Below are 144,179 nucleotides of genomic sequence, written 5' to 3' on the forward strand. Positions count from 1 at the left end.
ATCCCAGAGTTTCTCCTATGACCATAAGATGCCTGTGGGCTTAGTTGACTCTTTATCAACTCTTTCTAGCCAATTTTTTTTTTTTCTGCAGAACACACTGATACTCTCATGAATGTTTATACATCAACTAGGCAGGGGTTTCATTGCTGTTGTGGCCACAGGCTCATTTGAACATGAACCTGGCAGACTTCAGGCTGAAACTGCTGTCCACCATCCTCCTTTCACAGGATATGGGCAGAGTTAATCTAGCAGCAGAGATGCCCGGTTATATCAGTGCCACCATGTGAACAGGTCCCTACTGAGTACCAACAAGGACTTACTATGGTCCTGTGGCAGTACCTTTTAGTTTCATGAGTTTGTTGCCAGTACGTGGGTCCCACACTCGAAGCTGCTTCTCGGTGCTGCCACTAACAATCACAGTCCCCGGCGCATTCATTGCTAAACTGTAGATTGAATCCTTGTTCCCATTTAATGATGACGCTGCAAACAAGAGGGTGATATTAAAGTCTTCTGATATGGCAGGAACTGGCATGAGGAGAATATTAAAAGTTCCCACTAGTATGACTGCCCATTAGACTACAAAAAGATTCAGAAAATCGTGGAGATAATTTATGAGGATGTTTCAATTGGTTCAAGGATGAAGCAATTAAAATTTGGTGAAAAGACAACAGAACCTGAATTACTGGTAAATACTGGATCACAGCAGAGAACTCCAATTTAAATTTCATCTTTTCTACCTTTCCTCTGTTAGCTAATATCCATATGTTTAGCAAGTTTCTCAATGTAAGGCTGATTCTCTCTAATTTGATGTGCCTGGGAGGAAAGTGACAAGCATGCCCCAAGTACGAAGCAGAAGCTGTAGAACAGTAGGCAAACTTTTGTCCCTGACAGTACATATTCTAGCTATCGTGAGTACCTTCAATCTGTACGACCTGCACACTGGTTCACCGGGCTAGGGAAAAACTCACTGGTGACTGTGTTGTTGCTGGCAGTAAGGGCAGTGAGTGTCTGTACATCCCAGAGAAAGATGGCTTTGTCCAGTCCTGCTGAGGCTACTTGCTCCCGATCCCTTGCATACGCCAGCGCCTTCACATAGTCCTTGTGGGTGCGCAGCGTTGACATACAGAAACCCTAACCACAAAATAGAGAAATTTATCATCAGTCATCATCATCATCAACTGGACCTCTTTTCACACCCATGAATGGTGTGACGTGGGGCCCAGTGGACAAGGAAAATTACTAAAAAACAAAGAAATTTGTCATCAATCACCACCATCATCCAGACCCATTTTCTCAACTAAGTATGGGGTGAGGTAGGATTCAGAGGGAAAAAAAGAAAAGAAAAAAAGGAGAAACTAACCAAAAGACTGGCCAGTTGAACAGGCCACACTCTCACTCACTCAATACTCACGCTATCCATCTACAGCCTGATGCCAATTCCTAAAAGGAGTGGTCATGACAAAATAACCTGAAGGTGTTTCTGTCACTGCCATACTCAGAGGGTGTCAAACCCCCTACTCCCATTCTTTAAGTTCTCTTTTACCACACAGGAAATACAGGGGTAGTATTTTTCTTCCCTACACTATACTCATTTTACTGTAACTTGGCCTAAAACTGCTATTTTTCCACCTTGGGTGCTGACTTGTAGCAACAGGTTACCACTAGAAAAAGACACTAGTAATGAAAAAGTGCTACGGAACAAGATGTAGAGCAAAAGTATCATTGTTTTCTGCCACTAAGGCACATGAAATAAAGCTCCAAATGGACGAAAATCTGGGCCAAGTTAAGGTGGAAAAAGTATACAGGTAGTTAAGGTTGCAATTCAAGGGATGACAACATAATTAAATGGGTGCACAACTGTTTCTCTATTATACTCAAAAATTTAATTACAGCCACAAAATGATTCTTTTTCGATATACAACATACTCAGTGAATAAGGAAGCTATGTCAGGTAATGGATAATACCTGGTAATATATGAGCTTGTTATAAAAGTAAAAAACTACTGCCTTCTCCGAGAATTCAACATACCTTGTGGGCATTCCATACTTTTACTGTGGTGTCGGAACTGGCAGATATTACTGAAAGGAAACAAAGTAAGAGTAAGACAAGGTTAAATAAGAAAAACTCCAAATCTATGTTCCTGAGTATAATCTGCCATAACCTTTTTTGCTTTCATCGAATGAATTTATTCAAGTTATCATTCGTCCTTCACCTTTATCATTCTCTTCCCTTGTCTATCCTCCTCTCTTCCTGTTTCTGCCATCCTTCCCATCACTTCTTGTTACTCCTCTTTTCACTTCAGGTGGCTCTACACTGAGTGACAAGCCTAAAGGTTTCCTGCAACCCAGGAAACCAATTACAACACTGGGTCGTAACCACAGAGCCAACTAACTGGGTGATGTGGAGCCTACTATGGTGACCCTCATCACTGGGTTGAGATGCAAATGTGGCATCCATCTGGGAACCAAACCTCCACACACTTCCCACACACCTAGCCATGACAAACCCCTATTTGCTGCAGGGGAACATTGGTTAACTGCTTGGGACGGCCCTGCACAGACAACTGCTTGCCTATGGTTGCTAGGTCCGCCCAGCACAGACCAAGGTTGCTCAACAACTGGTCGAGCTATCACAAGACAACTTACTTCTGCTGAGGGAAATTCTGGTACAAAGAGGATTTAAATCTATCTCAGTTAACCTTTAGACTGCTCAAATTTCACTCAATAGAAGAGTTTGGCTTTAGTTTAAATAATATACCCAACTGTGACTGGGGCACAAAAATGGGTTAAGCTGTCACTAAGATGATGATGATTTTAACATCCATTAGATTTCACTCAACTTAGGAAGGATCTATTGTGTTGATGGGGAGGGCAAAGCTTGATCCTCCAATTCAAAAGAAATATACAGTAAATCCCTTAGTGACACATGGTTCTCTCCGAGTGAAATAGTATGAGGAAGCAGAGTTTAGGAGGGAGGTAGTATGAGGATGGAAAAATTAAATGAAGGAAGAAGGATAAGGAAAGCCGACTTATGGACGCTGGAGTATAGTGAAGGGAAAGTAAAGTGAAGGTGGGACTGTAAGGAAGAGCTAGGGATGAAGGAAGTACAGTATAAGAAAGGAAGAGTTAAAGACAGAAGGAGTATAAGGAAGGAAGACTTACAGAGAGAAAGAACATGAGGAAGGAACAGTAATGGAATAAAGGACACAGGGAGGGAAACACAGCACAAAGAAATCAAAACTAAAGCTCCATTTCCAGCCACTATTCTTTACATAAATTTCACAGCAATTTATGATTCACTGGGGAGGGATTATGAGGAAGGAACAGCTATGGAGGGGGGCGGGGAACACAGGAAAAACTATGAAAACTACAATTCCTAACCTACGGAAAACCCCAACATAACTCACAATTCTTCCCACCGCAGCAGAGCACAATATCATTGACCCAATCAGTGTGGTGTTCCATAGACTGGATGTAGGGCTCCTTCTGGTTCTTGCAGTTCCAGATGCGAATGATGGAGTCCCGGCCAGCTGAGTACAGTCGCTGCAGGTACGGGTCATACTGCAGCGAGTTGACTGACGACCGGTGTGACTTCTCCACTTCATCACGAATCACAAATGATATCTTGAGGGGGACACAGAACCCAGGAATGAAGAATGGATCACTCACATAAAATCAGACACAAAAGTGGGATAAATTAGACATACTCTAGAAGGGATAAACTAGATATCTATCTATCTATCTATTGCCAGACGCCTCAATCCCGTTTGGGGTGGCCACAAACAAATCGCCTCCACATCGTCCTGTCCCCCGCCATTTCACTGCCCTGCTCCCAACTCACATCCCCCTCTTCTCATATACTAGATATACAAGGATAAATTAGCAATACTGGAGCTATATTAAACATTAAGTTACACATAAAACAGGGATATATTAGACAAGTAATAATCAAAGAATACTATCATCATCTTGACTCATTTTCTCACCCATGGATGGAGTAAAGTAAGATCCAGAAACAAAGAAATTGAACATATGAAACTGAAAGAACTATCATCATCACGATTATCCGTACTCTTTTTCTCAACTAAGGTTGGAGTGAGATAGAATCCAGAAACAAAGACAAAGTACGAAAGTACAAGAACTACCAACAGCACGCCCAAAGAAATAGTCCAGATAATCACTGACACAGGCTATTTTCAAACACAGAGAGTGCTAATTTATCCTCTTCGGTCTCCTTCTTCTTTTCCTTCTTTGGCAATAACTACAGGACTGTGCTAAAGGGTCTCCTCATAGCCATACCAGGATGACTTTCATGATATCACAACATTTCATAATAGTTAATCCTATTAATCTGGAAAAACTGGCCTAATCAGCAATGAAACTAGCAATGGAACTGACTGTGAATCTGATTGAAAAATAAAATCAACATTAACTTCTTATAAAGATGACTTACATACTGAACTCTACTTCTATCATAAACAAATTGCTTGCCAAATTCTTTTACCATCAAATAGTTTGTATATATAAAAAAAAGTAAATACAGTACCTGGCAGCTAATAAAAAGGTTTGCTTATATTGTACACAGTTTTCTGAGGAGTACAGGGTTCCTCAAACTCAATCGTATTTTTAACAATAAGAAGAATAAGATTTTAATCTGGTGAAGTGGGCAATGAGAAAGCTGGTTACAGTGGTTAACGCTATGTATGTGGGTGCTCACACCCAGGTAAAGGTGAATGGAGATCTGAGTGATGAGTTTTCTGTGAATGTTGTTGTGCACCAGGGGTCAGTTTTGAGCCCCTTGTTATTTATCATGGTACTTGAAGCTCTCTCACATGACTTCAGAAATGGACGCCCGCAGATGTTGTATGATGATGATTTGGTGTTAACTGTGGAGAATGAAAGGGAGGCGAAGGAAAGATTTAAGAAGTAGAGAGATGGTATGGGACACAAGGGCTTAAGAGTAACCATCCATTCATCCATCACAGAGTAAATGCAGATAAAATAAAGTGACGGTACCTAGGACTGGTGGCGGTACTGTCAAAGAGGGAGAGTGGCCATGTGCGATTTACCACAAGGGCGTGGGAAGTGAATCCATCTTGTGCAGTGTCTGTGATAAGTGGGTACACAAGAGATGTAGTGGTATTAGAGGTAGACTGCGAAATAATGTTGATTTCATGTGTGCGGTGTGTCGGGAAGGGCAGATGGAGACCGTCAGGTGTGAAAGATCTGATCTTGCTGGTAAGACTCTTGAGTGTCTGGATGAGTTTTGTTATTTGGGAAGCACATTATGTGCTGGTGGTGGGGCTGAAGCTAGCTCTGTGGCTAGAGTGTGGAGTGGTTGGAAGAAGATCTGGGAGCTGTTGCCTCTCCTGACACTGAGAGGGCTCTCCCTCCGTGCTAAAGGATCTTTGTGTGCAGCATGTGTCAGGAGTGTAATGCTGTATGGTACTGAGACTTGGGCAGTAAAGGAAGAGAAAATTTGCAGGTTCAAATGTACAGAAATGAAAATGATTAGTTGGATGTGCAGTGTGTTCCTGAGTGTAAGGCCTGTGGGGCTAGGTTTACGATGGAAGAGCTGAGGGGTAGGATGGGACTGGAGTGTATTGGTGTTGTGATGAGGAGGGGTAGATTCAGATGGTCTGGGCATGTGGAGAGGATGGGGGATGATAAATGGGTGTAGAAAGTGTGAAGTGTTAATGTTAGCAAGAGGATATTCAAAGGATCAAACATACAGAAATGACAATGATTAGGTGATGTGCAGTGCGTCCCTGCGTGCAAGGCCTGGGGGGGCTGGGTTTATGATGGAAGAGTTGAGAGGTAGGATGGGACTGGAATGTATTGGTGTTGTGATGAGGAGAGGTAGATTGAGATCGTTTGGGCATGTGGAGAGGATGGGGGATGATAATTGGGTACAGAGGATGAGAAGTGTTAATACTGGGGGCGGGGTTGCGAGAGGCAGACCGAGAAAGACGTGGGACGAGGTCATTAAATGTGACCTCAGGGTTAAGGGACTGAAGAGGGAGGCTGCCAAAGATCAAGCAGCATGGAGAGCCGTCATTAGGTGACCAAGGCTGACAGATGCAAGCATGTTGGAGCCTACAAAAACGAAACGAAACGTAGTGTTGCAAGAAGTAGACCGAAAAAGACCTGGGAAGAGGTCATTAGGTGTGGCCTCAGGGATATGAGACTGAATAGGGATGCTGCCAGTAATCAAGCAGCATGGACAGCTGCCATTAGGTGACCAAGGCTGACGCAAGCATGTTGTAACCTTCAAAATCAAACAAACAAATGAACGAACCTCCTGTCCTGATTGGGATAATGAAAGTACAGTATACTTAAACAGTACTTAACAGAAACCAGTTTCATTCTCAGGGCAGTATTTTTAGTTGCTTCAGAAACTTTTTTTTCCCAGGTGCTATGTTTTGCTTCTTACATCCTTTTGTCTTCTTATACATTACTAAGGGAGATTATATTGATACTAAAAATAAAAATATTATATTAAAAAAGAAAACTGTTATCATATGTATAACAGATAGCTAAGAAAAATGGTGCTATGGAGCCTCCAATGCCACCTAGAAGACAGCCCTAATTCAGACAAGACTGTGCATATGGATGACAACATATAACTGTGCTGGTGGTTCAATGCTGGATGACAAAATTTCTACACCATATCCATATTCGCTTAACCTTTAATTGCCATCTCAGCCATACTGAATGTTCAACTCCATAAAGAGACTGACACTGGAATATGGTGTCAGATATGAAAAAGTAGTTACTAAAGAAATGATGTACAGCTGTAGTACTGTCGTATTCAGCTACTGGGTTACGGGAAATAAGCTGGGGAAAAAAAGAAAAAAATCTGTGACAAGTTAAGGTGAATAAATGACAGAGGTTTACGGTTGGCTTTCTCACCTGTACTTTCTTCCTGGTGGAGTGGGTGCTATTCTGCCGATGGCCTGCAATCATAGACATGGTGTCGTCTTGGTGGCCTCCTCAGTCATGTGACAGCTGCGCTCATACTTATACCTGGAAGTAACAACACCTGACAATCACCACACTCTTATACCTGCAACTAAAACCACCATTTATGCAGTGGAATGGCCAAAAGAGTTCTCTTTGGGTCACCCAATAATTATGCTTGGCCACCCCTTATCCAACCCATTTTTCAAAGCCTAGCCATGCCCCTGTACTTATAATATTAGGTTAAACCTTGGTAGGATGGCATTTAATTTACACAAATCATAATGGCAACACACTCCAAGTTTTTTTTAAATATAACTCGGACAAAGTATTCTGACATAAACTGCCGAGCAGCAGATTATGGCAGGTCACCTACCAAACCTCCGTCACCAGCATGCCATACTAGACTGCAGAAAGAAGTGTCAGTCCTTGTCTGCAGTCTGGTGTTACCTAGCACTCTGTTAAAATTAGTAGCTACCTGTACATGCACAAACAGACCAATAATTTTCTAAGTTGCTTGACTGTGACAGAAAGCAAGAGAGGGAAAAGTGCTTTGATAAGTCATTACAGTATATGAGAGAGGGGGATGAGAGTTGGGAGCGGGGCAGTAAAATGGTGGGAGACAGGGCGACGTGGAGGCGATTTGTTTGTGGCCACCCCAAACGGGATTGAGGCATCTGGTAATAGATAGATAGACAGATTACAGTACTTTGATTGAAGGCCACAGCCCCTGGTGTTCTGATTTATCAAGTTTATTTATTTATTTATTTGTGTGTGTGTGTGTGTGTGTGTGTGTGTGTGTGTGTGTGTGTGTGTGTGTGTGTGTGTGTGTGTGTGTGTGTGTGTGTGTGTGTGTGTGTGTGTGTGTGTGTGTGCCTGCAACTGAGCACAAAGGCTATGAGAAAAGTGCAGTACCAAGTATCTGGAGTAACAGCAGCACCATCTGGAGTGTCCTGCCATAGTACGTAGTCTTCTACAACAACTTAAACCATCCACTCAAGTTGGAAACCCATGGAACTAAGATTTTTATTATTTTTTCTGAGAGCTACACATCATACAGACAATCCTTTTTTCCCTGTTCTAACTCTCCTCCTGTCTTATCCCTCTTTCCATTTTCTGTCTTACTCCCTTCCATCTCACAAAATAAACAAACACAAGCAACACAAAATCAAATAACCTAAGAATCAGCCAATGCAATGGAAAGATACTTTACTTTCATCCCTTTTCCCAGAAATCCAAACTACCTGCACTGAGTGTTCTTTCTGATCAATCCTGGTGTGCCTTTGGGTATCTGGGCTTTTCTCTGTTTGCAAAGCCTGCAGAGTCTTTACTTTATTTACATAAGAAATACAGTTTGCCAATTTGGTCTGATGATGTATTTTTTAAGTCTGCTTTTGATATTTTCAGATGGTTTTCTTTCAGTTTAGAATAAGATGTCTGGTTACGAAAAGCTTAATTAAGGCTGCATTCAAACTCCACCAGTTCAAAGGGTCTCTCCTAAGCTGAATAAAATAGGATGATAACAGCACAGACTAAAATACCAAATATGTCACTAGACTGAAGGTGTTATGAGTATCGTAACTCACAGGGGATGTCAACTTCCAAGGAATTTTAATTTGTCATCTAATTAAGGTTAATGCCACTGCACCTGCATACCTGAGATTATCCAAGTTCAGTGAATATTATGGGACTGGTGAAAATCTAAGGGGGCTACGATTCCTTAAACAATTTTGCATGATGAAAGAAACATATTCTACAAGTTTCAAGAAGGGATAATCTTGAGGTTATTAATTATCTGAACTTAATCAATTTTATAAACAAACCAAGCCCAATGAACCTAACTCTGAAAACATTTTCAGTTCTTACATTGGCATCCTATTAAATTATTTCAGCAAACTATGACTGCCAAGTGAAGAATCACACCAGTGTAACAATTCATATAATAAACTTCTCAACATCCCTGAAATGGAGCTCTCCTTGATTTTTTACACTTTACCTTCAGAATATCTACAATTTCCATAATATTAATATGTATAATTATTATGCTCCCTACGTGTCAACAAGTGGGGAGTTATTTGAGTAAAACAAATAACTCTAAGTCAAATGGCCACCCCTTATGGGATTATGGCATCTGGCAGTAGATAGATAGGGAGATAGATAGATAGATAATTATTATAAATAGCAGTAACTTAAAGGTACACTTTACTTGAACCAGTAGAAGGACCTTACCAATTCACTTCATATTCATCCAGTTAGTTTTTTGTATTTTTCTGACTATTTTCAGGGTGGTAAATTACCTTCTCCTGCTGAAAAACTTCCCCCTGTTTTTATCAACACGTTCCTTAAGCCATACCGATGATTCTTTGTCTTGCTCAACATACTCAACAGTGGTTTTCATTTCCCAACCTCCCAACTGGATGCTAGGTTAGGTTAGATTGGATTAGGTTAAATCATTAGGTACAGTTCAGCTAGGTTAGGGTACAATTAGTAAACATTTAGGTTAGGACAGTCCCTTCTACCACATCCGCCACTACAGCTAACAAATCAAATGAATTAACACAGCAATACAAAGCTAAAAATAATGGGGAAACAGACTTCGCATGAAAGTTATTTACCACCCAAGAAATAATCAGAAAAATATAACAGACTATCAGGAAGAAAAGCTAATTTGGTAAGATGCTTCTACTGGTTCAAATAAAGTGTACCTTTACCTAAATAGCTATTAAAAATTCTTAATTTCTTACTTGAGTATCATTATTCTTCAGCTTACCGTTAACCTCCCCTTCCACAGATCAACCAAACCCTACCTAATGAAGATCCTATTATTTGCCACTATCATTCAACTTGGATGTCATTTTCTTCATATAATTTCTGTCATTAAACCATTTTCTTCAACGTTGAAGAGAGGTTTCGAACTGGGAGTTAGATACAACCTACACTACGAGTGCTCTCCTTTGATAAATTGGTCTGGGTGGAGCTGGAATAGTGAAATTCTACATAGCTGGGCTGAAGGGGTAAGGCTACACTCCTTAGCTACGTAAAATGGCCTGGAAAATGCAAGAATAAAATACAATATGATGTCCTGGGTCAGAAGAGTTTCATAGGTCAAAATAAGCCACAGATTCTGAACCTCTTCTGCCGGGCTCAAAGGGCTTGACATTTAACATGGCGTCCCTGGTGTTATTTGGCACCATACATGGTTTAATAACACCTGACTACTGTGTGCCATAAACAATAAAACCTTTAACATATCCGTAACTCACCTTCTACTAATGATCAAGTGTAAATAAATCAAGAATTCTGCGAGCTATGTCCTTGTTTGTTTACCATGATAGCCCAAGGCGAAAACAAGTGACGCTGGACTTGCGTAACTAATCACTTATTTTTTTTTCATGAGGTAACATTATATACATAAGTATTATTTCTTCTAGTCTTATTTATTTATCAACTATTAATAACGATTATTTGATAGAAGTGCGTGGTAGGGAAAATCCCTTCTTCCTTTTATTACGGAAATTTCAACATACCGTAGTTTCTTTTATTCCATCATCTCTCATTTCTTTATGCGACGTACTTGTGTTTGTCTATTAGTTTCCTGACGACAAAGCGATTAGCTAACTGTTTACGGATAAAGCCCCTTTTCCATTTAACCTGTCACTATTTGACATGACGCCTGAGCTAAAATGTATATGAACACAAATTTTCCATATTTAAAACTATCTATCTATCTATTTATTGCCAGACGCCTTAATCCCGGAAGGGGTGGCCACAGACAAATCGCCTCCATGTCGCCCTGTCCCCCGCCGTTTGATTGTCCTGCTCCCAGCTCACACCTCCCTCTCTCATATATACCAGGTATACCTCTCCACTCCATCCCTCCATCTCATCCTTGGCCTCCCCCTCCCTCTCCCCTACTCCACCTCACTCACATACACTCTCCTCGTCAGTCTCTCGCTCTCCATCCTCTCCACATGGCCAAACAACCTCAGTGTGTTTCTCCTAACGCTTCCCATCACATCCACATCCACACCACAATGCTCCTTTACTTCTTCATTTGTCAGTCTGTCTCTCCATGTGACTCCACATGCTCCTCTCAAATAACTCATTTCCACTGCTCTCACTCTTGACTTGTGTCCCTCCAACAACGTCCAAGTTTCACTTCCATACGTTAGAGTTGGTATCACAATACTGTCATGTAGTAGCTTTTTCACTTTCATGCACACTTCCCTGTTTCTTATCACTGCTTTCAAGGAACCAGCAACCTTTCTTCCCTGTTGCACCCTTTCAAGCACGTCACCCTCTAAACGTTCATCCTTACTCATCACACTACCCAAGTACTTAAACGCACTCACATTTTCCATTTCCTCCTCATCCAGCCTCACTATACACTCACTGACTTCACTTCTCTCGAAGACCACAACTTTACTCTTCCCTATATTCACCTTTAGATTCCCGTTTCTTACACACTCTCCCAGACTCATCCACCAAGCCTTGCAGCTTAACAACACAGTATCATCTGCAAACAACAGTACTGGTAGCTTCCAAACACTTCCCTCTCTCACCAGGGCCGCGCCAACATCCACTGCCCTAAATTGCATCTCTTTTATAACCCCATCCATGTACAGATTGAACAGCCGTGGAGACATGACACATCCTTATTTCAACCCAACCTTCAAATAGAAAAATTCACCCAGTTCATTATCCACACGCACTGCAGCCTTAGCATCATCATATACATACTCCTCACTGCCTTCAACAACTTCCCATCTGCTCCATATATTCTTAATACTTTCTACAATCTTTGTCTATCAACCCTGTCACATGCTTTCTCCAAACCCATGAAGGCCGCATACAACTTCTTTCCCTTCTGTAGAAACTTTTCCACTAAAGATCTAAGAATGAATATCTGATCTATACAACATCATCTCTTCCTAAAACCTCCCTGTTCTTCTCCAACTAATTCTAGCTCTCTTATTTTCCTAACTCTGTCAATAAGTATCCTACCAAATACTTTTCCTATTACACTGAGAAAACAAATGCACTTATGATTACCACACACTCCTTTTTCCCCTTTTCCTTTGTACAGGGGAATAATTTTACCTTACTTCCAATCCTCCGGGACTCTACCTTCTTCCCAGGCCGATCTGCACATCTTCTACATCCATTAATTCTACTACTATCTCTTCCCTATGCTTCAGCATTTCACCACACCATCAATTCCAGAGGCTTTCCCCATTTTAACTTTCTTCATTGCTTCCACAGCCTCCATCCTACTGATTTCTTTCTCTCTTCTCACATCCCTCCTTCTCCCAGCCATTCTCCATCCACTTATATTTGCATTACTTTCATTCTTTATGTTCAACAATTCCTTAAAGTGTTCTCTCCATCTGCTCACTTTTTCTCCCTTCTCCACTAGTAATATACCATTTTTATCTTTCACTCCCCAGCTAATTTCATTGGCACCCTGTCTAACTTTCTTTATCTCATTCCAGAACATTTTCTTACATTCCCTCCACCTTGCACTCAAGTTCCTTCCAAATTCCTCATCCACTCTCTTCTTACTCTCCCGTACTAAGCTTTTCACCTCTCTCTTCCTCTCTACATATAACTCTCTCTTCCGTCCCTCAACTTCTTCCACGCCTCTGTTTCTCATCCACTCACTATATGCTTTCTTCTTTTGTGTCACAGCCTCTCTCACCTCTTCAGTCCACCATGTTGTTCCCTGCACTCCCTTTCGTCTTCTCTTCACCCCACACACCATCTCACATGCTGCACAGATTTCTTCTGTGAATATTTTGCACACACCTTCCACGTCCACTATCTGCTCCAATTTATATTTACCTAATCGCTCCTCCACTTCCCTCTTATATTCTGCCTTTTTTCCATCTTCTTGTAACTTTTCCACTCTCATTTTACGTACTACTTTCTCCTTCCTTCTCTGCTTCTATTTCTCCATTTTATTTGGACTTTAATTCTGACCACCACCAAGTGGTGGTCCGAAAGGCCACTCCCCCAACCTCTGTATACTCTTTCATCCATGACACAACTTCTCATCCTTTCATCCACACACACATAATCAATCATTGACTTCCTTTCATTCAGTTCACCACCTACCCTTCTCATCACTCGCCATGTATACCTGTGGATCATTTTGTGCCTGAAGAGCGTATCAGCTATCATCAATCCCCTCCCGGCACAAATGTCCAGTGAAGCAATGCCATTCTCATCCATCTCTGCAGGCACACCCCACTCACCAACTGCTCCATCCACCTTCCCATTCCCTACTTTCCCATTCATACCTCCAATCAAAAACACTCTTTCATTCCTTTCAAACTTTTCCATGAACGCATCCACATTTGTCTAGAACTCTTCTCTCACTCTGCTTGCACGATATCTTGCTTTGGCGCATACACGCACACAGTCACCCACATTTGTAGTCCAACTTTCATTCTTACCCACACAGTCCTCGAACCAACTGATCCATACTGTCATATTCTCCTACCATCTGCTAATCACAGCAATACATACTCCTTCTTTTGCCCTCTCATTCTCACCTACTTCTGAGCATATACCCCATCCATACTGCCATTCTCTCACGCTCTCACCTCTCCATTTAGTTTCCGTTAACCCACATACATCCACTTTTGCACCCTCAAGCACCTGGACAATCTCTTTCACATCATCATTTGCACCTCTTTCATTCCAAGTCGCCATCTGTATCGTGTCTTTTGTGCTGTCCTTAGTCGTCACCTTTTGGTCAGTCCTGGTCTGAAGCTTCTTGTTCGTATTTTTAGTTAGTTTAATTGTTTTCCGGGAAGGGGCACTAACCCTCCGCCAACCCACTTATGTCACGTAGGGAACACGCGTTGGTTGATTATAAGGTTACCATCCAGCGTTTAATGCTTTCCTGGTTTACATGAAATCATTTGCCTTGCCACTCAATGTAGAGATACCCTAAAAACAGAGTATCACTACACTAAGTGGGTGGATAATGGACGCCCCCACCTACCACCTATACAGTATATGGTAAAAGTTTTCCCATATTCTCATTAGCTAATAGTTAATTTGTTATCCAACTTATTCACCATTCTTTATCAACTTCATGGCGACCGGTGACTTGGGTATATAAACAAAACAGTTTTAACAGTTTGGTTACGATTTTAGCCAAACTTGGTAGGAGGGTTAAGGGTCAGCCAAGAAGTAAACCTACTTTTTAAAACAATATAGGTAAAAGGTCAAGGTCATATGGAAGTGTCAACTAACACTTTTTTTTTTTTTTCTGATTTAGGCCAAATTCTGTGGAAGTGTTGAGGAAAAGGCAGAAATAAGAGGATTCGATTCTGAAAACAGTCAAAAATCAGGTCACAGGGATAGGTCAAAACTGAGCCAAGGCCACAGAGCAAGATCAACTCAGATGGTTTTGATTTGCCTTGAACGAAAGTTGGTGTAAGTGTTAAAGGTCAAGCATTACCGAAGGGATTAAAGCAAGGTAAAAGTTCTACTTGTGTGTCTGTATGTGAACAAAATAAAGCAGTTTTGATCTCATTTGGATCAAACTTGATCACCGGGCGATGATAAACTAAGAGGTTGACATATTATTTTTAGAACAATGGGTCAAAGGGAGAGCCACATGACCAAGGTTTATTAAAAAGGTTTAAGGTATATGTTACGCTGGTGCAAACCTAGTTCTTTTGGGTTCTTCTAAACAGGGAGGAATACGCAAAGTACGCTTCCAGTATACTATGGTAGCACAAGGAAGACGTACAAACTCCGGATGTCTATAGTACAGGTTTATTAATATAACTGACTCTTTATTCAACTCGAATAAGTGGAGTGAATGACCGATTTGGTGTGTGGGGTCCCGATCTGAGGGTCTAGACTCTAGAGGGAAGCTCTCTTCTTTGAATACTGTAAGATCACTGGCTGGTTCCTTGAAAGCAGTGATAAGAAACAGGGAAGTGGGCAAAGAGGTGAAAAAGCTACTACATAACAGTATTGTGATACCAACTCTAACGTATGGAACTGAAGCTTGGACCTTGTTGGAGGGACACAAATCAAGAGTGAGAGCAGTGGAAATGAGTTATTTGAGAGGAGCATGTGGAGTTACATGGAGAGACAGACTGGCAAATGAGGATGTGAAGGAGCGTTGTGGTGTGGGTGTGGATGTGATAGGATGTGTTAGGAAAAACACACTGAGGTGGTTTGGCCATGTGGAGATGATGGAGAGCGAGAGACTGAGTACGAGGAGAGTGTATGTGAGTGAAGTGGAGGAGGAGCGAGGGAGGGGGAGGCCAAGAATGAGATGGAGGGATGGAGTGGAGAGGTATATGAGAGAGGTGGAGTGTGAGCTGGGAGCAGGGCAATGAAATGGCAGGGGACAAGGCGACATGGAGGCGATTTGTTTGTGGCCACCCCGTATGGGATAAAGGAATCTGGCAATAGACAGATAGATAGAAGATCATAGGCAATGGTGTAGTGTTGGGGGAATGAACAACGGCGTAACTTTGTGGATGCCGGGAACAAGGTGGGGCCAAGACTTTTTTGGAGGGGGGGTGAGCATAACGCTACACATTGTTCATACAAAAAACAATCCATTTCAAATGGGGGGGTAGGGGACAGACTAGGGTCTGTCAGGATCTCCCCCTCCCAGGCGCCCAAGCAGCTAGGCCACTGTATGTATGAAGGAAACAATGGGAGAGAGGCAGTGTGATAGGGTGAGAATTTAGGATGATAATGTGAGTGACTGAAGGAAGAAGGGAGTGGGTGTGAACACGGAAGGGAGTGTGGAGGTAGGGTGTGGAGTGAGACTATGAGAGAGAGTAATGGAGTGTGGCAGTTTGATTGATAACTGGGATTACTCTCTGATAATGACGGGTGACGGTATCCGGTGAATAAAGTATTTGATGATTTTTCTGATATGTAGAGCTTCGTGTAGGTTACGCTTTTTTCGTACGAGCTAACCCTGCTGTTGACAAGAGAAAGTCTGAACAGATTCATAAACCAATAAAAAGTATCCCACCTCCCTGTACTGATCTTCATCTAGATTCTTGCAAGTAGACAATTAAACTTGAAATTCAATGTATTTCTGTCTATCATATTGTTTTGTAAGCAGTTATATTCTGTGAACGCGTCAGCCACCCGAAAAAGTAAATGTACTTTTTAGAATACAGGTTAAAGAAACTTGCCTTAGATTCGACTTCATATCGTCTATGGTTGTATTTGTTTACGTCTGAGGGTTCCCCGCTCATCAGACATTTATCTTTCTTTTAAAACTATTTCTCAGCACTCAGGTATGATCAGGAATTTGGCACAGTATTTTGTGGGATGGCAGAGTTTTGTTGAATGAAACGTTTTCGTTTTGGGCAACATAAAATAAATGTCAGCATTGTTTACAGTATTCATGGACTGGTGATTTTAACGCAGCAGCTCATGTTTGGCAGGTGCATTAGGCGGTTTCCAGCAATTTTATAATAATTATGCAGTGATTGCCTAAATATATACGCGCTCGTGGACAAACTACTCCCATGATATTGATAAGAAGTACATTTGTAGTGTGTGTTAGTCTTCGTACCTAAAATTAGGAATGAATTGGTCACGGATGAGCTGTACATTCAAGTCAAACTGAAGTAATGCAGCTTCATCCGGCAAACTGAAACTGCAAGACCGGCATCGCCTCTTTGTATATTGTTTATCATATTAGCACAGCTTTCAAAATTGTGTTCCATCACTGGTATTCAAACACACCATAATCAGGATGGAAGATGAATAAAGTAGTTTTGGTAAAGGCTGAGGACACAAATGTCACCTTGACTTTCACAAGATTACCAAAATTGTGGAAAAGAAGCTTAAAAATTTCAGAGTCAAGCTCTGCTAGTCCATTTTTATTAATCCATTTATTAAAAATGCCTAAACAATTTTTTTCTGATTTATTATTTGCTTTTACCTTAGGGTAATTTTTGATGCTGATATCTTATTTAACCCTGATGTATTAAATGTCAGGATTTTTGTAATCAAGGTAGTTTTTAATGCTGATGTCTCATTTGATTCTGATTTACTAAATAAGTCAGGAATTGTTTTTTTTAGTGTCAGTTAACCAGTCCATTATGTCTTAGGGTTAACTAAGATAAATTTTCTGTGCTTATGACTTATTTAGGTAATCACTTGACTCTGATAACATGATTTTTATTTTCTTGTTTTCCAAATGATTTTTTTTGGAAAGACTCTTATGATGAAAGGGTTAATGAGAGCTATACATGACTACAGGTCTCTCCTAAGTGACTATAATTATTTGGTAAGGGCAAGAATAAAATAAAAATAATGACCTCTTGCAGAAATGGTTAAACTTCCAGTACAGAGAAAACCATTAGCTGCACCCTGGCTGAACCTAGTATGGGATGCCCTTGGGAAGAATATGGCATGATTGTTGTTTGATTTGATTTGGATATGCTGTTGATAACTCCCTCTTGTCACACTTTTTGTTTTTTTTATGTTTTGATTCTGCCTGACCCCATCATTAGGTAGGATAAAAGTCATGATGATGAGGATGACAGTAATGATTATAGTAATGATGGTGATCATGATCTATTTCAATCCTAGTGAGGGTGAACATAGACATTGTTGCCTTTGTGTATCCCTACCCTTTGACATCAGGCTGTCCTCCCTTCAGCTCATACCACCCTCATTCATATACCACTCAATCTCATCCACCACATTCTCCCCCTTCCTCACACCCACATCCTCTCTCCTAGTCAGTCTGTCATCCTCTTGTCTGTAAATCTGTTTCAGGATGGGTACGCGTGTGGCTGGTGGCCTGCACTTCTCGGACAAGTCACTGGTGGGGGTGTCTCGGCTGTTGGAGGACCTGCAGCACCTACTGGAGGACAAGGACTCAGCAGATATCATATTTGTGGTGGGAAGGGAGGAGACACACATACCAGCACATAAACTTATACTCAAAGCAAGGTAGGTTATTTATATAGTATAGGTATCTCTTTATTTTTCTGTCTATATATTTTTCTGTGTCTATATGTTTTCCTGTCTATCTGTCTATAAACATTATTTTTCTGTCTGTATATTTTTCTATTTGTCAATATATTTTACTAGATCTATATATTTTTCTGTGTACAGTATCTTCTATCTCTGTACTTGTCTCAATACCCAGACACCATAACTGTGGAGGTAGTAGACACAGATGAATATAGCTTTTTGACATTAATATTCTTGTATATAAACCAAGGACTCAGTTATCATCTCTGTGGTGGGCTACAAGACACATAAGGGTATCCTCAAAGTTTGGTGGTTTGTTTCAGCTTTCTTTTCCCAATTTGAGATGATATTAAGTGCCATACGAGGCTTTGTAGCACCACTTTTCTAGGGAATTATTCATCGCATTACATCTCAATATCCTCTCCTGTGTTATTGATGCAAACTATATAAATACAGTACTGTTGTGATATGTCACTCTCATCTTAAATGTCGGGACCAACTGCCTAGCCCCGGGCTCCTATGCTCCTCATGGGGCAACGTAGGATTGGATGATGGATGGATGGATGGATGTGATATTAATAACGCACAAAATAGAGGAAAATGTAATATGCAAAGTAAATACCGTATATATAGAAGGAAGATGTACTACAATGCTTCCCATGGCACCTCAGATACTACCATTAATTTTATAATACTCAAGCCCTAGGATCCATAACCTTAAAATAAAGACTAACAATGTAGGCAAGTTCCCAGTATTGGACAGTTATTTATGAAACCTGTGATGAGGGTAATGTGTGTCTAGATTCTTTGCTTCACTGTTAAATGCTTTTTGTAGTGTGGTAAGCATGGTAATCACATTTAGCTGGGCTTGGGTGATGATAGTAAAGAAAAAGATGATGATATTGAAGGAAATGATAATGATAAAGAGGATGATGATGGTAATAATGGTGAAGAAGAGGAAGATGATGATGATGATGATGATGATGACATTGACTATGATGACTGCCCACAGATGTAAGAGCTTTATGGAGGCATATGGTGGTGAGGTGTGTGCGATTCCTGGCAGTACGGTTACTCCTGGTTCCCCTCACACCACCATCAGGCTCACACAGTACCAGCCCAACATCTTTAGACAAGTCATTAACTATATATACACTGGAAAGGTATGTTATAGTCAGTTACATGAAGCTGTAGTTGTAAATTGCATTTTTTATATTCTTTTTTGCAGCTTCATCTACAGTAGTTAATTAGAATTTCACGATTAACTCCTTTACTGTGATCAAGCAGTTGAAAACAGGGTTAGATGATGATGGTGATAAAAGAGGCATGTGTCATGTTTGTGAAATAGTTTACGATGATGATTATTTTTCTTAACCACAGCCCCCTCATTGAATTACAGTACTGTACTTGGAAATAATGGTGATGATTAAAGAAGCCTGCAAATGTAACCAAATACACTTCTCATCACCAGGTTGTGATGAGTGACAGCGGTGTGTTTGAAGTGTATGGTGTGGCACATGACCTAGGACTGGAGGAGCTGTGCCAACACTGTGAGGACCACATTGCCACCACCATGACACCACACAATGCCTGTACCTTCCTTATGGCAGCACTTAAGATGGAGCAACGCACAGGAGGTACAGCATGATTTCTGTTAAAGTGTATAGACCGTCTGAGGAAACCCCAGTTATATGTTTTCTGTTATGAAATCCTATACTGTCTGCTCCTCATTCAAGCTTGCATAAAAGCTGGAGTATTACATTGAAAGTATAATGCACTCTCTGTTTTACTTGTAGTGTCTGCTTAAGTACTAATGTAGCTATTACCTGTCTGTACCAATGTATCTTTTGTCTGTACTTTCCTCATGGCTACTGTAAAGATTGTTCTGGAGGTATTTCATCTATGGTCGTCATCGTTTGGTCAGTCCTTGTCCGAGGCTTATTGTTTGTTTTTTTAGTTAGTTGTTTTCCAGGGAGGGGCACTAACCCTCCGCCAACCCTTTTAGTCACCTTTTACGACAAGCAGAGATACTGGGGGAGTATTGTTTGCATAACCATACAGTATCTAGTATAGTTACATGTTATTAAATGTTTCTATCTGTCAATCTCTTCTCTAAGAGAAAGATATAACACTTTCTATTTTATATTTACATTTTATATTTACTCTCAGTCGAAGAATACGGTATTTGGTACAGCCATGTATAATTTATGTGTACCACCTGTCTCTTTTTTACTCAGTAGCAGTATATAAGAGGTATTTTCCCCCTTCAGCCACTTTACTCGTAGTATGTATATATTTATGTATCTCTTTTTCAGTTTTTTAATACTGCCTGATAGATCCTTATTATTCTTATGGTAGAAAGAATAAACAAATAGGTGTCTTATTGAAAAGGTGAAAAGAAAAATACTGTATATTGAATATTGAGTTATACCAATTCACTGATTGCAGGGAGTAAAGGCAGCCGATCATTTGTTGACCGATGTGTTGCGTATATTGGTGAGAACGCTCTTGAATGCATGCAGACATCATCCTTCCTCAACCTCTCCCGAGAAGCACTCATCAGACTCATCTCATCGGACAATGTAAGCAGCAGCAATCCTAATGTAATGAGGTGCATAAAAGCCCATGTAACCTGATAGGCAAATGGAGTACTGTACTAGGGTTCTCTTTGGCTCAGTTGGTTATATGGTGGACTGTCATCCCACACGAGGCCAGTGTTCAGTTCTACCCAGTGACTGTGTCAGCTTCTGACTGAGTCATCACAGTAGTGTTGTACTCTTGTGGGCTTACATCCTTGCTAATTCTATGTGCAGTACTATATATCATAATTATGCTGTACCCTACAAGTAAATAGTATTATAATCACTCTTGTCAGAAAGATTCCTACCAGTCTTTAGAAAAAATGATGATAATGTCATTCCTCAGTTATTATCCCACCTCTTGCCTTGAAGAGGATATGCAGTGTGATATGTGAAAATGATGCTGTTAATAATGATCCTGAATGATGCTCCATTATTCCCCTACTTCAGCTTGCCTTGGAAGAAGAAGATGTATGGCGTGGTGTGCTGAACTGGGCCAAGTATGGTGCAGGAGTAGCACAGCCGACCCCACACTGGACAGAGGAGGAGCGGCTGCGTGTGTGTCAGCAACTACAGGGTGTCATCAACCATGTCCGCCTCCTTCTCATAGGTGAACTAGGGGCTTATATTCTCCTGAGTTTTGGAGGAAACTGGTGCCTGTTCTTTACTATTTTATTTTCATGTCTCACACACTGACTGAAATAATTTGGTTGTGAGAGAGAGAGAGAGTTTGGTAACTGGAAGAACTTGGAGTACAAATGAGGGATTAATGAATAAAGTGAATGAGAATGCATTGACTAGAAGAAGTGGGGTGCAAGCGAGAGGTTGTAAAGTGTGTGAGCTAGAGACAGAACTGGACTATGTGAGAAAGTGGGGTGACTTAGAGAAGGGAGGTATGAGTGAAAGGCTGTGAAATGTGTGTGTGAGTGGGGTGTGAGTTATAGAGTGAGCAGGATGGCATGTGAGAGGTGAAGACTTTGGGTACAAGTGAGAGATTTGAGGGTACAAGAGTTTGGTGCTTGGGTAAATTTAGGTGTGTGAGATAGGTGAATGGAAGAAGTGGAGTGTGTGGATGAGAGAGAAAATAGCACATGAGCATGGTGTGTAACTTACAAATTGATCACTGTCTTCCTCTTCACAGAAACCCCTATTTCATATATTTCAATTGTTTCCTCAGACAGCCAAGTGTTTGCAGAGGAGGTTGAGCCAACAGGAGCAGTGCCAATGGAGCTTTCTCTGGAGCGCTACCGGTATGCTGCTTTGCCCAACAAATTCAAGGAGAACACCACCACCAATGAGGACAAGAGGCTTCAGCCACGAGTCTCACTCAAGCTCTTCGTTGGTTCCCAGATCCTTGTAAATGTAGGTGGCTTTATCTTTGTAAATTTGTCTGCATGAAGTCTTCATTACAAGTCAAGGATATGTTCAAGTATATTACACTGAGAGATAACACTGTATGCAGAATTAAGAGAATGTGTGGATATCATCAGATTGGTGTACAGTATACTTATGCGCTGAGGTGGTTTTGAGACAGGGAGAGAATATGTGAAAGTAATTGTGTGGAGTACTGAACAAACCCAGACATGGAAAGGACAGCCTCTGCTGGTAAACAAAGGAAAATGTGGGAAGAGATCCTGAAAAGGGCCATCAGAGTTTGAGGACTTGACTGAATTGCTGCTAGGGACTGTGCAGCTTGGACAGCGACTATCACATGAAAAAAAGGCTGACCCCTGTAAGCATGGAACACTGCCTCACAGAATGCATGAATGTATAGGGATGTATGTACAGGGTATGCACATACATAGTCTGACATAAGCTGGATAAAATTATTTTACATTGTTGAGAAAAAAATCAGTAATGGTAATGGTATTCCCTTTCAGGACAAGATGTCCCTGCAGCGTGTGCTAAACAGCTGGTATGGGGTAAACAAACAGATGTGGCGGCTGGTGTATCGAGCATCCACCCATGGCTATTCTGCTGACGCCTTCCACCGCCACTGTGATGGTGTCACTCCAACATATACAGTAGTCATGGTAAGCCACTCTAGAGTCAATTTAAGCAGGAATGCACACATAAATCCTTTGCTATTAGAATATTCCTCTCTTCCTTCCTTCTTTCCTTCCTTCCTCTTCTGTCATTCTTTTCTTCATTCTTTCCTCTTCCTTCTGTCTTTGGGTGACTCTACACTGAGTGACAAACCAAATGGTTTCCTGTACACCACGAACCATTTACTATGCTGGGTGGTAGCCTTATAACCAAATTGTGGCGCCCAGTGGTTTAGTGGGTAATTTAAGGCGCTCCAATCAGACTGAGCCAGTTCAGGTTTATATCCAAGGAGTGGTTGGGATTTATGGCTCATATAATGCCTCTCAGGGATGAGTGAGGATGGTCACTCTCATCTTAAATGTCAGGACCAACTTTCCTAGCCCCAGGCTCCTATGCTCCTCATGGGGCAGCACAGGATTAGATGATGGTGATGATGATGATATACCATAATGAGAAATGTGGAAGAAGAGAGTGGAGCAACAAATAATGAGAAACATGGAAGAAGGGAGTGGAGCAACAAATTACTATACAGTAATGATAAACAGGAAAGAAGAATGGGAGTGGCAGAAAATGTGAGAGAAAAAAATGTAAGAACAAAGTACAGTAGCTTGGAGGTGACTGTCATTTCCTTCCTGTCTGGGGAGTCCTGGCTGGAGTAAGTGATGGAGATGATATGATATACTGCTTGTTATCTTCCACTTATATCACTTGACTTCATTTGTATAATTGATGTGACCTTTAAGAGAAATTTTGGCATCATGCTTTGTAATTGATTATCTTTTGTTTCCATATGATCGCTATTCTATATTTTCATCCCTCTTTGTCTTACTAGATTGCAGAGGCACTAATGAGATTATTTTGATCAAAATAATCCCATTGATAAGATGTTGCCAGTGACATGAGGGTGAAATTACAGTATTTAATTATAATGAAGGTATGTCACGGTGCATGGACAGTTACATTTTCAGCAAGGTAAGATGAATTGGCTAGGATGGGGGGATATACATAATCTTTGAGTGCTCTTTAGCTTATAGTATGGAAAGGTTGATTTGCAATACACAGTGTGAAGGCTGTAGTTGAGTGCACATGGATGTAAGGATAGGCAGACCAGTTATACTTCATACAATAATTTTCTTCGATGCTTACATACGCAGTGGAAGTGTTGAGTTAGGAGAGAATGTGACTTTAGTTTATCTGATATTCTTGTTTGTTAATTACTGTATTTGGGTAGTATATATATGTGCATAACCTAATGTACCCTTTGTTATTTACAGAGTAGATAATTGTGTGATGAACAGAATGTAGTAATAATATAAATCGGTATCTTTCAAAGTTCATGGAGGGTAAAACAACAGTCCCTTTGCTAGTGATAGTAGCTGTTCCCTAATAGTTTACATGTGTACCAGGGTGAACATGGAGAGATATGTGGAGGGTTCAGTGATGTTCCATGGGGCAAGACCACCATGAAGGGTCGCTACGTGGCATCAGACAAAGCCTTCCTCTTCACACTTGTCAACAACCAAGACACACCACCAGCCAAGTTCCCAGTGGTTAAGAAGATGTTTGCTATATGTTATCACCCAGAGTAAGTTGTGGGTGATCAGTCATATACATATTTTTTTTTTTCCTCGTTATAAATCTTTCTTTGAGCTTCATTATTGCACTTTACTTCATGAGGGATCATTTAGGGAAAGTACAAAGCATACCACCCTTCATCTCCTGGTTAACAAGTACATACTTTCATACCAGTAACTGGAAAAAATAGCAAATGCTGTCCTCTGTGGGGGATGTTGTCCATTAAATGATTAAAATCAGGAATATCAAAGAACAAACTGGTGAGACAGGTTTTAGGGGATTTCATACTTTAATGATATTATTTTCCTAGTTCTGGATATTATCCACCCCACAATTTAATGGAAAATATGGTTATGATGATATTTTGCATTGATATTCATTACTCTCCCAACTCCTTTAATTTGTGTTCATTTCAGTTGTGGTCCAATATTTGGTGCTGGTGCTGATCTGTTCATTGCTGGCAATTGCAATCAGAACCATGAGAGTTACTCCAACCTGCCCCACTCTTACGATGGAGAAAACGCCTCCTGCAACACACTCATGAGCGACTACAACTTCACTGTCTTAGATTACGAGGTGTTTACCCCGTTTGGCAAGTGATGATGTAACCTCACCCATAATGTGGTTACAGTTTCAATCAGTACTCATTACAAGTGCTGTATGGCGATCATTGACTTCCAGGTATGATACTGGCTAGCCATTAATGTGTGCAGTACAGGTGAACTCGACAAGTTTGTACCTATATCCTGATAAACTGGCAGCCCTGCTTTTGTACTGTATTGTTAGGGGCTTGGCCCATCATGGCAGCTGACTTTTAGCTACAGTACTTAGTGATACAATATCACTTTTTATATTCTACTTTATATACTGTTAAGAATATATTTATGTAAGCTTAAAGTTAATGAACTGAAGAATTAGGGAAAATCTGATGTGGCACTCTTAATTAAGCTGTATAGCACCACATATAATATATCAGATATTTGGTTGCCTTAGCATACTGTATGCAGAACAGTATTGTACATATAGGCTTACAGTCAATTGATCATTATCAAAGCAAGCTTCATCAAAGCCCAAGATGTTCTGGTGTAGTTAAGTGCAGTTCACTTAACCCGATATAGTAATTTCAAAGGCTGTTTTCCTTGTTGAGTGATCACCAGCATTTATGAATAAAGGGAAACTGATGGTCTCAAAATTGGTGACACAACACCCAACAGGATGGTCTAGTAAATCTGTTCACTTCCTAAGTCTGTGCAGTGAGAATGTTTGCAGCAACCAGCTACTAGCAGGAAGGTTAAAGTAAGAACAAAGTACAAATAACTGAGTTCCATAGGTTTGGAAAAAAAAAACAGTAGTTGGCCTTACCGTCAGAAAGGTGACAAATGGATATTATTTGAGTACAGATACATCTGCAGTACTGTACATCCTAGTTTAGTGTTGTTGCAGCTCAGGCAGACCCTGTTATAAATCTATGAGTGATTACTCTTTGTACAGGTAACTGCTTCTTGCTTTAAACTATTTTCGTTTAAACTGATGGTCTGTCTCTCTGTGTGTCCATGTTACACCCTCAATATTATGCTTTCAGTATTCTTTACTGTGCCAGCATTCATTTGGATGGTATTGAGCACTTTGCTGCTATGCTATTAGCTAAATTTTTAAAACCTTCTGATTGCAGAAGTTTACAATGAATGACATCAACAAATACTGTATCAAAGATTGTAATATCTCACAGAATGCAGTGCCAAGATACTCATTCCCCCCAAAAAAATCACATTACAGCAATAAGTATGTAGACCTGTTCAGTAAATGAACTATGGTAATATGTAATAGAAGTCTGTATAGAGCTAAATCAATGGATGAAATATTCAAGTTTCACCTGTTTCATAAGTGAAAGCTTCAGATTACCAAGTTATGATTTGATGAAGGTTTTAGTGTAAAAGTCTTCATTAAAACTTCCTAAGTGAGATGGATTGTAGTTTTCAGTTGTTGCACCTGCCCAAGATACTTAAAAGAACATGATTACACATTATGTCAAATATCACATTTTTCATTGCCTTTGTAAAAGAAGAAAATTAAATTATGAAAGGGATAGATGAGAGCAGAAGAACAGCAAACATAAGTGAGTCTGGTGATGCACAAAGAAGGAATGTGGTGCCTGAGACTGTGGCAGTGGTAAAAGTAGGAATCCTGTGAAGAGACTGAAGAAGGGGAAAGTATCAGCTGTTAATGACACACTACTGAATATGCAGTGATGATGATATGTGAAGAGATTGGAATGAAGTGTCCACTGGGAAAGGGGGATTAATCCCCGAGCTAGACCTCATCAGATCATATAGCCCTGCTAGGGTTACAGGAGAGCGCTACCCTCCCAGCACAGCAGCCACCGGGCGGGGCGTGAACTCGCAACCTCACAATTATGAGCCTGACACCCTACCACCGAGCTACAAAGCTCCCCGTGTCCACTGGGAAAATGTCAGAAAGCCTGGATGACTGGCAATATCCCAGTGGAGTGGAAGAAGGCCATGATTGTGCCTTTGTACAAAAGTAAAGATGACTGAAGTGAGTGCATCAGTTATCATGGAATAAGTTTACCAATTGACATAGGAAAGCTATATGGAAGAAGAATAACAGAGACAGTATGAAAAGATATCAGAGTGTCTGATGAGTGACGAACAGGGTGATATTAGGAATAGTAGGGGATGTCTGCATCAAATACAGAATGTGCAGTATGACAGATTATGAAGAAAGCACAATATGGTATTTAGGTACAAGTATCTGAGAAAATAGTTAAGATGAATAGGGATGATTTATGGAAGGTTCTACCAAGAGCACATAAGATGTGGATGGAAAGCTGCTCAGATGTTTCAAAGAGGATTTTATGATGGCAAAGATGCCCAGTAAAAGTGGAGGAATGCCTAAATAAGTAGTTCAATAGTCTTCATTGGAGTGAGACAAGAATGTGTGATGTCTCTAAAGTTATTCAATATCGGTATGCCTTACAGATATGTATAAATTACACTACACTACAGTACATACAGGATCTAGCTAATTATTTCGGACACTGCTGCAAACGTTCTTTATGGTAAAATCAAAACGCATTTTTAACTTAGTGCTTCTCGGACAACTTTGACAGACAACCCACTTGTCCAGGAAACTACTGGTCAGCAGCTCCTTGTCATCCCTACAGGAATAAATACAAACATGATAGGGATTTTTAAATTTAGCATGACTCTCCTGTACACAATATGAGAAAAATCATTGTCATAACAAAGACGTGTACAGTAATTCATTATTACACACAACATAAGATGCTACAATGTCTAGGCACCTGCAGGTCCTTATTCTCCTGACAGACTGGCAAAGGATTAGATGATGGATGGATGGATGGTAAACTCCCCAGTTTCATCTACTTCAACACCTTGCTTTCACACTCATTTACCATATTCATCTTTTTTTTTTTTTTTTTTTTTTTTTAAACCAAAAAATACCTCCTCCCAGTTTCTAACTCAATCAGATACAGTACAGATTTCATTCTTAAACACTTATTTACCACATCAATCCACTTTCTCTCTCTCTCTCTTTTTTTTTTTTTTTTTTTTTTTTTTTAAAACACCTCTCACGTTTACTCACATACATCCTTTTCATTCACTCCCTCACTCACTCACCTTTTTGGCCAATCATGTATCATACTGTCTCACTTTCAAACTCATGCACATTCACCCTTTTCATTATCTAACACTCATTTACCATACCCAGTCACCTGTCTGACCTACCTCTCCCACTTTGAAACTCACTCACATACTGTACACCCATTTCAATATGACCAATAAAATCAGGTATTAAATAAAAGAAATATAGTATTTTTTACATTATGTATTAAAATTTGTAATGGGTGTAGTGTAGAGAAACGCAAGTCTGAGACAGAAGTTTATTTCTGACTAGTTTCGCACAGAGGCTTCATTCCTCTGAAGAAGCCTCTGTGCACAACTAGTCAGGAATAAATTTCTCAGACTCATGTTTCTCTACACCACTCCTATACATCTGTCATTTGTCTCAAAATTTGTGATGTTAAACAATGCTGTCTACCTTATAAAACTGGTCCAATGATGTAATATCTTATAAACTACTCCTTGGCCAACTGACCAAACACCGCTGATGGGACTTCCCGCTGCTGAGGAATATCTGAAATATTGAACACTATTAGTTGTCTTCCATGATACTGTAAAAAATACACGTATAAACAGCTAAGGAAGTGGATGATACCTTTGTCATCACACAGGAACTACAATACTGTATAAATTTCCATCACCATCATTTGCTCCTTCAGCCTGATTTTTTTTTTTTTTTAATCTACACATTACTTAACCCTCTGGCAGTAATAAGCATTTCAGAAAAGATATCCGGCACCCTGTGGCTTGCCTTCAAATATCCCACCCATTCATTCATCCATCATCCAATCCTACGTTGCCCCATGAGGAGCGTAAGAGCCTGGGGCTAGGCAGTTGGTCCTGACATTTAAGATGAGAGTGACCAACCTCACTCATCCCTGAGTGGCATTACATGAGCAATAAACCCCAACCATCCCTTGGATATAAACCTTCACCGGTTCAATCCGAGTGGAGCACAATAATTACCCACTAAACCACCAGGCGCCAAAATTTGGTTATATGGTTACCACCCAGCGTAGTAAATGGTTTCCTGGTGTACAGGAAACCATTTGGCTTGTCACTCAGTGTAGAGTCACCCACAGGCAGAAGGGAGAGGAAAGAATGAAGAAAAGAAAGACAGAAGAGGGAGTGTAAAGTCACCCGCAGGCAGAAGGACAAGGAAAGAATGAAGGAAAGAAAGATAGAAGAAGATGGAAGGAAAGAAGGATGGAGGAGAGGACAGGGCAGACACCCGAGAGCAGCACTAATTTGAGTGAGTGGACGGTGAGCCAATTTTTTAAATTTTCTGCATTTCCTTACAGCAAGAAGCACATGCTTATGTTTGTGATGCTGTAAGATACAAGGTGATTCACATTTTCTTTCATGTGATGGTTGGTGATGGCCGCTGTATATTCATCCCACTTGGGAACTTAACTCGATTTTTTTCCAGCTGATGATCCACTTTCGTGAATGTGGCACCTGTGCACTCCTGCCGCGTGATTGGTTGGTTTCACTTTCATACCTAAAGTATCATATTTACAAAAAACACTTGTATCTTATATTCCAGTTCTCATAAATGCTGTTTTGCATTGTCATTGTACTAAACAGACTTGAAATGAGTATATATCTGTGCTTCACCCAAACGGACAATGAATTTGAGGAAGCTGAATTTGAACTGAAGTATTTATTGTTGTAAAGGGTACAGAGTTGTTGCATCTCCCTATATTTTTTTAAAAATAAATGCAATTGGCTAGGTAAGTGCAAATAAAAGGTACAGTATCTTAATACTTAGGCACTTGTCACATCAGACAATAGTACAGTACCATACTAAGTAAATTAGCGGTTTTGTCAGTGGTAAAGTGGTGGAAGTGGGAAGGCAAATGGAACAGTCACTACAGAGGATGGGGGGGGGGCACGAGAGACAGCCAGGCGGGAAAAACAAGTTGTCTCATCTCGCAAGATGTCACACTTTATTATGGATCACACCTACTCCACTGCTTCGATACCTTCGCCCATATTATTCATAAGTAAATATATCTGTAAGTATATACACTCAAACCTCAATTTAAGGGACTAAATGGGGAATCTACTTGTCCCTTACTTGAAAATGTCCCTTACTCGAAAATGTCCATTGTTTTATCACATATAAAGACGGTCTTATGAAATGCAATGATTGTTTCACTTATCTTACCTATTTATATGATTATGAATATTATTTTACAGGTACCGTATAAAGAAACATATTAATGTGTAAACCTAGACATTACATATAATTTTTGAATGGTCCTGTCCGTTTGTCAGGTAGAATATGGAGTCCCTTAAATCCGAAATCCCTTAAATGGGGGTCCCTTAAATCGAGGTTTGAGTGTATATTTATTTATTTATTAGAGATGCAACAACCCTGTACCTTTTACAACAATATTTCAATTCAAATTCAACTTCCTCAAATTCATTGTCCGTTTGGATGAAGCACAGATACTTACTCGTTTCATGTCTGTTTGTATACAATGACAATGCAAAACAGCATTTATGAGAACTGGAGTATAAGGTACAATTTTTTATTGTAAATATGATACTTCAGGTATGAAACTGAAACCAACCAATCACGCGGCAGGAGTGCACAGGTGCCATATTCACGAAAGTGGATCATCAGCTGGAAAAAAATCGAGTGGGTAGCCATCTCCTCAGTCTTACCGGTACTTTGACTGTGAGTGAGTGAGCATCATGTTGCACCGAGTTCTTTCCCAAAGTGAGATTGATGATTTCCTGATGGTCCCCACTGATGGTGAAAGTGATTCACCAGTTGATGCTGATGCTGATAAAGACTATGCAAACACTTTTTTACATGTGTAAAATACTAACTCCAAAATTAAGAACATTTACCGGATAAATGCCACTCACTCACATGTTGTGATGCACCCTCATACATCATTATGCTTGAGGACAGTTCCCACATCATTTATGTACCTTCCAAGAGTGTCCCTGGGTCATCTGGGATAGTTACCCATGAAGAAAATGCCAATCTCCTCCCTCAACGCACTGGGTGCCACAGGCAGGCCAAACATTTTGGCCATTGGCCGAGAACGAATCAACCTCAAAATCAACCTTTTAGGCTTCTGCAAGTACTTGTATGCTTGTTTTCCATGTTTTCTCATCATTCCTATATATATATATATATATATATAAAAATGCCAGCACCATGGCTCCATGAGGGTCCCAAGTTGGCCGGTACATGGCAGGTTAAACAGATGATGAAATACTGGCTGGCATTAAGAGTTAATGCACAAGTATATCAAGACTTACCACCATCATCATCGTCATCGTCGTTGTCATCATCATCATCATCATCATCATCATCCAGATCAATCTCATCAGGATTGGCTGTGCGTGCTGTGTCGGCAACCTCGTCATCACGCTTGCTGGTGCTGCCTCGGACAAACATGATCTTGGAACCACCTGAAAAACAGCAAAATCGTTATCATCATCATCATCATCATCATCATCACTAATATAAATTTTGCTATCACTGCCATCATCATCATCATCATCAGGGCCATAATTCCAATCATCATCATCATCAGGACCATAATTTGTCATCATCATCATCATCATCATCATCACCATCATCAGGACCATAATTCCAATCATCATCATCATCATCATCAGGACCATAATTCATAATTCCAATCATCATCATCATCATTATTCTCACTAAAAGATGAAGTAAGGCAAACATGATAGGAATGATGGAGAGAGATCTAAAAAAAGGTAAGGCTATCAGGGATACCAAGCCTATAACTCAACTTACCCTGTGGTTGTGTGGGTGGGGGCCGTGTGTTGCTGGGTTCTTCCTGTTGGTTCATGGCCACAGCCCTGGCCTCCAACATCCTCATGCCATCTTTTGCACCAGGTGCCAGGTCTGACACCGTTCCTGCCACTGTGTCTGCCGACGCCAACATCTGTGCTGACATCATGTTCACCTGCATATATAAAGGGGCACAGTATTATTACTGTCAATGTCATCACAATTATTACTGTTTTCAACCAGAATAATTTTAACCAACAACACTTTCATAATTTCTATTATCATTATTGCTATCCTCATTATTCTGTATCATCACCATCACCATCATCATCATCATCATCATCATCATCATCGTCTGCTGCCCCCTCCTCCACATCATCATCACACCAGAAAACAGGAAAACTGCGAGAACTATCAACAGCATGCCAGAGCTCAATGGGGCCAGACAATCATTCACATACCAGTCAAGCCTTCAGAATCCCGGCTCCACCTCAAAACTTTAGTCATCTGCACAGAGCTGTTATAGCGCCTTCAATATAATTATGTCTTTTTTAGCGAGATTCTTGATATTACATTCTATATGTCATGAACGGCCTTACTACTAGGCTATACCCATTTTACTCTAACCTGGCCTAAAATTGCTCTCTCTTCAACTTCAATGCTAAGTTGTAACAGGAGATTAATACAAGTTGCTAATTGCAGACAAATGCTATGGGTACGAGGTAGAGTTGTAGTACTGTCTTTTTCTGCCAGAAGGACAAAAATATACGTCAGGTTAAGGTAAATGAACTATCACCATTTCACCTGGGCTGAATAAAATCACATAATAGCAGCAACAATCATCATCATCATCATCATCCAAACCACTTTTTGTCCCAACTAAAGATAAATGGGACAAGGAAGGGTCAAGATAGCATGAAAAGACCAAGCACAATAAACGGAGAAATAACCAACAGCCCACACACTGAAATGGGCCACACACTCATTCACCCACCATTCAGTCCCTAGAATCTTGACACCACAATGAAGAAATTACAGTAGTTCTTTTGTTCATACCTGTGTGTTATACTTGGCTTGCATGGAACGTTTAATCCTCAGCAGTTCCTTCATGGTGTCCTCATTTCCATGTGCCACCTCAAAGTCTGTCCACTTGGTCCAGAATTCAGATGTAATTCTGGGATCGCAAATCTGGCTGCAATAGGCATAGATTTCACGCGCACGGTCAATCTCGCCCAGTTTCCTCTCCATGTCGGCGAATCTCAGGCACATTTCCCGAGCTCCTTCATCTGGCAGGTCATCAATGGCTTCCTGAAGAATAAAAGGCAGTAGAAAGTTAGCCTCTATAGACCATGAGTCTTTTTCAATGCTGCGTGAAAAAGGTATATCTGAGTGAATTTGAAGGAGGGAGGAGGCGAGGAAGGCTAAGGAGAAGGTGGTGAGATATGGTGGAAGAGTGTGTGAGGATGAGAGGTATCGAAGTTGGTGAGGCTTGGGGACTGACCAGAGATTGAGCTGTCTGGATGAATTTTGTGCAAAGAAGTGCATAACCAGGGATTTGGCAACCCTTTTAAGGTGACAGTGTTCAGATCGACTCTATCAGCTAAGTATATGTGAAGCTACAGAACGTGGTGAATTTTGGGGGGCCTATCTGATGAAGCCAGGATTTCGAGAGATGGAATGATAAGTGAATGGAAGCGTGGCCCATTGAGTTGGGCAAAACTCTGGCTGTCTGATGGTAAATACAACCCAAACTTGTGGACGAAAGAATATATTTACCAAACAGTTTTGGTGGACACTGCCACCATGTAATTTGAATAATGCAATACTTAATAATGTTTGTTAAGCCAACTACAGAACTGACTGGCAAGGTAGCCATCTACTATAAAAAAGTCATGACTTTCGGAAACGAAAGATTATTGAAGCCACGTGTATCCAAAAATACGAGAATTTCAACATTAGTGAAGGTACGTACAAGCTAGATCCTATAGTGAGGTCCCTGGTGGGAATGTCCCTTCCTGCACCAACACAGGTGAGGTCAGACAGGAATTACATCTGACCTGTCTGGTGATGCCTCCCCTTTCCCCCTTTGGGAATTCCCTGCTTACAATCCACCCCACTCCACCTCACCTTTACCCCACCTCCCACACACACACACATAAAAAGGAGCCCTTGTATTGTCAACATGTCATTCCCTCTCTCTATCTTGACCACTAAGGATGGTGGCAGTGTCCACTGAAATTGTTTGGTAAATATATTCTTCGTCTACAAGAGTGGGTTTTATTACCATCTTTGATTATCATGCAAAAGTGATTCATCCAGCCATTTGGTTGTCTGGACATTGCTACTCCTCACCCTGACCTACAGTGGGAAAGCAGGTCGGGAAGATGATGATGTGAAACTGGCCAGTGGCACAAAGGATTAAACTTTTTATTTTCTATCATTATTATCATTACTTGGTGGTAGGTGGGGGCGCTCACCTTCCACTCACTCAATGTAGTGCTGCTCTTGGGTGTCTGCCCTGTCCTCTCCTCCATCCTTCTTTCCTTCCATCTTCTTCTATCTTTCTTTCTTTAATTCTTTCCTCGTCCTTCTGCCTACAGGTGACTTTACACTCCCTCTTCTGTCTTTCATTCCTTCATTCTTTCCTCTTTCTTCTGCCTATGGGTGACTCTACACTGAGTGACAAGCCAAATGGTTTCCTGTACACCAGGAAACTATTTACTACGCTGGATGGTAACCATGTAACCAAATTTTGGCGCCTGGTAGTTTAGTGGGTAATTATTGTGCTCCAATCGGATTGAGCCCGTGAAGGTTTATATCCAAGGGGTTGTTGGGGTTTATTGCTCACGTAATGCCACTCAGGGATGAGTGAGGTTGGTCACTCTCATCTTAAATGTCAGGACCAACTGCCTAGCCCTGGGCTCCTATGCTCCTCATGGGGCAACGTAGGATTGGATGATGGATGGATGGATGGATTATCATTACTAAAGCTGTATATAACAAGTGTCTCCTCAGCTTTGTAAAAACATCCAGCAGTAGCCACACTAAAACCCTACAATGCCAAAGGTGCCAACTACAAAAACAAAGATGGAATGGCAAAACTGTTGACACAAACAATGCTGCACCTGATAAATCTCCCTGGTCCTTGTGACACCATATATCTGCTGTGCATGCTGGAGGTATATGTTGTATATGGGCAGCTTCTCCTCGGGTGGGACGGCCTTGGTGGCGCGGCTGTACACCTGCATGGCATGCCGGGCTAACCCATGCTCCTCTTCCATCTTGGCATACAGCAGGTACAGGTTACGGGCAAACTTGGCTGGGCATTTCTCCAAGCACTGGTGGGGGGTGGAGGCAAGTACAGTATTATCAATTAATGTCCTTGTTATAAGTGTCTGATCCATATACCTCCTACCTTTTTTTTTTTTTTTTTTTTTTTTTAAATAACAGAACGGAGGAAGGAAAAACAAATGGGTAAAAAAAAAAAATCCATACACCAGATTACTGGTGTCCTCTGTTCATAAAATATCTGTAACAATTAGACTTGAACAGTTATGGGTTGAAATTTGGAGGAAAACAACTCTGGGGAAGCGAGTTCCAAAGAGATGCAGTTCGTAATATTCCTCTCCAAATATTTCTTCCAATGATTAGCACCTTCCCAACATTAAAATTAATCTTCTAATTGCATAACTACAAATTCATCCTCCTTCTGCCTATCTATCTACAGCCAGATGCCTTAATCCCGTAAGGGGTGGCCACAAATAAATCGCCTCCCTGTTGCCCTGTCCCCTGCCATTATGCTGCCCTCCCACCAACTCACACCCCCATCTCTTTTATACCTCTCCACTCTAACCCTCCTTATCATCCTCGGTCTCCCCCTCCCTCTCCCCTCCTACACCTCACTCACTCATTCTGATCATCCCAGTCCATCTTCCATTCAGTCTTACTTATACAACCTCATCCTTGCTCAACCACAGACCCTGACACCATCCCTATTTGCATGCCAAATGAACAATCTGTCGTTTCACATTCCAAACTGCGTCTTACACATAACAATACCCTGGCTCCATAACAGACCTTCTAAACCTCCTTATCCTGACAATGAAAGACCTGCAAGCCATCTCAGTTTACCTCCAAAATTAATAAACTTAAGCCTAACTTTATCCTGTCCATGTGCAGACCCTGATATCATCCCAGTCCACCTAAATGAACAGAAGTTACCTGCCAAATGAAAGCTCTTACATGTCTCACCTGTTCAAAGAGATCCCTAGCACGTTCAATCTTCGTGCCTTTATAACGCTCCAGGAACTTTGTGAGGTAGGTGTTCCAGATGTCATATACGTAGGGCCACTTGAAGAGGGAAATGCCTTTTTCATATGCTTTAAATGCCTCTTCAAAGTAGTTATTTTCCTGAAACAAGAGAAAAGAAAATGTATAACATCAACCTGACCTCTCTTCTCACCTAAGTGTGTGGAGAGAACGTATGAAAAATCATATGCAATACATTTAACCTACAACTTAAGCATATATAGTATAGCTCTATGAAACTCAACAAGATATTTCAACTAAGTACATAAAGAGCACGGTAATAATAATAATTCCTACTTGGAGAAACATGCCATAGTTGATGATAATCTGTGGTGTGGCAATGCGCAGGTCTATGATGCGGTCATACACAGCCTTGCAGGACTTGAAGGTGCCCAAACACTCCTCTAGGTCAGCATACATGGACCACAGCTTGAGTGACTTGTATACTCGCCTCTGTACTGGCTCAGATTCGTCATTGTATGCAACTTTGTGTGGTGGTGGGGCTGTGGCACGCTTCATTAGTTTCACTGCCTCCTCCTCATTACTGTAAAAATCAAAGCTGTTAGCATGGAAATTCAGTGTAAGCACAACAATGCACAGCAGGTTAATACTGTATGGAGGAGAAAACTGTACCATTATATTGGTCTGCAAAAAGATATTCTCATCTGAAACTGTCCTAATGCACAATCAGGTAACTTTAAAAAGGACAACTCACCCATGTCGTATCTCCATCTCGGCCCATTCACACCAGACACTGGCCAGATCATCAACTTTAACGTAGGCAACCTCTGTGCCACGCTGGAAGATGATCCGCGCATCAACAATCTGATCGTTCTCTTCATAGAACTTGGCAAAGTTGACCCAGAGTGTATGGAGTTTCCCGGTGGCCTGCTTGGGGTCAATGGTCTTAACCGCCTCCATGTATGTTGCCACAATCTGAAAGAACAAATTTGGTAAACTGCTATGTCTCTGTTTTCACCTGATAGCAATCCCTACACCCTTTCAACTCAATCTATGGCAAAGTGTACTTAAACTGGAGGGCTAAGCTGACTAGTGAGTAAGGAGGCTCATTCCCACTTCATAACTAAAGTTCCTTGAACTTCACATAACCAAGATATAGTATTCACACTGAAGGAGTGGGACAGTTCCAACAGATGAAAACAAACTGACTATCTCTACTTATCTAAAGCGAGATGCCTTAATTCCAGAAGAGGGGGTCATCAAACATAATTATCACCTAAATGCTGAGCTGTCCTCCATCTTCTGGATACCCTCCCTCCATCTTACATCACTCTCATTCATATACCTCTCCAATTCATTCTCCATGTCAGGCCTGGTCACCCTCTCCCCATCCACCTCACTCACATATACTTTCCTAGTCATTCAATCACTCTCCATTCATTCCACATGGACATATCATCTCAGGATACTCCTAACACTTTCCAGTACACCCACATCACCACCATCATCGTAATTATCACGACCACCTCTTTTTCCTCACCTCATCCCATCCTTACAGCACTCCTTACCATTTTCGGCTTGCTTTCGTACAGCGACACTCTCTTCTGCCACTCTAGGACATTATGAGGATTCTGACGTAGCATTACAGAGTTTAGCAGCAGTGGTCGTCTTTGCATCAGATCTTCAAACCTTGCCAATCTGTGGTGGTAGAGAGAAAATGCTGGTGGATCACACAAATACACAGAAAGTGTTAATGAATCATATGAAATTGAGAAAGTTTTAATGGATCACAAGAAGTACAGAGAGAAAGTGTTGGTGGATCACATGAAGTACAGAGAGAAAGTATTAGTGAATCACATGTAGTACAAAGACTGTGTTGGTGGATATTATGAAATACAGAGAAGGCGTTAGTGGATCACATGAAGTAAAGAAAGTGTTAGTCAATCACATGAAGTACTGAAAATTTTAGCAAATTACATGAGGTACAGATACATAAATAGCAATACTAGAAATATGTCTCCATATCACTGAAACAGATAAATTGTCAAGTGTGGTGCATCTATTTAAGTTACTAAAGTGATGGCTATATGTACAGTATTAAAAAAACTACCTTGTTTAATGTATCCATCCATCCATTATCCAATTCTATGTTGCCCCATGCAGAGTGTAGGAGCCTGAGGCTAGGCAAGTTGGTCCTGACATTTAAGATGAGGTGAACACACCATATTGTCCGAGTACTGTATTAACAAACTATACTCACTAAAGGTACACATTCGTATGTCAGGCCAATTACCATACAAAGCCATGAATTTGTTATTAATTACAGTATTTAATGTATGCACATGGCTAATTTCATAGGGATAATTAAGAAAGAGACGAAGGCTATAAAGACAAACAGTAAAGTCCTGCCCACCTGAGCTCTATATCCGATTCCTCCTCCTCCTCCACATCAGCCCCAGCTTCCTCCATGTGCTTCTTGAGGGTCAGCTCCTCAAACTGGGCATAAGAGTCAAACACCTGGGTGAAGTCTCGCACTGTCATTACACTTCGCAGGGCCTCCTCGTACACATCACGTGCCTGTGGATGAAGGATAAGCAGTACAATACAGCATTTTAATATGCCTGAGGAATGTGAAAGGAATGGGATACAGGGAAGATGGAGGAAGCACAGGACGAAAGAGGAGAGAATATTGTTATCTTGGTGGTAGATGGGGGCACTCACCATTCACTCACTCAATGTAGTGCCGCTTTGGGTGTCTGCCCTTTCCTCTCGTCTTTCCCTCCTCTTGTCTTTCTTTCCTTCATTCTTTCCTCTTCCTTCTGCCTATGGGTGACTCTACACTGAGTGACAAGCCAAATGGTTTCCTGTGCACCAGGAAACCATTTACTATGCTGGGTGGTAACCATCCATCCATCCATCATCCATTCCTACATTGCCCCATGAGGAGTACAGAAAGCCCAGGGCTAGGCAAGTTGGTCCTGACATTTAAGATGAGAGTGACCAGTCTCACTCATCCCTGAGTGGCATTATGCAAGCAATAAACCCCAGCCACCCCTTGGACATAAACATGCACAGGCTCAATCCAATTGGAGTGCATTAATTGCCCACTAAACCACCAGGTGCCTAATTTGGTTACATGAATACCATCCAGCAGAGTAAATGGTTTCCTGGTGTACAGGACACCATTTGGCTTGTCACTTAGTGTAGAGTCACCCACAGGCAGAAGAAAGAGGAAAGAATGTAGGAAAGAAAGAAGAGGAAGTATGGAAAGAAGGAAGAGAGGAAAGGGTAGCCACCTGAGAGCGGCACTACATCAAGTAAGTGGATGGTAAGCACCCCCACCAACCAAATGACAAATTTATATACACCTCATCTGAATACTCACTGCACCAACAGACCTTCTATCAGGCAGAATTTTGCTGACTGTTGGTCATTTGGGTTGCATGAGCAGCTAAAATGTTAGCCATTTTCTGTCCAGTGTGATGCCAGCTTAAACACCACAATCCTTCACATGTCACCAGTACTCAGCAAGAGATTTTCACAGTATTTACAATGTCAACAACAACAACTTCGACAAAACTAGACTACAATAAAGAACTGCAAAAATGAGCCAACCCTTTCAAAGAGAGCACTGATTATGTAAAATTCTGCGAGGGAGTTCCACAGCATCCCCACTTGGTCTGTGTAGCGTTGTAACCCATGACGGATAATGGCCTCAGCGTTCTTTAGGCTTGTCTCCTGCAGGGGTGGGGAATAGAGGGGGGGAGGTTAGTAACAATAATATTAAATGAATAAACAATATAATCAATTTCACCATCATCATCAATAGCCCCCTTATCAATTTCATAATTATCATTAACTTTTATCAACACTACCATCATCATTATGTAAGTATTATTATCATTGCTGTATCATCATCATTATCATCATCATCATCGTCCCTTCCTCCCTCCCTACTGGTAGTTTACAGGTTAATAATATTCTCCACCTGCGTCTCACCTGTGGGTTTTTCGATATGAGTTCACAAAGTTCTGACCACAACTGGTGCTTGGACTTGCCATATTTAGAGGTGAAGGAGTCTGTGTTCACGCACCACTCATATTTCTTGGCGGCCTCCTCCAGACGCCCAATGGATATTAAATAACTGATGTAGTCCTCTGTTTCTTCAGGACATAACTGAAAAAAATATATTATCAACATTATCATATTTACAGCATAGCCTCTGAAATTCCTAGCATAGTGGGAAAGAAACAATGCACTGTAGGGACAGCTGTCAACAAAGTGCAGGAAAGAGCTACTGGCATGGTATGAGATGAACAGAAGAGTTTTGGGAAGATAGTAGCTGTGTACTGTACACCATACTGTATGTCTTCTCTGGAAGAGGTAACAGAAAAGTATTAAAAGAAGGGGAAGAAGCTGTAAGTTGCCTTCACGGATCCACAGATAGCATATAAGAGTAGAAAGGGAATGTGGGAAGTGCTAACAATGTAGGGATAGCAATATAAGTGGGATGGGGGGGGAACGAATGAGTTCTTTCTTTTCAATGTTGGAAAAAAAAAAAAAAAAGGACATGTTATGTCTCCATGGTTGCTCTATATCTAACTATCCATCAACATATAATCTTGAAGTGTCCCTTATGACAGATGGCAGTATACGAAAAAAAAAAATCTATCCACAGGTGAATAGCACTGCCTGGACAAGGTGTGAACAAAATTTAAAAATATCCCTGGATTCACTAGGTCAATTAACACCCTAATCCTGTTCTCCTTTACCTTGAGATGTCTTCTCCACACTCTGACGGCTGTCTCAGGTATGGAGTAGGACATCACGAACTTGAGGTACAGTGGCCAGATGCGATTGTGCTGGGTGATGGGCAGGGAACATAGGGCTCGGTCAAATGTCTGAAACCCATAACATCATCAGCAGTAGTACCATCATTTGAAGTTATGCTATTCTGATATTAGATTTTTTTTCTCTCTCAGTTAAATATGAAAAGCATGTCTCACCTGAAGCCTTTTTATATCAAACAACATTTTGCAAGCACAGGTCTGAAACTTTAATCCCTCCTGTTCAATGACGTATTTTAGATTTTATGCTGCCTATCCCTACATGATTTTACAGTAAACCCTTCACAAGTCGAACTATATGGGGCTCTACCCTGGTTCACATTACCAAATTTTCCGTCTTACCGAATTTTCACACCCAAAAATTGCTAAGACAATACCTATTACTTGTCCTTTCAACACTAAATTAAAGGAGCATATATAAATAAAAAAGTTATGACAAAAAAACAATTCAATGCATTTAATATACCTTTAATTGGTAGAAAATAATTCATAGAGGCTGTACAGACCTGTCGGAAGCTTGTGTTGGAGATGGATTTCCACCCCCCAAATTGCAAAGACAATACCTGGTACTTATTTTTTCAACACTAGCGTAAAGGAGCATATACAGTGTATAAATGAATAATGAAAGACAAAAAAAACAATTCAGTGCACCTAATTTACCTTTCGTAAGAGGTAGTACAGACCTGTCGGCAGCTTGTGTTGGAGACAGAGATGGTGGAGTTCACAATTTAATGTAACATTCTAAATAGTACCCAGTATTTATTTCACTGAACATTAAGAATTAAACTTAAATGTAATCACTATAATAATCTGCAATATAACACTTCCAGTAATAATAATACTGAACTTTAATCATGATCACTTAACTCTAAGTCACAAGCACACATTTTTTTCATTTAGTCAAATTACAGTTTTCATAAACACACACACAGACACTATTCGGTGTTTGTGCCAACAGTACTTAAGTGCTGGCTATCTGAAGAGCTGTAGAAGCAGAATCACTGCTGGAATCAAGAGAAGGGATAGGCTGACGCCTTGGCATAGGCTTAAAGAAGTCATGAATCTTCACCTGCTTCTGCTGCGAATACTGGCGATGAATAACCAAGCCTCGCAACTCCCGTGCATGCATATAAAAATTTTGTGCTTCTGCATCATCAACATAATCCAGCCAAGATATTACAACATCCACTGCTTCACGAACTTGGGATAATTTGTATGGATTCTTGCGTCCAACATCACTGTTCTCTTCCTCGTTTTCATCATTGTCATCATCTTCATCCTTCTTCCCAGCCACGGACTCAGCAATTTCTTCTTCTGTTTGGCAATGTTACCCAGGATCATATGCATCCATTTCAAGCCACTGGATGACATCACCTTCATTAACATTCTTCTCACCGAATTTTTGCATAACTTCAAGATAATCTGAGACTTCAAAGTCAGTGAAATCAGGCAAGCAGCAGACTGGCAGCCACATGCCCGCCTGGCACCACCTTTGTCCCCCTACCTCCGCATCTCGGCCTACTTACATACGTGGTCTCGGCCTGAGTACGGCTTACCAAAGATTCCGTTTTCTAAAAGTTCGACTTATGAAGGGTTTACTGTACAGTATTTAGTTTGGAAGTGACATCTGTATCTGCAGGGGTTAGGTATAGCTTCCATTAACGCCTTTATTACAAAGGGGCTGTCCTGAGTTGAAATCATCTGGTGGTAGCAAGAATCATAATTATTATCAGAAATCATTTGGTAGTAACAAGAATCATCATCATTATCATTAGAAATCATCATCACTATCAACAGCCAGCCCGATAAAGTGGACCATACACTCCTTCACTCACCACTAAAGCCCTCAGAATCCTGTGGTAGAGGCAAGAATAAAATACAAAAAGACATTACAGGAGTGAAAGAATTTAGTGTTGTGAGGATGAACTTTACTAAGTCAAACTAACCTTTCTTGTTCTTGTGATCTTTTTCTGATTGATCAAAGACTGGCAATAATCTATCCATATCCGGGGCATCTTGTGCATGAAGACCAGCGCACGTTCAAAGGTGTTGTTGACGCTCTCATATTCTGGGTCTGTTACACACCGCCCCTTCACCTGCTGCATCCGTAACCTGAAGAACCAAAATGAATGCTTTAACAATAATCACAGCTGGGCTCATATGGACATGAATCCACCAGACAATAGTCTGAAGCTGTCCTTCTTCTGTCCTGTATCCTCCTTTTGGGGGATATGGAGGCAGTTGTTGGATGTTTATGTAAATGGGTAGCAGAGTTGCACTGTTATAAAGGCATCAACCTGTGATACAGGAAAGTATTTTATATGACAATGTGGAAAATTCCAAAACAATAGTCAGAGGATGATGAAATGCAAACATCTGAAACATACTGTACAGTTAATCCTCCATCCATCATCCAATCCAGTGTTGCTCTATGAGGAGCGTACGAACCCAGGGCTGGGCAAACTAGTCCTGACATTTACGATGAGTGACCAGTCTCGCTCATCCCTGAGTGGCATTACACTGGCAATAAACCCCAACCACCCCTTGGATATAAACCTGCACCACCTCAATCCAACTGGAGAGGAAACCATTTGGCTTGTCACTCAGTGTAGAGTCACCCACAGACAGGAAAGAGGAAAGAATGAAGGAATGAAAGACAGACGAGAATGGAAGGAAAGAAGGATGGAAGAGAGGAAAGGGCAGGCACCTGAGAGCAGCACTACATCGAGTGAGTGGATGGTAAGTGTCCTTACCTACCACTAATCCTCATTTATAATCACATCCTTTGATTACTGATTAATACCGGTATGCACCTTATCTTCACTTTATGATTCATTATGAAATTTTTTCACATAAAATATTAGTGTACAGTACAGTATCTCTAAGTCTTTAACCACAAACCAGAAACATGTCCAAGAGTTGCTTTACTTACAGCAGCAATACAGTACTGATTGCTCACAAACTAGACATTAGGTAATGACTGACTGATATGAAGCACTCAAATAACTTGAATCACCCTCCTCAACCAATTCCCTAATTAGAACGTAACCTACCATCTTTACAGACGGCCTGCAAGCTAGTGTGGTAAAAATGGTGGCCTCCTAATTGGACAAGATTTTCAGGGAAATCAATCACAAATATTCTAAGAGAGTTAAAGCAAGGTTGCAAAAGAAAAAAAATGGTGATTTAATTAGACAAATATACTGCACAGTAAAAAATTGCCAAATCCATATACACACTCCTGCAGGTCTTCCCCAAATAGTCATTTACCTGAGATACTGGTGCCACAGCTTATAACTGCCTGGCATCTGAAGCAGTGCTCGTTCGTACACCTTGTTGAGTTTTTCTGGAGCTGCATCCTTCTTGTGTTCTATATACCGCAGCCAATGCTTTACTGAATATGGATTACGTAATAGTTCCTCCTCATATTGCAAATCATCAGTTTCCTGAAATACAGCAATAACACATACAATATTAGGAAAACATATACCTGTACTGTGGCTAATACAAAATGCTGGCATTGCTAGTACAGTGCCATACAACTTTAGCAGAATATTCAGTGAAAAATTAGCAGAATAAACACTAACATGAAATTTGAAAAATTAAATAATAATTATGTACCTTACAACAGTGACATAGTAAATTACTGTATTTCCAAATTTCCTATAGGAATGAACTGTTAACAGGATCCTTTGGTATTTTTTACAGATTTGCATATACTGTACAGTGGTCTTTTTTAAACTGTTGGTTTTTAAAAATGTTCGTAAATAAGAGATTCCATTATTGTAATCTATCTATCTATAGCCCGACGCCCTAATCCCGCAAAGGGTGGCCACAGACAAAACGCCTCCAAGTCGCTCTGTCACCCACCATTTGACTACCCTCCCCCCAACTCACCCCCCCCTCCTTCATATACTGTACCTCTCAACTCCATCCCTCCACCTCATCCTCGGTCTACCTCTCCCTCTCCCTCCCTCCACCTCACCTACATACACCCTCTTAGTCAGTCTTTCATTCTCCACATATATTTTACCGAATATGAATTGTCCTTCTGCCTACGGGTGACTTTACACTCCCTCCTCTGTCTTTCTTTCCTTCATTCTTTCCTTTTCCTTCTGCCTGTGGGTGACTCTACACTAAGTGACAAGCCAAATGGTTTCCTGTACACCAGGAAACCATTTACTATGCTGGGTGGCAACCATATAGCCAAATTCTGGCACCTGGTGGTTTAGTGGGTAATTATTGTGCTCCAATCAGACTGAGCCAGTGAAGGTTTATATCCATGGGGTGGTTAGGGTTGACTGCTCATATAATGCCACTCAGGGATGAGTGAAGTTGGTCACTCTCATCTTAAATGTCGGGACCAACTGCCTAGCCCCGGGCTCCTACGCTCCTCATGGGGCAATGTAGGATTGGATGATGGATGGATGGATGGATGAAGTGATTTATTTTAATCACTGAGTTACATGTATCATATTTTAATGGATGTCTCCTGTGTGATGTATACACTGTAAGATTTGCTTTATGATCGTACCTTCCTTCGCCATCGCATGGTCATGTAATGACTGCCCCATGATTGATGAAAGGTCTTAACGCACGATACTGTTTTAGCACTTTTAGCGCAAGTTTTATGCAATGCACATTTTAGTTTGGATGCTGTTAGGTAGGTTATAATCACTAAGGGTTCTGGGGGTGAAGCCCCCCAGTTAGACTTCCATTGTTATTTGGGGGGGTCTGAGGGGCTTTGCCCCTCCAGTTAAGCGACACTTTTCTAGATAGAAGTATCCGCCGAAATGTCTATCTATCTATCTATCTCTCTATTGCCAGATGCCTTAACCCGCCGTGTGCCAGTGTCATTTTAAAACGGTCTGACATAATTCTGCGGCCAGTGCCAGTGCCATTTTAAAATGGTTTAAAATAAAAAACTTCACTGTGATCGCATTTTTCAAGATTTGCTGGTAAAAATTGGCAGGCATGTAAAGTAACTGTTCCTCTACCATCCCCCAGGCTGTCAAGGCCATACACTCACTCGCTTCCCCCCCTCACGCTCGCTCTGGCTCACTCTGCCTGTGTGTCTCACCCAGTGCTGTACATAGTGAAGGCATTTTGTAAATATTTTCATGCAAGTATAAGTTGTAAATATTTTCTTGTAAGTGTAAGGACTATATAGTGATGTCAAGTTGTAAATACCTTCTTGCAAGTGCCGGGACTGTACGTAATGAAGTCAGGTTGTACCTATCTTCAAGTAAGTGTAAGATAATGCATTCACAGTGAGAAAGACACAAAAATTGTGAAAGATGCTGAAGTATTAAGTAATCAGAAAAGTGTACTGAACATTGCTATACCTTCCCAGCATAAATACCTGAGTATATCTTACACAGAAAACGGCTTTCTCTCACGTACGTGGTGAACGTGAAACAGTGGCTATACCTGTACACGAGTATGCAGGACTCAATAAAACCGATTTCCGACCCTCTATTATTCTGCGTTTTACTGGGGAAGCTCCTATTTCTCCTCTGAGAGTACAGTTTGCTGCATATTTTGGAGTACCTAATATCTGCGAGAGACACTTTTTTTCCGATTCTCTGTAACTTTTTAATTTCGGTGTCTGAGTAATTTGACACTTGATCCATACAGAGCGACTTGGAGGCGTTTTGTTTGCGGCCACCCTTTGCGGGATTAGGGCATCGGGCTATAGGTAGATAAATAGACTGATTTAAAAGCCGATAGGGTTGCCAGTACACGCACCGTATTTACCGCATACAACAACGTTTTGGTGGCCGAGCTGAATACTTACAATGATGATAGATGAGGCGTCCATCAACATTTTAGATATCACAGCTGCTAAAGCATCAAATATATTTAGCGACTACTGTCACATTCGGTGTGAATTTTCTAGCCTTTCCTGGCAATAATCATTAGAAACACATCCATTACGTATTTAATCCCAACCAAAACAAGATTTGTCTCGCTTACACTGCTGATAGAACAGCACTGTGATGGAGTAGTAGAAAACGTACTAGCATAAACTATATTAGATTTAAAGAATTACTTATTATATTCCTTTTTGCCCTGACTTGGCCTAAAATATTTATCTTTACCTTCGTTAATAAGTTGTGGCCATAATGAAACAGCAGAATACGCAGAATATTAGGCTGAAAAAATGTTAACGCCTCTTCCTTAGCATTTTATTGAGGCGGCTAATTAATATCTATTTGCACGTTATTTATTCTAGGAATGGTGGTATTTGAATGATTAAAGTTACACAGGAGTGGTGAACAAAATAAATCGCTTAGAAAGTGGTGTTAAAGAGCTTTCTAAACAGACAAGAATATGGGCCTTCTCATTGGAGGTAAATATTTAGGTAATCTGGTCATAGAAACTTCAAGCAAATAAAAAAAAAAAAAATAATAAGTTTACCATTTCCCACCAACTTTTCGATTACTGACTTTTTGTTAGGTAATTTTGAGTTAATTTAGGTATTTTGGGGTGTTCGGGCAACCGCCAAGAAGAAAGTTGCAAGAAGTTGATTAATAAATGTTGTTATTGCAGCTCTTGCACAAAATATCAAAGGACAACAATCAACCAAATTATGCCAATCTTTGATACCTTTTGAACTGTATGAATACATTTTATAAATCTTCGTTAAATACTTGTAACTTGTAAAATGTGACGGGAAGGGGAGCACCGCCACAGTCGCCACAGCTCCCGCGTGACGTCACACAATGTTTGGTTGATGGAGCGTCGGTGGTGAAGGCGGGCACAGTTTTTCCTGAAGTGGTCTTTATTTCCGGGTAAGTGATTGTAGTTAGGGTGTAACTGAATGTTTTATATCCAGGTTCACAGAGTTATAGTGAAGCAGAGTGGAATTTAGGTGTGTAATCTGCGTTGTGAGGGAAAGTGACGTGGTAGGTAAAATCAATGAAGTTCTGACCCTTTTCCCTTCACGGTATAAATTTCAGATATGCTACATACAGAGAGTTAATCATGTTTCGTAAGGTATGGTGGATCCTTGGAAGTGATGCAAGAAAAAGTGATTGGATAGTTATAGTGATCTACAGAACATCCAGCCACGTTAGCTGCTGCCATAAATTTCAAAATTTCTTGTTGGTTGTACAGGATTTTAGAGTACTTATGTCCACGACAGTATGATCAGGCATAGGAAACATATGTGCAGATTTTGGTTGCTTGAATATCTATGGTGGGCCACAAAATAACCTTTTACGTTCTCCCTACATGTCAAGTGGGGTTGGTGGAGGATTAGTGCCCCTCCCTGTAAAACAATTAACTCTAAGCCCTTGGCCACCCCGTTTGGGATACATGGCGTCTGGCAATGAATGAATGAAAATGAGGTGCAACTACACTGACAGAAAATTGACTCGTCTGTGGGTTACTTAGTTGTCATAGAAACTGAATGAGCTTAAACACTGTGTAACATATTCCCTGTGGAAAAATGAATAAATAAAAACTGCCTCCAGGAAATAGTCTGGGCCAGTAATCCCACACATATTTTCCATGCATGCTGTGAAAGATGGTGGCAGTTGCTTCAGTTGCATACGGTACCGGTATTTATATACGGTACCAACCCATACTCAGGTACTGTATGTGTATGTGTGAATTATGGAAAATGGTCCATTAAAATAACATTGCTACCTGTCAGGCTAAATTACCAATTTTCCCCAGTTTACGGTGATTACAAAAAAAAAAAAAAAAAGGAACATCCTTGACATACAGTTGACCTTCTGGACAAAGCCTGCGGTAAGTTAGGCCAGTGGGTCCAGCCCCATTATATTATCTTCATATGTGGTGATGGTTGAGTTAATATTATTCATATTTATTTTAGCTGTATAAAATTAAGGCCTGAAAAGGTCAGCAAAGGGGAGATGACCAGAATTTCTGACCATCCCCCTTACTGACCTTTTCAGTGTGACACTGGCAAGGAGAGTAGATTGGCATAGTTTCCCAAACACTTTCCTCTATCTCATGCACTACCCTGCATGCACTGTACATATCACACAACGCACCCCACTACATCACAGGTTATGCCAGCAATGGCATGCAGCCAGAAAACTTTGTCCCTGTTACCTGGTGGCAGACCTATTGAGAGGAGGTGTGATGCGGGCTCCGCCAGTGTTGTTTTCGGGGTCAGAATGGGATGGGGCTTGGATCTGTGCTAGAGGGTACAGGGCATTGCGGTTCCCAGGCTGCCACTTCCACCTAATAGAGAGGGACCCAAACTGGGAAGTAGCACACCAGGAGGCTGCGCTATTAGTGGGTGTATAATGGCGGGACAGTTGCAGTGCCAAGGCATTCTTGGAAGCGTGTCCTTGTAGCTGTCCTGGCAGAGTTCCCTGAGGCCACTGCCACAGCCACTGGCCACGACTGGTGGACTATGGGTCCCAGGTCTCATGCCTGGACTTGGGACTGTGTGGGTGGGCGGGGCCTGTGGTCTGTCTCTCCCTGTTATTTTATTATTGCTGATTTTAACAAGAAATGAGTTATCTGAGAGGAGAATGTGGAGTGACATAGAGGGACAGGTTGATGAATGAAGAAGGAGTCAAATGGCATGTGACAGAGCAACTTGGAGGTGTTTTGTCTGTGGCCACCCTTTGCAGGATTAGGGCATCAGACTACAGATAGATAGATAGATGACAAGAAAGGAGAAAAATCAACGCAAGCCTGAGGAAACTAATTCACCCAAAGGGATCAGAGTGGCATCATGAAATGTGGGTAGTTTGAGGGGTAGAACAGTGGAAGTGGTCAAGGATATGATAAGGAGGTGGGTGGATGTTGGCTGTGTGCAGAAGGTTAGATATAAGGAAGGATCAGCCAGAATGATTGCCGGGAGGGATTGTTGATGCAAGATATTTTGGCAGGGTAGGGCAGATGGGTATGTTGGTTAAGGAGAAATGGGTGGAATGTGAATGTGATGAGAATGAATGAAAGGATAATACAATAGTAGTAAAAATTTTGTTCGTTTGGATCACATTTTCATTTATATCGGCATATGCTCTACAGGCTGGCTAGGATGATGTAGAAAAAGATAGATTCTAGGATGACATAATACATGTAGTAAGTGGTAAGGGGGATGATGAGATTGAAGTTTGGGGAGGGGACATAAATGGTCATGTTGGTGAAGCAGCTCAAGGATATGAAGGGGTACATAAGGGATGCACTTATGGTACAAAAATGAAGAAAGGGAAAGGTTACTTGAGTTTGCAGAGGCAATGAACATGATTGTGTGCAACACATTTTAGGAAAAAAGAGAGTAGGTTGGTTACATACGAGTCTGGGTGAAATAGTAACCAGATTGACATTTTCCTGGTCAGGAGGGCTAATAGGAGGTACAGTAGGTGAGCAGTGTTAAAATTATGGGGAGTGAGGGGTGTGTGCAGCAACACAGGTTATTGATATGTGACGTGGTGCTTAAGGAGCGGGTGATGAAAAGGAGGACCTATGCACCTAGGAGGAAAATCTGGAAGTTGAAAAGCCAAGCAGTAAGGGATGCCTTCCATAGTGAGATGAGTAGAGTGGTGGCTGAACTGGGAGCTGTTGACGGAAGTGTTAATGAACAGTATAGAGTTCTCAAGAACAATCTGTTGAGATTTACTGATACTGTATAGTGTGTGGATGGACAAGAGGTAGACTGAAAAAGACCCAAGATGAGGTCACTGAGTGTGTCTTCAGAGATAAGGGACTGAATAGGGAGGCTGCCAGAGATCGAGCAGCATGGAGAGCCCCCATTGGGTGATCAATGCCGATGCATGCAAGCATGTTGGAGCATGAACGAGTACTCCAAACTTTATCTAAATTTCTCTCAGAATACAAAAGTGACATTGAATCCACTACATACTGGGATATTACATTCCAATTAGCTATTTCCATTTCAGTTGCAAAATTAATACTGTACAGTACTGTATTTCCATTTATCAAATCTGGCTCTTCCTTATACCTACATGTAATGAGAACTGCTTGTATATGATGACTGAGAGGGAGAAGGAAACAGGGTTATTTGAATGGACCGTGTGAAAAGGTATATAAATGAGAGTGGTGTGTGGCTGGGAAGGCAGCTTGATTGCAGAGAATATGGTGACTTGGGGTCTGTTTGTGGCCACCCTCACTGGGATTAAGATGTTTGGCTGGAGTAGAAGATACCAGTACCAAACTTTTTGTTCGTTTTCCAGACAAAATGTTGCGTCGCGGAGGGAAGCGCATCCGTATGGATGAACCTCCCCCTGAATATGATGCTCCTCCCATGACACCCATGACTCCAGCGTCAGAATTACAGGAGCCATACACTCCATATACCCCGTATACACCCACTGCAGAGACACCCCTACACCAGTAAGTACAAAATAATCGGTTTTTATGTAGAGGATGGTGTAAAAAAAAAGAAAAGGGCATGTGTGTATTTTTGCTTTTTTGACCCCTTCACTACGGTTGTACTTTTTTACTGCTGTGATTAATTTTGTTTCAGTTTTTTCACTGCTTTTTTTTTTTTTTTTTTTTTTTTTTTTTTTTTTCCAGGATGGTCCTCTTGTACGGAAGGAATCAGAATATCTCCTTTTTACTTGAATAATATTTCTATTTCATTCTTTTCGTGCAAGATATCTATATTTCTTCTTTTTTTAGGATGAATCTCTTGTAGTGAATGGATAGAAAAAATGTTCTTGAGCCCTTTCAGTATGGTAACATTTTAAGAGTTGTTTTGGCTCTATTTATTTATGTACGGTATTTTGTTTGGGGGCTAATTAAGAATCATAATAAGTGGTTCGGAAAGTCTCCTTAACCCCTCAAATATAACAACAGTGATTTATTTGCTTTGGCCACTTATAGTTCTTCATGCTAAGGCTGGGACATGTTGGGATGTGGTGTAAGTCTAGACCAGGGTTTCTCTTTTACACTTCATTCTCCATTTGTGGGGATCTTAACATCCTCATGGGCCCCCTTCAGTTTTCTCTCAAGCCCCTCACAGATAATGATGAAAAATACTGTTTTGGTGCTCATAATTTATTTTAATGCTTCCAGCTATCAGTCAGAATGCATATTTTGTTACACATCAAGGTTAAGTCACTGATAACACAAATCTCCTATCTGGGTCCACATCCAACCAGTTTCAGCATTTACCTTTTATGTATAGAAGGGCGGAGAAACCAGATCCACACAAATATGTTGTAGAAAACAGCAAGAGGACTCTTAAGTGTGATTTCACAGACACACATTGATTTACTACTAACACTAGTCTGTTTTGACCCCCCTAAAAGGGGGCCATGGCTCCCAGTTTGAGAAACAGTGATCTGGACAATGAATTCCTGCACTTCATGTCATGCTTTCTTTTTCCCTGTTTCTGGATCCTACCCTATCACACCCTTAGTTGGGGGAAAATTTTGTAATGATGATTATGAAGTTTAGAGACTGTTTCCAGTAAATACCGTACATTGAAGAGACACTAGCAGAATAACTTCTTTTTATTGTCTTTTTTTATACATAATTTTATTGAATTTGATAATAGAAACCCTCTGAAAGTAGACTGTTGTGCAGAACTGTTTGGTATAATGTCATGTATTTGGCTACTGAATTGTTATACAAGATTGTAAAGCACTGTGGAACATTATTATACCTGTATTAGCCCTAAAACATACCGTATGTACTGTAAAAGAAACACCATTTGAAATTTATTGATTGACTCCTCAAGTAATTTGCTGTATACACCTTTGCCCATGTTGTTATTAGCTTAAGAGGCTTACTAGCACCTCTTTATTAACAGTTTGTTTTGCTTTGCCATACACCATTTTAATATTCTTTTCTGTAATATGCAAACCTTGTTGATTTCATAAAGGTATAACTCATGTGGATGTGAAAGAATATTAAGGTGTAGCAAGCAAAATGTTTTGATACAAATTTCTGATTTTATAGAAATACTGGTATGATTTACATTGATGCAAGAAAGTATTTAGATGGGACATGCAAAGTAAATATCAGAGAAGAGGTGATAGTGAGGCCTCTTTGTAGACAAGAACGTGATCCCACGAGGTCATTGTACAGTCACATGCTAAAGTTTGTTGCCTCTCCTTCCTCTTTCTTATTGTAGGATTCATAGATGCTTGAATGAGATGTAGTGAACAAAGGTGTATATTATCACTAACATATGAATGATAACATGCACCTGAGTCTGCCACATCCAGTTCAAGTGTCTATGAATTCTGCAATAAAATAGAGGTTCGTTTTCGTTTTTGAAGGCTTCAGCATGCTTGTATGTGTCGGCCATGGTCACCTAATGGCGGCTCTCCATGCTGCTCGATCTCTGGCAGCTTACCTATTTCGTCCCTTAACCCTGAGGTCACACTCGCTACCCTACCCCCAACATTAACATTTCTTATTTAATGCCCGCACTTATCATTCTCCATCTTCTCCACATCCCCAGACCATCTCAATCTACCTCTCCTCATCACAACACCAATACACTCCAGCTCCATCCTACCTTTCAACTCTTCCACCATAAACCTAGCCCCCCCAGGCCAGGGATGCACTGCACATCCACCTAATCATGGCCATTTCTGTATGTTGGAACCTGCGAATATCCTCTTCCTTTACTGCCCAGGACTCACTACCTTACACCATTACACCCCTAATACATGCCACATACAAAGATCGATTAGCACTGTGGGAGAGCCTTCTCATTGTCAGGAGAGGCAACATCTCCCTAAACTTCTTCCAACCACTCCTTACTCTAGCCACAGAGGTAGCTCCAGCCCCACCACCAGCACATAATATGTCTCCCAAATACCAAAACTTCCACTTACTGAAGAGACTCACCAGTAAGTTCAATCCTTTCATGCCTGGCAATATCCACATGCTCTCCCCGACACACCACACACATGAAATCAGCATTATCCTGCAGTCTACCCCTAATACCACTACATTTCTTATGCACCTATTTATTACAAACACTGCACAAGATGGAATTACTACTCACACCCTTGTGACAAATCGCACACGGCCACTCTTCCTCATCTTTGAAAGAGGGAGGAGACATATATGGACTAAAGTACTGTATTTGGATTCAGTTGTGATAAAAGCTGCCTGTCTTCAGCACAGGCACTTTACAGATCAGTTTGTGCTGTTTCAGAGATGTGAGTAATACTCTCTACGAATAACCATGTCCCTTGTGATGTCCTTCACTGTAGCACAACCTGTGGATAAAATTTGTTTGATTACTGCACTGTTTTCTTAGTGATATAAGCTTACTGTACTGTGCGTTGCAAAAAGGTAAAAGGTCTTGTCAGGAACATAAGCAGTGTTAGCAAAATTGCCTGTAATGTACCTTTGAATATGTCCCGGTACCATATCTTGATTATGTACCGTATAGTAGAACTGCTCGCCAATATCTGGTGTGTGCACAGTGTCTACGATAATTTAGATGTACCTGAGTTAGATATGCAGAATAGCACTCTGTTTATTTGAGGTTATGACTTATGGGAGACAAAACAATACATCATCATCCTGCTGTGCTGTAAGAGATATGAGGCTGCATGCAGTATTTGCAGGTTGTTAAGGTTATGTTAGATCCATATCAGTATAGCTGGAATTTCTAAATATTTCTGTCAGTTTCTAGTGGTAGTGTAGGCCAGAGCTTAAAATGGTATCTGTTGTATAGTATGATGAATGGCAGACAGTGAGCAGTGATCATTGACATCAGGTACAGTAATATAGTCTTCAGAATTCAAACAACTTTTCCAGAATGTTATGTAAGTTTCATATTTGTTTGATCATAAAGTGGAGTGATATAGTTTGCAACCGTACTGCGATGACATATATTTACCTGACAGTGCCATGGTTGAGTCCAGCTCCTGTTGTAGGATTTTCAGGATGTTATAAGCCCCTTCCTCACCCTCACATGTCAGCCCCCACAACAGCGGACGCCCGAGGAACACCTGCACATACGCACATTAGTTTTTATTGCTGTAATTTAGTAATTCCTGAGAATATTGGTTCTTTGTATCGTATGATTTACTTGTATGTAAATTGCATCTCTGAAGAAGATATGCAAAGTAATGTCTATCTATCTCTCTGTCTAGGGTCTCTGTAGTACCCACTGAAGTGATGTTGGAATAGTGGCTTGGTGTCAGGGCATTCTGTAATAGTCCTTACACTTTTATGCTCTATATTTGCTTGGATTGCAACTCACCTCATCTTTTTAGGTGGGAGTAAGAGTTAGGATGATGAAGTTGAAGATTTATTCAAGAAAGTGTGAGAGAGAGAGAGAGTGAAAGAAAACCATGCAGTACATACCATTTGAGCGCCAAGGGCAAGAGCTTTAAAGATATGTGTGCCTGAAGAAAATCCCCCGTCAACATACACCTCACACCGACCATCCACAGCCTTGACGATTTCAGGCAGGGCTTCTATCTGGTTTGGGAAGATATTTAATGATTCAGATGTTTTTTTCATCATATTCTTCCCTTCTGACAGTTTTATTTGGCTTGTCATAGGTTTTGAAAAGAAGACCTGTTAGATAATGCCTTAATAAACCTCTTCAATATGAGGTTTTTCCGATGTTAAATAAAATAATCTGATAGTAACTAGACTTAAATGAAAAGGATGTCATTCAGATTCAAGGAGTAAATTTTCTCACGGTTTAGCTACTTCATGTTTTGCAATTCTTTCTTGACAAAATGTGGGTAGATATGAATTTTCAATATTAGTTGTACCATACTAGCTAGTGTTTCAGTTAAGAACAGTAAAGTGAATAATGCAGAAAGAACTATAGTACATTTGAATATTAATGAAGCATAATACAGTATGTGTAAAACTTAAGTTAGCACAACTGAACAATATTATTATATTTTTTTATTGTTACAGTAGTTATATTGAATGAAGTCTAATAAATGAAAGTATGTTACATATAAAGTTTCCAGTGACTTGCAGAAATGAATATAGTGGGGCTTTATTTATTCACTGGAGTGTATTATAATTAGATGTTACCATACAAATTACTTTCACAGTACTCTACCACTTGTGTGAGTGAGTGGTTACTCTTGCTGGAAATCTCCTGACTGAGTAACCAAGTCCAAGACGTTCATGGCTCCGATGTGGTTTCATGCCGCAAAAAGAAAAAAGTTCTGTACAGTATAGTAAAGTTTTCTATGACAAGATACAGTACTTACTGTTGGTGGCACACCATCCACCTGACGAGCTCCGTGGTTTGATATCCATATGGCTGTTGCACCAGCCTCCAGACCCAGCAGGGCATCCTCTGCTGTTAGTATGCCCTTCAACACAATGGGTAGTTTGGTTAGCCTGGAAAATAATGTTAGCTAGTGAGATTTATTGAGTACAGTGCACTTAATAATATATAAGAATACTGCACAGGCAGCGTTCACTATAGTAAAAATGAGGGATGTGTTTGAGAATGCCGCACTTTGTCATACACCTGGTACTGTAAATTGCAGGAAACTGGCAAACCAGCTTTGATGGGAAATGGAAGCTTACTGTGCAATTTTTCTGTATTTTACTGTTCCTTGTAAACTGAACTGCTTGTTCATTTGAATCTAAAAATAGTTGTATACTTAACTTTCAGTATACCATCAAATCTCATGGGGACCGGAGTGGCTCAGTGGAAAAGCGTGTAACTCAAAATCGTGAGGTCAATAGTTCGTGCCGCGTGCGGGCAGCTTCCTTTGCTGGGAGGGATAGCGCTTTTTTGTAACCCTGGCAGGGCTATATGATCTACGGTATTTAGGTCTAGCTTGGGGGAATAATCCCGTCAAATCACACTGAAGCTTTCCTTAAATTTGAACAGCCTTTCTGTTTCATACACCTGTTCAGTGCAAAATGTACAGTAAAATCTCTTATTTCAACAGTAGATGCTGTTGTGCCAGTGAAGTAGGTAACCTGTAATGAAGACTTGTGTAAGAACATCCCATGGTACACCTCAGAATTCCTCTTTCTGGGACAGTCTCTGGTGCACATAGGGACGTTAAGGGTGGATGGTTGTACTGTTTACCGATGTAGTGTATTAGCTTGGTTGCCATCATGCATTTTTTTCTTATATACCGTATACCTGGTGGTCTAGTGATTCAGGCATTCTCAACCAGATGTGATCCATAAAAGTCTGCTTCTGAGGGGCAGTTGGCATTTATTGCTCACATACAGTAATGCCACTAAGGGGCAAGCAGCTAGTCACTCTTGCCTTAAATGTACAAACTAAGTAGCTTAGCCTGGGGTATCTACACTCCTGATGGGTCAGTACTAGGCTGGATAGATGGATCGATGGTGAAAGAACTTCTTACCTCTTAAGCCAGGCAACATCTCCCCAGTTGAGGGTAGGATCAAATATAGCCTTCACATATTCATTTGCACCAGACCCGCCAGTAGAAGAGTTCATCCTGCTTGACATGTTGTTGTCAGCCATGAAATTAGCCAGCCTGCAGTGTAAATAGCAGAAGCAGAAATAAATTAATAGGGTGCAGGATTAGCAGTGTCCAGAATTTTTATCATCATCATCATCCTAATTTATTTCCTCCTGAAAAATAGATTATGAATTTCACTCATGATTCATTCAGACGTTTAAAATAATTTTAAAGTGAGGAATGTAGTACTGGTATTATTATTACAGTATTTTTATTACTGGTATATATATATATATATATATATATATATATATATATAAAATATATATATATTTTATAAGAAATCCATCGTCTGTAAGGTTGAAACATATAAGATAATGCATACACATCCTAGATACTGAGTTCTCTTGGCTTTACTCATACACTAGCAAGGGTTTCATCAAAGCTAAATTAAGTTGTCTGGTAGTAACAGAAATAAAATACAAGGTGACACTGTGGTGTAGGTCTATCTGTCTACTGAAAAAGTCAAACATGAAGTTAATTGGCATTACCTTATTGTTTTATTTACTATTTAGTTATTTTATTTTATTTATTTTTTTACCTGAATTGACTTTGGCAGTAGCAGGAAAAAATACAAGTTATAACTATTGATAAGGTGTTAGCCATACAAGAAGTTATAATGCTGGTGGAATAGTCAACATGGTCATTAGTTGTTCAGGCTGAAGTACGTTGTCAGGCATATCAGTAGCAAAATATAGTAAGTTATTGTAAAGGTGTTAAAAAAAACATGCAAGCAACAAACTGACATTACTTTAAGTGTGAGGGCAGAGTAAATTTGGTCCTCAAGTCTTCTCTGCGTATGCCAAAAGTTGGTGCGTCGACTGTAAGCACCAGCGCTGAGAACCCTGCAGCTTCTGCTCTTCGCACTAGTTTGGCTGTTACTTCCCTGTTTTGGGGGTATAATGACTGGAGTTATTATTCAGTAGTTTGGAGCTGACTGTTTTTAAGATTATTTTTCTTCCTAGTCTCATGCTTCAATTGCCTCATTAATATGTTTTTCTTAAGGTATATACATTTTCCTCACCAAATTCCCCGTACTGTATTGTGTTATTGCATAATTTAATCTGTGTATGATAGTGTTATGTAGAATATATACAATCTATTGTTCTACACATTAATTTTGAGATAAAGTTCATTCTGCTTATATAATCCAAGAATTATTGCATATTACAATTATATTAGCTTTCCTTATTGTGTCTTCTGTTTCCATGCCGTTCTCATTGTTGTAGATTTATATATATAATTATGTGTCTATAAAAAAAAAAAAATTATACACCTAGTGGTAGGTGGGGGCACTCACCATCCATTCACTTGATGTAGCGCTGCTTGTGGGTCACTGACCTTTCTTCTCTTCCTTTTCTCCCCCCTTCGTCTTCAGTCTTTCTTAACTACTGTACATTCTTTCCTCATCCTTCTGTTTATGGGTGACTCGACACTGAGTGACAAGCCAAATGGTTTCCTGTACACTAGGAAACCATTTACTGTGCTGGGTGATAACCATATAACCTGATTATGGTGCCTGGTGGTTTAGTGGGTAATTTAGGCGCTCCAATCAGATTGGGTCGGTGCAGGTTTATATTCAAGGGGTGGTTGGGATTTAATGCTCTTGTATTGCCACTCAGGGATAAGTGAGGCTGGTCGCTGTCATCTTAAATGTCAGGACCAACTTACCTAGCCTTGGGCTTCTACGCTCCTCATGGGGCAACGTAGGATTAGATGATGGATGGATTATATATATATATACAGTATATATATATTATACTCATCTTTTTGTCAGGACCAACTTGCTTAGCCCTGGGTTCCCATGCTCCTCATGGGGCAACATAGGATTGGATGATGGATGGACATATCCATCCATCATCCAATCCTATGTTGCCCCATGAGGAGCGTAGGAGCCCGTGGGTAGGCAGTTGGTCCTGACATTTAAGATGAGAGTGACCAACCTCACTCATCCCTGAGCGGCATTACATGAGCAATCAACCCCAACCACCCCTTGGATATAAACCTTCACCAGCTCAGTCCAATTGGAGCGCAATAATTATAGTACCCACTAAACCACCAGGCGCCAAAATTTGGTTATATGGTTACCACCCAGCATAGTAAATGGTTTCCTGCTGCACAGGAAACCATTTAGCTTGTCACTCAGTGTAGAGTCATTCACAGGCTGAAGAAAGTGAAAAGAATGAAGGAAAGAAAGACAGAAGAGGGAATGTAAAGTCACCCGTAGGCAGAAGGACAAGGAAAGAATGAAGGAAAGGCAGAAGAGAATGGAAGGAAAGAAGGATGAAGATGAAAGGGCAGACACCCGATAGCAGCACTACATCGAGGGAATGAGAAACTGAGACTAAAGCTAATCATTGTGGAGCAAAGAATGAATATATATATACAATATATATATACATATATATATTCTTTGCTCCACGATGATTAGCTTTAGTCACAGTTTCTTACCTGTCCTTGTAAATGTAGAGCTGGAAGAAGCGTAGTGAGGATGGTGCTTGTTGAGCAACTTCCTCAACACTGGATGTTGAGATGGTGCTCATAGTATAGACAGTGCCAAACCTTGCTGCAGCTGGTTAGAGAAACAAAAAAAAATCTGTCTCAAGACATTTCCCTATTTCTTTGATGATTGGTACTGAACTAGACCTTGGGTGGGAAGGAGGTCCGGATGATGATGAGGAGGAGGTCTAATAACAGTGTGTTAAGTGTAGGTATGTTTAAAGGATAGTTGGAGGCTCTTCTGTCCTGTATGTATAGTCTTCATCATAATCATCTTGGTAATCTTTTTATCTCACCCAAGCCTGGATTAAGGTAGGATCCAGAAATAAGAAAAAAAATGTATGAAAGTGGGAGCCCTGTCAGCAACAGTGGAATGGCCCACACATTCACACATCATTCAAACCCTTGGAGTACTAGCTTCACCTGGCTGGCTTTATCAGCTGCTCAAAGTTTTTTTTGTGTTCTTATCAGTCCCTCAGCTGCGTATTGCATTCCGGAAAGGCTAATCGGTAGACTGCGTCGTACATTCTGGAAGAGCCGCATGCAGTATTGTGAACTTACTGGTCATTTTTCAAGCCTACTGCATGCTTATCCTTGATGAGTAGGTCTTGAATCATCATTGTGGAGTGTAAACTTTGTCTGACTAAAACGATTTTATATTTGGTTAGGTACTGTATAAGTGGGTCAAAACACACGATGAAAACATGATTTTTTTCAACCAGTTTTCCCACACCACGGATATGGGAAATGTTTAGGGCCTCCACAGCTTAGGGGTGAACAGATGCACTTTACATTCCCCTGCAAGGTAGTCATTTCATTGACTGTCAGGTTCAGAAATAGGTGTCAGACTCTTGTAATTTGCTGCTTCAAACATACAGTACATCATCCAGGCAGCTCAGTTACTCATCAGCTTCAAGAGCTTGCTTTTTCACTCACTCATTTACCATGTGCATCCACCTAATAGAGGACCCTACCATATATGCATCATGTTCATTATATAGTACAGTATTAGGTACTGTATAGTAATGGCTTTTGAACATAAATGTGTTAGGCTCACCTCTGGCAGTAGCACACTCCCCATCTGTACTTGCCATCCTCTGCATGGCGGTGGGTGCAATGCCAATCGGTGCACTGACCCTATGACCCAGTATGGTGGTGGATGCGCTTCTTTGGTGCACATCACGCAGAAGCCGTGGACGAATGTACCACCTGGAAAACTACGTGTGACTTGGCTTGTACATACCAAAATATTTATGATATACCTGTGTGATAGAATGAATATATTGCTTTGAATAATTTTTATTCTTGTGTTTATTTGTTTGGAAGCATATTTAGGCTAACCACTACAGTAATGTTACTGTATTATGTCTGCCACCAAGCTGTTTGTTAAACTGGAGGAAGCATGCAATCCACAATGGCAGTGTAATGTAGATATGGATGTTTTAAGTTATAACAGTGCAGGAAAATTCATAGTACAGTATTACATAAGGTGAAGGGCATCCATTGGGTTGGAAAAAGATGATGATGAAGTCTTTTTTATCATGGCAGCCTTAGATACCATCCCAGCACAAAGCAGTAGTGGCAGAGTTCATACCGATTCATTGCTTCCTTGTTTTCCTTGAGTGTGACTTCATCCAGTGCTCCAGACTGGTAGTAGCCAAGAGTACTGAGAGGGAGCAGCCTGCGGGCCTCCTCCTCGTAATCCCTCACACACACTAAGGGACGTGCCATTCTCAGCTCAGACTGACGGGTGATGTGATACTGTAACAGATCCATTGAACACAGATTGTAACTGTTTGTCAGTTCAGTACAGGCCGTTTGCACTTCACCATCCATGCTTCAATACTTGCTCATTGTTATTTCAAGGCATTTAAAATCTTCAGCTACTCGTACCCCATTCTGAGTCCACAGTTGAAATAATTCTCAGTCTACATTATAACCATAAATTTAAGTGAATAACTTTCTCAGCCATGATAATCTTAATTTTTACCAGCACTGACATTAAGTTTCCTCTTCATAAACACTTCATCACAGCCACATATCATACTCTAAAGTTGCGTCACCAGCATACAAACAAGTTAAGATTCGTCACACAAAAACTGCCCCAATGTGATGGGTTATATAAGATTGGGGTGGAATAGTGTAGGTTGCCCAGAATGTTATTTTTGGTTAGGTTAGGTTTTGCTCTTCTCTTTTCTTGACGTACTATACTGTACAGTACTGTGATAATTTGATACCCGACTTTAACCAGTTATGTCTAGAAAAGAGCAGTACAGAACCTAACCTAAAAAATAACATTCTATGCAACCTAACCCAGCCCATCCTAACCTAACTTAACCCATAGAAGAAATGTTTTGAATAATTACACCAATCCAACACCTGCCATTCTTGCTTTGATTTCAGTTACATCATTGTCCATATACAGGACCATAATTTTATTGGCCATAGAGTAGACTTTGTAGTACCCTTTCCTTAGTGATTTATTTTGTATGCTACACTTAGGCAATCTCTTGAATACCCCTTACATAATTTTGATATTGACATAGTTTGCATTATAATCTGTTCACTTTAATTTAGCCCAAAATTGCCATCCCTCCACCTTGAATGCTGAGCTGTAATAAACATTAGAATATGGCACTAGTCTTGAAAGTGCTGTGGAAAGGATGTAAAGCTTTAATATTGTCCTTTTCTTCCACTGAGCTGTGTGAATAAACTGCAAAAGGAATGTTTGGACCAAGTACTAAATGTTGATGAGGAAGAGGTGTTGTAAATGCCCATTAGCCAATGAAAATACTACCCAATCACAGTGACATGAGAACAACTCTCTCTCTCTCTCTCTCTCTTCTTACTTCCGAATAATTATCACTCGGTTTTCCTTTTACACAGGCATTATTTACCATGTAGAAGCCTTTTACTGCCTTAGAATGCATATAACACTGGTATGCACTGCCTTTTTATTCTCAGTGAAGAATCCTTTATCATTTTCTTTGGCTCTGATTCATCTTACTTTGTACCCATTACACTTGAAGGGGCAATGTTGTCAGGAGCTATCGTATTGTGTCAGGAATTAATGTATTAATCTTTTATACAGGACATTATTTTTGTGTACTTTTAAGATTGAGTGACCCTATTTTATACCCAGTAAGCCTAAAAGTAGATTAAAGTGAAGTTTTTATGTTGTCAGAAAGTATTTGAGAGAATATTAAGTAAGTTACCAATAAACACATGACTGTACAGTACCTTCCAATCTAACAGCTGACAGTGCCCTGAAGTTAGCACCTCTGATTAAGACAGCTGATGCTCTCTCTACAGCTGATGCTCTCTAGATTCAGCAGAGATATAAAAGTACAGTACTCTGGGATGCCAATGACCTTTTTGACTGTTTTTCTTATTTTCTTGTGCAGATGACTTAATTTACGTTTGATAATGCTAGTAAATTTAGTGTGGATGTGGTTAATAAATACAGCACTGTAGTTAAAAAAACAAAGTACTGTACAGTAATTGGTACTTGGTAACTCAAGTGACCTTCAAGATTGTAGAGATACTGAGTGGCTCCACTGATGATGGCACGAGGCTGCATCATGCCACAGTATAACCACAACTAAAAAAAATATAGAATGTATGAAACTAAGTAATTTTAGCACTTCTGGTTATTCTTATTTTTAAATGGTTGCTTTGATAGAAGAAGTAAACAACAGGTACATCAGCAAAAGTACTGCATGCTTTATGAGTTTTTAGCTGATGTGTCTTGTTGCTACACCACCCATTTTATTCTGATAACCTTCTGTTGTCATCCCAAGATTTTTTATTTTTTATTTTTTTATTTTTTTTAAGTGGAATTACAGACACTGAATGATAATGTTGCAGTTTCCATGCCCTGTACCTATTCTGGTGTCTCGTTTTAGTGCCATTACATCCATTTAACACCTGCAGAGGTCCTGGGGAGGGATGCTTTCAAATGGTGGCACTGGCTGCCCGGGTTAGGCATATATCCCTTGGCTCCCTCCCTGTCCCCTAAAGGAGCTCTGTGGACTGCAGGAGAGGGAAAGCTTCAGCCTGCAGTCTACTGGGTCCACATTCTGATAAGCCTAGGGACACAGCAGCAAAAGCTATTAACTACTCTAAGACTTGGAAAAAAAATATGTGAAAGGGATCTGAAAATGTCAAAGATTTGAGTAGTCAGTGGAGTTATGTGTGGCTTATTTATGCTTTCCTACTCGTATATGTAATACTAACCTCATTTATTTGTGAGAGTGTATGATGCTTTCATAAATAATAATATCAGTTGAATTATATAGCATTGCAGATGCCTGACTTCTGGATTTATTTTGCTATAACTGGATAACCTTTCATGTAATTGAGGCGACAGTTTTATGGAGGATTGGGTGTATGCTCTCTCTCTCTCTCTCTCTCTTCAATGAAATGAGAGAGCCAGACTGGATTTCTCTACCCTGAATGAAACGGCAGAACTCGTTTAGGATGATGACTAATAATTAGCACTAACTGTAGATTTCAAGAGGGCATGTTTCTTTATAGCTTTGTCATATAACTGGGAATTACTGGATATTTCAAATGAGCCTGTTTCTTTGCATCACTTACTCATAGTGAGATGATATACAATGAGGTGACTGATATTAAGGAGTTTGTGTAGATTGTGAGTGAATATGGCTCTCATGTACAGTTTCTGATGGGAAGTAATTAGCTGGTTAGGGCACAAGGCGTACTTCCCAGTCCATAGAAACCATCAGTTGCACTATGGCCAGCCTCAGTATGGGATTCAGTAAGAGGAGCCTGACATCACTTGATATTTTGTGGTAAGTTTTGTTTGATGTTTGTTTTCAGCCCTGACTACCACCTGGGGTACCAAGGTGGGGGATATCAGCAGGCACCACAGACCCCACAGCAGCAGCCACAACACCAGCTGTACCCACACCAGGAGTTTGACCAACACCAGTACCAGCAGCAGCAGCAGCAGCAGCAACAACAGCAGCCACAACCACAGTCTCAGCCACAACAGCAGCAGCAGCAGCAGTCCTCCTACCAGCCACACTATGAGCAGCAGCAGCAACAGCAGCAGCAGCAGCAGCAGCAACAACAACAACAGCAACCACAACAGCAGCAACAACAGCAGCAGCCCCAGCAGCAAACACCACAATACCACCAGCAACACACACCCACACCACAGGTAAGACATCACAAACTACCATGAGCGACAACTTTGATTGTAATTTTATTCAGCTCCCGCTTTCTGCTTGAGACCAGCCTGATGATCTCCATAATTGAGAAAACTCATCAGCATCAGCCAGAATAAATTATAAAGGTGTTCTTAGAATGATGTTAATAGAGACTGTGTAATGCAGTACTGTGATAAAATTGTCTACTTTCAGGGGTGGGGGGGTGGGGGGGGAGAATCATAGACTGGAAGGGATGCACTTGTCACCCACCATCAGTACAAAGATGCAGCCCTTAGGTACTTGAGTCAGTAGCCCCCCACTTAAAAAATGGCCTTATAAGAACATGAGAACATGACCCACAAAGTCTGTCCAAAGATGATTTAGGTTGCCATGAGATAGCAAGAGCAGAATACATTAGGTCCTGGATAGAAGGGGTGAGAGAGAGAGAATCTGGCTTCATTGCAGATGGCAGTGCACCCTGTTGTTGCTTCATTTCTGACACTTCCCCACTCTAGCCCTAAGCAGACCCGGAACCAGGAGCCAAATCAGAAATCCAGGGGGGAAAGGAGATGGAAATATTTATTTCGTTATTTGCCTATTTATCTATCTATCTATCTATTGCCAGACGCCTCAATCCCTTTTGGGGTGGCCACAAACAAATCGCCTCCAAGTCACCCTGTCCCCCGCCATTTCACTCCCCTGCTCCCAACTCACACCCCCCTCTCTCATATACCTCTCCACCCCATCCCTCCATCTCATCCTCGGCCTCCCTCTCCCTCTTCCCTCCTCCACCTCACTGACATACACTCTCTTCGTCAGTCTTTCACCCTCCATCCTCTCCACATGGCCTATTTATGAAGCATGTAATTGTCAGGGGTTAGGCTTGTGAGGTGAAGTCAGGATTCTGGGGGATTGAATAGTGAATGAGTGAGGGTGTTGTTGGTGGTGGTGATTATGATGATGATTTATGAATTTGCATCTTAGCCCCCAGCAGAGCCAGAGCCAGCGGCCGAGTCTGAAATGGAGGCGGACGAACAGCAGGAGGAGGAGATGGACCACGATGCTGACTCTGAACATGAGGCACACGATGAAGAGGACGAAGATGAGGAGGAGGAGGAGGAGCCACAGCAGCCTTCACAAAACTATGAACCCATACCCAGGCTCACCATCTCCATCAAGGGGCGCGGCAGAGGCAGGGGACGTGGACGCATTGGTAGGAACCTCTATTCGGTTGAGGGTTGGGAATGAGTTGGTAGGCTTGCAAGTTGGGTTGAGATGATGATTTTGGTAGGGCCTACAAGATTGGTTGAAGGTTATGAAGCAGTTGATGGACTTGCTAGGATTATGGATTTGGTTGGGGTGTGGATGGGTTGGTAGGGCCATGAGTTTGGTTGAGGGTGTGGTTGTATTGGTAGGAATTTGAGCATGGTTGAGGCAGTGGAGGAATCGGTTGGATCATGATTTTGGATGGGGTGTGGTTCTATTGGTAGGATTATGAGTATGGTAGGGGTATAGATGAACTGGTTGAGGTTGTTGATACATCGGCAGGTTCACAAGGTTGGTTTTAGGGTGGGGATGATTTGGTAGGATTGCAGGAATGCCCGGGGATGAATTGGTAGTGTCTTGGGTACGGTTAGTTGAAGTTAGAAGATGGATATTGTAGTTGGTCAGTGGATTATATGCATTATGGTATGGTAAGTTCAGGTTAGGGAAAAGGAAGTATAGTTAGATAAGAAAAAATCTGAAGTGTAGATTAATTGGTTTTGGAACACAGATTCGTTGGTAGGGGAAAAACATTGTTTGGTGGATGCACATGAATTGTTAGCATTGTGTCTTGTTGAGTTTATAGGAAACATTGTCAGGTATCGAAAGGTTAGATTTTGTTCGTGTGTTTGGCTGGATATGATTAAGCTTGGAACACAGACATATGGTAGGTTCATGATTTTATCTAATTTATTAAATAATTTATTAATTTTTGGTGGGAGTAATAGTTGCAACACTATGAATAACACTGGGAGTTCTCATTATAAGTGATGGATGAGTTCTAAAGTATCACGATTTTTTACACGTCATTACCATTACTGTAAGTAAAAGAAGCTGACAAATCACTTTCATAGGTAGCAGTTGAACTTTTAGGCAGTTTTTCTTAAATTTATTGCATCCTTAGTTAAAGAAAAGGATGTAGAAAGAAATTACTTATTGTGCTGACTGCCTGTGACATTCTGAAACTTTTATAATTATGACAGTCCAATTGAGACTACATTTGCCCCTGCAGCAACAATCAAAAAGATTGGTGACCAGGTGGTGGAGGAGCAGCAGCCCAGGAAGCGAGGTCGGCCTGGTCGCAAGTCAATCACGGAGATGATGGCGGAGGATGAGAACTCACTTTACTACATTGTCAAGAATGGCCGTGCTGTCCTGGCTGTGAGTCGTGTACCTGTGTTGACTTTTTACTGTTGGAATTTGAGAAGTCATTCCGTTAATGTATGAGTGTGAGACTTGGTGTGACATGGGGCAGGGTGGGGGGGCAGGGGAGGAAGCATGCTGGATCCTTTATAAATGTTACAAAGAGTAAGGAAATGGGATTATTGAGAAATGGATGTGGTTAGCATCCCTTTTGTAAATGGGTAGATGGGATCAGTGAGGACTCTTCAGTACAGTAATCCCGCATTTTTTGCGGATTTTTTGTCTACGGTTTTGCCCTCTCGCGGATTTTCTTAGCATAAATAAGTTCAACAAAAATATCCTTGAATATACAGAAAAAAAAAAAAATTTAAATTCTCGCAGCTTCCAATTGTAGCGCGGTAAACTCACGCCACCCTCTGTCCCTTTCCCGTGGCCCCTCTGCCAGTGTTACCATATCTAGCATAATTTTATTCTTTTAGCATAATTTTGATCAAATTTTCGAGTCTGGAATATTTTTTAGCATATTAGAAGTTTTAGAATCATTCTAGCATAATTTAGAATGGAATGGAATATTTTTAGAATAATTTTATAAAAGCTACAAATCAGAGAGAGAGAGAGAGACGAATAAGGTAAGATGTTTGAATAGTTGGTTACTTTCAGTTTGGGGCTTGGGTTGGATTAGGTTAGGTTAGGTTAGGTTGGATTGGATTAGGTTAGGTTAGGTTGGATTAGGTTAGGTTAGGTTTTAGGTTAGGTTAGGATAAGTTTGAGCTTTGTACTTTACCCATGAAACCTAGGTTTTTCCGATGGATTTTGGTATGATTCATTCGATTTTCAGCTTCAATTCAGTCGGAAATGACCATTTTCTGTGTTTCCCCCCCTCCCTATAACCCCCGATTCCCCAAAGATCCCTCGTTATTTCAGGGGGATGGGGGGGGGTCATATATCAAAATCTGGTTATTTCCGACGGAAATGATGCTCAAAATCGAACGAATCACATCAAAATCCATCAGAAAAACGTAAGTTTCGTGGGAAAAAGCAGTATGGGTAGATACCGATATTTATCCTCTTACTGTATGTAGGTTCATTTTAATATTTTCATAGTAAACAATACATAATTAATATGTTGCACGAATATGTATAGAATTTTATCATTTACCTTCAAGTTAGCATAATTCATTTTTTACTTGGAACAAATATGCTCAATCTAGCATAATTTTTTCATTGCCCTAGCATAATTTCGTTGTTTGGATATGGCAACACTGCTCTCTGCCCCGCATTCTTCAGTCCATGCCTGCCTGCCATAAGTGGATGTTGTGGTTGTAACCACACTATGATATGAGCCTCTTGCCTCCCACTTGCTTTCCACATGACCCCAGGACGTAAGCCAGCCTCACCAAAGGCTAATAATACAATTAGTAAGAACTCCAGAGTGACAAAACGATCAAGTTATGACCTTAGCAGAGAAAATTGTGTTACTGGACAAGCTAAGAAACGACCGTGCGAGTGTTTGCTATCACCAGTTAATGCATCTTTTTATTTTGTACTGTTTTGTTAATAAATGTGTAGATAATTGTGTATTACAGTACGGTGTTTACGTTTTTCCTTGATAATGGAGTATGTGCTTTCAATCTTGTAAGAAGGTATTTCGGGATGAGTATGGAGGTTTCGGGACAATTCGCAGTCACAACAAACACAAAACAATTCGCCTTCATTAATGAAGATAGCTATGGGTGACGCTAGAATATAATTCAAAGGCGACTACAGCGAGGAAGAAACAAGTTAATTATTGACTAAAGGTGCAACTAATAAATAATATCCAGAACCTACGCTACTGAACAGATTTTGCTGGATCCCCCTGAAATATAGTTATTAAAGTATTGATTAATTAATAATAAGTATATTGATGAAAGTTTTGATTAGTATATTTATAGAATGGCGGGGAATCGTCCAGGGTGCGAATTGTTCTGAATGGAATCGTCCATGTTTTGACGGGGAATTGTCTGACGGCGAATTGTCTCGCAGTCAGTATGGACATGGACTGTGTGATGGGCAGCATGGTGGACACAAGTGCAAGTTTTCAATTGTTAATAGAGTATTCGCGGAATTGACTTTTCGCGGGGGTTACAAGAACCTAACTACCGCGAAATATGCGGGATTACTGTATGTGGTTGGCATCCCCCTCCTCCCCCCCCCCTTTTTTTTTTTTTAAGTGACTTCCTAGTTGATGGACTGGCTGTGGCAAATGTATGTTAAGTGTATATATAAGTGATGGGAAGAAATGTATATGGTTAGACCTGTGAGGTGGAGCCAGGATTCAGGGTTTATGATGTATGAATGATTTTTTACTGTGGCCCTTTTGATTGGGCATAATGTTGTGATTTCTCCCAGTGTGATGCATTTCATAACTTTCCTTCCCTCTCTCCCAATAGCAAGTTGTGGATGACTGGATTGATGCATACAAGGAGAACCGTGATGCCTCCCTCCTCCAGCTGATGCAGTTCTTCATCAATGCTGCTGGTTGCAAGGGCAAGATCACCCCCCACATGCAGGCCACCATGGAGCACGCCGAAATCATCAGGCGCATGACGGAGGAGTTTGAGGAGGTATAATAGCGATCACATGACAGTGTGTCTTAGCTCGTCATTTTCTTGTAAACATTCTAGTCACTAGTAAACTGTAGTAGAGTAGTATATCTTTATTAAATTGGGTTGATTATTTTCTGCTATTTGTATGTGCAATAGAATCTAGTTAACTGGGATGTGTAAAAGAATCTTAATAATTGGTGCAATGGCATCTTTTTAACCCCTTCGCGCATCTAAAGTTTTCTGTAAGTGCATGACATGATCAGAGAAAATGCCGCAAGGGCAGCCTGGACTCACATACCCATTGCTTTTATTTGCCCCAGAAATTGGTTATATTGGTATAAATTGTATACCATCATTTAAGCTGATGTTTCCACTATACAGTAAGCAGATAAAAACACACAAAATTGATGAGTAAAAGTAAAGTGAAAGTACCGGAATGCAATGAGAGTAATGTTGTTCGGCAGTAAAAATATCATCCCAACACCCTACCGCAGTATTTTTCCCAGCATCATGCAAGAACTAAGCAAATGTCTATATGCAGAATTTCACAAGCTTTCGTGTGGTGTCTTTGGAATTTTTATACAATCAATAGTTTTCGAGTAAATCGCCCAGAATTGTGTGTTCGTAACCTCCCAGCGCTACCCACCAAAAGCTGAGAGAGAGCCGACTATTTGTGTGTTGGCCTTGAAATAGACACCCTTCTCTATGACGCAGGATAGACTGACACACCTCATTCTAAAACTTAATTTTTGGTGAATATTTTTGTCCAAAATTGCCTAATCAGCATCCCTTCAGACCAACACTGACAAATGCGTCATAGTGCATCATTGGTTCCTCTTCAGCCTAATACCATTTTGACTCGCTTTGCATCATCATGCATGAGGGGGTTAAGTAGTATGTATAGTAGAATATTGTTAATTGTTAGGTATAATAGAATCTCATGTTAACTGGTATAGATGTCACATAAATGGGTGTTTTCTGTTACTGGGGTATAATATAAATCAGTAATAAGACACAACATAATCTTAATAATGGGTTGGGTTTTATTCTGGTATTAGTATGCATAATATTAATCAGTAGTACCAATATTGGAATCTCACATTAGTGAGCATTTTCTGCTATTGGTCTGTGTATATATCAGTAGTAACATAGAATATATCACTAACAGGTGTTGTATTACAGTACTGTATCTGCTATTTGTATTATCTACAATTGGTCTGTATAACGTAAACCTGTAGTAGTGTAGTGCCAGACCTTCTGCCTCCTATTTCAGGTAGTCTTCGCTTTTTCATGCTGCTGGGATAGGATCGGGTAAGTCCCTCGTAACTATCCTCTTCCTTAGACCCTAGGACCGTATCCTCGTCAGCTTAGGAGGCTTTCTAGCACCTCTTCCTTAGTGATTTATTTAGTGTACCACACCTTGCCATGCCTCACCCGGATCATCCTATCCTTAGGTGGGAGAAAAATACATTGATTCTGGATAGGTCACCTTACCATGCCTCACCTCTTTTCGTAGGTGGGAAAAAGTCTATTGGTTGCCGTTGTATACTACACCCCACCATACCTCATCCCATTCTTAAGGAAAATAATGTGGTTATTATGATGATGATGATGATACATTCCTGTTATCTAAGTTATGTTTTATCTTATATATGCCTTTTTAATACTAACCACTCCACAGTATTAACCCTTTGAATCTGGTGACTTTTCTTTATTATTATTATTATTTTCTTTAAGAAATAGCTCATTCTTACTATCTCCAAACATTCTTTTAAGCTTATGGGAGACCTTTGAACTGGAGGAGTTAAGTACAGCTGTTGAGCCTGTCCACTATTACAGATCCCTCTTAAGTTCACTGAAATTGCATGGAGATGGATCATATACAGTAGTCTGGCCGAATAACACCATGCTTCCATGTACGTAATTTGCATATGAAGGTACAACTGATGTTTTCAGTGGCCTAGAAATTACACTAAGTGCCAGAGCCATCTAAGTACTTGCTAGCAGTTAAACAGATGGAGAAAAAGAAGTCTTAGATGTCAAATAGGATTTACCACAGTGCGAGAATCTCAGTTTTGACTTGGGGTCTGTTTACTTATGGCTGAGTGTTCTGCCAGAGAGTGATGATTGTGTGGCTAGTTACCAAGGCTCTAGCCACTTTTTTTTTTTTCTTCTTCTTTTTTCATGGTAGTATTTCTTTAACTTGATGATAGAGAGTGCGAATAAACTTAAAATGGCATCACCCAGATTGAAGGGGTTAACACTCCATACACAAAAATCAGATACAAAGGAAGAGGTGCTAGTATATAATATGAAAAGATTATTAACACATCCAATGCAGAAATGCAGTCAGCTGGTAAGGACGAGGTGTTAGGGAGCCTCCTTAGCCGACCAGAATGCGACCCCTAGCCATAAATAACCCTGTACCTCAACCTGTTAGACCAGTTTTTGTTATACAGGATCACTAATTTGTGGCTTGCAGGAGAGCGGAGAGTACCCATTAATCCAGAGTGGCCAGCAGTGGAAGAAGTTTCGGGGGAACTTCAGTGAATTTGTGCAGCTCCTGGTAAAGCAGTGCCAGTACTCCATCATCTACGACCAGTACCTCATGGACAACGTCATCTCCCTCCTCACAGGACTCTCGGATTCCCAGGTCCGCGCCTTCAGACACACTGCTACACTTGCTGGTGAGTATCTGAATCATCATCCATACCTCACAGCCCCCACTTTTTTTTTTTTTTTCAAGTTAGTGGTGAGATTTTAGGGTCTAGAAAGAAAAATAATTGTAGCAGTCCATTTTTCTTTAACATAATTCTCTTATATAAGGGCATTGCTGTAGCTCTCCAAAATAGTTCTTTTTGTAAAACCACTTCATCGTGAAGACTGTATGATAATTAATATTAAAATGATTATTTGTATGTGAAAATTAAGCAAACTAAGTGTATTTCCTTTCCCCTTTAGCAATGAAACTGATGACTGCCCTGGTGGATGTTGCCCTGACAGTCTCTGTCAACCTGGACAACACCCAGCGCCAGTATGAATCAGAGCGGCAGAAGGTGAGCTGGAAGCGTATGTGGACACAGCTTTTTCTCTCTTCTTCTTTTTCTTTTTCTTTTTTCTTCCCCCCCCTCCTCCTCCACTAAAGTTATCACCTTTCGATCATGAATACTGAGTTGTAACACTGGAGCAGCGCTAGTGTATGAGGATGTAGAACTGTAGCATTGTCATTTTCTGTGTGAAGTAAGGGCAAAAGGATGAAGGTCCTGTCCAAGTCAAAGTGAGAGGACCAAAGAGTGAAGTTGAATAGAGGTGAAAAGGTTAGGGACTGTGTGTGGCCTAAAGTATAGTTTGTTAACCTTGGCTCACATATTCATCATTTAGTAGCTTTTTCCCTATAGCTCATCGGCAGATTAAGGTAGTACTACTGCTGCTCATCCTTTCCATAGCACATCTTTGTGACTGTACTACTGCTGCTCATCCTTTCCATAGCACATCTTTGTGACTGTACTACTGCTGCTCATCCTCTCCATAGCACATCTTTGTGACTGTTGCTATTCTTCATTGTTAATCTATTGTTACAGCTCGGTATTCAGGATGGAGAGATGTCAATTTTTAGACCATACTAAAGTGAACAGAGTGCAGTTCGGGCGGATGTGAAAAAGGTGTATGTGTTTGTGTTTGAGGGAGAGAGTACAAGTAGCTGAGAATGGCCAAGAAGTATGTGTCTGATATGATCGGGTGTGTGTGTGTGTGAAAAAGCATGGTATGGAAGTTTAGGAAGTAAGAGAAACAGTGAAGGATAGGAAAAATGAGAACAGTTTTGTATGGCATTCAAAGGAGAGATTTTATCTCAGGAAAATGTGCAAAAGAAATTGAAAGTAGAGTGACACAAGGAAGAAAAGTAGCTGGTGCAATGAAGGCCTTGATAAGAAACAGAGGATTGAGTGTTGCAGCTGCACAAGGCTGACATGAAGGAGTGTTATTGCCAGCTTTAACATATGAATGTGAGACTATGGTGTGGCATGAAAATGAAAAGTCAAGAGTAAGAGCAGTGGAGATCGGACTGCTGAGGAATGTATGTGGAGTACAGTGGGTGGATAGGATACGAAATAATGTGATTCATGAAAGATGTGGAGTGAGGAAGTCGGTGGACACCAAAATTGAAGAGAGTGTACTGAGAAGGTATGGTCATGTGGAGAGAATGGATAACAATAGAGTGGTGAAGAAGGTATATCGGAACGAATTCAAAGGAGGGAGGAGGCGAGGTAGGCCAAGGAGAAGGTGGAGAGATGTGGATGAATGTGTGAGGAAGAGAGTTTTGGAAGTCGGTGAGGCAAGGGAACTGACTGGAGATCGAGCTGGCTGGATGAATTTTGTGAGGAAAAGTGCATGAATAGGGATTTTCGGCACCCCTTTTTAACGTGGCAGCGTCTGGATTGACTCTGTCAGATACGATTATGTGAAGCTACAGAACGTGGTGAATGTTTTTGGCGTATCCGTTAGAGCCAGGATTCCGGGGGCTTGAATGATGAGTGAATGGAAGCGTGGCCCATTGGATTGGGCAATTTTGGGCTGTCTGGACATTGCTACTCCTCACCCTGCCCTAGGGTGGGAAAGGAGGTCCGGATGATGATGATGATTTATAAAGTGTATATTTACATAGAAGTGTGGTTGGTTTGTCTGATAGGTTGAGCAGGGAATTTATAGGCTTGAATGCCAAGTAAGTGGATATATTATAAGGCTTACTTCACTGAGTAATTAGTTCTCTTTTGCCGCCCATGTCCTGTTTCTAAATCCTGCTTACTTCATTTATTAGTGGGGAATAGAGTTAATTTGAATGATAGGCCACCCAGGATGAAGTGTGGGATTGGGAGTCAGGTAGGAGACGGGTGTACTTGAACCTTGCATGGCATAATGATTAGGCTAACCCCCCCCCCCCCCCCTTTTTACAGTCACGAGAGAAGCGGGCATCGGACCGCCTGGAGTCGCTGATGTCAAAGCGTCAGGAGCTGGAGGAGAACATGGATGAGATCAAGAACATGCTCACCTACATGTTCAAATCAGTCTTTGTCCACAGATACAGGTCAGTCACTATGGCTTGCCTTTACTGCTACTCCTTGTTGTTGTGTTGCCAGGTTCATCTGAATCTGAACCTAGTTGAATCCGTGCTGATGTGATCTTTCTCCCGCAGTTAACTCTCCCTGAAAGCAGCAGAGGGGCTTTTGTATAACCAGGCAGCTTTGGTTATATCAGTGTCACTGTGTGAATGCATCCCTTTCCATCACCCCACTTATCATTGTAAATTAGGGATATGTTACAGAATAGCATGAGTTTTTTCATACAATTAGTGTCATATATTGGTAAGATGGGGTGAAGAAGTTTGTAAGTGGTGGTGTTGGGGGGGGTTGAAGGGAGGATAACTTGGTAGTGAAGAAGAGAATGACTTGAAGACAATTCATTTGTGGCCACCCCTTCTGCGATGAAGGCATCTGACTATAGAGCATGACTTTACGTACAGTTATTATTGCAGGTGTTATTGTGAATTGGAAGAAACAGGAAAACACACCTTGATTGATGGCAGTGGAACTTGAATGAGCCATTTTCGTATTATATTCTGGCATCTATTAGGGAAAAAGAAAAATTGATGGTACAGACAATATCCTTTAGTTCAGTTGAGAAAAATAGGATATTGTTGCTGTTTCTCAATGCTAGATTAAATTTCTTCAGCCAGAGAATAAGGGCTTAATGAGTGTGAATGTCATGTAGCAGTATATATAATTTCATAGGTTTTGGCCTCAACTACTTTAACCCTCGCCGCACGCATTGTCTCATGAGGTGATATGCAGGACACCCCTGGCCACGCTGATCGTCTCATATGAGGTGATGGGTCTCCACACTATAATTTCAAGCACCAGGAAGCATTAGTGATATCCATGGGAATGTTGACTTTCCCTCTACGCCATCAGAGCTGTTGCCAAGCCCTGCCATACAGCAGTTGCCAAATACCACATATTTAGTAATTCTGTCCTTATTTGTAGCCCAGCAATGGCAGAATCACGCCCGTCTACCTCCCATGATGCTGGTGATTTATCACCGCCCTCACACCCACCCTAGAGGCATAAATTACAAAAAGGCAAGGGTGATGAAGAGTTCTAGCTCAGAAACACTTGATCTGTCTATCTGTCCATTGCCAGACGCCACAATCCCTTAAAGGGTGGCCATTTGACTTTGAGTTATTTGTTTTACGGGGAGGGGCACTAATCCTCCACCAACCCACTTGTTGACACGTAGGGAGCACATATGGTTTGGTTATATGGTTACCACCCAGTGTTGTAAATGGCTCCTTGGCTTACAGGAAACCATTTGGCTTGTCACTGAATGTAAAGACACCTGTAAAGGAAAGAAAAGCAATAAGAAATGACAGGAAAGATGGGAGATATAGGAAGAGAGGAGGGCAGGCACAGAAAAAGAATGATAAAGGCTAAGGAAGAAGTAGGCAACACTACATCAAGTGAGAGGATGATGGTCGCCACCACCTACCACTTGATCTGATGACAAAAATCAATATTAAAAAAAAAAAAAAAGCCCTAGAACAATGACTCAGGTAATCAGGTTGATAAGAGTTAGAGCGACGGGGTTAAAACCTTATCTTTTAATGCAATTGTCTAATATCTCTGCTTCTTATGATACGCAACTATTCTTAGCTAGTAATGCACTCTAACCTCACATTACACAGAACTTGCACTTTCAGTCAGATTACTTAGATTATAATTATATAGATGATGATGAGGGTTCTTTCTTTGTATAATCAGTCTTCATCCCATCCTTTGGTAGGAAAAAGGATCATGCTGATAATGTTGTTCTGTATTTGTTTTGTAATGATAAGTGCTTTTCATCAGGGATACACTGCCAGAGATCAGATCAATTTGCATGGCTGAAATTGGGCTATGGATGAAAAAGTTCCACCAAAACTTCCTGGACGACTCGTACCTGAAATACATTGGATGGACGCTGCACGATAAAGTTGGTGATGTTCGGCTCAAATGCCTTCAAGCACTCCAGCCGCTGTATGCCAGTGAGGAACTACAGGGCAAGTTGGAGCTGTTCACCAGTAAGTTCAAGGATCGGATTGTTGCCATGACACTGGATAAGGAGTACGACGTGGCAGTTCAGGCAGTGAAGCTGGTTATATCCATCCTGAAGCATCACCGCGATATCCTCACCGATAAGGACTGTGAGCACGTTTATGAGCTAGTGTACTCCTCACATCGTGCTGTGGCTCAGGCTGCCGGGGACTTCCTTAATGAACGCCTCTTCATCCCAGACGATGATGCTGTTGCTGCACTAAGAACCAAGCGTGGTAAAAAGCGGCGACCAAATACTCCACTCATCAGGGATCTTGTGCAGTTTTTCATTGAATCTGAGGTAAAGTAGTTCAGGCTTCTTCATTTAGTATATAGTTCCTCATTCAACCCTCTTATGGTCTTGTTGTATATTCAGGTTAATGCAAGACATTAACATTCTGCTGAAAGTGTGTTATAGAAACTAGAGTAAATACTACCACCATTAACATCTTAAGCACTGGCCTCCATAGAAGTTCCCAGTGCCAGTACCAGCAATTTCCATTTAGCACAGATTGTAGAAAACTAAGAACAAAATTGCAATGACAGAAGTAGTTGGCAACCCCCCATGTCCTACATGACAGTCCCATACACTCAGAATATTCCTCCTTGTTCCCCTGACCTGTTATGCCCCCCTTACCAACAGTTACATGAGCATGGAGCATACCTGGTGGACTCACTGATCGACTCCAATGACATGATGAAGGACTGGGAGTGCATGACAGACCTGTTGATAGAGGAGCCTGGTCCCATGGAGGAACCGCTGGATGACCGACAGGAGACCAGTCTCATTGAGATCATGGTCTGCTGCATCAAACAAGCCGCCACCGGGGAACCACCTGTTGGACGTGGACCCACCAGAAAGGTATGTTTGATACTGGTGTGGAATTGTTACCCCAGCCTGTTAACATTCAGTATTGCTGTTGCTGTTGTTCACTAGTCAAGAATGATGTTTGAAACTTGGTAATGTGATCACTGACACCCAGCTTACTTACCACATTATTGCGTAAGAGTTTCATAATTGTTCAGCGAATAAGTGAAGCAATATTACTGTCTGAAATTGTACCATACAAAGAGTACAGTAATAAACCTGGTCTCGCACTTATCAGATTCTGTCGGCAAAAGAGGTGAAGCAGGTGAACGATGACCGAGCCAAGCTGACAGAGCACCTGATCCCCACACTGCCCCAACTCCTCCACAAGTACCTTGCTGACCCAGAGAAAGTCTCAAACCTCCTCATCATCCCACAGTACTTTGACCTGGAGATTTACACCACCAGTAGGCAGGAGAAGGTGAGTTGGTCAGCATTAGTTTTGATTCCCTTATATTTTATTATTTGATAAAATATTCTTCCCTCCTCTTCTGTCTTTCTTTACTTCATTCTTTCCTCATCTTTCTGCCTACGGGTGACTTTACACATCCTCTTTTGTCTGTCTTTCCTTCATTCTTTCCTCTTCCTTCCGCCTATGGGTGACTCTACACTGAGTGACAAGCCTACTGGTTTCCTGTACACCAGGAAACCATTTACTACGCTGGGTGGTAACCATATAACCAAATTATGGCGCCTGGTGGTTTAGTGGGTAATTGCAGCGCTCCAATCGGATTGAGCTGGTGAAGGTTTATATCCAAGGGGTGGTTGGGGTTATTGCTTATGTAATGCCACTCAGGGATAAGTGAGGCTGGTCACTCTCAACTTAAATGTCAGGACCAAATTGCCTAGCCCCGGGCTTCTACGCTTCTCGTGGGGCAACGTAGAATTGGATGATGGATGGATAGACGGATGTACCTGTTAACATGGAGGGATTAGATTTGGTCTTCTCATTGTCTTAGAGTAATTTGATTTGGAGATAAGTAATCCCTCGATTATCTGACGTAGTGGAGCCAAAGGCTTGGCCTGGTAATGTGTCTGTCTGGATACTGGACTTCTCCCCTGGCCCTCCCTCTGTACGTAACCTGATTTTGAAAACGAGTGTAAAAGGCCACTACGGTACATCGTACAACACTTGTTCCTGTTGTTTAACACTGTTCTGTCTGGTCAAGCAGACCTATAAACCACAGCCAGGCAAGAACCATGGTCAAGCAGACCCATCAACCACTCAAGCAATCACCACTGGGTAAACTACCCAGCCAAACAGGACGGTACCCCCAAGCTATTCCCGCCTGGCTGGGCAGAAGTGTTCGCACGACCATAACTTCCACCCGGACCCAAGCATTTTGTCCGGATATTTTAGTGGGCATGCTGTTAATGGTTCTGCTTCTTGCTTTGTTTTTTTGTTATTTTTTGGATTCTGCCTCACCCCATATGTAGGTGGGAAAAAGAGGTCAGGATGATAATTTGACTACAGTGGTGTAATATTTATTATTCCTTTTTGCTCTCAAGTTTGCTGACTATTCACTGAGTTGTCACTCTTAGGCAGGGAACATTCAGATACAAGTAAATAACAGTCTGAGCCTAAGCTGAGACTCACATATTATTATAAATCTTATTACACATCTTAGATTTCCCTTTTTCCCAAGTGGTTCAGGGAGCTGTTGGGAAGTAATTAACTGGTTTTGCTACTCCTTACCCTGCCCTAGGGTGAAAGGAGGTCCGGATGATGATGATGATGACACTTTTTATTTTTTAACTTTCTGGCATTTGGCACTAGTCATCATTTTTATGATATGGTTTTGCTCACAGAATTTGGACATCCTTCTGAAGCTTATCCAGGAGGTGGCAGACAAACACACAGACACGGAGGTACTGGAGACGGCTGCCAAGACCCTGGAGCTTCTCTGTAATGATGAGTTCGCCATCTACTCCCGCTGTGACATTGCCAGGTCATCCCTGCTGGACATGATTGTTAACAAGTACAAGGAGGCCAATGATGAGTACCTCTGTCTGCTGGATGGGGTGAGTGGTTCTGCTGTAGTAAAGTAGGTTGTATATTTTGTTGATGACTGATGGTGGAGATGGTGACAGTGATGGTAACAATGATGTTGATTATAGACCCTGAAGTTCTTTCACACCTGCACCTATGTGTGAAGCATTGAATGGGATGATGGTACAACACAGTGTGATGATGATAACTGTGAATAATGGCTTCTCAGCAGGAACTTATGTTGGTCTAAGTGCGGGACATAGATTTTTTAAAGTTTGTCCACTCTGACCTCTTGGTTGATTAGCTTCTTTTACCTAATTTATAGTTCATCATAAACCTAATGTCCCCTTGTGATCCAGTGGGTTAAGGTGCTCCACCCAGATGGGGCGTGTATGGAAAAGAGGTAGTTGGAGTTTATTATTCACACAATGCCATTCAGGGGAAATTGAGGCTAGTCACCCTCACCTTGAATGTTGGGACTGAGTACCCTTGCCAGGGGCAGCTACACTCCAGGTGGGGCATAAACGGGTTGGATGATGGATGGATGTAAATATCATGCCAGTATTGAGATGTTATTTTGTCTTTACAGGAGGAGGAGCCTGATGAAGATGAAACATTTGCCTTGGTGTCATCTGTGAAGAAGGTGTCAATTTTCTACTCCTGCCACAACATGGGGCCGTGCAACATATGGGACTCACTCAATCAGAATATTTTCTACACAAAAGAGCGCCAGAAAGAACTCCCGGAGGAGGTAGGGGGAAGTTTAGCACTTGTTGTGGTTCTCTGTTTTTCTGACCAGAGTCAGTTCACATAACTTAATTTTGGATGAAGTTATGGAAGTCAATGTGCATTTATATAACTAACTTCTTATGTTCATTATATATATATATATATATATATATATATATATATACATATATATACATATATACATATATATATCAAGGTACTGAATTGTTAGCATCTTAGGGACAAAAAAAAAAAAAAAGTTTAATGAACATACAGTAGCAGTATGTACTGTAGTGTGTTTTATTGATTATAGTAGGACTCGCGCACGTTTGCGGCTGTGGTGTGGTCCGCACCTGTGTACAGTGTTGCCACGTTTTCTATACCGTTATCTCTCTCTCTCTCTCTCTCTCTCTCTCTCTCCTGGCGGGAAATGTGAGCCACCCTGAGTACTTTTGATTCTTTTATAAGTTATTTATAATTGTGCTTTCATCTGTTAATTTGGTTTTGTTATATTTAGTAGTAGATGGAGTGTCAAAGTTACTGTCTGCTGAGAGGTTTGTTACGTTACTGATTCATACACCCCGACGTAGTGGTCCAGGGGGGAGGGGAAGTGTGAAGGGGGATTTGACCTGAGACACCCAGGAGGGATTAAGAAGGGAGGGAAGGGGAAGGGGGGGCTGGATTCACCTACCACATGGCGGGAAATGTGAGCCACCCTGAGTACTTTTGATTCTTTTATAAGTTATTTATAATTGTGCTTTCATTTGTTAATTTGGTTTTGTTATATTTAGTGATGCCGACAATGCATTCAATGCATGCCCCTCTCCTGCCTCTCTCTCTCTCTCTCTCTCTCTCTGTAGGGAAGCTATCTGTCAGTGCTGCCACTCACAAGAATTATATGAATTATTTCTTTTACTTTGGATATTGGCATATTTCTTCTTTTTTCAGGCTCATTCTATTATATCCATAACTGTAATATTATTAACCACCCTAAAACTACGCTAAAAAACATTAAAAGTGACTGCTATTTCTTTTAGCAACACTGTACAATATGTATGCCATGTTTCTGTGTTACTGTATAAATATTTTATGCATAATTAGATTACTGTTGATTCATCCATCAAAATACACAAGTGTAAGTTTTATTCATCTGAATTTATCGAATTTGTGATGCCTTGTACATAAATAGCTTCCGTTTCACATCGCAAGTTGAGGAAACGTGGCACCATTGTAAACAGGTGCGAGCCACACCACAGGCGCTTACGGGCGCAAGGCCGACTATAGTGTTAATAGTCCACTCAATGCTGCAAGTTTTCCTGTTCCTTTATGTAGACCCTTGTCACTCTCTTGTAGTAGAAATAAGGTTAATATGATGATGATTCCTCTCATCCTTCTTCGTGTCTCTTACTTTTGGTGTATTCATCATCATCCAGACCTCCTTATCCACACAAGGACAGGGTGAGGAGTAGCAGTGTCCAAACAGCACAAACTTGCCCAGTCCAAATAGGCCATACTTCTGGTGTAATGCCATGTAATAGAAATGTTGATATTTCCATTTTTGTATCTTTTTCACTTTAAAGATTAATTCTATCATATTTATGGATGATTGATGTTTAAACTTAGCTAGAGACAGATATTTAATCCTGGATGGTTTATTGGTTGTTTTTAGTGATAGATTTAAGTACTCAGTGTGTAAGGTATGCCCATTAGGTGTAGCTGATACTTATGAAGGCTTGAATGAGTGAATAATTGTTTGACCTATTTCACTGGTCTCTCTGTTGATAGTCTGCTTTCACACCCATGTTTCTGTTTTTAGTCCTCATTAAACCAACCTCATTATTTGATGGGAAGTTACTGGGTTATGGTGAGGATGATGATGTAAAAATGATGATATGTGAATTGCTTTAACAGTATATGAGATGTAAATCAGTAGTTTGAAAGAACTGTTCAACTCTTGACATTTTGGTTTGCTGGTGTGAGATGGAGCAATGATACTTGAGATATTTTCACTTAGCCATTACGGTGTTTTGTTGTTCTGCTGGATAAGAGTAGTACAGTAACCAGCTAGATACCAGAGAATTGCCACGGATCAGACAGATAAATTTCCTTGGTATGCCACTTCTCACACTTAATACTTTTACTACACACGCAGGCCACCAAGTACTGCATCTCTTCGTGCTTCTTTGGGGTGATGTGGGAGCTGCACCAGATTGAGGACATGCATGAGAAGCGCGCCATCACTCATGAAGCTGTGGAGGCACTGCGATCTCGCCTACACCTCTTCCTGGAGTCATGTAAACATCTCCTTGCACAGTCCAACAACCCAGTCTTCAGAGAGGAGGTGAGGGATGGATGCTGTGAGATCATAAAGTTGGGGACATGTTATTTTGTTTCCTTTTCCCTGCAGCTTTCTCCCATGCATATAGGGTTACTTGTTTCTTAAAAGGCTTCTCCATACTGCATTTATTTCTCGCATGGTTCACAGTCAAGTTCTTGCTCATGCCACTCCATGCACTACCTCCATCACTGCCTTGGCCTCCCCCTCATCCTCATCCTCCCCTGCATCTTTCAGGTTGTAATCCTCTTCAGATTAAGGAAGTGTATTTTATTTGCACAGATGGTATTTATGGGAATTTCTGAATTGAAGGATTTAGATATTGGTTTCCTTGCGTGAATGATTGTGTGGTCCATTGCACTGGACACGCCGTCAAGAGTTCTACCACTTTCATATTTCTCTGTTTTTGGTAACTGCCTCACACATCTTTATGTTGAAGGAAGGATTATGGTGATGAATGGTGTTGATAATGATTTTCTCTTAATACCAAAGCTCTTTTATTCTCTGCATTGTTAATCAAGATGTGTTTATTGTGTTTCAGGCATATGTGACGATATGTGACCTGCTGATTGTGTTTAGCAGGCAGCTAGCAACCACCGGGGCTCTGGTGTCACTTGTGTATGAACCTGACCGTGGCCTTCAGCATCTCCTTAACCACTTCATACAGACTTATGTCTTCATTGATGATGAAGATGGTATGTAGTATTCACCAGAACAGGGTAGAGTTACATATAAATCATTTGCAGAGGTAAAGATGGTAGAGGGAAGTGTCCTCTCAAAAATGTATAATTGTATTTTGGAGCATACCAAAGGATACAGTAATGTTTCATAGGACTTGTTACGGTTCATCATGTTTAGTTTTAGATTCATGCATTGTTTTCCCTCCTTGTCTGAACAGAAGAGCAAGATGAACATGTAAAGATTGAGGAACTACACAAGCGCAGGAACTTCTTGGCCACATTTTGCAAGCTGATTGTCTACAATGTCCTCCCAACCAAGGTGGCAGCCGATGTCTTTAAACATTATGTCAGGGTAAGTGTGGTAGGCAGCTCTCTTTATTGTGTCAGGAACAGTGGTTGGTCAAGGTGGATAGATGTGGGAAATCAAGGTATGTAAGCTGATGCAACAAGAATGTTAATTCAGGAAGAGAAGTGCTGGTATGCCAAGTAGATGGATGAATATGGTCATTAAATGTGTGAGAAAGTTATATAAGTTGATGAGACATTGTTAAGTAAGAAGTAGTAGCTGAAGAAGTTAGATTAATGCATGGGAATTTAAAGCATGGAAGTTAATGAGGCAGGAGTTAGAGCTAATTTGAGGAATGGTGTTTGAAGGAGCACGTGACATTGATGTAGCACTTCTCTACTGAACTGTGTAATTGATGGAATGACTGTCTGACATCCCAACCACAACTCCCTTTTTCTATCCTTAGTACTACGACGACTATGGTGACATCATCAAGGCAACCCTAGGCAAGGCACGAGAGATTAACAAGGTGAACTCAGCACGCACCATGGCACTTGCACTGACCATGATCTTCCGAGAGTTGCAGAAGGACAATGTGAGGGTCAACAGGCAGAGCGTTGACTTCATTAGTTTGAAGGTGAGAGCTGGTGGCAGGTTTTGTGGTGATTTGTAGACATACATCAGTTAAGGTTCTTCCTTTGGAACACCTTTCACTTACTGATTTCCCTAATGTAGAGAAAAATTGCCTTCCCTTCTTTCCTTCCATTGATTCTTTCTTTCCCACTTCCTTTCCATGAATCCTTCCCTTTCATCTTTCCTTCCTTCCTTTCCTTGCATCCTCACTTCCATCCTTCCACTAATATTTCTATTGCCTCGCAGGAACTGGCTAAGAGATTTGCCCTGTCGTTTGGTCTGGATGCTGTGAAGAACCGTGAAGCCATCACAGCGCTGCATCGTGAAGGCATCCTGTTTGCCGTCAACCCTCTTGAGAACCCTGCCGACCCCACTGGACCACCACCCAACCTGGCTTTCCTTGAGATTCTTACAGAGTTCACCAACAAACTCCTCAAGCAGGATAAGAGAGTGGTGTAAGTATTCAGTGAAGGTTTTGCCGTGCTAATATGATTTTTAGCTGGTTAATTTCAGGCAGGTGGATTTAGTGTTTGGAAAGTAATGGAGTGGGACACCCTGTATTTGGTGGCACAGATATGACTTGTTTATACAAATGACCTCAGCATCCACCCCATCCCTTGAAGGGCAGCTTCACTCTGCAGTCCTTCTGGTTCATGTCCAGATGAGCTTGGATATGGGACCACAATACCACCATCACCACCATAGTAAATAAGGATGCTTAAATGTTTCCTGACTTACCTCAGGAGTTTTGTTCCACTCAGGTCTCAAGTTTGTATGGTTGTGTCTCTACAGGCTGGCATACTTGGATCGCCGTATTGCTGCAGGGATGCCCAGCTCCCGGGGTGAGGACTGGCAGCCGCTGCTCATGTACCGCAATTCCTTGGTCCATGGTGAGGGAGACCAGCCACCCCAGACATCCAAGCGGGCATACACACGCAAACGCAAGCATGGTAGGCACAGGAATGTTGCTTGTTGATTATACTCCTTTTACTTAAACTTAGCCCAGATCTTCATTTTCTTATAGCATATTTCATGTATTTCAGTAGCAGAAAAAGACAATGCCCTGGCTTCACATCCTTTCCATTGCACGTCTTCATGACTAGCATTATATACTAGTATTGATCATTTATTACAACTCAGCATTCAAGATGGAGAGATGGCAACTTTACCCCAAGTTTGAGTAAAAAGAGTACAGTACTGTATAAACTAAGAGTATTTTGAGATTATTGTAGCTTGACTGATATGTGAATGACTGTCCCGATTCACTGGCCATTGGAGTGTTGAGGGATTGTACTTTATGACACCTTCACAATTATTTATCCCCTCTACAGTGGATGACGACGACGATGACGATGATGATGATGACATACCATTCCAGTGAGTATTGCTGTGAATTTTTGTACGGTATCTTAAGTCTGTAGTTTGTTGCAGTAGTTTCCAACACCACTTATCCTGCCCATCAGTTGCTGTTCCAACCCTAACCCACTGTGCTTGGGGATGTTGTTTTCCATTTATTTCTTATCATATCCTGATGATTTTATTCAGCTTAGGATAGACTCTTAGAATACAGACTTAATAAACCCACATAGAACACAGGAGGCATTTCTCAAGTTGAATATAATTGTCTTCGGTTATCAAGAATAAATTAAAAATGACATCACTCTGATTCAAGGGGTTAATATACTGTATAGAGATATTGCAACGTGTTAAGTATTTGTATGAGTCAGTGCAATAATTATTTCATGCGAATATTGGTTTTATACTATTGCTAATTAAAGTTTCAGCCAGTTATTCTTACAACTCTTAAGTTTCAAATGGATTATAAAGAATTTTAATAATCCATAATAAGTTGCATGTAAGTTTTATGAATTTAATATTTTTCTTTTTCTAATAAAGTTCCATCCAGGGTTTATGAAACATATCTTACTGGTCTTAATACTAGTTTAAACTAAGTTACTATTCCTAATATAAAGTTTCATTTTAGTTTTCTGAAGCAGTCATTTCTTACAAGCACTGATAGTTTCACCTTCGTTTTAAAGCTATTATGAAAGGAATAACAGCAGTACAGCAGTGGTCTTTAGATATGCTGCTAACCTTGTGTTTACTAACTGTCACGTTCAGTTGATTAACAAGTTAAATGTTAGTACTGTAGAACTGTAGTGTAACTGTAGTAGTAAAGGCTCCATACCCTCAGTCATTGTGCCTTGTATTATTCAAGGCACCTCTTCACCTCAGTCTTTTTATACATCATATAGGCCAAAATAACCAAGGTCAGGCCGTGCTATGGATATCCCAGGATACCGTTAACACTGAGGTGCCAGAATAACTGCAGTCTGACCATGCTATGGCTCTCAGACTGACTTTATCATAGTTTGAGGTGCCCTTATAAACTACTGAGCTCTGACCCTAGTATCTGAGATAACTAAGGTCTGGCCATGCTACCACCATCATAGGCTACCCTTACCCTAGTCTAAGGTGCCTCGTCTCTCCCCTAACTCCTACTCTTCACTCAAGGCCCCCAGTGGAAGAGCCTCGGGAGACAGGGCGACCGAGGCGACGAAGGAGGTTGGAGCAGGTGTACTCAGACATCATTGGGCGGGAGATTCGACACAAGTGGTACATCGATGGAGATGGTGTGTACTGTACTGGCACTGTGCTGGGTATATCAGCACCTGGCACTGTCCCCGAGGAGTCTGACGATGGCCAGTTTATCAGTGGTACCTGTTATGATATCCAGTATGATGATGAGGACTTTGTGCGTCACCTGATTCTCGAAGGTGACTGGCAGCGAGGGGATATTCAGGTCCTTGGCCGGGCACCCACTCATGTTTAAGGCCGTTGTTCATTTATCACTTTTTCTCCTTTTTTATTAATCTTGGGGAGGATCAGTCTGTTTATTTTTCATTAGTATCCCTTTTTTATTATTCCTGAGGAGGATTAGCAAATGTGTGAATATTACTGTATCTTTTTATCTGTTTATTAATATTTAATGTTCGTGAGGAGGATTGTCAACGCTGGAATATTCAGATCTTTTCACCGTGCATCCAGTCATGTATAAGGCCAATTTTTTTTATATATACCTACTATGGCACTCAACAGCTTTTCTCTCAAACTGTGAAGTCTTAATGTTGTGATCAGCATAGAACTGGCTGTTGCCCCGTTTAAGGTTGTATTGCCTTGGCTGAAAAGCTGCACTTGTTTTAAGATTTTCCAAGAATGAAAGAGTAGCTGTTTAAAGGAATGACATCGAATGCTTACACTATTTGCACTTTTTAAGCGCTTTGAAATGAATTGTCATTTCTTTTAAGGGAATTAATTTACATTATCCTCCTAAATAAAGGTATGTGTGAGTGAGAGTACAATTGTATGTTGCATAGTACGGAAGGGCATATTTTTGTATTTGTTACTGTGTGACCATGTCTTCTAGATCTTTCTGTCTTTTAGATGATAGTACGGTACACTATAAGTAGAATTTGTACTGTCTGTAGTATTGTAGAGTTGAAACTGTACATAGCAGAATTTTAGTAGCTATAATTAAGTATATTTTAAACTTGGGATATAAGCTCAACAGTTCACAGAATGATGTACTGTACAGAGTTGTTGAACCATATAAATTGCCAGTATATTACCAGTACAGGACACTTCTTCATTCTGATGTGGTTTCATTTAATTTTTGCTACCGTCTGATAATTACACTCTGCTTATATTTCAGTTTGGAGGGTCGGGATGTAGCCTGCAATACTGGTAACTCATTTTACACTAGGGATCTCTCCTAAGTTGAATTGCATCAGCTGGTGGTAGCAAAAATAAAACTTAGAATTCATAATTAGATTGAAGATGTTCATGATACTATCTTTTAATTTAGGAATTGATGTTTTAATATGCAAATTGAAGTTTAAAGATTTGTAGTTTATATTTATCTGGGTATTCTCATAGTTATATTTCCAGTATGGCACAAGATATTCAGAAAAGTTGTCCGCATGTGTTTTTATATTGAAACCATAAGTAAAGTACAGTATTTTATATTTTTTAGCATAAGATATATTTTAGCTTACGAAATATGGAGCTATTTGTACAAACAGAAATAAATTATTCCTTGCAGTAATTATTGTTTATATGCGTGTCCAGTATATTATCTGATTTCTTCTTATAAAGGATCATTTTCTGACAGCACTCAAGGTAAGCATGAGTTCGTTTTATAATTACCGGTACTGTGTTATTTATGCTTGTATGTGTTTCCTACTTGTCAGCAAGTGGGTTGGTGGAGGGTTAGTGCCTCTCCCCATAAAACAGCGGTTCTCAAACTTTTTAGTGGGTGACCCTGTTTGGAATATTTCAAGACTTCGCTACCCACAGCGTAAAAAAATAAGAGAGAGAGAGAGTAGCCGGTATATAGCCTGTCGTAGTTATTATGAAAATGCTAATGATGTGATAAGGATAATTACAATTTCAGTTAAGTAAATGAAATACATTGAAAGCATTAGGCCTGTTCTATGTCCCTGCAACCCATCAGAATTCCTCTCACGACCCACTTTAGGGTCACAACGCATAGTTTTGAGAATCACTGCCATAAAACCACTAACTCAAAGGCAAATGGCCACCCTTTATGGGATTATGGCATCTTGCTATAGATAGATAGAAAGATTATTGGCAAAACTGTTATTTATGAAATTGTTAAATTGAAGGTTCTTACCAAGTGTGTTGTTTTTTGTTATAGCTGTATATATTACTTTATTACTGTATTTGGTTTGTTTTCATATGATAGAACTGGGCCACACCCTAAATGTGAATACTACGTCCTGGTTGCATGAATTTCAGTGTGTGTTAGGTAAGGTATGAGGTAGAGCTAAGATTCCAGGATTGCTAGTCATATCAATCCTCCATCCTGACAGTAAGTGAACTGTGCTGAAAGGGTGGAGTGAGGTAGGTCCAGAGCCAGAAAAAAATTGATAGAGTGGAATACTAACCAAAGTTTACCCAGTAGAATGAGACATGTTCCCATTCACTCACCATTCAAGCCCCTGGAATCATGGCTCCACCTGATAGGCTGAAAATTCTACACATAGGTACACACTCATTTATCTGACACGAGTCCGTTTGATGACTGTCAAGTTAAAAAGGGGTGCCAGATCCTGGTTGTACACTTCTCTGCACAAAATTCATCCAGCCAGCTCGATCGCTGGTCAGTTCCCTAGCCTTATTAGCTCCTGTACCACTTTCACACATATTTATTTACCATATCTGTCCTCATTATTCTAGGCCTGACACATATCCTACCACCTTCAAAACTGCTCGGATATATTCTTTTCACTGTTCCATTCACACCCATTCTCTCCACATGCCCTTAACATCTAAGTACTCTCCTTAACTCTGGTATCCTCACACTTCCATACTGTGCATCTTTCACAAATCATATTATTCCATGTCCTAGCCACTCTTCACACTCCATGCACATATCTCAACGGTGCTGCCAACATCGTAGGTTAGAGTAGACACTAAAGCACCATTATACGAGCCTCTCACAGCTGCCACATTCAGACCTCTGCTCCTTATCATGGCCTTCATAGCACAGCCACTATCCCTCCCTGTGCCACAGTACATTCCACATTTTTTGCATATACCTCATTTTCTATCATTGCGTCCAGGTACTTAAACTCTTTCACCAATTCAAGTCTCTTTCCATTCACCAGAGCATCACACTAGGATTCACCTTTTCTTTCAACCCCCATCACTGCTCTTATCTAAATTTGCTTTCAAGGCACGGTGTTCACAGACATTAACAAAAACATGTGCCACTCTGTGAAGCTCTTATCTGTTATTTGCCATCAGCACTAAATCATCTGCATACATCAGATTGTAGATACTCCATCCTTCACTGTTCATTGCCATTGCCATCCCTCTCTCTACTGCAGTATAGTACTTGTGTTTTAACCTCTCATAAGGCCATGAACACCCATGGGGACATCACACAACCATGTCTCACATCAACACTGATTTTGAACCATTCACTTGGATACCCACCTACCCTTACGCATGCTTCACTACCATTGTAAAATCTCTTAATGGCACTCAGCAGTTTACCATTTACACCATACATATGCAAAACCTTCCACAATCCATCTGTGTCATATGCTTTTTCCAGATCCATAAAAGTCGTTAAAAGGTGTACCGTACAATCTGTCTTAAAGGTCTTTTTCATTATCTGTCATTGAAGATGTTTGATCCACACATTCTTTGCCACTGCTAAAGCCACCTGGTTCATCATTCACCAGGCATTCTTATATATCCTTTACTTTCATCACAAAATTCTTCCACATAGCTTTCCTACAGGTTTTTCTTAGTTCTTGGTCCTGTATTTTTCTGTGTTGATTGTGCATTGAAGGGGATATGATGTAAAATGATGTCCTTTTTTTTACACGTACTTTCCCTGATGTTCCTGGTAGCCCAAAGAGACGCAGCAGTGGCAGAGGACGAGGACGAGGACGAGGTCGTGGTCGAGGTCAAGTCCGCAGTCAGACAAAGGCCAGAGCAAGGATGCCAAGGTACAATCCATACGTTTGTATACAAAGCCTTTGTTATAGTGCTTAGAGCCTTATTGTAAAACTGAGTACAGTAAGCCCTTGTTGTAAGTCACCTTATTCATGTTCTCTTATTGCATTTAGTGCACTGTAAATTTAATAAACTTATTAGGGTTTCATTTGCTACCTAAAAAGCTGGTTTTGCCAATTCTCAATTTGCCATACCTGTTGTGTGGGAAAAGTTGTGACATTTTAGAACTTATCCCTGACATAAAAAGGAAAACTACCTGTACATTGTACATTGTCTTTATTATGCCTCCTATATTAATCTCTCTCTCTCTCTCTCTCTCTCTCTCTCTTTTTCCCCATCCCCCCCAGGCTTCAGATACAGACACGAATAGTACCAACAAGACGTGCCTCTACGAGAAAGCAACACCTGTTTGATCAAGAATCAGAGTCGGAGACTGAACAAAACCAGACCAGCTCCTCGCAGTTCATAGAGCAGTCAAGCAGCCTGGAGATGATCTCAATAAAGCCACCCCTGCATTCCTCCACCCCTGCGGTACAGGTATGTGATTATTTAGTGGATGATGAAGTGCTGTAACCTAGTCCAGGGTGTGTGTTCTCCTGATAGGGCAGTAAATGAGTGGTTACTAGATAAATAGGTAGACACACTGTACAGTAATAGATAGATAAAACAGATAGATACAGTAATTGATAGCTTACATAGTTATATAGTTAGAGGAAGAGAGATATTATGTTTAGACCTTTTGTTGTTAGCGTCATTGTCTATATATTTTTTAGAATGAAAGGGAGAGCAGCGTTCATAATGTTCAGGCAGAGATTGTGAGGTTTGTGCTTTGCAGAGACAGAGAGAGATCAGACTACATTAGAGCCATTTAGTATTAGCAAGAATGAAATACAGAATACTTAATAGGTTAATGGAAATTGCATTTTGTCATTACTGCTAAATCTCTTTCTACTAAATGCTGTGCTTTTTTACTGCAGGGAGAAGCATCAAGAGCAAAAGTGTCCCAATTAAAGGGCAAAGTAAAGTCTTTGCAGCTGAACTCAGGTAATGCATTTTGAGGTGTTTTGTATGGTGTATTTTAAGGTCATTGAATTGTAATCAGTACTGTATCTTTATCACTTACTGTATTGTGTGTGTGTGTGTGTGTGTGTGTGTGTGTGTGTGTGTGTGTTCCACTTATTTAAACTATATACTGTATTTAGGTTAGTACTATGCATAGCATGTATTTTTCATGAATTTTAAAATGATGTTATTTGATATTATTTGGTTTCTTTAAATGTACTGTATGTATGTAGGTTATTATGTCAAGATTTTTGATCTGTTGAATTTATTGGATGATATGTGGGTGAAATTTATTGGATGAGTAACTTTATTTATATATTTTCTTTTGTACTTTTACTCACATAGTGGTATGTGGGGGCACTCCCCGTCCACTCACTTGATGTAGTGCTGCTCCCGGGTGGCAGCCCTCTCCTCTCTTCTTTTTTTCCTTCCTTCCTTCCTCTTCAGTCTTTTCTTTTCCTTCTGTCTACAGGTGACTCTACACTGAGTGACAAGCTTTCTTGTACAGCAGGACACTATTTACAATGCTGGGTGGTAACCATATAACCAAATTATGGCACCTGGTGGTTTAGTGGGTAATTAAGGTGCCCAAATTGGATTGAGCCTGTGCAGGTTTACATCCAAGAGGTGGTTGGGGTTTATTGCTCATGTAATGCCACTCGGATGAGTGAGGCTGGTCACTCTCATCTTAAATGTCAGGACCAACGTGCCTAGCCCCGGGCTGTTAGGCTTCTCTTGGGGCAACACAAGATTGTATGATGAATTGTTCTTTTTCATTTTCATAGGCTCCAACATGCTTGTTTGCGTTGGCCTTGGTCACCTAATGGCGGCTCTCCATGCTGCACGATCTGTTGCAGCCTCCCTGTTCAGTCCCTTGACCCTGAGGTCACACTTAATAACCTCGTCCCATGTCTTTCTCGGTCTACCCCTCACAGCCCCACCCCTAATATTAACACTTCTCACATTCGGCACCCAATCATCATCCCCCATGCTTTACACATACCCAAATCATCTCAATCTACCTCTCCTCATCACAACACCAATACACTCCAGTTCCATCCTATCTCTCAACTCTTCCATCGTAAACCCAGCCCCCCCAGGCCTTGCACACAGGGACGTACTGCACATCCACTTAATCATTGTCATTTCTGTACGTTTGAGCCTGCGAATATCATCCTCCTTTACTGCCCAGGTTTCACTACCGTACAGCATTGCACTCCTAACACATGTTGCATACAAAGATTCCTTAGGACGTAGGGAGAGTCCTCTCAATGTCAGGAGAGGCAACAGCTTCCTGAACTTCTTCCATTCACTTCTCACCCTAGCCACAGAGCTAGCTCCAGCCCCACCTTCAGCACACAGCATGTCTCCCAAATAACAAAACTTTTCCACACACTCAAGAGACTCACCAGCAAGTTCAGTCCTTCCATGCCTGACAATCTCCACCTTCTCTCCTTAACATGCCGCACACATAAAATCAGCATTATCTCGCAGTCTACCTCTGATACCACTACATCTCTTGTGCACCCATTTATCACAAACACTACACAAGATGGAATGACTTCCCACGCCCTTGTGGCAAACCATGCATGGCCACTCTCCCTCGTCTTTGACAGTACCTCCACCAACCCTAGATATCATCACTTTTGTTTTATCTGCATTTACCCTTAAGCCCTTATGCCCCATACCATCTCTCCACTTCCTAAATCTTTCCTCCGCCTCTCTTTCGTTCTCTGCAATCAACTCCAAATCATCAGCATACGACATCTCCCACAGGAGTCCGTATCTAAAGTCACGTGAGAGGGCTTCAAGTACCATGATAAACAACATGGGACTCAAAACTGACCCCTGATCATCATAGCATATGGTGTATTGTCTTACTACTATCTTTGGACAGTTATATTCAGCTTAAGAGGGACTTTTTGAGGTCAAGTTATCATTAACCCCTTCACTGCTAGAGGTGCTCCCTAAGCTGAATAAAGTTGTCTCTCTGTAACTAGGATAAAATATGAAACTATGACAGGCTGGAAATAGTGGATTGTGTATCAGTTTGCATTATTTTGTTGTATGCCTGCCATTAATGTATTGTTTTGCATCATTTCAGGTTAATATTGGGGCTCATCATCGAACAGGAGAGAGATGTTTGGTTTCATGGGGAGTTTATATGTTCCCAGTGTCGTGTTCTGAGGAAGATCCGTAGCCCCTTTCAGATCAGTTGATGTCCAGGAGTAGTCAGATTGGAGGACCAGTTTGACTAGTAACCAAGGAGACTCAGTCCTACGTGAGAACTAGGGCTGATTGACTTTAGTGCATCTATAGCACAGTATTCACATTATAGGAGTGGCTCAGTTTTGTGAGCTGGAAGCAGAGCAGCTATAAATTTCATGTTGAGGTCATCTCTAGTGCATTTGTTTTCACCTGATGGAACTGGGCCACTCCTAGTACGTGAATGGTAAATTGTGGCGGCATTAATTCGAAGAGTCTTAGTTATGTGGTAGAAACGAATCTCTTTGGTTGATTGCAGTCAGCCCACCAGTCTGACTCTTTGGCCATCAACTGAAAGGGGTTAGGGATCTTCATCAGGTGAGAACACTATAGTATGTGAAACACCTCCTAATTACAGAGTGACTCAGATTTTCCATTATCTAGGCCACATCCTTACTCCTTATTCAGTTTAATGCAGTTTACTGTATGTTACACTTGTTACACTCTGTACTGTGATTACCATGTGCCTTATAAATTTTTTAGTAACTTCTTTTTATACCAGTGATCTCATAAGGTAGTTTATTCAATTTAGCCAAAGAATAACAGTATTTAATGTAATTTGCTTATTACTTACTTATTGAAATGGTATTTTTTTAGTTCGTATTGCATGTATTTCACTACCTGTCACAGGTAACCAAAGAGTACAATATTTAATTTCATTTGCTTATTACAGGATTTATTAATTCCATGAATATTTATTATGTGAATTGCATATAGAGTTTGTCAATATATATCACATAGTTCCACATCTTAATATCCTTTTTTTTTTTTCCAGCATCTGTTGAGAAAAAATTATGTTTTGTTTTGTTTTGTTTTTATTTAGCTGCAAGTCCTTAGAAAACATCAGCTGTACCATGGCCAACCTCAGTATGGGGATTCCTGAGTAGAAAGCATGGTGTCATTTGCTTTAATATTATTTATGGTAAACTTTACTATATACAGTATGTACAATGGCAGAAGTAATGCAGTATTATGATTTACTAATTTGTTGGTAAGTGAAGTTTTCTAGTGCTTGGTGAAGTAACAGAATTTTCCAAGAAGGTTTTTAATTTTCATTGACTTGTTCTTTTGTTAATTGTAATTTTTTCTTTATTTTGCACTTTCCTTATCCTGTTTTTTAAATCTTAGTACTACCTTTAAGATTTCAGGAAATTAAAGTGGGATAATGATGATGGTGATGATTAGATTGGGATGTGGTAGGTGGTGGCGGCCATCATCCACTTGATGTAGTGCTGCCTACTTCTTCCTTCACCTTTATCATTCATTTTCTGTGTCTGCCCTCCTTTTTTCCTGTTTCTCCCATCTTTCCCATCACTTTATTACTCTTCTTTCCTTCTCAAGTGGCTTTACCTTGAGTGACAAGTCAAATGGTTTCCTGTAAGCCAGGAAACCATGTACAGTGCTGAATGGTAACCTTATAACCAACCTATATGTGTTCCCTATGTGTCAACAAATGATTTGGTGGAGGGTTAGTGCCCCTTCCTGTAAAACAGCTAACTTAAAGACAAACGGCCACCCATTATGGGACTTTGGTGTCTGGCAGTGGTATAGGTAGATACACAGGTAAATAGATAATGATGTACACCATAGTGACCAGGCAATCCTCAGTATAAATTACATTAATTAATTATACTTCTTCATATTTTTTACACATTTTGCTGTTATTTCCTCAATAGATAAGGGAGAAATAGCCTATTGAAATTTCATCACATCTTGTGAAGTTCATTTGCTAATTCCTTGAGTTTACAGTAGTAAATGTATATAAAAAGTTTTGATAATTTGGAACACATCACTTATAATGAGGACTGTTTCTGTTTCTTCCTTCCTCCAGGTAATTTTACTTAACTTAGGGAGAGGCCAGTTGTGGAGGAGTTAATGGAGGCTGTTTCTAACCCTATCACCCATCACTTCCCCCCTTCCCTTTCCCTCTGGAAATTAAAACCATCCGGAAATAGCAAGACTTAGCTAGAAAAACACATCATCAGTTTCAAGAGTATCCCCCCCCCCTCCCCCTACATTCAGTAGGAACACCTGTGACCCAGTTGAGGTGGGTCCACGTTTGGATTGCCTCTGGACCTGATAATGATAGATTACATTTTCAGTTTCTTAATTGATGCATAAATGAATTGTAAATGACCCCCCTCCCCCTTAATTTTTTATACAGTATATAGAATTCAGGATAATGAAAGACAGACGAAGAGAGTGTATGTGAGTGAGGTGGAGGAGGGAAGAGGGAGGGGGAGGCCAAGGATGAGATGGAGGGATGGGGTGGAGAGGTATATGAGAGAGGGGGGTGTGAGTTGGGAGCAGGGCAGTGAGATGGCAGGGGACAGGGCGACTTGGAGGCGATTTGTTTGTGGCCACCCCAAATGGGATTGAGGCGTCTGGCAATAGATAGATAGACAGGATAATGAATATGTAGAAAAGTTAATCAGTCAGGCATGTGTCAGATATTGTATTTAAGTGTATCAAGACAAAGTTGCAGGGTAAGATACTAAAAGCTTTTTTGTGGGGAAAAAAGCACACTTGGTTTTCTTGAAGTACATTATAGTTACTGTACAGTTATCGTCTAATAAAACACTGACCTTAAGTTATGTGACATGTATATGCATAATACCTGGTGGTATTTTTTTTTATTTTTTTTAATTATTATTATTATTTTACTTTCGAATATTTATGTATGTTCTTATTCTTGTCGCGCGAGTATGTACAGCACTACAATACTTCAGCAGAATTTATTTATTCAAATATGATTTTTTGAAGTTGAATGTTGGATTTCCATGTGTTTAGCATTTTGGGGGGGTTTTAATTGCGGTTATATTTGTTCTGAAATTGGTTTTGATATTTTTAGTAGGGTTGTGTTTAAGTGTTGCAGCTGCACAAGGCTTATATGAAGGAGTGTTAGTGCCAACTTTGACATATGGATGTGAGACTATGGTGTGGCATGAAAATGAAAAGTAAGGAGTAAGAGCAGTGGAGATGGGACTGCTGAGGAATGTATGTGGAGTACAGAGATTGGATAGGATACAAAATAATGTGATTCGTGAAAGATGTGGAGTGAGGAAGTCGGTGGACACCAGGATTTAAGAGAGTGTCCTGAGATGGTATGGTCATGTGGAAAGAATTGATAACAATAGAGTGGTGAAAAACGTATATCCGAGCGAATTTGAAGGAGGGAGGAGGCAAGGTAGGCCAAGGAGAAGTGGAGAGATATGGTGGATAAGTGTGTGAGGAAGAGAGGTTTGGAAGTCGGTGAGGCTAGGGAACTGCCAAGAGATCAAGCTGGCTGGATGAATGTTGTGAGGAGAAGTGCATGATCAGGGATTTTTGACACCCCTTTTTAACGTGGCAGCGTCCAGATTGACTCAATCGGATACGTTTATGTGAAGCAACAGAACGTGGTGAATGTTTTTGGCATATCCAATAGAGCCAGGATTCCAGGGGCTTGAATGATGAGTGAATGGAAGTGTGGCCCATTGGATTGGTCAAATTTGGGCTGTCTGGACATTGCTACTCCTCACCCTGCCCATGGGTGGGAAAGGAGGTCTGGATGATGATGATGATGAAGGATGATTGTTTCACTAGATACTGGATATAATTTTGATGTTGATGAAGGATGATTGTTTCACTAGATACTGGATATAATTTATTTAACAGGGCATTCTGTTCATAGTTCTCACACTTTCATGCTTTCTTTTATGATGTTTCTGGGATCCAGCCTCACTCCATCCTCAGGTGGGAGAAATGGTCATGACAGTGATGATGATAATGATTTCTTTATGCATTTTATTTACAGTATATATTGTAATAAAAGAGACATACAAACTTAGTCTCAGCTGAAGTAACTTATTTGAGTGAGTGAGGAGGATGGGGGAGGGCAGGAGACCAAGGATGTGATGGAGGGATGGGGATGGAAAGGTATTTGAGAGAGTAGGGTGTGTGTTGGAGAGAAGACAGCATGATGGTAGGGGAGAGAATGATATAGAAGCAGTTTGTTGTGAACACGCCTTCTGTGGTTGTTCAGGTGCTTTAGTCTATTAAATGTTTATGTTATTCAGCTGAGAGTGAGTCATAGGAGTGCAAGTGGAAAAAATAACATGGTTGACCTTGAGGTAGCTTGCATTCTCCTTCTTGGATGCTGTTAAAACTGTAAAGGCTAGATTCTGTGATGAACATGACCAGTTAGAACTAGAATATTCATGAGCCATTCAAACATATGTCTGTGTTGTTTTGCCTGTTCTTTTATGCATTTCAGGATGAGTTATGGGCAGTTTAAGTGTAGATTAACTTCTTCAGAGTGCTAGCATCTTTTTCATTTTATTTTTACTACCACCAGATGACTTTATGGAAGTTAATGAGCTCTTACTGAAGAGATTAATGTTGGATGTGTCTATCTCTTCTGGTTGGATAATCTCCTTAAAAAAAAAATGGTGTATCAATAATTGGAGAGTGCATAATTTGAGTCGAGGGTTTGAGTTGGCAGTGAACTTTGGCTGTCATGAGTAATTAGCATATTTGTCCAGTAGTGGCTAAGCAAACATCCATGACTGACAGATGGATGTTGGTGTTGTTTGTCCTTGCTGTGTTATGCATATCAGGATGAGTTACTGGCAGCTTTGCTCCTTCTCTCAGATTACTTTTATTTGATTCCTGCTGTTTCAAGATTATTAGTTTAGGGTCTAATTTCAATGAGGAGGGGGTAGATTTTCATTACAAGACATTTCCTTGGCATGAAATAAATAATCTGGATTTAACAAGAACAGATCAGTAAAGCACTTCACTGGATTGAAAGACTGATTAGGAAAATACGGTGAAGTGGAGAAGGGAAGACCAAGGATGAGATGGAGAGTTATATGAGAGGTGTATGTGGGTTGGAGGGAGGGCAGCCTGATGACAGAGGACAGGGTGACATGGAGGTGATTAGTGTGTAGTCACCCCATCTGGGACTAAGACATCTGGCCATAGATGGTTAAATAGACTGGACTGGAAGAGTTCAGTGTAGATTAGGCTTTTTTGCATGTCTCGGAGAGTGGTGCTTGATTTTGTGTAATGTATGTAGTGCCGAGAGCTGAAAATTTTTATGCCCTACTTCCTTACAAACGGGTGCCGTTGACTTAGGAGTTCTTTATGTGCATTTAAGAACAAGTTACATGTACTGGCAGCTAAAGTGTTGATTAGGCTAATGCATATCTGGGAGTAAGTTTCTCGTGGTTTGAAGTAACTGCTAAATCACGAGGTTACTAGAACACTGATAGGTGCACAGAACTCGTGAAGTAGCTAGCTTTTTAGAATTTTCGATAAAGATTTAAAAATGTTGAAATATAGCTAGATCATACTGAATCACAGCATTAGATTTAGATGTTAACCCTCTCATGGTCAGGACAACTCTAGTACTGTATTTTACTCCAGCTGATGCCAGATGATTGTATGTAGCTGAGTGTGTGTCATAGGAGCCTGAGTGTTAATTTTGTAGATCAGGTGTGTAAAGTACTAAATTGGCACATAAAGGAGGCATGATTTTATGCTTATTGACTGCGCAAGGGCCATTGAGTTTATTTATAGCCAAATGCCTTTATCCCAGATGGGGTGGCCACAGAAGAATCACCTCCATGTCACCCTGTCCACCACAATCAAGCTACCCTCTCGCCAACTTCCACCCTCTTCATTCACCTATAGTTCCTCTCCACCTCATCTTTGGCCTCTCCCTTCCCCTCCTCCCTTCCACCTCTCACATACACAGTCTGTTAATTTATGGTTTTGAGCATCATATATAGAGGTAGAAGAAGGCTTATAAACTGCATTAGGGTCAATATTTCATAAAACCCAGTCTTTTCTTAGAGCATGACCAGCATCAGTTGGTCCATGTCTAAGAGAAAATGGAGAATGAGAGACTGGTTGGGCGAGTGTATATAGGAGACGAGGGAGAGTGAGACCGAGAATGAGATGGAGGGATGAGATGAAGAAGTACATGAAAGGGGTGTGTGAGTTGGAGGGAGATTATGATAGCGTAGTTCATTGATTTATTCTTGCTAACTCAGATGATTTTATAAGAAGTACTTTTTGAACTGGGGATATTAGATATAGCCATTGTTAACTCATTCACTGTTTTATTGTTGCTTCCACCTGGATGATATTATTCAGAATTATAGTTTTCACGAACTGGAAGTGATAGACATAGTCTTCATAAGATGATGGACTGTAGTAGGAAGGCAACTTCAGCCTGTAGTCTACCTGGTTTATATTTTACTACTACTGTTACTGTACTATTACTACTACTACTATATACTACACTACCACTACTACTACTACTGCTAAACTACCACTACTACTAGGCTACTACTACTATACTACCACTATTACTACACTATCACTGCTACCACTACTACTATACTACCACTGTTATACTACCGTTACTACAACACGTCCACTGATACCACTACTGTTGCTACTACTACTACTGTAAGTACCAAAAATTGCCATCTTGAACACTGAGCTGTAGCAGTAATATAATACAATAATATGGTACTAGTTACGGAGAAGTGCTAAAAAAAATGTAGAGCTGTAGCATTGTTTTTTCCACCAATGAGCTACATGAAATAATTATGCTGGAGAAGGACGAAAATCTGGGCCAAGTTAAAGTGCAAGAAGTACTGTGCTTTCACACTAATATGATGCTTTCCTGATATGGAGAAAGTAGTCTGGTACGGTACAGTATGTTAATTTATTCGCATCTGGCAAAGATCCCTACCCCATTCATCACGGTAGCTAGGTGTAGTTAGGCTGGAAGGTCGATTTTGCTAGTAGCCAAGGAGACTCACTCGTACCCCATAACTAAGGCTTATTCATGCAACTGCATCTTAGTATTCAGGTTGTGAAACATAATCGAGACTCGTCAGATTTCATGGAGCCACGGCAGTATTTAAGTTGGAGTGACCCAGCTCCGTTAGATGAAAAAGACTAACTATAATCCGGGGCTTTTCTAAAAGTCCTTTGGTAGCAATGAAAAAAAAGATCGTACCAAAAGGTTTAAAAACTCCTAAACCAATGAGATTACTTCCCTTTGTTATATAGATATATATAGCCTTGCATGGATAGATTCTCACTCTCTCTCTCTCTCTCTCTCTCTCTCTCTCTCTCTCTCTCTCTCTCTCTCTCTCTCCCCATTTTGGTGGATGTAGTCAGTGTCAGTTTCCGTACCTGTCTTAAGAGATTGCGGAAAGAGAAGTGAATATGTGTGTGTGTGTGTGTGTGCTTGAGAGATGTGTACTGTATGTACCCATCTGTAAAGATTATATCTTAGTTTTTGTGATGGAATTAAGATAGAGTCCTACCACTGTGACTTGAGATTGTGTGTGTGTAATACACCGGGTCGGTCAGGATCACGTGATGGTTGTGATCATCATTGTGTGAGTGTGTGTGTTTACTTGCATTTCTACAACTGTCTAAAAATATAGGCAGAATAGGAAATTACTGGGTGTTCATAGGAGTGAGGGTATTTCCAGAAACAGTACCCCTTGGGATTGCTTGGGAAGCCCCGTCTAAATTTTTTAGTCATGTTACGCAGCTCATACCAGATTAAGGGTATTTCTGGCATGCTGAGTCCAAAAAACACAACCATTTTCAGCTAGAACGTCAAATTTTCCCACAAAATGCTGAATGCTGTCATTGAAATGGTCTCATTGCAATGTAATACTGAGTCAGACGAATATAAAATGCCATATTACGCTTTGACCCCAATATTTGCGTTGCTACCGTGTGCATGCGGTATTTACGCCTTTGTCAGTCCGAGAAGCGGACCGGAAACGCCTCCGGCTTGTATGATTCAGCAGCCGACGACAGAACGCCTGGTAGGGAGGGGTTAGCTGTCTACAGAACGCCTGGTAGGGAGGGGTTAGCTGTCTACAGAACGCCTGGTAGGGAGGGGTTAGCTGTCTACAGAACGCCTGGTAGGGAGGGGTTAGCTGTCTACAGAACGCCTGGTAGGGAGGGGTTAGCTGTCTACAGAACGCCTGGTAGGGAGGGGTTAGCTGTCTACAGAACGCCTGGTAGGGAGGGGTTAGCTGTCTACAGAACGCCTGGTAGGGAGGGGTTAGCTGTCTACAGAACGCCTGGTAGGGAGGGGTTAGCTGTCTACAGAACGCCTGGTAGGGAGGGGTTAGCTGTCTACAGAACGCATGGTAGGGAGGCGTTAGCTGTCTACAGAACGCCTGGTAGGGAGGGGTTTGTTGTCTACAGAACACCTGGTAGGGAGGGTAAAATACACACCTCCGCCGCCACCGAACCAACCACCCCACTACCGAGCCGCAGCCCCACCACCACCCCAGGAGGACACCACGGCAGGCCAGGTCAGGTCGAGACTGACCCGGAGCTAGAAGGGCGCCGGGGCGCCCCTACCTTGAGTCCCTCTTCCGCGCAACCGACCCGACAACAACCACCCAGGAATGAGAGCAGCTTTCACCAGGTTCTGGGTGGGACTGCTCCAGGAAGTCCCAAACAACGCCTCGGTAACGGCCACAGTACGTGCCGGGGAGGGAGTGGCCACAGTACGCCCCTCATCCACTACCTCCTCCTCCTACGGAAGTAACACCGCAGTAACTGCCACAGTACGTACCGGGGAGGAAGCGGCCACAGTACGCCCCTCGGTTACTTCTTGTTGGGCGGGCAGAGCCGCAATAACGAATAACGGCCACAGTATGTGTCAGGGAGGGAGCGGCCACAGTACGCCCCTCATCTGCCTCTTCCTCCTTTGGGAGCAGCGCCGCCACAACGGCCACAGTACCTGTGGGGGAAGGAGCGGCCACAGTACGCCCTTCAGCTGCTACCCTTAGGGACTGCGAAACCGCCACAATGGCCACAGTACGTGTGGGGGAAGGAGCGGCCACAGTACGCCCTTCATTCATAGTCTCTAGGGTTCTCCCAGAGGAGAAGGTCCCTTGTGCGGCCGGCTCACTACCTCTTGGCTGCGTGGGACGCCCTTCCCTCTCTCCCTCCAGGTGTGGTTCCCCAGAGGTGCTGCCGTTTCAAGAGTGGTGGCGAGGTCCTGTCCTGGGCCTGCGGCCAACCCCTGGACGACACCGGCCTAGGAGGCGCCGCAGTTCACTCCTGACGGCGCCCCGCTCTGTAGGCGACTGCAGCACCCGGACTCCCAGGGCCAGTCAGCAGGCCCCAGAGCAGAACTGCTCGGGCCCCACTCCTCCACGGCCCTCCGCCCAGAGTAAGAGGCGGCAGGCCCGCCTACTGAAGCTGTTTGGCCCCAGCCCCGAGGGCCACCTACCAGGTCGAGGCCCCCAGACAGGAGGGCCTCCCTGCATCCCAGCATGAGGGCCACCTATCAGGTCGAGGCCCCCAGACAGGAGGGCCTCCCTGCACTCCCCCTGATGAAGCAGGCCCGGGCAGTGACGCCCCTGCGGGTGGTACATTGTCTCCTGCAGGAGGGCTTCCCAGAAGGGCCCCCTCCCACGCCCGGGCGCCACCTCTGTTAGCCCAGGAACCAGGGGCATAGTGGCGACTTCAACGCACCTCTTGAGTCGCGCCTAAGTAAGCAAAAGAGACTGACAGTGGGACCATGAGAACATAATATAAAGTGACGACCAGTGTTTATCAATACAAGGGCAGAAATCAAGGGTCAGTGAGCATGGATTGTAAGACCATTGTGACATATAGAAAATACCGTGACTATACTAGTGGCACCCCGAAAAAGACTAAGTCCAACCAGCAGAGGCAAAACCAGTGAAATAGTGTCGCCGCGGCTAAGTGACAGTTCCGTATGCCGCGGCTCGCGCCATATCAAGTGTATAGTAATATCGACCCAACTGACCTTTTATTCCATTCCCATGTAGTGTATCCAGTTGAGTATATTAAATGACAGGTATGCCTAAAAACTGACACCTCTGCCGTGCTCTAGTGACTGACAATATCTGTATCAGTGACCACCATTATATTCTGCCCTCGACATCACTGTTGTGTTTGTGACACTTTGTATCTGAAACCAAACTCTGTCACCCTGTCCATCCTGTATCCAGTGTCTCTGTTTTTGTATTGTAAGGTGTGTTGAATTAAGACAACAGATGTGCTGCCTAGTTTTTATGCCCTGTTCCTTTGTTGGTGCCTTACTTCCGATCCGGAAAGAGGACCCCGCTCAGTCGCGGGCGTTTTTAAGATGAGAGGTCGGACTAAAAACATCCAGCATAACAGAGGGGTTAGTTGTCTACAGAACGCCTGGTAGGGAGGGGTTAGTTGTCGGTTGGATGACTGCGGCGTCGGTACCGTTCTAATCGGTCGAGCCAGCTATTGCGTCATTTATACTGATTGTGTAACAGAAGACAATGACTTCCCGTAGAAAATGTAAAACCTATCCTGATGTGTTTTGCAATATCTGTGGATCTTTTACCACCCCAAAACAGCGCACAAAAATCACGGAGTTCGTTTGCAAGGCGTATTGCGCTTACTTTGGTGTTCCTCTTGGTGACCAGGGGAAACCATGGGTCACCCATAAGGTGTGCAGGACATGTGCTGAGAACCTCAGGCATTGGACAAAGTCTCAGAGGAAGAGTCTCAGTTTTGGAGTTCCGATGGTATGGCGGGAACCCCAAAACCACCTGACCGATTGCTGTTTTTGCATGGTCAGTGTGTGTGGTTCCAGCTCGAAGACAAAAACCTGCATTGAGTATCCCAGTCCTCCCTCAGCGTTGCGGTCCGCTCCTCATTCGGATGAAGTCCCTGTGCCTGCTTTCACCACATTGGATGTCGCAAGTTCGGATGAAAGTTCAATGCCTGAACTATCTGATATTAATGACGATGAATATATTGCCTCAAGTAGCGATATCAAGAGTACGAGGCCATTCACGCAGGCTGATTTGGTGAGGGATATCAATCTGCCAAAGTCATCTGCGGAATTATTGGGGTCAAAGCTCAAGGATAACAACATGTTGGCACCCGGAACAAACCGCAACTGAGAGGCAGATTTACTGCATTACTTCAAAAGGAAAATGGTTTTGTTTATTGTAATGATATTAAAGGGCTGATTGAGAAGATGGCATGTGAATACACGCCAGATGAATGGAGGCTCTTTTTTGAGAGTTTGAAGAGAAGTTTGTAGCGTGTGCTATTGCACAACGGCAGCAAACTTGCCTCTATTCCTATCGGTCATTCAGTCAGCTTGAAAGAAACATACAACACAATGAAACTTGTTCTTGAAAAAATCAAATACAGTGATCACGACTGGATGGCGTGCGGTGACTTGAAAGTGCTATCGATGGTTTTAGGGCAGCAAGGAGGATACACCAAGTTTCCATGTTCTCTAGGTCTCTGGGACAGCCGTGCGAAGAAACATTGGATAAGGAAGGAATGCATAGCCATCCAGAGAACAGTTCACAGTAGGAGAGAACATAAAAAATATACCACTAGTTCAACCTCAGAAGGTTCTGTTGTCCCCACTACGTATATAATTAAGTCTGATGAAGCAATTTGTAAAAGTTCTCGACAAGGAAAGCGCATGCTTCCAATACCTTTGCTTGAAGTTCCCCGCACTTTCGAACGAAAAACTCAAGGCGGGAATATTCGACGGCCCACAAATAAGGCTACTCATGAAGGACGAGGAATTCGTAAAATCCATGACGTCGGATGAAAAAGATTGCTGGACTGCATTTGCCAACGTAGTTTCGAATTTTCTTGGAAACGAGAGAGCAGAAAACTATGAATCCATCGTGGAAAATCTCCTGACATCGTTGAGAGACCTGGGGGCAAACATGAGTGTGAAGGTGTATTTTTTGCAGTCACATGAACTTTTTCCGAGAAAATCTCGGCACAACCAGTGAAGAACAAAGTGAAAGATTTCACCAGGACATCAAGACGACGGAGCACAGGTAGCCTATCAAGGGCAGACTACTGCTGGTGCTTGCATCGCGACTGTTCGGACGCTGAATACGCTGGAAAATTTAATACAAGGAAATTCCAGCCTTATATCAACTGCCAGTGCTAATCAGTTGTCTTGCGCACCACATTTATGCATTTTTGTGGTAGCCATTCCAGTGAATTTCCATTGCAGTGCCGTTTTATGCCGGCCGTATTCCCTTTATTACGTAAATATACTCGTGTTGTGGGAAAAATTTTGACTTTCTACATAATTTTTGTAAGTATAATAGAAATTAGCATCCTCGAATTGTACGAAATCACCATGAATCATTAAATCAGCAGAAAATATATTTCAAAATGTAGGCCAGACTGGCCAGTGTTATTAGTAGTAGTAATAGTGGCAGTAGTAGTAGTAGTCATAGCAGCAGTAGTATTGACATTAACCAGTAATATTTAGAATAGTAGTTGGTGGCAAATGATCGTAGTCTAATAAGGATTAACCAATATTAAGATTACTATAATTATTATCTTTATCATTAGTAGTAGTTGTAGTAATAGTGGCAGCAACAGCAATAGTAGTACTGGAAATAATGTAATAATACTGTATAGGAATAGAACAGTATTAATTGTAGCTTGTAATTTAAAAAAAAAAAAAAAAAGCTCAAGAGAAATAACAGTTAATTGTAATCTAAAATTCAAAGATTAAACAGATTTGCCTTATCGCTGTATCGAGGGCACTAGTTTAGAAAGCTGATTTGGCTTATCAGTTTCGTGATTGATAAGGGTAATTTCTTAAACTCTTAACAGTGATGATGTTTTTCTCTTATATCATTACCCGACTGGAGAGTGGAGAATGAGAGACTAACTAGGAGTGTACTGTATGTAAGTGAGGAGGAGGCAGAAAGAGGATGAGATGGGATGGAGAATAAGATCGGGTGGAGATGCGAGAAAGTTTTGTGAGCTGGGGAGAGGGCAGACTGATGGTGAAGGAGAGGGTAACCTGGGGCGATTCGCTTGTGGCCACCTCTTTCGTGATTTAGGCATCTGGCTGTAAATAGATAGAACTATAACCCTTTTATGCTAACCTGGCCTAAAATTTTATCTCACCTTGACTGCAGAGTTGTAACAGATGATAACAAATACGTCGCTAGTCATGAGGAAGTGCAATATGAAGGCTGTAGAGTTTTCGGTTATTTTTTTCTAACTATGCTACGCGGAATACGCTGCGAAAGGACAAAATCTTTCAATAAAAAGGGTATACCAGATGATTTTATTCGGTTTAGGAGTGACATTTGTAGCTGAAGGGTTAGATACGGCCTTCATTAACCCCTTCGCGCTTAGATTTCTCTCCAGCTGAGTAAAATCGCCTGGATGGAACTTAAACTTGGAACTATCGTCAGTGGATGCGAAATATTTAGCTGATTCTTAGACCGGTGCGACTGGCTGGCTCAGTTTGTTTGCCCCGTGTCCCTCTTCACCCAGCAGTACATATTTTAGGGACCTGAATGTAACAACGACTATTGCCATTTTCTTTACACTTTTTCATATTAGTCGAAGCTTTCAAAAAAATTCAAAACATTTTATTCTCCTCTCTCTCTCTCTCTCTCTCTCTCTCTCTCTCTCTCTCTTTCTCTCTCTCTCTCTCTCTCATCTTTTCCACTCCTCAAACGTGCTTCTCACTCTACCTCCTCCCCTTCCTGCCTCTGATACAGCCTCCCCCTCCCCTCTACCTCCCCCTTCTTTGCTTTCTCCTTCCCTCTTCTCTTTTTTTCCTCTATCCACTCCACTACTCTCCGCTTTTTCTCTCCTCCCATTCCTTCCCCTCCCTTTTCAACTCTCACTCTCCCTTTTTTTCCCTTCCCACTTCCCCTCTCTTTCCCTGCCCCTCCCCTCCTCTCTCCCTCTCCTTCTCTTCCCCTCCTCTCCTCTCTCCTCTCTTTCCCTTCCTCTCCTCTCCTCTCTTCTCCCTTTCTTCTCCTCCAGCCTCTTCCCTCATCTCCCCTCTCTATTTTCTTTTTCCCCCTCTCCCCTCTTTTCTTTCTTCCTCACCCCTAGTACGCCCTTCACTTCCCTCTCCTCTCCTTCCTTATTCCGTCTTCCCCATATCCTTTCTGTTCTACCTTCTCTCCACTTCCCTCCTCTTTCTCCTCCATTCCTTCCTCCCTTCCCTCTTCCCTCCTCCACCCCTTTCCATATATTCAGCTCCCCTCCCCTCCCCTCCACTCGTCCCTCTCCCTTCTCCTACTCTACACTCCCCGTACCCTTACTTTTCTTTCCTCGTTTCCTCCCTTTTCTCCCTTCTTTTCTCTCCCTCCGCTTTCTCCTTCCATATTTGTTCCTCCTCCTCCTCCTCCTCCTCCCGCATTCCTCCTTCACCTGGATTGGTCAAGTGAAAGGTGGATGCCTGAGGATAGTGTACTCTCTCTCTCTCTCTCTCTCTCTCTCTCTCTCTCTCTCTCTCTCTCCATCTCTCTCTATGACATACAGACTGACACAACACAGCCAATGCAACACTCCACACGCACACACCCATCACCCCACGCTCCTTCCCCATTCATACCTTGCCAGCATGTGGAAGGATTAATCCTGGCTGTCACTCTCCCTCGAACATATGATCTAAATGAGCCTGATGTAAACTGAAATCTTATATAAATTCTATAGTCTGTCCATTTTAACTTGGTGAAAATTTTCGTCCTCGTGCAACTTATTTTCCTTAGTTCACTGGCAGATACAGGTGTCTCTACATCCTATCGATGCACTTCTTCGTGATTAGCACCATATTCTACTGTCAGCCTCTTGTTATCACTCAGAATTCAAGATGGAGAACTGGCAATTTTACGCCTAGCTCAGGGCCGAATCCAGCACTTTGAAAAGGGGGCGGGGGGGGGGGATTCCAGGCTGAAGTACCCCTTATTGCACTGACGGAATAAAAACAAAATACACACACACAAAAGATAATTTCACTTGTTTTCATCATAGAGAAATAATGTAGGTGCAGCAAAATATTCGCTGCATGCTTTATAACGTCCATTTATTGTAAGTAATCTTTGGCGGGCTGAAAATAGGGGATGGGCGTATGCACCCCTCTACGCGTAAATCCGTGCCTGCAGTTGAAAGTGAACAGAGTATAGGTTTGTATGCTCGTAGGCGTATGGGGCTCGCTGTGACCTCATCTTTACCTGTTTGTTTTTGTTTTAACCCCTTAGAGACCGGGGTTGTTGAAGAGATGTATAGGGAAGTTACAAAGCGTACCTCCCTTCACCTACCGGCACACAGTTGCGAATGCAGGGGTACAGTTTGGCCAGTCATGTTCTGTTTTTGCCATGATCTGAAATCGATAATAGTACTAATAAGGCACGGTTTCCCCTTCGCAGTTTAATCACACGACCGTTAATCCCAGAGTTCATCCAGGAGTGTCGACAACAAGTGCGTTCAGGCATCAGTAAATTCAAATACTGGAACAAACGGACATCTGTGGCAAGTGCTCTCGATTTTAAAAAGTAAGCCAGAAATTGTGAACAACTTTCCGAACTTTAAGACCCAAGTTGTTTTCTTTGCATTAAAAAACAAGATGGAATTTACCGGGTTGTGAAAAATCTGAATATTCTCCCCTTCCCCCCTCCACACACACACAAAAATATCAAGGTTGGACAATCAGGTATTAGCATAAGAATAATACCGTACGGTCTTTTAAAAATTATATAATCTATAAGTATTTTAAACCAGTATCTAAAGACCAGGAATTTGTGTAGTTATCGAGGTTACTTGTGCGAGATAGCGAGGTTGCAGAATCAGGGTCAGTGAGTGAGAGGAAAAGCTGGAGGTGGGAGGGGACAAATGTCGTACTCAGTGTTGTCTTGGCTGTGGGTGGAGGTGTACGTGTGCCGCCTCCCTGTGATAACCTTGGCACTTCTCTGATAATTGACGGAACAGATTACAAAAAAGAAAGTTGTCAGTAGCGCAAGGTGGAGAATATTTGACACCGGCTGCTTGGGAAAGGTAAAATGTTTGATACTGACTGCTTTTTCGTTTTGCCTGAAAAAATAAATTCACGTCTGATGTCTTGCGAGATACCGTAGTGCAAAACGGAAGAGTATAAATTTGATTTGTGTAGTTTGTGTGTGTGTGTGAGAGGGGAGGAGGTAAAACTTTTTAACACATGGTCGCGGCGGTTTCATCTGTCTTCTTACTTTCTCCCGCTCTTAAGGAAAGTAATTTTAGCACAGTATGTAACTCAGATAACTGCTTGTTGATTTTAGGCTACAAAACGTATATAAAACAAACAAGTTTTACTTATTTTAGGGTATTTAAGGACGTTGCCTGGACGCTCGCGGCTGTTTACTGATGATCTCGCATACCCAAACTTAACGGGGGGTCTTTGCTCCCCCTCCCTCATGATTTTAACACCTAGGTTTGCCACTACACGTAACGATGAAATCCCCATGTCTCTATCAGACCAAAACTGCTTGCATCCCTCCACCACTACGGCGAGCGTTTAGCACCCGTCTAGTAGCAAACTCATCCCATTTGTGTCCAACTCTATAATGCAAGAGTTAACCGTTATTCCCAGTCCTTCATGTATGCAACAGGTCATCCCTGGAACTGTCTCCCTGTTTGAATTTCCTACAACCTATGACCTCCAGTCTTTTAAACGCAGTGGGATTGTGGCTTCTGGCAATAGATAGATAGATAGTGTCCAGGCATCTCGAAATGAACGGATCTTGACGTGGCTGTCTGGTATCTTGTTTTCATTTTTTCATAGAGAGAATTTCCGGGCCTGTAGCCTTTGGTTCCTTGTTCCTTGCATTACAAAAAAAAAAAAGTTATCCTATTTAACCTGTCAGACCCAGTGAATAGGAAATTTGAAAGATCTACGCCTATTTGGCAAAATATTAATACATTTTAACTACGGGATTTTCATGTTAACAAAAAATGAATAAGAAAAATAACGATTTTGATATCTTACGGGTTTTAAAAGAGGGAGGAGTTTTTTTTTTCTGGTACTGCGAGGTAAGGAATATTTAAAACAGACTTCAGAAACGTAACAAATTAATAACCATCTTTCTCCTACTGTCAGAATATTACCCAGGAAAAATCAAATACTTTTAGGTCCGTATGCAAGTCGATTCGTGAAGTTCCCTAGCACCTCATCCTTAACGATATATTTACAAAACTACCCATGAATATCCTTTTTTTTTTTTTTTTTTAATATCGATGTAGATTGCACGAACAACACAAAAATATAGCAACAGAGCAGGATCAGAAATAAATCGGTAAGGAAGAGGTGTTAGTAAAATCGCATGAATAACACACAAGATTACAACAACAGAGAAGAATCAGAAATAAATCGGTAAGGAAGAGGTGTTAAGCTTGCATGAATAACACACAAGAATACAGCAACAGAGCAGAATCGGGAATAAATCGGTAAGGAAGAGGTGTTAAGCTTGCATGAATAACACACAAGAACACAGCAACAGAACAGAATCAGAAATAAATCGGTAAAGAAGAGGTGTTAGTAACCTTCCTAACCGCACGAAAATACCGCCTTTAGAGAGTTGGCTAGAGACTGAAGAGTGTAGCCTAATCGAGTTGTGTTATTGATTCATTTTTTAGTAATATTTAAAACGGCTTCTAGAGAGGGATAAAAATGCCTTCTACTTTTTCATATTGTCCGTTGAATATTAATAAAAGAAAATAAACCAACTCTTCTAGATAATTCGTTATAGAAAAACGGTGAATATAGATTTTGAAAGTATTTTTAAGGTTAGAGTGATACAGGTTTATTTATTTTTTTCTTTTTTTACCCCTGTTGTTTTTGTTTTTGGTTTTGTCTGTCTGTCTGTCTTAGCAATGTTATTATTAAAAACGATGTGAGTAAGGAGTCTCTCTCTCTCTCTCTCTCTCTCTTTCTCTCTCACGTGATTCTGTTCTGGATGAAAAAGATCAAAGGACGAAGTGGAAACGGGTGATGATGCTAACGCCGGAGGTAGAGCTCTGTGAGTGCTCTTTGGCTGCAAGAAGGAGAGATAGACTAAGATCGAGACTGAGGCTTGTATTCGCGTCGGTTAAGAAAATTCCCTAACACCTTTTCCTTAGCGATTTATATTTGGACATGGGTGGTTAGTATCCTATTGTACGTTATTTATGCACAGTATGGCGATGTTGTAAGGATTTATAGAACACAGAAGAGGGTTATAAGGTGTAAATTAAATAAATCACTTAGAAAAATGTGTTAGGGAGCTTGATGCAGAGTATCAAGATACTGGAGGGATTTACCTAACAAAAAACGATAGTATGGTGTAGGAAAAATAAATCGCTTAAGATAGGGTATTAGGGAGCTTTATGCAGAGTATCAAGATATTAGAGGGATTTACTCAAGAGAAGAGGATAGTAAGGTGTAAGAAACAAAATAAATCGCTTAGGAAAAGGTGTTAGGGAGCTTCAGCCGACGAGAATACTTTCCGAGTCACAGGGCGAGGGGGGGAGGGGGGTAGAGAGAGAGAGAGAGAGAGAGAGAGAGAGAGAGAGAGAGAGGTATTTGAAAGGAGGGAAAGCCGGAGAGAGAGAGAGAGAGAGAGAGAGAGAGAGAGAGGTATTTGAAAGGAGGGAAAGCCGGAGGAAGAAGTAAAGGAATAAGGAGGAAAAATATATGAGGGGGAGTGTGTGTAGGAGTGGGTGGAGGAAAGAGAAAGAGAGAGCATGCTGGAGAAGTATCATGGAAGAGGAATTTTAAGTGGGTGGCTGGGAGGAGATGAGGAAGACTGAGGATGGAGATGGGGAGGCAATATGAGGGAGAGTGTAAGGATAAGGCATGGTTGAAAGAAGAGGAAGACTGAGAAGTATTAAGAGGGAGGTGTGAGAATAAGGCGAGTAGGAGGAGAGGGAGAGGGTGACCGAGGAAGAGAAGGAGAAATATGAAGAAAGGTGGAAGTAAATGGGATGGTTGGGAGAAGAAGGGGAAGATCGGGGAGTATTGAGAGGGAGGGTGTATTATTTGGTTGGGAGGAGGAGGAGAGGCAGACCGAGGAAGAGAAGAAATATCATAAAGGAGGGTGTAAATAGAAGGGATGATTGGAAGAAGAAGAGGAAGACTGAAGGTAAGGTGGAGAGAAGAGGGATGTGTATGTAGAAGGAATGGCTGGAAGGAGAGGTAGACCGAGAATGAGGTGCAGGGATAGGTTGGGGAAGAATTTGAGAAAGAGAGAGAGAGAAACACACACACACACACACACACACACACGAGTATATGAGGGAGGCTGGTGTGTCGTGGGGGGGGAGGTTGGGGGTTGTTACTGAGTAGGGATGTAAATGCGAGGAGGGCATTTGTCGAGGCCGCCCCTCATAAGATGCGACGTTAGGCAACAGGTAATTAGTTACACAATATAAGAATAGACTATTACCCCCCCCCTCTCTCTCTCTCTCTCTCTCTCTCTCTCTCTCTCTCTCTCTCTCTCCATTGCAAGGTGGAGGTTACGTGCTTATGCCTATGTGACGTTGCATGAAGTTAATGAGGGTAGGCCTATCTGTGTGTGTGTGTGTGTGTGTGTGTGTGTGTGTGTGTGTGTGTGTGTGAGAGAGAGAGAGAGAGAGAGAGAGAGAGAGACTAAAAAGATCCTAAATAGGTCATTTGAAGAATTTTACCTCATATTCATAAATAAGATCAAGGTACTGATGAAGAATTTGAACCTAAGAATCTTTGTGAATGACATCCCTGCGAATCATCGAGGGGGAGGGGGAGGGGAGGTCCTAAGAAGACACCTGTAACAGTCTCAAAGGCTCTAGTGGGGCGAGAAAAGGACTAATTTCAAATCTTTTCCTCAGTACGTCAGTAACTCAGTGACATCGGCTCTTCTAGTCCAGCAGCCCGGGAGAGTTGGGCAATAAAATAAAAAAATAAAGGTGTTCTGGTGATACAGAAGTCATGATGTTTGGTTATTAAAGAAGTTATTTATATTGGCCAGGTGTTAGGTGACCCAGTTTGTCGTGTTAATTAATACGTGACCTTTTACTACTGGCATATTAGGTCATGGCATTCGTTGACCTCTCTCTCTCTCTCTCTCTCTCTCTCTCTCTCTCTCTCTCTCTCTCTCTCTCTCTCTCTCTCTCTCAGCGCCCAAGTTGAACAGTCCATCAGCTTTCTATAATTTTTTTCTTTTTTTCTTTCAACTCATGGCCTTCTGCCCAGTTCCACCGAGCATATGCCAGGGGTGAGAGAGAGAGAGAGAGAGAGAGAGAGGAACGAAAGATGGGTTTTGTGTGTATGATATGGTGATGTAATACGTGAGCGAAGTGTGTGTGTGTGTGTGTGTGTGTGTGTGTGTGTGTGTGTGTGTGTGTGTGTGTGTGTAGGACATTATCAGATTCCGTCCAGCAAGTTTTTTCTCACACTTTCCCCACATAATTCCTGAAATTCTGTGTGTGTGTGTGTGTGTGTGTGTGTGTGTGTGTGTGTGTGTGTGTGTGTGTGTGTGTGTGTGTGTGTGTGTGTGTTTCTTATGTGTCCATCTCTGGACATAGTGTTCATCTGACTATTCCAGAAGATCCAGCAGTCCCCATACGTACCGTACACCCTCACATATCACCACTTGAGCACTTATACCCACCGCCCATACTGAATCAATACCAGGGTTGTCTCATTCTGGTCTGGTGTGATGGTATTGTTATTATTATTATTATTATTATTATTATTATTATTATTATTATTGTTATGTCGGTGGGTCTTGTGGAAAATCATGCAAGTTTGTTTTTACGAAATTCGAATTAAACTGTTCCCTGCTTTAGCCTGGGTTTGATCTCGCGTCCTTTCACACAGCAGAGCACATCCCTAACCACTTCACCACACCCCTTGGCCTTGTATTTGTGGTTAACCTTGAGGTGGAATATACAGTAGAATGGGCTGGCCAGAGAAGGGATAGTGAAAGGAAGAGAAGAATGGTGTTTTTATGTGTGTGGTGCAGGGTGGTATGTGATAATAATAATAATAATAATAATAATAATAATAATAATAATAATATATTTTCATAATGATAATGATAATAATAATAATAATTATTATATTATTATTATTATTATTATTATAATGAAACGTACATGATTTGTAAAATATATATTTGCAACAAACGTACTCACACACACACACACACACACACACACACACACACACACACACACACACACACACACACACACACACACACACACACACACACACACACACACACACACACAAGACGATTTTCCTGTACTGTTTACTCTTCTGTTAATCCGATTATTTGTTAAGTGATGTTGTTTTGAGAGAGAGAGAGAGAGAGAGAGAGAGAGAGAGAGAGAGGGGGGTAAGCAAGTATATAAACAACTCGTCCTTCAACCTTGAGCAATGAACTACGCTGCTCTCTCGCTTTCCCTCCTCTCTCCTTGTTTCCCTCGTCTCTCTCTCTCTCTCTCTCTCTCTCTCTCTCTCTCTCTCTCTCTCTCTCTCTCTCTCGACGTCTTCTTCATTCTTGCTATCTCCAGACGATTTTATTCAGCTTAGGAGAGACGTCAAACTGGAGGGGTTAGAGACAGCCTTCAACTAATAATAATAATAATAATAATAATAATCTATCTATCTATCTATTGCCAGACACCATAATCCCGTAAAGGGTGGCCATTTGACACTGAGTTAGTTGTTTTACAGGGAGGGGCACCAACCCTCCACCAACCCACTTGTTGACACGTAGGGAGCACGTATGGTTTGGTTATATGGTTACCACCCAGCGTTGTAAATGGTTTCTTGGCTTACAGGTAACTAATAATAATAATAATAATAATAATAATGTAGTAATGAGAAGGGACTGAATAGCTATGCTACCAGAGATCGAGCAGCATGGAGAGCCGCCATTAGGTGACCAAGGTCGACTCATGCAAGCGTTTTGGAGCCTTTAAAATCGAAACGAAATGAATAATAATAATGATAATGATGATTGTGATGATGATAATGAAAAAAATTAATAATAATAATAATAATAATAATACTGCTTTTACTTAAACTTTACCTAAATCTGTCCTCCCTCCGTCTTGAATGATGTGCTGTAACAAGAGATTAACGCTAGAATATGATGCTAGTCACGAAGAAGTGCAATGGGAAGGATGTAGAGCCGTAGCATTGTTTTCTCTGCCACTGAGCCACGTGAAATAAAATACCGTAAGACGAAAATCTCTGCCTAACTAATAAACTAAACAGTAAGTCGCCTGTTGTAAGGAGTTGAGAAATATTACGGGATGCTCTTAAGAAAAATCAAGGTAAGGTGACACTGATAAGATAATAAGTGCCAGTATGAGGTGATCAGAGGGTGTGATAAAGGTAATGACTATGATAATTCACTGGTCAACAGCCAAAATGGTTCTCATGCATGAGTATGTGTCCCTGACTAATTTGATAGCACTGATTTCAAATCTCTTATCCATTTTGCGCTGTCGGACCAGGTTTCCTGAATATCAGACTGAAAACATTCAATGTGGCATAACTCGTCTCAACCTTGTAACATATACTGAGGCACACACACATAATATTGTGATGATTTATGGTACAAAAATATGGAAATCCAATGCACATTTTATTAGCAAGCGATGAAGCTCTAAAAATACTTCTGCACTTTGCTTTTCTGCTAGTTCAGCTGACTCTCATCACGTTGTAACATCCAGCAGTAGTCGCCCATCATGTTGGGGCTGAATCGCCCTTGATAACTGCTCTCCATTATGGCAATGTCTTGGTGAAACCTTCCACCGTGCTCGTCACTGATGTCTCCGATGTTATCTGGGAAGAAGTCGAGGTGGGATTGAAAGAAATGAATCTTCAAGGCCATCCGTGAGCCCAGAGCTCGATAACTCCGTAACATGCCTGCCACAATTTCCTCGTAGTTGTCTGCACGATGGTTTCCAAGGTAGTTCTGTGAGACATTTACGAATGATTCCCATGCGTCCCTTCCCAGCGGGTTTAATGCCTTGATGAAGTCACCATCATTAACCAGCATGCGGATCTGAGGACCATTCAAGATCCCTGCTTTCAACTTGGCTTCGGATACCACGCCACCAAGCTTCATAGACAAGTATTGAAACCCAGTACCCGTTTGATCCATGGCTTTTATTAAATTTTTCGCCAAGCCCAGCTTGAGATGCAGTGAAGGCAAGAATATGTTTTCTGGGTCCACAGAGGATTTGTGATGACAGTTGAACCTTCCGGGTGCATCTTTTGGTCTTGCCGGCCATTCTTTTCTTACACAGTGCTCGGCATTAGCTCTTCTGTTCCACGAGCAGAGAAAGCACATGTGCTTTGTGTAACAGCTCAGAAGCCCTGAAGTAGACTAATCACTTTGAGGTCCCTGCATATTTTCCACTGATGCTTCTCATACTCGATAGCGGAAAGCACAGTCTTCATAGTTTCATAGTTCTCGGTCACCTTCTCTGCATGTGTCATTGGCACGGATGGAAGCCGATTCTCGTTGTGTAGGAGGACTGTTTTCAGTGTGTCTTTTCCTGAACCTATGAACAGCCTCCAATCGTCCGGCTTGTATGGATCAGACTTGCCGAGTTGTTGCATGAGAGACACCACGTCATTGCAATAGCAAAGGCTGTTTGTCATTTTGAAAAATGCAGATAGTTGTCTATACAGATAATGTGTCATAGTGATGCGCACTCCATCATCCAGCAGGTTACGCTGCTTCAGTCGTGATCCAAGGGGCTCTGCCTTTTCCTTAGACAAGCAAGGTCCCTTATGAGATCATGAAGGGCTCCCTGGTTGAATGGTTTGGGCCCACTGTTTCCTGAGTCGTCTTGGTAGTCATCATCCATGGTTCTATGACTGGAATCAGCTTCGCAGCTTAGCTCGTGTTCAGCAGGTGGGTTTGGCACCGGTCGTTCTGCACTGTGTGGCACTGGTCGGATTGCAGAAGCGATACTGAGGTACTGTACTGTGGCTCGTATCATGAGAGTTATTCCTTTGATGTCTGTGTGACAGAAGTAGCAGTCGTTGCTGTGGTCTTCGGGCTCTCGCCACAGCATTGGTACAGCGAATGGCAAACCCAACTGCGTTTTCCATGCATCCATTCACTCAGGTGATTGACACAGGATCTACATGCTATGTGAGGCGCCCATTTCTTGTCTTGGTCGCCCAACGGTCATTTGAAGTTGCTTTTGTAGTTCACTTGAACAGCCTTTGTGATGGGTTTATTGAAGCTTTCCGGGGTGTACGCTCCACAAATGTGACAAAAACGGTCAGGATCGTTTACACATTTGCGGCGTTCCATCTTCCACCGCAAAATGACTGAGAATTTCTGCAAGAATAGAAGTGGAAACCTTATATGTAACCAGCAACAAAAATACAAATATAATTAATGGAACTAAACAAACAAATATATAAGTCACATCCCGTGAGCAAGATACACCGATATACTGGTTTTCAAGAACCGGACCTGATGCGTCCTTACTGATGCCATGTTCGAGTTCAGCACCTTCGATGACCCTAGAATTAGACCATTTCAGTTTAGAACCATGAAGTGATTTTTTGTTGTTGTTAACCAGTGTTTTGCTGTGGTTATAACTTAATGTAGAAGTGCTCTCGGTAGACTGCAGGCTGAATTTGCCCCTCTCTTTCTCTCTCTCTCTCTCTCTCTGCTCTTCATCGTTATTCAGTGCCCTCTTATGTTATTCACGTCTGTTCTTCAGTCGTTATTGGTGGGCGTTATATAGCTACCGGTAGTTCTGGTCTTCTTCATATCAGTGTTATTAATCGTTATTTAATATCGTTCTCTGTTATTCACGCCTGTTCTTCATCATCTGGGGTTGTTATTCACGCCTGTTCTTCATCATCTAGGGTCGCTGTACGTTCTAACCCATTGTTCTTCATTTTCCACATCAGTTCTTCACTGATGGGGTCTCTGGTCGTTCTGCAGTGCTGTTCTCTGTTATTCACGCCTGTTCTTCATTTTCTAGAGCTGTCTTTTACGCCTGTTCTTCATGTGTTGTTATTCACGCGTGTTCACCATCTAGGTTTAGTGAACGTTCTGCTGCTTTGTTCTCCCACCGGATAGCAGTGAGGAAGACAATTTTGTGTGGTTGTGACTCTCTCTCTCTCTCTCTCTCTCTCTCTCTCTCTCTCCTAGTTTCTCTTTACTTATCCATTCATTCAATCATATACATTTCCTCTTCAGTGCCATCATGTGCTCAGCCTTCCTCGAGGACCCAGGCGCGGAGGAGTTCATGGGTTTTGATCTTGCGTCTCTCAAGGTTGACGAGGCCTACTTCAGCGTGTCTTCAAGATATTCTCAGCCCCTTACCCTGTACACCAAGAGCCACGCCTGCTATGGGGTGAGGAGTGGTGAATGTGGTGCTGGTGGTGGTGGTGGTGGTAGTAGTAGTAGTAGTAGTAGTAAAGCATTATTACCGTATCAGTAATAGTCGTAGAAGTAGTAGTAGTAGTAGTAGTAGTGGTAGTGGTAGTAGTAGTAGTAGTAGTAATAGTAATAGTAATGGTAGTAATAGTAGTAATGCATTATTACAGTATCAGTATTAGTAGTAGTAGTAGCAGTAGTAGTTGTAAGAGTAGTAACAGCAGTATTAATAGTAGTAACAGTAGTAGTAATAGCAGCAGTAGTAGTAGTAATACTAGTTGTAGTAGCAGCAGCAGCAGCAGACCTCCTAACTCCCACCTCTCTCTTTCAGTGCCCACTACAACCGTCTCTAACAGTGAATCCTGGCGAGAGCAACAATATAACGCTGTCCACACACCACCCATGGACGCTGCTACTATCAACCCAGACTGACCCCTACCTGCCGCCAGACACGTTAGTAAAGAGAGAGAGGGGGGGGGGTTGAGGGAGAGAGGAATGGGGAGCTGTGTGTGTGTGTGTGTGTGTGTGTGTGTGTGTGTATGTGCGCCATTATGCTTATGTGTGTGTCTTATGGTATCTAATTAATTTTCTCTGCATGTATTATTCAATCTATCTATCTGTCTGCAGCCGGACGCCATAATCCTGTAAGGGGTAGTAATTTGTCTTTGAGTTAGTTGTTTTAAGGGGAGAGGCATTAACCCTCCGCCTACGCACTTTTTGACACGTAGGGAACACGTATGGGTTGATTATATGGTTACCACCCATCGTTGTAAATGGTTTCCAGGCTTACAGAAAACCATTTAGCTTGTCACTCAGTGTAAAGCCATCTGAAAAGGAAGGAGGAGTAATAAAAAGTGACTAGAAAGACAGGAGAAATAAGAAGAGAGAGGACAGACGCAGAACACGAAAGGTAAAGGTGAAGGAAGAAGTAAGCAACACTACATCAAGTGAGTGGATGATGGTCGCCACCACCTGCGACCAATATATAATATAATATTCTGATATATATACTGTATTTCCACGTGTAATATATCCATGCTAACTATACCACAACACCAACAGGACTGGAATATGCGAAATAAGAGGAGCGAAATTTGGTGAGTTCGGTATATACGAAGTGAACGTAACAGACGATTCGGAATGCACTTTCGTCACCCTCAAGGAACCGGTCTTTGAATATGGAGGTAAGGGGGTGAAATAACCCGTATAGATCTTTGCAATAGGGGTGATTTTGATGTTATTATGTAGAGTGGTAAAATATACTGATAACAGTTATGATACAGGTGATGATGATGATGATAATAGTAATGATAATAATAAGAACAGTAATAATAAGGATGATGACGCCTTTATATATCCTTGCCCCTCCTGCAGCATTCGTGATCGCTCTGGCCGTGTATGCTGGTGTGGGTCTGCTGGGGTGGGTTCTCACGGCTGTGTATCACCGACTCTCACGCGCCATACACCAACGCAGAGACCCAGACACACAGGTGGGGTTCAGGCCTCAATGCTGTACTCTTACTTATTAATTTCTTCAGTATATATATGTACCGATATGTATGTATAAAATCTTAAACCATGGCCTTTCTCCCACCCTTACACACCCTCAAACACCCACACTCACACCCTCCCCTCTCCTTCACATAACCTGTTCCCACTGAGCAAGTATTTCCTAGACACACACACACACACACACACACACACACACACACACACACACACACACACACACACACACACACACACACACACACACACACACACACACACTGATAGTTGGAAAATATAGTCAGGGTGATGGTGATGAGATGATCTATCTATCTATCTATCTATCTATTGCCAGACGCCTCAATCCCGTTTGGGGTGGCCACAAACAAATCGCCTCCAAGTCGCCCTGTCCCCCGCCATTTCACTGCCCTGCTCCCAACTCACACCCCCCTCTCTCATATACCTCTCCACCCCATCCCTCCATCTCATCCTTGGCCTCCCCCTCCCTCTTCCCCCCTCCACCTCACTCACATACACTCTCTTCGTCAGTCTTTCGCCCTCCATCCTCTCCACATGGCCAAACCACCTCAGTGTGTTCCTCATAACGCTTCCTATCACATCCACATTCACACCACAGCGCTCCTTTATATATGATGATGTTAAAATAATGATGACAAAGGTGATGATGATGATGATGATGAACCCCCACCCCCCCAGGTAATGGCGCTGCAGATGGGGGCGTCCACAGACACCACGACCACGCCCAAGGACACGCCCAAAGCCACGCCCAAACCTCGCATCAAATCACTTGACACTTTTAGGGGGTTTGTGTGTCCGTGGTAGTGGTAGTAGTAGTAGTGGTAGTAGTAGTAGTAGTAATAGTGGTAGTAGTAGTAGTACCGGTAGTAGTGGTAGTTGTAGTTGTTGTAGTAGTAATGGTAGTGGTGGTTGTAGTAGTAGTGGTAGTGGTGGTGTAGTGGCTGTAGTAGTAGTAGTAGTAGTGATAGTAGTAGCAATGGTAATAGTTAATGATAATAACAATGATAATCAGTATAGTAATAATAATAATAATAATAATAATAATAATAATAATATCTTTTCAGGATCAGCATAGTTATAATGATTTTCGTCAACTACGGGGCGGGAAGTTACTGGTTCTTGGAGCATGCGGCGTGGAATGGATTACAAGTGGCTGATCTCGTCTTTCCCTGGTGAGAGAGAGAGAGAGAGAGAGAGAGAGAGAGAGAGAGAGAGAGAGGAGAAAGAGATGGGGAGAGAGTACGATCTTAGCAGTTGATAATGTTAAGTGATGTGTGTGTGTGTGTGTGTGTGTAATTCACCGGGTCGGTCAGGATCACTTGATGGTCGTGATCGTCAGCTTTTACCCTCCCGGAAGGGAGCTGACAGCTCATATAGTCCGATCTAAGGGCAAGGCTGTGACCTTCACACACGCACACACCCGTCCCCTTGCTCAAGGGGGACAGTAACCACCCACTTCGTCAGTGAAACTTTTCGCAACCTGAGCGAGGCGCGAACTCTCGTCCACCAGTTGGCAAGCGAGAGCGTTACCACTGCACCAGCGAGCGGTGTGTGTGTGTGTGTGTGTGTGTGTGTGTGTGTACACCAGTTAACCTTGTGTATGTTTTTATAAGTAATGTGTGTGTGTGTGTGTGTGTGTGTGTGTGTGTGTGTGTGTGTGTGTGTGTGTTTAAGTAATGCGTGTACACCAGTTAGCCTGACCTTGTGTATGTATTTATAAGCAGTATGTGTGTGTGTGTGTGTGTGTGTGTGTGTGTGTAATCATGTGTGCACTAACCACATCTGCGTGTATAAAGCTCCATGTACACCAACTAACCAACCATGTACGTTTTTAGGTTTATGTGGATCATGGGTGTGTGTATACCTATGGGTCTGCGGTCTGCTCTGCGCCGACGCACACCACGCACCACCATCTTTGTTAGGATAGTCAAGGTGGGTTACTATCATCACTATCATCATGATCATCATCATCATCATCATTATCATCTTCTTCACCTTCATCATCACCATCATCATCATCACTATCATCATGATTATCATCATCATCATCATTATTTTTATCATCCTCTTCACCATCATCATCATCATCATCATCATCATCATCATCATCATCATCTTTTTCTTCTTCTTCTTCTTTCTTCTTCTTCATCATCATCATCATCTTTTTCTTCTTCTTCTTCTTTCTTCTTCTTCATCATCATCATCATCATCATCATCATCATCATCATCTTTTTCTTCTTCTTCTTCTTTCTTCTTCTTCATCATCATCATCATCATCAACATTATTATCTTTATCATCCTCTTCACCATCATCATCATCATCACTATCATCATCACTATCATCATCATCACTATCATCATTATCATCATCACCATCATCATTATCATCATGTTCTTCCTCCACCTCTTCCTCTTCTTTTTCTTCTTCTTCATATTCATCTCTATCATTACTATCACCTTCATCATCATCATCATCATCATTTCCACGGTACTCAAACTCACTCTCATTTTTTTTTTATATATTCTCACGTCATATTTGCTTCATATATATTTTATAATCATCAAAACTGTCGAACATTATATATTTTTTTTAACAGTGCAACACATTCCGTTCCTACACCCCTTATACTTTAACCTGGCCTAGAATTACCATCTCCCCATCTTGAAATACTGAGTTGTAAGAGACTGGCGATGGAATAGGATGCTAGTCACGAGGAAGTGCCACGGAAAGGAACCATAACATTGCCTTTTTCTCTCGTTGGCCAACATGAAATAAGCAACAAAAGGACGAAAATCTGGGCCCAAGTTAAGACAGACAGACTATAGTTAAAAATTTTACGGAGATCTCGAAAGTCAAAATCGTCAGCAACACATTTTATTTTTTATTTATATATTTATTATTTATTTTTCAATACGCCAGTACTCTGTTCACCTTAACTTGGCGTAAAATTGCCATCTCTCCACCTTGAATGCGAGCTGTGGCAAGGAATTAATGCTGGAATAGGGTGTTTTAGTCACGGAGAAGTGCCGATTCGCCAAGGAGGATGAAGAGGGTGGATTTGAGTGGACATAACGAGTCTTTAATGTATCTATCTATCTGTGTCCTATCTCCATCTATCTATCCGTCTCTCTCTCTCTATCTATCTATTTATCTTTTTGTGTCCTATCTATCCATCTATCTATCTGTCTTTCCCTCTATCTATCTATCTATCTATCTGTGTCCTATCCATCCATCTATCTATCTGGTTATCTATCTATCTGTATCCTATCTACCCATCTATCTGTCTGTCTGTCTCTCTCTCTCTCTATCTATCTATCTATCTGTGTCCTATTTATCCATCTATCTGCCTGTCTATCTATCTATCTATCTATCTGTGTATCTGTCTGTCTATCCATCTATCTATCTGTCTATCTGTCTGTCTCTCCCCCTATCTATCTATCTGTGTCCTATCTATCCATCTATTTGTCTCTATATCAGCCTGTGTCTGTCTGTCTATCTATCTATCTATCTATCCATGTATCTATCTATCTCATGTCTCTTTGCAGCGCTCCCTCAAGCTCTTCGCACTGGGCATTATCCTCAACTCGCTGGGTGGATGGATATGGCTGGACAGGTATCGCATCCCGGGTGTACTACAAAGATTCGCCATTTCGTACCTCGTTGTTGCATCCGTCGCCCTCGCTCTCACGCCTGCTGAGCCCCCGCAGTACCAGGTTAGAGCCAGTTCACTTTCTCATTCACTTTCTCTCACTCTCGTAGCTTTAGGACTCCAGCGGTACATCTCTCTCTCTCTCTCTCTCTCTCTCTCTCTCTCTCTCTCTCTCTCTCTCTCTCTCTCTTTACTTTTATCTGTATTTACTGAATGATGATAATGACATATATGAATCATTCTGTCTATCTGTCTGTCTATCTATCTGTCTATCTATCTGTCTGTCTATCTCTCTATCTTGTTATCTGCCTCTCCACCTACCTACAAGACCTACCTACCTATTTATATCCAACTATCTATCTGTCTATCTATCTATCTGTCTATCTCTCCACCTCCCTACAGTACCTACCTACCTAACTACTTATATCTATCTGTCTATCCTCTGCCTACCTGCCTACCTATCTATCTATCTACCTCTCTAATTACAGTATATGTCGTTCTCTTCACCTACCTACTTATATCTACCTATCAATCACCCTCCTCTTTGTCTACCTATCTATCTATCTGCCTGTCTATCTATCTATCTATCTATCTCCCCCCCTTTCAGAGTGACGTGGGTATCGCCATGAGTGACGTTCTTCAGCTGCTGCCCCAGTGGCTGGTTCACCTTCTGCTTCTAGCCACCCACACGCTGATCACCTTCCTCCTGCCCGTTCCTGGATGCCCTACGTCTGTATTTATCCTTTTATTTATCTATGTGTATGTCAGTGTGTTTGTCTGCCTAGCTGTCTATCTTATTTATCCGTTTTCTGTTACATTATATTACATTCCTCCATTGTATTTTCTCTTTTATACATTATATATAAATATTTTCACACACACACACACACACACACACACACACACACACACACACACACACACACACACACACACACATGGGAAAAATCCGTCTTAGTTAATTTTTGCAGCCTCCATTTTTTTTCTTTTTTCTGCCTGGGAAAGACGTCTCACATTAAACGAGTTAATGAAGAAAGAGAGACAGACAGAGCGAGAGATGAGGCCCTGGGAAGCTGAGATCAAACCTAAATTAGGGTTTCTAGACTTGAATGCAGCCATCAGTAAAAAAAAAATAACCCATGCAAGTTCAGTATGAATGTAACTCAGTTCATTTTTTCCTTCAGTCCATATCCCCTTTGGCCCTTTTCCTCACAGAACCACAAATCTCACCCTCTACCGATATATCTCCATTTTGTTTTCCCGGTTACCATCTCCTTACAAACTTTCGAAACAAGGGCGGCACCTGTTGTTATATCAAATCCCAATATGCAGTTGATACTATTTTAAACTTCACTTCATCCAGTTTTGATTACTCATTATATAAATTAAATTGCCAAAACATTACCAAATATATCTGTGTAGTTTATCGTTCCCCCAATGCTTCTTCGGAACCCAGTGTATTTGATTCCATATCCACTCAGTTGAGTAACCTTGACCTTGCCCTTGGCAATGAAATTACCATTTTGGGTGATTTTAACATACACAATGTTGAATGGCTATTGCATTCTGCCCGGACTGACGACGCTGGTCTTGAATGCGAGCTATTTGCGGAATCGTTTAATCTCACCCAGTTGGTAAAGCAACCAACCAGAATACCTGATAACCCTGACCATAATGCCCATCTCTTGGATTTATTCTTGACAAATAATCCAGATCAATACAGGATAGAGGTACTGTCACCACTTGGATCCTCTGACCACAATCTCATCAAAGCCTCATTAGTTAACCCTCCTACACCTCCCATTCCGAACCTGTCAGGGTGACCCGATGGCACTTTGACAGGGCAGACTGGGATGGATTTAGAAATTATCTTGCTGATGTTCCATGGCAGTCTTTCTTCTCTAGTGATCCCAATTCTACCCAGTCCCACATTTGTGACATAATACTAGCTGGTATGGATTTATTCATACCAAGTCAACAATTCACTAAAAGATCAAACTCTCCAAAATGGTTTGATGGCAATTGTGCCAGAGCAACAGCCCAAAAGTCATTAGCATATAACTCTTACTTAAAATCAAAAACACCTGAATCACTCTCCCAATTTAAAATTGCTAGAAATCATGCAAAAGCTGTATTAAATCTATCTAAATCAAACTTTCTTCAAAAGCAAGCATCAAAACTACTTAACAACCCTAATGACAATAGAATATTCTGGTCAACTCTTAATTCTTTCAATAATAACTTTAACAAGTCATCTTCCATTCCCCCACTAAAATCTTCAGATGGCAATATTACAAATGACCCACGTGGGAAAGCAGATATCTTTGCTAGTACCTTTGCAAGAAACTCTACCATAGATGATACCAGCCAGAATGTCTCAGTACTGGAACTTGATTCTCCCGAAATTGCCCCACTTAAAATACAGACAAGATTGGTAAAATCCATCCTAGACAATTTACCTACCAACAAAGCTCCAGGTCCAGATGGAATTCCGCCAATTGTTTTGAAAAAGTGTTCCCCTGAACTTGCCTCTGTCCTAGCTAAATTATTCAGACTATGCATACGTACTTCTTTATTCCCAAATTCATGGAAAGAAGCCAATATCCACCCAGTTCCGAAGAAAGGAAGTTCGTCTGACCCCTCCAATTACAGACCAATAGCTATCACATCTTCTCTTGGTAAGGTATTTGAAACTTTAATTAATAAGCATATTGTTAAACATCTTGAATCCAACAACTTAATTAATGATAGACAATACGGTTTTCGCCATGAAAGATCCACCATTGACATACTCAATCTCTTAACTCATACCATCCATCAATCAATAGATCTTTTTGGAGAAACTCATGCAGTAGCTCTTGATATCTCTAAAGCTTTCGACAGAGTATGGCACCGTTCCCTGCTGTCCAAACTCCCTTGCTATGGACTAACGTCTTTTGTTCCTTTGATTTCTTCTTATCTTAGTGATAGGAAAATAAGAGTAAAAGTAGATGATGTATATTCGAATTTCCACTCAATTAACGCCGGCGTGCCGCAGGGATCAGTTCTGGCGCCAACCCTATTTCTGGTTCATATTAATGATCTTTTATCTGTCACTCACAATCCCATTCACTCATATGCAGATGACTCAACACTACATAGTTCATTCACACTCAGACATCCATTTACAAAGTCTAATATCTCTACCTCTCAACTCAATACAGCCATCTCCATAAATGAAGATCTATCTACAATCAGTGAATGGGGACAAAACAACCTTGTCTCTTTTAATGCTAGTAAAACTAAATATATACAGTTTACCAATAGACAGATATTGCCAGACTCGTACATTACCTTCAGTGCTACTAATATTCCCATCTCCAAAAGTATTGAAATTCTTGGTGTCTCACTTAACAGTGCCCTCAGCTGGACCTCTCATGTCAGATCACTTGCTAAAACCGCCTCAAAGAAACTTGGATTATTGTACAGAGTCCGAAACTTCTTCGCCGATGAGCAGTTAGCTATAATTTATAAGAGTCATGTGCGCTCTCAGCTTGAATATTGCTCACCCTTGTGGAATGGTTGTGGAGAGGTTGCATTAAGGCAACTAGACAAAATTCAGAATAAAGCTGTTAGAATCATTAACAACCCTGCCATTACATATAAACTACCTCCCCTGCAAGTAAGAAGGAATGTTGCCTCCGTTGCATTATTTTACAGATATTTTTTTGGCAAATGCTCAGACGAAGTTGCGTCCATGGTGCCACCTCTCCATGCCTTCCCTCGTGCTACACGGGCATCTGGTAGCGCTCATGACTGGAATGTCACTCAACCATATTGCAGAACTTCTGCCTATCAGAATTCTTTCATTCCCCGAACTGCATCTCTCTGGAACTCGCTTCCCCAGAGTTGTTTTCCTCCAAATTTCAACCTACAACTCTTCAAGTCTAACTGTTACAGATATTTTATGAACAGAGGACACCAGTAATCTGGTGTATGGATTATTTTTTTTTCTCCATTTGTTTTTCCTTCCTCCGTTCTGTTATTAAAAAAAAAAAAAAAAAAAAAAATATGTATTTATGAGTGTATTGATAATGTTAAGTGATGTGTGTGTGTGTGTGTGTGTGTGTGTGTGTAATGCGTGTACACCAGTTAACCTTGTGTATGTATTTATAAGCAGTGTGTGTGTGTGTGTGTGTGTGTGTGTGTGTGTGTGTGTGTGTGTGTAATGCGTGTACACCAGTTAACCTTGTGTATGTATTTATAAGCAGTGTGTGTGTGTGTGTGTGTGTGTGTGTATTTATGTGTATCTGTGTATTTATATATGTATTTATCTATCAGTTCATCTGTCTATCTATCTTATCCATATATTAATTTCCCGTCCTCTGCTTCTTCTTCCGTGTTCAGTGGGTATCTAGGCCCCGGTGGCGTCTCTCTGATGCAAAATGGCTCCCCGTCACCCCAGTGCATAGGCGGCGCGGCAGGGGAGGTGGACCGGTGGCTGCTCACGTCCTCACACATCTACCAAAACCCCACCGCTAAATCTGTGTATGGATCTGCTGCTTTTGATCCCGAAGGAGTGTTAGGTAAGGGCACGAATTCTCTCATAGTCACCCCTTTCTTTGCGTTATATCCGTTTTCTTTGTATTATTTTCTATAATGGACATCTAAGTATATATTTTTTTATCTGGGGTGCTTTATAGTCTATATTTGGACAGGGTGACGTGGAGGCGATTTGTTTGTGGCCACTCTCTCAGGGATAAAGGCGTCTGACTGGGGAGAGGGTGGGGGAGGAAGGGAAGGGGGGAATTTCAAGATATCCTCACTTTCAGGGTCGCTTACGTCCATTTTCCAAGTGTTCCTGGGTGTACAAGCAGGCCTGGTGTTGTCGGCCCACCAGAGCCACCAGGGCCGTCTGCTGCGGTGGCTGGTGTGGGCCGCCGTCATGGGGGCCATCGGTGCTGGCCTCTGTGGGGCATCCATGAACGACGGCGTTATACCTGTTAATAAGAATCTATGGTCTGTGCTGGACTCTATATTTGTCTGTCTCTCTGTCAGTTCATATGTATCTGTCTATCTGACTCTATCAGTCTATACATACAATTCTAACTTCATGTCTGCCTGCTTAATGCGGAGCATCACGCGACGACGGATACAGATATTATCAGTCTGCAAAAGTTGTTGAGAACACTTTGGAAAACAAAAATTCCGAAAACCAACAATTTTTGCCTTTTAGCGTTCAAAAATAAAATATAAATCAATAAATAAATAAAACAATCCCTTATTGCTGGATAAGAAATTTCAACGCTACTATTACTGTGGTGATGGTCCGTTGACTTATATATATATATATATATATATATATATATATATATATATATATATATATATATATATATATATATATATATATATATATATACAAGATGCAATAATCAGTAACTTGACCAGTTTCTGTCAATGTGATTGTATTTTATTATTGTGGTCCAGGCCTTTGAAACTTTTTTCTTATATTTACTGTATTTTCTGCCGCCAATAACAATACAAATAACGCTTTCTGCGGTTACCTGTCTGGCCAGGTCGTTGTCCTTCGTGCTGGTCACTTCCTGCTTCGCCAATGTACTGCTGTCCCTGTGCTACCTGCTGGTTGATGTGTGGGGCGGGTGGAGCGGCGCACCTTTCTATCAAGCAGGTTAGTTGGGCGGGATGGTGTGTGTGTGTGTGTGTGTGTGTGTGTGTGTGTGTGTGTGTGTGTGTGTGTGTGTGTGTGTGTTCTTACCTAATTGTATCTTTACAGGAATGAGTCAAGCTCGTACTGTCCCGTGTCTTAAACCATTTTTATCGCACATGTGTGTGTGTGTGTGTGTGTGTGTGTGTGTGTGTGTGTGTGTGTGTGTGTGTGTGTGTGTGTGTGGTATAATTCTAATGTATCAATATCTTAGCCACATAAATCACATCAAACACCAAGTAACTAAGCCATTTCCCTAACATAGCATCAACCTAACCCTGAATTAAATACACATTACTTCCATTCTACTCATTACGCATCATCTATAGACCCCTCAAATTTCTCTCTCTCTCTCCAGGCATGAACAGCATCGTCCTGTACGTTGGTCATAGCGTCACGTACAATATCTTTCCCTGGCACTACTCCATGGGGCTCATGAACACACACATTTCCCTCCTGGTTGAGTGTCTTTGGGGAACTACGCTCTGGGTCATCACTGCACTCTACCTACACTACAAAAAGAAGTTCTACACCGTCTGAACCTACAAAATGATCGTCTGAAACTGCAATGTGATCCTGTAGATAGTTTTGGTCACGTATTTTGGTCGGCTAAGGATTCTCCCTGACACTTTTTCCTCAGCGATTTAGTTTTGCATCCGGGTGGTTAATATCCCCCCCCCTTTTTTTTTTTATGCAAGGAAGAAGGAATCAAAGGCCAGGAGCCCGCAAACCGTTCCTTCCAAGAAAAAAAAAAAATACAAAAGAGAGCCAAATTCAAGATCCGTTCATTTCGAGATGCCAACTGATCCAGAGTATGGCGATATTAGGATGACTGTAAGCGACACAGAGGAGTAGAGTAACGTATAATAAGCAAGATAAATCACTTGGGAAAAGGTGTTAGGGAGAATAACGACCTTGGAGACTATGGGAGGATATTTGGAGACTTGGAGGAGTAAAAGAAGTTCTACATCGTTTAAATCTGCAAAATTATAACCGAAAACTATGGAGTGATCATCTAGGAAATTTAAAACGCTCTGTGAGGATACTTTGAAATTTTGCAGTTTGTGTGTGTGTGTGTGTGTGTGTGTGTGTATCAGGTTATGGGTCAACAATCCACGCTACCCACGCTACCAAAATAAATCCTACATCGTCTGAAACTACAAAATGGTCACCTACATGTATTGGAAGGCTGTGTAAGGGTATTTTTCAGACATATATAGAATTCTTACTCTCGCCTCAACTACACTACTTTTCCTTTACTACAAAAAACAAGTGCCACAAACTCTAAGCTCTCTGCAAGTACCGAGTGACCTTCAAGAGAGTATTGGAGGACGTGTGAAGATTTTTAAAGGTGTGGGGTTTAATTTCTTGGAGGGTCTATGCTTTTTACTCCACCTTGGCCTAAAATTGCCTTCGCTCCACCTCGAATGTTAGGTTGTAGTATCAGATGAACACTAGAATATACTGCTAGTCACGAAGAAGTGCCCTGGAAAGGATGACGAACCATAATATTGTCTTTTTCTGCCACTGAACTACGTGAAGTAAGCTGCAGATGGACGAAAATCTGAGCCAAGTTAGAGTGAAAAGAGTATATATATTTTTTCCTCTTGGGTTTCTTGCTCCGGTCGTCATCTCACTCTTCCTTCAGTGGAGAGGGACGCCTTCATGTGGTGGCACTGATATAACCGAGCTGCTCCCCTGCCTGGTTATAGAAACACTTCTCAGCTCCCCTCCTATCCACCAAAAGGAGGATGGTGGACTGCAGAAGGAGGATAACTTAAGCTTGTATTGTACCCCTACCACTACTACTACTACTACTACTACTACTACTACTTTGCCGTCCAAAACCACAAATTAATATTACTGAAAATTTTGAAGGCTGTGTGAAATTTTTGGAGGTTGCATGAGAATAATACTCTCTCTCTCTCTTCTCTTTCTCTCTCTCGCACCAATACCCACCGTCCATACTGAATACATACCAGTGCTGTCTCATTGAGGGCCGGTGTCATGGTATTAGCGGGGGTACTTAATTATTTATGTATTTATTTTTACGATGTGTCTTGTGGCAGATCAATAAAGTCTATATTAACAAAATCAAAATCCTCAGCCTGTCCCCTCCCCCAGCCTCAAATCACACTCGCGTTCTTTCGGCCACCAGACCACTTCTCTTACCACTGAGCCACCATCATCCCCAAGAGATTTTTTTTTTTTAACTTATGAAGAAGTTGTGATGATATGAATGCATTTACGTATCTTTATAACTGTCTATCTGTGTCTATCTATCTATCTAGCCATCTATCTATCTGGCTGTCATCTCTGTATCTATCTATGTGTCTATCTATACATTTTCATTAATTGTAAGTTATCCATGTCTAAATAAATCGGTTTATCTATTTCACTTGCTGTCTGTCTATCTATCTATCTTTATCTGTCCATCTGTCTATCTATCTATCTATCTTTATCTATCTATCCAGCCATCTATCTATATGTTTATCTATCTACATTTGTTTACAGTGTCTATCGTTGTCTGTCTGTCTGCCTGCCTTCTTAACTACCTATATATCTATCCTGTCTTTTTATCTACTTACCAGTCTACCTACCTATCTATCTATCTATCTGCCTGTCTATCTATCTATATCTATCTACCTGTCCCCTTACCTGCCTACCTATCTACTCATACATGTCTTCTGTCTATCTCAGTCCATCTACCCACCTATCAATTTACCGATCTATCTACCATTTGTATCTATCTGTCTATCTATATGCCTAGCTATCTATCTAGACATATATCTCATTTTATCTATCTATTTATCTATCTGTCAGGCACACCATATATCATGTATATTCCCCTTAAATATATTGAAAAGCAGTATCAAACGACATCACATATTTGCTCTCTAAAAAATAAATAGGACGATAGTGTAATTTTCCTTTCCTTATATATATATATATATATATATATATATATATATATATATATATATATATATATATATATATATATATATATATTAACTTTTTTACCTAAAATTTTGGTTATATGGTTATGTGTGTGTGTGTGTGTGTTAATGGCTTGGTACTGTCATTTGTATATAGACATGATGATAATGACGATACGGTAATGGTATGACTGATGATGATAATGATGGTGATGATGATGTTGATAATAATAATAATAATATTTCTTTATCCATCTATAACCAGACACCATAATCCCGTAAGGGGTGGCCGTTTGTATTTAAGGTAGTTGTTTTACAGTGAAGGGCACAAACCCACCGCCAACCCACTTGCTGACACGTAGGGAACACCTATTGGTTGGTTATATGGTTACCACCCAGCGTTGTAAATGATATCCTAGCTTACGGGAAACCATTAGACTCGTCACTCATTGTAAGGCCACCTGAAAAGGAAAGAAGAGTAATAATAATAATAATAATAATAATAATCATGACAGTGATGATATACTTTAACCACTTCAGTGCTATGACGTGTTGATTTCTGCTATCTCCAGACGATTTTATTCAGCTTAGGAGTGGCTTCTGAACTGGAGGGGTTAGATACAGCCTTCATTAACCCCTTCACCGCTAGAAACGATTTATTTTCACCCGATGGAACTGGACAACTGAATATTAAGTCGTGGTTTGCATATTTGTTGAGTCTTAGTTAGGAGGTAAACATGAGTCTCCTTGGTTACTAGCCCTCTTTCACCTTAATTTGGCCCAGATTTTCGTCCGTTTGCAGCTTATTTCACGTAGCTCAATGATAAAAACACGCAACGGCTCTACATCCTTTCCACAGCGCTTCTTCGTGACTAGCATCATATTCTAGTGTTAATCTACTGCCAAGACTCAGTATTTACGACAAAGCGATGGCAATTTTTAGTCAGAGTGAAAATATAGTTCAATTAACCCTCCAGTCTGACTACATCTGGACACCAACTGAGCTGAGAGGGGTTAGGGATCTTTGTTAGGTGAGTCTCCTTGGTTACTAATCAAATCAACCCTCCAGTCTTAGTGTTGATGATATAATGATGATGATGATGGTGATGGTGATGTTTACGACGAGAGAGAGAGAGAGAGGAAGTACCAGATAAGTATGATACAAGAATACGTAGAAATCGTGGAATCTTAGGCGATTAAGAGTCTAAAAATAAGTCTCTCTCTCTCTCTCTTTTGTGTGTGTGCCTTCTGGAATTGAAAGCCCGTTCCCGAGGCCTAAGAGTCCTTCACATGTCACCATGTTGACATCAATACCTACCGTCAATACTGAACACATGCTCGAGTTGTCTTATTCAGAACTGGTACGATAATATTAGCGAGCCCAATATAAATTTAGTTATTTTATTATTTAGTTTTTTAGTCATTATTTAGCTCCGACATACTGAGAGAGAGAGAGGGAGGGAGAACCGGAAAAAGGAAAATAGTGATAATGTCCGGAAATTCGGGAACTTATCACGACAAAATCAAAACAAACACATCCTACACGTCTTCAATTCGGGACTGTTCGTTTTCAAGGCCAGACGTCTGTGTCTTTATCCTGCGATTGACCATATTTTTACCTTTTTATTTGCTCCTTCTGGCCGAGGACGTGTATTTTAGTTTATTCTTGCTATATTCAGCCGGTTTTTAAAATTTGGGATGTATTTTTTGTTAACTAGAGAGGTTAGACGAAGCAATCATCAGCGTCTGGTTTAACCTCACGAAGATCCCTAACCTCCTTCAGTCCAGTTGATGGCCAAGTGTAGTCGGATTGGAGAGCAGATTTGTCTAGTAACCAAGGAGACTCGTTCCTACCTCATAACCAAGGTTCATGAAATATTTTGGTCCAGTTCCATCAGATAACAAACCGACCTAGCCCTTCAGCCCGACAACGTGTTTTGCATTATATTCCTTTAATTTCAAGGCAATTTTTATTCAGCGCGGGAGACTTTTTTGGACTGGAGGGGTTAGATACAGCCTTCATTAACCTCTTTACTGTTCCAAAACTCTCCACAGCTGAATAAAATAGTCTGTCGGTGGTAGTAGTAGTAGTAACAGCAACGACAGCAGTAGTGGTGGTGGTGGCGGTAGTTTAGTAGCAGCGTAGTAATAATAGTAGTGGTGGTGGTGGTAGTGTAGTAGCAGCACAGTAGTAATAGTAGCAGTGGTGGTGATAATAGTACTTGTAGTAGTAGTAGTAGTAGTAGTAGGTTTATCTGAATGTGAACCTGACTGCAAGCTGAGTATTCCCCTTCTTGCACCTCACCATTCTCCTTTCGGGGGATTGGGTGGGAGCTGAAGAACATTTGCATAACCAGACAACAAGAACAGAATACAAGAACACGTCATCGGGTAGAAGGGGTTATGTGCTCGAAGAAGAGATCAGTTAGGATGCAAAGACCAGGACCACACTAACTCCGGCTAACGCTATGGATTTCCAGGTAATATTTTTTTTGTTTGTTTTATTTCTTACATAATAAAGTCACTGGCCATATAATTTAGATAATAAAATAGTATTTTCCATTAATATTAACGTGGCCATTGAGGGTTTGCCTCCTAGGGTTGATTAGGATTTCTTGTTTACATAATACGACTCTAACTTACTGGCAAAAATAAAATAATATTAAAACTCAGCATCAGCTAACAATAATACGGTACAACCAGGGATGGCCCGACCGGGAGGGGGGTTACCCCCCCAATGTTTGTTTCTGAGTTGGTCACAAATAGAGAGTGGAAACTTTTTTCTTTTCTTTCTTTTCTTTTTTTTTTTTTTTTTTTGCATAAGAGGAGAGGTATCTGAGAGGACAAAATATTTTTACATAAGTTTTTTAATATGTGTATTTAAAGAACAAAATACTAAACAGCCAAGTTTCCCTCTTGTCAGGAGAATAGTGTTAGCCAAAATTAAGTACCATGTTAATCAAGGCGCCTTGATCTGGACCCCCTTCACCCATGGAACAGTGGCAAGGGGGGGTGGAGGGTCGGGGCAAATTTGTCTCCACTCCTTGGTCTGGTCATAACTCCGAAAGTCATACTGGGTCAATTAGTTTAATCAGACTACAAAATAATTCACATGGTGTCTATTTTCTTCTCAACAATAATTCAGGCTTGGGTCTAAGTTCAGGTGGCTCTACTTAAGTACAAGTATTTTAGTTTTTAAAATCCCAAGTACAAATTCTTAAAAATTTGTACTTACTTACAACTGTCCAAGTACAATTACTTCATATGATAGATATTTATCTGGTCATGCCGTAACGCCGAATAGATCAAATTGGTCAAAATTGTCCTTACCCCCTCCCCCCCCTCCATCACATGCTCCTTGGGTCATCACTGGGTACAACATCCTTTCCACGGAACTTCTTCGTGACTAGCATCATATAATAGTGTTAATCTCTTGCTGTACCATAATATTTAAGATGGAGAGATGAATTTTACACCCAGTTAAAGTGAACGGAGTATTAAATGGTACCGATAGAACGAAATTATCTGGTGTTAGTCTAAAGAAAATACTTCAGTGAGTATTTGATTATGTAATAGTAGTAGTAGTGATAGTAGTAGTAGTAGTAGTATTGGTAGCATTAGTAGTACAGTAGTAGTGGTTGTGGTGGTGGTGGTAGTCGTAATAGTAGTAGACGTAGTAACATTAGAAACAATAGTAGTAGTAGCAATGATAGTGGTGGTAGCAATAGCAGTAGTAGTAGTAGTGATGGAGGTAGCAGTAGTGATGGTGATAGCAGTAATAGTAGTAGTGATGGAGGTAGCAGTAGTAGTAGTAGTAGTAGTAGTGATGGTGATAGCAGTAGTAGTAGTAGTAGTAGTAGTGATGGTGATAGCAGTAATAGTAGCAGTGATGGGGGTAGCAGTAGTAGTAGCAGTGGTGGTCTCTCCTAAGCTGGGTAAAATCGTCTGGAAAAGGCAAGAATGGAACGAAAAGTCCATGTAGTTAGTGGTGTGTGTGTGTGTGTGTGTGTGTGTGCTAGGGTAATATCAACTTTAGAAAATTACATGATGGTAGCTTTGTGTGTGTGTGTGTGTGTGTGTGTGTGTGTGTGTGTGTGTGGTAGGATAATCTCAACTCTAAAAAACTATATGATGTTAGCTTTATTGTACTCGTGGTGGTTAGGATGCTGTCAGCTGAGGAAATTTATCTTTGCAAATTTACAGGTCCCTCAGCTAAAGTAAATTCATGTTAGAAGATAGAGGTGATGCTGATGGGGTAGAATGTACTCAGGTATCTATTGTTAGTGGATGGTTGTGGTAGGATTAATTCAGCTTAATAAACTGATCCGTTGTTAGTATACTGTTGTGGTGGCGATGGTTATAAGATGCACTCAACTGTCTAACTTCAGATTGTGGTTGTGGTAGTTATAGGGTCAGCTCTATTAAAGAAGATGATCTAATGTTAGGAGATTGTGGTGGTCCTTGAACTAAAGAAACACTATCCCCTGTTAGCTTAGTCTGGTGGTGGTGGCGGTGGCTGTGGTGGCGTGTGTGGTTAGCCTGGTGCTGCCGCTGCTGCTCTACTACCTCTGCCGCAACTGCCGCAAGCATCATCGCCGCCCCTTCCATCCCTTCACCACCCGCTACTCCTACATCCGCAACAGCTTCCGCCAGGCATCTACGTACCTGTTTTCCACCAGTCCACAGGAGTTCAGCTTATCCGGGATGATGCTGGAACTCACTGAGCCTCCACGCAGCTCCCGGCAGCCCCTTCCTCCTTCACCAGATCCACCTCGCTCTACCACCTTCCACCGATTGCCTCCACCGGATTCACCACCCCCGCTTCCCCCATGCAGCCTCCAGACCTTTTCGCCTCACCCTGAGAGCAGGCGGCAGCGTCCCACCTACTACCACTCCATTAAGCAGCAGGCCTCAACGACTGTCATGGCAGGTGAATCGGGGTCAGAGGGCAATTCAATGAGGAGCCAGAAGAACAGGTACACGAGGAAGCAACAACCCTCATCTTCTTCCAGGAACAACACAAACTCACACTCGGACACCGGTTCTCAGGGCACCGAGGGAAGTGTTCGCCCGCACCACTCCCCTCACCGCCATCCCAAGCCTCGCACCGCCAAGGTCTCCTCAAAGGCCACAAGACCCAGAGACGAGCAGTACCCTCACCTGGATGGGCAGGCCAGGGTCAACAGGGAGATGGTGGATGCCCTAGAGAACCGCAGGACCAGGATTGAGTCTGCCGAACGTAGCCAGCCGAAAACAAGCAGGAAAAATTCACACAAGTACACAAAACCCCCCAAAGCCCATCAGCTTAGCGTTGGCACTGCCCCACCCAGCCCCCTGCCCGAACCCCCCGGCCAGCCCCCCCACGTTGTGGTCACCATGTTGTCCCATACACGCTCCATACCCCAACGGCTGCTCACACCACCGCCACTCCCACACCAGGCACCTGGTAGCAGGCACAGTGGCCGCTGCTGAGAAAAGCAGGAAGAGGAAACTCCTTAACCGCAGCCGCTCAACCCCGTGTGTGCGTCCAAAACATGTTCTAGTACAAATGTAGAATTTCTAGTTCAGCTGTCAAAATCCTTTACCAAGTATGAACGGTGTAAGGTAAATTATAGACACTGGAGAGCAAGAGGGGACAAACCCCCCCTGCTGGGTTTGTGGATACGCATAGTGTCATGTTGGGATGCTGCGGCTAAGGTCGTCCAAGAGGAGGAGCGTGGAGTTTGGTGGAGAGACAGGCACTGAAGCTGTGGAGTGTTGTTATATTGATGTGGATGTGGTGGCCAACAGGGACGCAGCCACGAGTGTTACTGGAGACACCTGGATTTTAATTGTCATTATTCTCGAGATACACCTGACTGGGAAGTATATATTACAATTGTATCTAAAATAATTACAATTGTGTCTGACGTTAAGCAGTGATAAAAACAACCCTGGCAACAAAATAGCGAACGAGTATAAAACAAATATTAATAAATGACAAAGTGGCTGCCTTCCTGTTCAGCTTATTCCTATCCAGAGAGGGAGGGGGGCAGGAACCCTCCACATGTCCCCACCCCCCGTCTGCGCCCTTGTTTGAAATAGCCAGGGAGGATTAGCCCGAGACGGTTTGGCCGGGTGGAGTGAAGGAATACAATCGTCTGCTGGTACTGCAATTAACCCTTTGAGTCCGATGATCTATGGAATTTTACTCTTGTTTTCTCTTTCATAAGCTTTCCTTCAGCTCTTGGGAAGCCTCTCGTAGTGAAGGGGTTAATGAAGCCTGTATCCAACCCCTCCAATTCCAATAATAGGATGAAAAATGTGTCATCGGACTGAAGGGGTGATGTTTTTAAAAAGATATCTTGTAGGGATTATGATTCTTTTTTAATCCATGATTTTTTTGAAGATTTTTTTTTTCCAATAGCCAAGTTGCATAGTTTATATTGATGTTTGTTTGTGTGTGTGTGAGAGAGAGAGAGAGAGAGAGAGAGAGAGTGTGTGTGTGTGTGTGTGTGTGTGTGTTTAATCCTTGTATTATTTAAGATTTTTTTTTTTTCATTAATAAAATAGTAATCTAAATTCACTATATCTTTTCATTATATTTTGTTGATGTATTAAGTTACTGAAGATTAGATTTACATTTTTCCTTTTTCCTTATCCTGTTTCGTCCTTCCATTATTATTATTATTATTATTATTATCATCCGGATTATTTTTATCATCGTTATATTATTATTGTTTTTATTATTATTATTATTATTATTATTATTATTAACGTGGTGGTGGTGGTGGTGGGTGCGGGCTCCCTCCATCCTGTCACCCGATGTAGCATTGCCTTCAGGTGACTCGACACTGAGTGACAAGACAAACAGTGTACTAATACCCATGAACCATTCACTACATTAAGTGGTAGCCATATGACCAACGCATCGACGCCTGACGGTACAGTGGGTTAAGATGCTCCAACCAGATGTGTCCATTAGGGTTTTTATCCGAGGCTAAGGTATGCTGCCGGGGCGTGTATGTGGCTCAGGGAAGATGGACGCCCCTGCCCTGCCTAGTCCCGGTCACCATTGGCCAAGGTGCAGCACCCGTTCGCCCGCCATAAAGGCATTCAGTGGATGATTACTGTCGTCCTGGGAGGTATTATGGGAGTGACGTGGACCCAAGGCTTAGTAGTTGGCCTTGGACAACACTCCCAGGCGGGGAACTCAACCACATTTGCCAAGCAGTCAAAGTCTGGGCTGAGACTACTGCTCTCCTATATACAGCTCGTTCTCTTAAAGGCTATACCAACTCCATTTTTCTTGCCCCTTGCCATGTGGCCGGACCTTATTCTGAACCTGGCGAGGAGCTTTTAGCCACAGGAAGGCAGATGCTTACTTGTGGTTGATAGGTCTGTTCGGCAAGACAGCCCGGGGTAGAGCAACAACAACAACCGAGCGTTATTTAGAGTTTAATTTTCACATGTCACTCAGAGGTGAACGACTGGACACTACGCTCCTGACGAGGCAATAAAGACTTGGATGATGGTGATAAATAAAACTACTGTATATGCATTACGCATGCATTATTATCATTTATTAGTAACTAACATCTCTATAAGAAATAACAATACCTATCTATCTATTGCCAGACGCCATAATGAGGCTTTATATAGCCTACCTAAGAAACAATAATTCATGAAACATATATTCATCAACGTAATTATACATTCTTATTTCTTCTAGATAACAGGTAAACCAGAGTTATCAAAATAAAAAAAGCAAATAAAGATATTTAACAGATTATAAAAAAAAGTCAGAAAAATCGTAAGCATTCTTAATTTTGATCGATCGTGACATATTTTCCACCAGTGAACGGAGGAAACAAAACAACTTTGTATTTTTGTTGGTTGGGAAATTTTGTGGCATCTCTTCCTCGGCGATTTATTTTTCGTAGTACACCTTTAATATCTTGTCTGTTACCGATGCAAACTATGTCGATATTAAGGGAATATTAGTAGCATAAGAAAAGGATAGCAATGTGTAATATGCAAAATACATCGCTAAGGAAGAGGTGCGAAGTCTCCTGTGCCAGCGACAACATGGAACGTTCTTGGAGCTGCTCAGAGAATCCACATTTGTTCTTTGTAACAGGTAACTAAGTGTTCTCCTCCAAATTAGCACCCATATACTTAATTATCAGTGTATTTATAAATTCTGTATGGCCTAATGAAGCACAGTTGTTTGATAATAATGATAATAATACTGATTGGTTTGAACTCCGCAGTACGCCGCCGTACATTTGTCGCCTCTCACAGTTTCTCTTGTTCTTCATTTCTCTGCAGAAGAAGAATGTTGATCGGGAAGTTTATAAATATATCTGGCGTACATTTAATTATCTATACCCAGACTAATACATGAAGAATAATGTTAGTAAATTGAGGCCTATACTATTTTTACATTGACTTGGCCTAAAATTGCCACATCTCCATCTTGAACGCTGAGACGTTAGAATAAATTAGCACCATAATATGATATATGTCACGAAGAAGTGCTATGGACAGGATGTAGAGCCGTAGTCTTGTCCGTTTATGTCATTTAACTACATGAAATAAGCACAAAAGAACGAAAACCTGGGCCAAGTTAGAGTAAAAAGGATATATAGTAGTCAAATGAGAAGGGCGATACGTTTGTTTACAAGATTAACATTATACCGAAAAATTAGCCTTGGGCAGAAATTAGGGAATGGGTTGAAACTGCCTAACGCAATTTATTTTTATTTAGTTCAGAACATTTGTATCATGATAAATAAATAAATAAATAAAACTATACTATTTTCTCCTTAAATTGGTCTCGGTTCATCCTGTTGCAGCTTATTTCTCGTAGCTCAGTAGCAGAAAAAGACAATACTACGGCTCTACATCTTTTCCAGGGAAATTTTTCGTGACTACATTCCTTTAACCTGGACCAGATTTTTTTCTTTTTTCCGTTAATTTCACACAACTTAGCGGCAGAATAAGACAATACTGTGGCTCTGCTTTCTTTCCATAGCACTTCTTCGTGATTAGCAACATATTTTACTGTTGACCAATTCCAGAAAGCTGGTATTCAAGATGGAGAGATGGCAATTTTAGGCCAAGTTAGAGTACGAAGAGTATAGCTACATGTTATAGTACTAATCTATCGCTACAACCCAAGATTTAGAATGGAGAGATGGGAGTTTTTATGCCAAGTTAGAGTGAACGGGGTATAGATTCCAACTAACTTGAGCTCCATATTATAGCACTAATTCACTGTTACGTCACTGGATTTAAAAATGGCATGAGGGCAGTTTTAGGCCAAGTTAGAGTGGACGGGGTATAGATTTCTACTAACCTGGCACTCCTGGTACTCTTTGATGAGTTTAATATCGTCCTTAGCGTAGTAGAAGAACAGGGTGTAGATGGGAATAGCTAAACAACAGAGGATGGCCGGGATGTAGTCAGTGAGGAGGAAGAACCAGATAAGGAGGAGACCATTGAACAGAACAACACCTAGAGAACAAAACCACCACAGCCACTCTGCCCCACTCGCCTCAAAGGACCGATTCTGTAGGAGGGATCAGCATTATTATTATTATTATTATTATTATCTCACTATCATCGTATTAATTATTGCTATTATTAGTCAGCTTCCTAACACCTCACCATCAATCATCATCATCATTATGCTCTAACTAGGCTGATCTAATTCCAAGCAAAATAATCTGATTCCAAGTTTAAAATGTTTGGATTCTAAGTTGAAAGGATCGAATTCTAATCTTAATGGATCCAAACCTCGTGTATAAGGAAGAGCAGACGGGCTGTGAGGAAGCCGTAGGTTGCGGTGAGACTTGCCATAACAGCTGAACCAACAGCAACTGCAAGAGATTAAATAATTATATCTATCTTTCTGTCTGTATACCTATCTATCACACAAGAGAATTAGGAAGGTTGTAACCCGTCAAACAAATCGCTACGGAAAAGGTACCACGAAGTGTGTCACGGTATCGATAACACGGAAACGGAAGGAAGGCGAGGGTGAGAGATATGGCGAGATAACGCGTTGGTGTGGCTGTCTTCACATAGTACGTACAGGTGTCAATAGTTCATTTTCATTTTCGAGATTTTGAACGTTATACCGACTCGAAATTCTGAACATTTATACCGACTCGAAATTCTGAACGATGTGGAAATTTTGAACTTCATTCCGAATCGAAAATCTGAACATTATACCGGTTCGAAATTGTCAACTTTAGTTTTGAAATTTGGACTTTTTACTGGTTTGATATCTTTAGTGTTTCGAAATTCTGACCATTATCCTTGGTGTAATAGAAAAAAAATCCGTTTAGTTAAGGTGAACGAAGTGTAATGTAATCGAGAGAGAGAGAGAGAGAGAGAGAGAGAGAGAGAGAGAGAAAGTGTGTGTGTGTGTGTTCAGGGTGATTAAAAAATAAAGCTCCATTTGAAATTCACGTGGCAGACTTATGTGATGCGGGGATGGCTCAGTCTGCTGGTACGGGCGTGGGTTTGGTGGTGGGGGTGAGAAATAAATAAATGATGCAGGATGGACACTGATAAGGCTGACTGTCTGCTGGTGTGGGCGGGGGAAGTAAATAAATGATGCAGGATGGACACTGATAAGGCTGACTGTCTGCAGGTGTGGGCGTGGGGAAATGAAGGAACAGAAGAACATAAGAAGAGAGTTTTTTTTTTTAGGCAGCTCCTAGAAGAGAAACTGAACTACTAGAATGAGATAAGGATAGCAAAGAATGATAGATAGATACTACTGATAGATAAATACTGACTGACCCGTACGCGCAACACACAAGAAATCACCGTA

General features: G+C 41.3%; 7 protein-coding genes across 7 annotated transcripts in view; 3 read left to right on the forward strand and 4 right to left on the reverse strand.

The window, feature by feature from the left end:
* LOC145391663 (WD repeat-containing protein 48) overlaps positions 1-10,298 on the reverse strand; it is a 23,310-nt gene extending 13,012 nt beyond the window's left edge. The window contains exons 1-6 of the mRNA XM_080266211.1: positions 10,224-10,298; positions 6,913-7,026; positions 3,408-3,624; positions 2,030-2,079; positions 969-1,131; positions 340-480 (exon numbers count right to left, since the gene is read on the reverse strand). Coding sequence (XP_080122337.1) covers positions 340-480; positions 969-1,131; positions 2,030-2,079; positions 3,408-3,624; positions 6,913-6,972 — 631 coding nt within the window. The 5' untranslated portion in view covers positions 6,973-7,026; positions 10,224-10,298. The remainder of the gene's footprint in view (positions 1-339; positions 481-968; positions 1,132-2,029; positions 2,080-3,407; positions 3,625-6,912; positions 7,027-10,223) is intronic.
* A 7,448-nt stretch (positions 10,299-17,746) lies between these two features.
* Positions 17,747-25,599, forward strand: LOC145391665 (serine-enriched protein). The gene is made up of 9 exons (XM_080266213.1): positions 17,747-17,922; positions 18,959-19,109; positions 19,418-19,583; positions 20,395-20,528; positions 20,976-21,135; positions 21,703-21,887; positions 22,406-22,558; positions 23,978-24,156; positions 24,563-25,599. The coding sequence occupies exons 1-9, from the start codon at positions 17,747-17,749 to the stop codon at positions 24,744-24,746; spliced, it is 1,488 nt and encodes a 495-aa protein (XP_080122339.1). The 3' UTR covers positions 24,747-25,599.
* Positions 25,600-28,123: 2,524 nt separating this feature from the next.
* On the reverse strand, positions 28,124-46,578 carry fand (Pre-mRNA-splicing factor SYF1 fand). The gene is made up of 16 exons (XM_080266212.1): positions 46,509-46,578; positions 43,982-44,157; positions 42,658-42,823; positions 40,637-40,765; positions 39,864-40,040; positions 39,480-39,602; positions 38,278-38,441; positions 37,433-37,562; positions 36,619-36,839; positions 36,201-36,447; positions 35,847-36,005; positions 34,721-34,933; positions 32,652-32,903; positions 31,599-31,770; positions 31,094-31,246; positions 28,124-28,325 (listed from the first exon to the last, which is right to left on the reverse strand). Exons 1-16 carry the CDS (start codon positions 46,536-46,538, stop codon positions 28,267-28,269), a joined length of 2,571 nt encoding a protein of 856 aa, XP_080122338.1. The 5' UTR covers positions 46,539-46,578; the 3' UTR covers positions 28,124-28,266.
* Positions 46,579-47,418: 840 nt separating this feature from the next.
* SA1 (stromal antigen) lies at positions 47,419-88,529 on the forward strand. The gene is made up of 22 exons (XM_080266291.1): positions 47,419-47,505; positions 50,896-51,055; positions 64,465-64,807; positions 65,781-66,009; positions 67,072-67,220; positions 69,635-69,808; positions 72,273-72,477; positions 72,752-72,846; positions 74,743-74,873; positions 76,690-77,215; positions 77,558-77,776; positions 78,021-78,203; positions 79,592-79,804; positions 80,362-80,523; positions 82,654-82,842; positions 83,378-83,531; positions 83,735-83,868; positions 84,269-84,439; positions 84,682-84,890; positions 85,228-85,385; positions 85,767-85,812; positions 86,950-88,529. Exons 2-22 carry the CDS (start codon positions 50,901-50,903, stop codon positions 87,266-87,268), a joined length of 4,164 nt encoding a protein of 1,387 aa, XP_080122417.1. The 5' UTR covers positions 47,419-47,505; positions 50,896-50,900; the 3' UTR covers positions 87,269-88,529.
* LOC145391752 (2-Hydroxyacid oxidase 1-like) lies at positions 53,633-61,379 on the reverse strand. The gene is made up of 9 exons (XM_080266290.1): positions 61,217-61,379; positions 60,680-60,831; positions 59,575-59,695; positions 57,875-58,009; positions 57,004-57,138; positions 55,879-56,011; positions 55,004-55,120; positions 54,534-54,645; positions 53,633-53,904 (listed from the first exon to the last, which is right to left on the reverse strand). Exons 1-9 carry the CDS (start codon positions 61,351-61,353, stop codon positions 53,837-53,839), a joined length of 1,110 nt encoding a protein of 369 aa, XP_080122416.1. The 5' UTR covers positions 61,354-61,379; the 3' UTR covers positions 53,633-53,836.
* Positions 88,530-119,358: 30,829 nt separating the features above from the next.
* On the forward strand, positions 119,359-130,955 carry Hgsnat (Heparan-alpha-glucosaminide N-acetyltransferase). Its single transcript, XM_080266214.1, has 13 exons — positions 119,359-119,508; positions 119,863-119,984; positions 120,594-120,715; positions 120,906-121,021; positions 121,737-121,843; positions 122,123-122,230; positions 122,894-122,990; positions 124,605-124,772; positions 125,316-125,437; positions 129,095-129,273; positions 129,520-129,706; positions 130,267-130,379; positions 130,774-130,955. The coding sequence occupies exons 1-13, from the start codon at positions 119,359-119,361 to the stop codon at positions 130,953-130,955; spliced, it is 1,773 nt and encodes a 590-aa protein (XP_080122340.1).
* A 10,446-nt stretch (positions 130,956-141,401) lies between these two features.
* The window catches only part of LOC145391735 (uncharacterized), a 2,878-nt gene continuing 100 nt past the window's right edge, over positions 141,402-144,179 (reverse strand). Inside the window, exons 2-4 of the mRNA XM_080266270.1 lie at positions 143,135-143,217; positions 142,695-142,907; positions 141,402-141,658 (exon numbers count right to left, since the gene is read on the reverse strand). Of these exons, the coding sequence (XP_080122396.1) occupies positions 141,632-141,658; positions 142,695-142,907; positions 143,135-143,217 (323 nt within the window). The 3' untranslated portion in view covers positions 141,402-141,631. The remainder of the gene's footprint in view (positions 141,659-142,694; positions 142,908-143,134; positions 143,218-144,179) is intronic.

This window comes from Coenobita brevimanus, chromosome 19 (assembly GCF_032717465.1).
Source record: "Coenobita brevimanus isolate Jiangsu-jjx chromosome 19, ASM3271746v2, whole genome shotgun sequence".
In the NCBI taxonomy this organism is placed as follows: Eukaryota; Metazoa; Arthropoda; class Malacostraca; order Decapoda; family Coenobitidae; genus Coenobita; species Coenobita brevimanus.

Excerpts from the sequence above, each read along its gene's own strand:
- LOC145391665 (XM_080266213.1), top strand. The coding sequence starts at position 17,747 with ATGGGTACGCGTGTGGCTGGTGGCCTGCACTTCTCGGACAAGTCACTG. Across the intron at positions 19,584-20,394 it reads GATGGAGCAACGCACAGGAG|GGAGTAAAGGCAGCCGATCA; the intron begins GTACAGCATGAT and ends CACTGATTGCAG. Across the intron at positions 24,157-24,562 it reads GCTATATGTTATCACCCAGA|TTGTGGTCCAATATTTGGTG; the intron begins GTAAGTTGTGGG and ends TGTTCATTTCAG.
- fand (XM_080266212.1), bottom strand. The coding sequence starts at position 46,538 with ATGTTGATGGACGCCTCATCTATCATCATT. Across the intron at positions 44,158-46,508 it reads ACGCCTCATCTATCATCATT|GAAACTGATGATTTGCAATA; the intron begins GTAAGTATTCAG and ends GCTGTATTTCAG. Across the intron at positions 40,766-42,657 it reads AGATCACAAGAACAAGAAAG|ACATTTGACCGAGCCCTATG; the intron begins GTTAGTTTGACT and ends TATGGGTTTCAG.
- SA1 (XM_080266291.1), top strand. The coding sequence starts at position 50,901 with ATGTTGCGTCGCGGAGGGAAGCGCATCCGTATGGATGAACCTCCCCCT. Across the intron at positions 78,204-79,591 it reads CCACCAGTAGGCAGGAGAAG|AATTTGGACATCCTTCTGAA; the intron begins GTGAGTTGGTCA and ends TTTTGCTCACAG. Across the intron at positions 82,843-83,377 it reads ACCCAGTCTTCAGAGAGGAG|GCATATGTGACGATATGTGA; the intron begins GTGAGGGATGGA and ends ATTGTGTTTCAG.
- LOC145391752 (XM_080266290.1), bottom strand. The coding sequence starts at position 61,353 with ATGGCACGTCCCTTAGTGTGTGTGAGGGATTACGAGGAGGAGGCCCGC. Across the intron at positions 58,010-59,574 it reads CTCTACATTTACAAGGACAG|GGAAGTAACAGCCAAACTAG; the intron begins GTAAGAAACTGT and ends CCCCCAAAACAG. Across the intron at positions 54,646-55,003 it reads TTGCCCTTGGCGCTCAAATG|GTGTTCCTCGGGCGTCCGCT; the intron begins GTATGTACTGCA and ends GCGTATGTGCAG.
- Hgsnat (XM_080266214.1), top strand. The coding sequence starts at position 119,359 with ATGTGCTCAGCCTTCCTCGAGGACCCAGGCGCGGAGGAGTTCATGGGT. Across the intron at positions 121,844-122,122 it reads TCACTTGACACTTTTAGGGG|GATCAGCATAGTTATAATGA; the intron begins GTTTGTGTGTCC and ends ATATCTTTTCAG. Across the intron at positions 122,231-122,893 it reads GCTGATCTCGTCTTTCCCTG|GTTTATGTGGATCATGGGTG; the intron begins GTGAGAGAGAGA and ends GTACGTTTTTAG.